General features: G+C 43.6%; 1 long non-coding RNA gene across 1 annotated transcript; it reads left to right on the top strand.

Annotated features, from left to right (window-relative positions):
• Window positions 1-28,431: 28,431 nt before the first annotated feature.
• LOC128424435 (uncharacterized) lies at window positions 28,432-131,870 on the top strand. The gene is made up of 4 exons (XR_008333020.1): window positions 28,432-28,515; window positions 57,743-57,807; window positions 82,516-82,648; window positions 131,598-131,870. It is a non-coding gene; the product is annotated as an uncharacterized LOC128424435 (long non-coding RNA).
• Window positions 131,871-144,179: the final 12,309 nt, after the last annotated feature.

The raw sequence follows: 144,179 nt of genomic DNA, 5'->3' as shown, positions 1-144,179 counted from the left end.
AGACTGTTTTTCAGCGTGATCCTATGCATGTTTACTCAGAAATAAGTCCCTGTGAATAGAGCAGGGTAAGTGGCTGCAGGACAGCCTTATCGCATTAATCCGCAGCGATCTTGTTTTACTGGTTTTTAACTTTTCATATTGCAACATTTTTAGCGGGATTATGTTTTGTGACAGTTGTGAGCCAGTGAGCCAATGCAGACCCTTCTTTTCAGAAGCACTTTAAAAATGGGGAGGGAAGGGGTGCAAAAACAACAACAAATCTTTAATACGGTCATAGACCAACATAAAAAAGGGGTGCAATATAAGACAATATGATCTAGAGAAACTAAAATCGGTAGAGTAACAGATTCTGTAGGTGATCTTTGTATGATTAGTACCTTGCACTTGAAGGCTATACTTTATGTAAGCTGGCAGAACATTCGTCATTTCAGAGTATTTTTCAGCTAAGAATATGACAACTTTAATACATTGTTCAGCTTTCTTTGGTGACGCTGTATTAAAATTTAAATGCTTTCTTATAAGGTAAGTGTGGATGAGATGTTATTATGTCTCCCTTTTGCAGCAAAAAGGGATATTGTTTAATACATGAAAATATAATAAGCCTGAGTTTAGAGGAGGTTTTGTTATAAGCATATTCCCCCCCCCCTTTTTTAAACAGCGAACAGAAAATGTCTCCTGACCTAGAATCTTGCAAAACAGGTAATTCCCCTGTACAATATATTTCACGCTTCCCTGGTCTCTGACAGATTAGGGTAAATTAAATTTCATGCTAACCCATCTGAGCTGGGAAAGCTCTATTAAGTTTCACTGAATACAGATAATTACTATGATTTTTTATTTTTTTTTACCTCTAATTGCACAATTCACAAATGTGGACCAAAAAATAAAAAATAAAAAAATCAGCCCCCAAACCACAGCCTAAATTGTTCATCCAACAAGATCCAGACTGCTATGTACCTACAAAGAATTATATTTTCACTTGTGAATCAAGTGGGCATCTGGCAAGATATTATTTATATGGCTATATTGGTATAATCATTAAAATGGAGGTAATCCAAATAAAAATAGGATTTAATGTTTAAAAAGGTGAGGGGGGGGGCGCTCATAAACCCATTAATTTTTTAACAAGTCTGCCTTCACTCTAGCCCGACTCTTTCCCCCTAATAAATTCAATTGTCATATGCAAGCTATACACTGCCAGTTGCTGACAGTGCTATATACGGATGCCCGAATTTGCTTTCCTCCTCCCCCCACCCCAAAGTATTTTCTTTATATGTCTATAAATTGATTGCAAAATAAAATACACCATTTGCACACGAGGCCTCGTGGCAAAGGCAATCACATCATACTGCACATTTACGGATACACAGGCAAACAAACACACATTCTTCAGTGTTGGGAGACGTACAGCTAGCACAAAACTTTTCAAATATCGGTTTCATGGGGTTTTTTTAAAAAAAAATTTTTTATTAAGGATTTTCTTGTTTTACAGAAGTGTAGTGCCTCGTATTTATTTTTTCTTCTTCCATGTAGCATTTTTACAAATCCGTTTCATTTGTTGAGGCATTGGGGGAGAAGAAAAAAGAAAGAAAAAAGAAAGGGGGGGTGGAGAGAGGGAAGATGGATGGGGGTGGGGTCGGGTGGCGGTGTTTCTATTATGTTTAATGTTTAATGGTGTCAGCGTTGCTTGTGTTGTTCACTTGTGTTCCTTTGGTGGTGAGAGAGGTTGGGGTTGGCCTAGGGTGTGTTTTAAAAAAACCACACGTCAGCATTTGAATTCAGTCAGGCGGACTAATTGCAAGAGCAGCTTTGAACTGTTTTCCACGAGCTACAGCATTCCAGTGACCTCCTTGCAAAGTGTCAAAATCGAGTTTGCCAAGAGAAGCCAAATTCTGACTCATTACTTTGATCAAAATCTGTTTGCTCTCCCTAATTCTGCGTTGTCATTGTGCCCTTTCATATCCTCTGAGACACTCAGTCTACATAAGACTAAGTGCCTCGGCTTCCTAGCAGATGGCAGATGAAGTGGCGACGACAGAGACAGCAAAGCTATGGCTTTCTGAAGTAAAGCATTTATGGGTCTTATGTAGTGTCAAAATCTGGATATCTTGTGTTGGTTGCAGAAGCATCTCAGAATTGCAGATTCTAACTACTAGGAGATAACACTGCAATAAGAAGCACCACGGCGATATATATATTTTATTTTATTAATAATGTTTATTAAATTATCAAACAATAAAGACAGAAGACAAACAAGGGCAGGTGAAAGGAGGATCCCTAGACTTAGGAGAGACAAATGAAAAAGATTGTTGGAAATACAAGGCACTCAGTCCTGACTCCCAATGCAAATTCTTATGAAGCCAGCAGTTCGAAAGCACGTCAAAGTGCGAGTAGATAAATAGGTACCGCTCCAGCGGGAAGGTAAACGGCGTTTCCGTGTGCTGCTCTGGTTCGCCAGAAGCGGCTTAGTCATGCTGGCCACATGACCCGGAAGTTGTACGCTGACTCCCTCGGCCAATAAAGCGAGATGAGCGCCGCAACCCCAGAATCATCCGCAACTGGACCCAACGGTCAGGGGTTCCTTTACCTTTATAGATATAAAATGAGTAAAAGCAACAAAACATTTTGCTTGCAGAAATGGTTTGATGAATGAATCTGGCACTGTTTGGATTTGATATCCCGCTTTATCACTACCCGAAGGAGTCTCAAAGCGGCTAACATTCTCTTTTCCCTTCCTCCCCCACAACAAACACTCTGTGAGGTGAGTGGGGCTGAGAGACTTCAGAGAAGTGTGACTAGCCCAAGGTCACGCAGCAGCTGCATGTGGAGGAGCAGGGAAGCGAACCCGGTTCACCAGATTACAAGTCTACCACTCTTAACCACTACACCACACTGGCTCTCAATAGTTCCAGTAGTGGCAGACTTTACTCTCACCTGTTTCCCAACCAGTCCCAAGCACGACTCACCCTCCCTCTCCCATGGTAGCTGCTGCTGGGACGTGGAAAGTGGAACGGCCTAGTTCCTGGATTGTGTTTGCAATATGGCTTGCATGCCAAATTAAGAGATTTCCAGCAACAGCTGTTATGTGAGAAGGCAGTTGGCCACCTTTGGCCGTGGCTGGGCATAGGAATCTAGAGAGGGAATCTAGTTTAGGAATCTAGAGAGGGAAGTAAGGTAGTGTTGCCTTCGGATGGGCAAAATACAGGACAGGTCCGGGGGGGGGAGAGGAATTGGGGGACTGAAATTACCAGGTGCAGAAATAACTTCAAAGCAACCCATTACTCTCCCTCGCTCTCTGACTCCTAAGTCTCCGTCACCAAGCCACCCACCTCTGCCCATGCATAAATTCTCATCCCCCCCCCACTCTCCACCAGGACTGTCAAAATCCCCTCCAGTGCTTTCCAATTGTGCTGGTCCCGTGGGTTACCCGAGAGGCGAGGTCCAAGTCTGGTCCATGATCAAAGATGCAATATGGAGGCAGTCCATAGTAGCTGAAGCTGGGTGCAGGGCAGGGAGTCGGGTGAAGTCAGGAACAGGCATGCAAGCAGGGAGCCAGGGCAGGTCAGGAGCTCAGGCAGGAAAGCAGGACATGGTTCAAGCAGAAACTAGCAACCAACAATGTTGCTCCTGCAACTTGGGACTGGGGCTGGCCGGCTTTTATTTGCCCCGAGGCATAGGGCGGCCCCAATCCTCTGGTGACTCGCCTCTCCTGGCCTGGAGGTGAGCACTCCTCCTGCGGGAACTTAGTTCCCTCCGCCTCTCTGCCCTGAGCATCTGTAGCTCAGAAGAGCCTAGAGGGTTACCAGACCCAGAGGCAACCTCAGCTTCCTCTGACAGGGCTGAGAGTGGAGCACCTGCAGGCAATGGGTCTTCAATCACCTCAGGAGTCAGAGCAGGCTCAGCTGGTGCCTGCACCTGAGGATCCAGCACAGGTGAGGATCCTTCAGGCTCATGCCCCAGCCCCGGCTCAGCTGGTTCTGGAGGTGGGGAATCCTGTGCAGGCTGAGATCCCTCGGGTTCAGCATCCGAGTCCGAATCCCAGGCCATCACACCAATTCTGACTTGCCCCTGGCCCCTCTGCCAACACAAAAGCTCACTCTCTTCCACACTGGACCAGGGCCCTGCCAACCCCTTCTCTTGCTCTCCGATCTACCCGCTGCACCCCCTTGCCTGCGCAAAACCCGAGGTTCCACCACGGCAGACCCGTGCACTGCAACGCCCCCTTACTTTGCACAACCCACCCTCTGCCCACAAAAATTCTCTCTCTCAAACTCCTTCTCCCAACACCACCCCTTCCTCTGTGTGTGTCCTTGTCGTGAACACGGCAGCCAAAAGCCAAGACGTACTGCCTGAAATAGAAAGCCAGCAGACGCAGAGAGAGCAGAGAGGCTTGCATACTTCTCGGACAGTTGAAACAGGGGAGTTGTCAATCCCTCCTCTTTCGGGAGCTGGCAGGAATGCAGCTTATCTGCTTCGGCAGAACGGGCTGGAGAGCAGCCAGCTCTCGCAAGAACCATAGTCATGTCCAGCACAAAGAAGAGTGAGCAGCTCCTCACAGGAAGAGGAGGAAACTAACACCATTTGTCCCAAAACTAGGCGAATAGGGAAAGTCCTAGAAAGAAAACAAGTCCTAAAACGTAAGGGTCGGAAGTTCAGGATATTCTGCAGAAACCGGAAGAACTCTTCAGAAGGGTCAACTTGACTGTGATGAATGGATGCTCCAATAAAGCAGGCGGAGACTAATTGCTGCTTGCAATAAATCTACCATTTAATTCCATATTGTGTGCTGTTATCAAGCCGGCTGCTGGCCCATGCCTGACAGTCCTGTGATAACTCTCACTCTCACTTTCATCTCTCCTATTCATGGAGCTATCCTCTGCCTGCACAAATTTGCACTCAGGCTCTCACTCTCCTCCTCCCACCAGACCCATCCTCTGCCCGGGCAGTTTTGAAGAGGGAGAGGAGTTCATATACGTGAAAAGAGGCATCCTGTTTGAAGTCCAAACAGGACATGGGACACTTTCCTCCCCCCCCCCAAAAAAGGACAACCACGTGTTTCTGGGGATGATTGGCGACTCTAAAGGAAGGCCAAGACGATTGGGGTGGGGTTTACAAAGGAAGAGGCTGGAAAAAAGAGGAACAGAACTGAAGCCCAGAGCACAGGCAAGGAAGATGGCTAGTCTTGACTAAGTTGCTGTACAGCAGGAGGTTATGACCAGGGGTCAGGAATGATAGGGGTTCAGCAACATCTGGAGAGCCAAGGGCTCCCAATACCTGTTGTGTAGCCCTATGGAAAGAACCATCTCTCTGGTGTTGCCTCCTCGCCCCTAGAACCGGTTTCAGGGTCAGGAAGGAGGCAATCTATCTCTGACATATTGCCTCACCCCTTCCAGGAAACTGACCCGTTTTCTGGTGGTGGAGAGAGGAAATGCATCTTTCCCCCTCCCCCATCACAAACCAGTTCCTGAATTTGGACCTCCAGCCAGTTCCCTTGCTTTTATCTTTGGTAAGGGGGGTCAGGCGTGCGTGTGTTTGTTTGTTTGTGTGTGTGTGTGTGTGTGTGTGTGTGACCCAACTGAGCCGTTTCAGCATTTTCTGTGTCACTTATATCTTGGCATCTGAGAATAAGATTTAAAAGCGAGCCTGAGAATTAAACTGCAACAAACGGATCACAAATTGGCACCTCCTGCAAGCAACTTCACTCACCACAACCCACACAATCAGTAATTCCGCCCTTGTAATAGTTCTGCAGTATTTCTGCCACAACCAATGACGGGGGGTAAAGAAGAAGAAGCCATTACATTTTGTCATGTGAAAGAACAGCAGCGTTTCTGCTGCAATCAGTGCAGACCACCAACCGGGCCAATAACGTTCTGCATGTTTTAAAATAATTTTTAAAGACAGGGCTGCATATTTAGCAGATTAGAAATCCCCCTGGACACAAAACGATCTGGGAATGTACGCTGTGGTCAGAGCCCACGGTAGGAAGCATAATACTCGGCCAATTTTGCTTCCCCCGGAGTCAAACTGACGAGGCTGAAAATTTCAGTGGAAAGAAAAATAGACTTTGGTTCAGCCTTTCCCAAGCTGGTGCCCTCTGGAGAAATTAGATGACAAGTAACTCTTGTCAGCACCAGCCAGTACCTGAACCCCTTTCCAATCACAAAACAGTGAAGTATGTAAATGCGAGGTACTCTGCATTCCCATGCAGACTTTCCTTGTGTTATTCTATCTAATTTCTGAATCTGACCCAGTGTGGGTTTTTAAAACAAGACTGTGTGAAGAGCGCATCTTTTTCCTAATGGCACCAGCTCTGGAAAAGTTTCTGAGGTGTCAATAAAGAACCAAAAGGCAGAGTCCTTTCCTTTGCAATCTGAAATGGTATGATCCCATTAGCCTCCACGATTACTATCTGAGAGAAGCCAGATGAGCTGAGCATCATATAAATGTGTGTGCGCTTGCATGTGGTGAAAATGTTTGTTATATAGGAAGCTAGCACTAGAAAATGTGGCTTTGCAGTTCCATCCTATGCATCTTTACTCATAATATAGGTTGCAGTTTGTTAAGGGTGTTGGGAATTGTGTGAGGGGTAAGCTACAGTTCCCATGAATCTTTTTTTGGGGGGGGAGGGAATGGGTTTTAAATGTATGGTGTTTATGCAGCCTCTGAGACCATTTTACGTGGGAATTATTACTATCTAGTTATCTCTCGCTTGGACTACTGCAATGCGCTCTACGTGGGGCTACCTTTGAAGGTGACCCGGAAACTACAACTAATCCAGAATGTGGCAGCTAGACTGGTGACTAGGAGTGGCCGCCGAGACCACATAACACCGGTCTTGAAAGCCCTACACTGGCTCCCAGTATGTTTCCGAGCACAATTCAAAGTGTTGGTGCTGACGTTTAAAGCCCTAAACGGCCTTGGTCCAGTATATCTGAAGGAGCGTCTCCACCTCCATCATTCTGCCCGGACATTGAGGTCCAGAGCTGAAGGCCTTCTGGCGGTTCCCTCGCTGTGAGAAGCCAAGTTACAGGGAACCAGGCAGAGGGCCTTCTCGGTAGTGGCACCCACCCTGTGGAATGCCCTCCCACCAGATGTCAAAGAGAAAAACAACTACCAGACTTTTAGAAGACATCTGTTTAGGGAAGCTTTTAATGTTTAATAGACTATTGTATTTTAATATTCTGTTGGAACCCACCCAGAGTGGCTGGGGAAACCCAGCCAGATGGATGGGGCATAAATAATAAATTATTATTATTATTATTATTATTAATCACATGTGGTGTTGTTCAAAAGCCTCATACCTTTGAGTTTAAAAACTTAAGCTGTATCCTGGCCCTTTGATTTTAGTTACACCTATTTAGATTATATATATATATATATATATATAGTGCAGAGGAGGACTAGAGAAGTACAAAATGGACTGAGATTTTCATGTCGTTTCTCTCCATGCAGTCTTTGTTATGCACTCGCAAGAGAAAATAATTCTTCTGAACACCCAACACCATTGCAAAGTGCACATTTAATGTTAATCACGGTTCAATTAAAAATATTATTTATGCTACATTATAGAACCATGACTAGCGGTATTATTATTATTATATTGTGCAAGGAGTATCCCCACCCCCACCCCACGCCCCCTATTGTTTGGCCTTTGCTGTTGCCATGCTGTCAGTTGTGTTGCTATGGAGGCTGGAGGGTGTGTGTGTGTTTGTGCGTATCAAAAAGGTGATTGGTTAGCTCGCTAAGGCTCATGTTGAGGTATTTCTATGGTGAGTGACAAAGATAAATAGGTATATATTCACATAGTACCTTATGTGAGAGATATATGTCTTCCTATGCCTTACCACCAGATTAGTGTTGTATGTGTGGAATTTGCAACTTTTTATGCCAAAACTCCAACTAAAAATAGGCTTCAATTCTTTATGTGAGAGAAGAATTCCGAAAGCTGCAAAATAATGATGAGCTGCTAGACCACGTTAAGCTGACTGCCGGAGAAAGACAGGATCATATGCAGCACATTTTCCCATTTGCCTGTGGGCACTGAGAGTTGGTCCCTCTCCATATCTTCAAATTCCACCCAAGATAACAAAACAGACCAAAAAAAATCCTGGTCAGTCAAGCCGTATCTTGACTGGGTATCTGATATATCAGATATCGCTTCCCAGCAGTTATTACCCGTTTCCTGGATAGCTTCTTGAAAGCTAAACCAAAGCACCATGAGGATTTGGTTTCCCTTTCTTCCTCCAGAGGGGTTCTCTAAGGAATGCTGGTGGTGTGGGATGTCGCCCTTTCTGAACATCTAACATACCACTGCAAAGTAATAAGAAGCACAGCAAAACCATACCCTCCAATACTTCTTCGATGAAAATAGGGACGTCCTATTCTATCATCATCGTCGTCGTCATCATCATCATCACCCCACCCATCTGACTGGGTTGCCCCAGCCACTCTGGGCAGCTTCCAACATATATAAAAAATAATAATACAACATTCAACTTAAAAAACCCCAACCTTCCCTATATTGAGTTGCCTTCAGATGTCTTCTAAAGGTTGTACAGTCGCTTATCTCCTTGGCTCAGGGGCTGCATAACTTCATACCCACCAACATTTCTCTGATGAAAATAGGGACGTCTTAAGGAAAAGCAGGACATTCCAGGATCAGATCAGAAACTGGGACGGCTTCTGTAAATCCGGGACTGTCCCTGGAAAATAGGGACACTTGGAGGGTCTGGGAGCACATTCCAAAGATCTGCCACACTAAGGAGACTTGGGACTGATCTACACTCGTTTACAACGTTAAAATGCGTTATTTAAATGTGACACCAGAAGGCGCTGTAGAGCAATGAGCCTTCGGCGATGGAAAACTGCATTGAGAGTTATATGACGTTATAGTTAATAATGTTTTTACAGATCAGTGTAGATCCAGCCATGTACTGTTGGCACCTCTCTCTCATTCTACCCACCTCCCACACTCCATGAAAACAGTAGTAGAGGGCATGACGGGGCATCGGACCTCCCTCTGGCTGAGTCGCTACTGCATTCAAGGATGGAGAGAGGGAGGGGCCTCTCCATCCTGGGACTCAGCCAGAGGGAGGTCAGGTGAGCCATGCAGCCCCAGAATGCCATCCATTATTACATGGAAACTTTTCTCAGTTTCCTTTATCAGTGGAACTGTGGGCAGGACTTTTCTAAAACAACAACAAGGCAGCTCGATTGAAATTTAGTGCCAGATGAAATTGATTGGAGAGGTAGGCCCATGGCCTAATTGCAAGTAGGATAGCCAACCCTGAGCTGCAGATTTGACTTTACAGTGAAGCAAAGTGAAGCAGTCACTTGAAGCAATAATATCAGGAGCAGGTGTTACTTTCAGGACCTCAAATTTGATTTATGTAGGGAGGAAAAAGAGCTCCACTCTGATCCAGAGTGGGAGGAATCAGGTATGAAAATGAGTTCTGCTTCAGGTATGAAAATGTCCAAAGCCAATTAACTATCTGTCAGGGAACTGCCATCGGAGCCTAGAGTGGAGGTAAGGCTCCCTGACGATGCAGGAGAAGGGACCAGCAGGGAGAGAGAGCCAGCTTCCTTTGAGGAAGGAAATAGGACACCAGGAAGCAAGGGGAGACTGCGGAGGGAGGGCTCCGAGACTCTTCCACAGAGAGCAGCGGGGAGAGCCCAGGACCTCCGTTGGGCACGCCCACTCTGCGCAGGAGACTTCCGCGCAGAGAGGCTAGGCGGAGACTTGGGGTGAAAGAATTTTTATGCTGGAAGAACTTCAGAAAACGCCCACTGACGGATTCTGCCAGTGACTGACACAGCCATGGAGAAAGGGCTGTCCAGCCAGGGAAAGGTTTAGCCAGGCAACGTTGCCTAGAGCTGCAGCACCCTTTACGCACAAGCAACCCCAATTCCCTTTACACTATCAAATGACCTCCGCTCACAACAATAGATGCCAGGTTGTAAACCCATCTATATATGTGCATAGGATAGCTCAGTCGGTATAGCATGAGTCAGATGAAATGCATATACGATGATTAGGAATCCCAGACCCTATTCCACATCAGCAAGAACATAGCAGCTGTTAGGATCTCTGGATCATAAATATGAAGGGTAAAGTACACGTTTGTACAGTTAATATTCATCAGCTGCATGTGAAACTGTATAGCAAATAATTACAATGAGGTTGGTGAGAGATGGAAGGGATGAAAATGAATCTTTAATCTGAAAAGTAAAACCTAATTGTTTCATGAAATATTTAAAAGGCATGTTTTGTATTATATATATATATGCACACACACATCAAATTGTATTATTGCAGCTGTTTTGTTAGATTCATATAAAATCCATGTTAATAGCTATATAAGAATGCTGTTCTCTTAGATTCATCCTCTTCATTAAAAACTTCCGTTTTATTTATCATCAAGCCACATTTATGGCTTTCATTGCAATTTATAGTTGGAAGCAAGATAATGCAGTTATATAAATACGGTTAATTTTTATAGAAACAATTGATTAGAAAAGCAGTATTATTTTAAAAAAATTGCTCTAAAGCACCATCTCAATTAAACGATGTCCTACATCTCCTAATTGTTACAACCCCCCCCTTTTTGCACTTGTCATTTTTGTAGTGCAATACTATAGATCTTTATATTTCTTTCAGTGCTGCGAGACTAGAGGCTGCTTCCAATGTTCTGAAAAAGCATGTAAAGACGCAATAAAAAATATGATGTGTGAGTAAACAGATGCAGGTACAATATCTGGAAAAGTTCCTTGAATCTCCACTGCTGTTCACAGATCTCAGTTTAAGAATATACAGTGGAACCTTGGTTCTTGAACTTAATCCATTCCGGGAGTCCGTTTGACTCCCGAAACCATTCGAAAACCAAGGCGCAGCTTCCAATTGGCTTCAGGAGCTTCCTGCACTCAAGTGGTATCTGTGTCAGATATTCAGCTGCCAAAAAATACTTACCGGGTTTGCGGCATTCAGCAGCTGGTTTGTTTGACAACTAAGCCCTCCAGGAACCAAGGTACCCCTGTACTGGAAGGATTACCTTGTCAGTTCAAACCAAAGGTCCATCCCGTTCAGTGCAATTTGAATTTTCATATATAATCACTTTAACGCTTTTGAGATTAGAAACTGACTTCTCTTTTAAACACTTCAATGCTAAACTATGCTTTTTTTAAAAAAAAAAGAGTAGGATGGCCATCCATGTATCAGGGAAGAGGAAATGCACTACAATACTAAAAAAAGAGGGCATGGCTTTGCACAAAATTTGAATATGTCTTTTGTGCAAATTTCGGCCAAATTTCAGAGAGGAAAAGCACCCTGTCTCTTCTTGCCAGGACTTGCTCTCAGCAATGGGGCATAATTGATGAGCAAGAGCTGCTGCTCGCTTATTTATTTATATTAAAAAATATTTACATACTGCTCTATTGGAGAAAACATATCACAGCAGTTTCCAACAGTAGGAAAACATAAACCAAACAATAAAATCATAAGAAGCTTTTTAAAAGCTAAAAGCAAAAGGAAATCAAGAACAAACAGGAACAGACCATTACGCTATTAAGACAAACGTGAACTTCCTCGCGTGCACACAAACAAAGAACACCTCCCTTCACCACCCCAAGCCCCTTGCAACCAGTCCATGCCATCTACCATGCTATCTAGTGGGCACAGAGCAACATGAGCTGTGCCAGGGCTGAAAGCAAATTAAGAGGCTAGGTGGCTGGAGTCTTGCCAGCACTGTGTTTGGTTAGCGCAGCCAGTCACCCACTAAGCAAAGGAAGAAACATACAATTGTGTCTTGTAAGAAATAAATATGTTTCCAAACAGGCAGCAGGGAGTGGCAGAAGATCTGGGGCCTAATTAAGCAACCCAGGGCTCAAGCCACCGGGGCAATGTCTCTTTACCACCATAAAGGGAAATGTGCCCTCTTTACCTTTACCACCATAAAGGGAAGTGTACATCAAAGGTGGGACCCAGGTGGCACAGTGGGTTAAACCACTGAGCCTAGGGCTTGCCGATCAGAAGATCGGCGGTTCGAATCCCTGCAACAGGGTGAGCTCCTGTTGCTCGGTCCCTGCTCCTGCCCACCTAGCAGTTCGAAAGCACCTCAAAGTGCAAGTAGATAAATAGGTACCGCTCTGGCAGGAAGGTAAATGGTGTTTCCGTGCACTGCTCTGGTTTGCCAGAAGCAGCTTAGTCATGCTGGCCACATGACCCAGAAGCTGTACATCGGCTCCCTCAGCCAATAAAGCAAGATGAGCGCCGTAACCCCAGAGTCGTCCACGACTAGACCAAATGGTATGGGGTCCCTTTACCTTTACATCAAAGGGGAGATGCAGTATCTGCCATTAATAGCAGGGCTCTGCATCCCATTCGAATGAAAAGTTTCCCCAAGGCTTTCGTGTGCTGGTTCCGTGAACTAACACAGCATTACTTTTATCTCATACACTCTCACCAGTGCTATTATTCTATTTTTTTAAAAAAGAGGTGCCAGAACTCACCATGAATACCTCCCTTGTTCTTGTAGAATGACAATGGTGCCCACCTGAGAGGTGCCCGAACTGAGTGAGTTCCGGCTGAAAAAAAGTCCTGACTCTTTACTGCCATCCGGCATTTAGATGGTGAAGCCAAGGCTGCAATCTTACGCACAATTATCTAGGAATATAGGATTGCAGTTTAAGGCTACTGATTTCCAGAGAGGTAGCCATGTGCATAGGTTCTAGCTCGCCACTCACAGCCACGGGGAATGCACTAGCTGGGAAGGGCAGGGAGTTGGGTAGAAGAGATTCTAGGTTCAGAGTACTTCTTGAAGCCCAGAAGAGTAAAAGGTAGTGCTAAAGGACCCCTGGACAGTTAAGTCCAGTCAAAGGCGACTATGGGGTTGCGGCACTCATCTCGCTTTCAGGCCAAGGGAGCTGGTGTTTCTCTGCAGACAGCTTTCCGGGTCATGTGGCCAGATGACTAAACCGCTTCTGGCGCAACAGAACACCGTGACGGAAACCAGAGCTCACAGAAACACCGTTTACCTTCCCGCCACAGTGGTACCTGTTTATCTACTTGCACTGGCATGCTTTCAAACTGCTAGGTTGACAGGAGCTGGGACAGAGCAACGGGAACTCACTCCGTTGTGAGGATTCGAATTGTCGACCTTCTAATCATAGTCATGTACTGCTTAGCCTTAGATATTAACTGGTATGCTGAACGATCCCAGTTGGGGTCCATCACCATCATCAACAAGAGGCATTCCAGAACAAAGAGCCCCAGAATTTGCTATAATCCTTACAACGACCCTATAGGGTAGGTTAATAATACATGTGGCTATCACTGCAGTGGCAGGCAGGAATTTAAGCCTCAAAACAGGGCAAAGCAAGAGAACTGCAGTGGCACACGAATAGTCTTCAGATTCAGAGGAGGACTGCCCGGAATGTGTACAGTGGTACCTCTGGATGCGAACGGGATCCGTTCCGGAGGCCCGTTCGCAACCTGAAAAGAACGCAACCTGCGCCTGCGCAGGTCACAATTCGCCGCTTCTGCGCATGTGCATGACGTCATTTTGCACATCTGCGCATGCGCGAGTGGCGAAACCTGGAAGTAACCCTTTCCGGTACTTCCGGGTCACCGCAGGATGCAACCTGAAAACTCGCAACCTGAAGCAAACATAACATGAGGTATGACTGTATATATAAATATGCCTGCATATCTGTGAATTCTACTGTCTGGTTCCAGTTCTTCATGTACATAGGCAGACACTCCCCCCCCAGCCCCCCCACCTGCTTGTGAACATTAAATCCACTCTCAAGGCTAATTCACTCACCCCCTTGATAATGACAGAGGCAGCTCTGAGCTCGAAGCGATTAAAGAACTGCCTTTAAGCAGCAGGAAAATGTGCTGGGTAAACTACAACTCCCCAAATGCTTCTTTATAGCTGCGCTGTGTGAATAAGCAGCATATCCGCCAGCAGAGGAAATAAATTAAGCCCAGCCTTTCAACTGACAGGCTCGGCCTCCTCAGAAAAGAAAGTGCGGGCCCAGGTGGATCATTCAGTCTTTGCGCGCCGTGTGTCCTCGACGCAAGCTGCAATTAAAACCTATTGACAACCCGGAGTGTCCTGAGCTGGGCGTGGACCGCGTGATTTCTCCCCCACCCCCCTTCCAGATTCAATTAACCCTTAAGCATTTTCCTGACTGCCAGCCAGATGAACGCTTAGGGAGAGAGGACTGGAGGCGCTGCAAGGGTAAGTAGGTGATGTTTGATAACGCGCCGAGAAATGTCTTGCAACCTTGACAAGAACGGGCGGCAGCTGCAGGAGCAATTCCGCACGCCGTTCAGAGCAGTGTGGATGAGTCACTCCCGCAATGTTGCTTCAGATGTGCTGCAGTGGGAACCTTCAGGTTAAGAGCCACACCTTGTAGGCCATGAGTGGAATAACAGTTAGGGTAGAGCATGGGAAGGGATATTAGGTGGGATTATTTGTCCACCTCGGCTAGTGCTGGCTATTCCTGGGGTCCACAATGCAGCACATGTGGGCACCGTGCTGCCCTCAGGCTACTGTCCCCAAGACACCCTGCCCCTTCCATTAACAAATATATATATATATTTCAAATTGGCTTTTTAAAAAAATCAATCAAGGATGACACCGGGCTAGGTGTAAAGTGAAGGGCAGAAATCCATATCCCTCGCTCTCTTACTACCCTCTCCCCAGAATGCCTCTCAGTCCAACATGAGGGTGCTTTGCCTGGTTTTCTTTGGGGTTGTCTGATGTGTGTTTTGCCTGCTTTTTTTTTTGCTTGGGTTCAGGGGTCTTTTGCCTGGGTTTGTGGGTGGGACCATGGGCGTTGCCAGAAGAGCAGCGGTGCAGCTGCCCACCCACCCCTAAATCAAGTAAATAAAAACACTTAACTAAAAGTAGAAAAAATCAGAATATTTGAAATTGAAATGCATGCTGAGGTCACTGGGATGATGTTGCGGCACATTCTAGCAACGTCACTGGGAACCTGACTGAGTGATAGGCATGGCTTCTGCGAACTGACCAATTATGTCACAGGTGGCTTGGTTCTGGAACAGGACAGGCGGGTGTCCTGCACGCCCCCACCCCCATAAATCCTGGCTACGCTCATGGGTGGGGTTGTTGTTTTGCCTGATCTGGGGAAGTGTTGCTTCCCCCACCCCACCCCCCGGTGTGTTTTATTTATTTGGGGGTGCATGTTTGGGTAAGGAGCAGGTTGTGAGCACCATCAGTTTTCCTTCTGTGAAATGGGCATGTTGTGGTAACCGCAGCAGTTGCTTAGGGTTTCACATGCGCCCCTATGCCCCAGAAGGTTGGAGAATAGAAGCAGCTTGCTACTATGCTAGCTTCCTGGCAGGTGGGTCACTGTTGCTTGAGGGAGGTAGAAGGGGAAAGGTGAGGTGGTGGTGGCGAGGTCAGGGCAATGCCAACCCCGGGCTGGCTCTGCCAGCGCGTTTCCACCACACAAACCACCTCGCCCCCCCCCCCGCAAGCAAGGAACAGTGACCCACCTACAAGCAGAGTGGCTCCATCCCAGCCAGCAAACCACTAATGTTAGGCAATGCTACCTGCCCTAATTGACTTTCCAAGGCTCTCCATGGTTTAAGGCAAGAGTCTTCCCCTTCACCTGCTTATCTGAGCCCTATAACCAGGGATGCCAAGGACTAGGAATTCCTGCAAGGAACTCATGAGCTATGTTTCCTTACTCTTGAAAGCTGCTGTGGAAATAAAATGGAATGTGGTGGAAATTTTACTATAATGGATCCCCTAATCTAAGGAGCAGCACTTATTACATTGATATTCAGCCCTATTCTCCAAGGTGCTCAAAGAGGGCATAAACAGACCATTTCCTCTCCCTGTTTTGTTGTGAGGGTAGCCTGAGGCCTACATGGCTAAACAGGGATTTGGGCCTAGGTCTCCCTGCCCCCTGCTCCGTGGCCGAGAGTTTAAACCCTAGCCCAGCTGTTTCACTCATTACTCAGCAAATTTGGGGTTTGTGTATGCAATGTGCCTTTAAAGCACATTTAAAGTGTATGTCCCCCTACAAGAATCATGGGAACTGCAGTTCACCCCTCAGAGCACTACAATTCCCAGCATTGGGTAGGTTAAATACAATGCTGTTTTTCTAGAAAAAGAGGTGCCGGAATTCATCATAAACGCCTCCCTTGTTCTCTTATGGCGCATACTTGAGAGGTGTCAGAACTGAGTTCCAGCAAAGTCCTGCTTTTAAAAATCCTAGGTTTAATAAATGGTGTGTACACAGCATAAACACTGTCAAAAGGGAGCTGCAGCCAACTAGAGTTCCCCGGCTATGTTCAGTCTGGTCTACATATGCAGCAGAATGAAAAGGTAACAAGGCAGGGTTGGACCGGCCCTATCATTATGCAGAGTGGGGTGGCTGCCTTAAGCAGCAGATGATGGGGGGCAGGGGAGCAGAAGCAAGGCGCTGAGCAATAGGGCTTTGTGTGCCATGTCGCCAGCCCTCTGCCTCTGCTGCAGTAGAAGTTGCTGTCCCCTTGCCAGCATTGAAGTAAGATTCAACGGCATGTCCGCTCAGTTTCTCTTGATGGATAAGGGAGTGAATTGCCATCTTATTCCACACCTCAGGCAGCAAACTGTTTGGGGCCAATCCAGAACGAGGTGGCAGAGAAGAAATGCAAAGTGATAGAATGGACTGCTCCATTTTTATTATTTTTATTTTTATTTTGCTGGTGGGTATGCCTTTTTGAGGGATGTGGGTGGCGCTGTGGTCTAAACCACAGAGCCTAGGGCTTGCTGATCAGAAGGTTGGCGGTTCGAATCCCCGCGATGGGGTGAGCTCCCGTTGTTTGGTCCCAGCTCCTGCTCACCTAGCAGTTCGAAAGCATGTCAAACTGCAAGGTATCGCTAAGATAAATAGGTACCGCTCCGGCGGGAAGGTAAACAGCGTTTCCATGTGCTGCTCTGGTTCGCCAGAAGCCGCTTAGTTATGCTGGCCACATGACCCGGAAGCTGTCTGCAGACAAACGCCGACTCCCTCGGCCTATAGAGCGAGATGAGCACACAACCCCAGAGTCATCTGCCACTGGACCTAACGGTCAGGGGTACCTTTACCTTTACCTTTATGCCTTTTTGAATGCTGCTTCCTGTGTAAAACAACACACGGTGTGAACTGGACTAGAATTAAAAAGGTAAAGGTAACGGACCCCTGGACGGTTAACTCCAGTTGAATTCAGCTATGGGGTACAGAACTCATCTCCGCTTTCAGGCCAAGGGAGCCGGCGCTTGTCTGCAGACAGCTTTTCCAGGTCATGTGGTCAACATGACTAAACCACTTCTGGCGCAACGGAACACCGTGACGGAAGCCGGAGCATACAGAAACGCCATTTACCTTCCCGTTGCAGTGGTACCTATTTATCTACTTGCACTGGTGTGCTTTTGAACTGCTAGGTTGGCAGGAGCTGGGACAGTGCAATGGGAGCTCACCCTGTCGTGGGGATTTGAACCGCCAACCTTGTGATCAGCAAACCCAAGAGGCTCAGTGGTTTAGACCACAGCGCCACCTGCGTCCCCACTGGACTAGAACCTCTCTCCTGGTGTGTGTGCAGAGCTGTTCCTAGGGGTTGGTGAAGCTGGCTTCTGCTGGGGGTGCAGGCCCAGAGAGTGTATGCAAAAATCACCTATTAAACTATGGAGTATATGACACATATGTGTGGCAATTTGCTGTTTCAGCAAGATTAAACACAGGAGAAACTTTGCTTCCTTCTTGCACCGCAGCACAAAGGTGTGTGGGTTTTTTTGCCCTTCCTCCTCGCCTTGCCTTCATTCCAGATGCTTTGTGTACTTGAGTTGTATTAAATCTAGTCATTTCTAATGTGGCTACTGTGATGGGCGGCTTCCAACCGAATATTAAAAACAATACAGCATCAGACATTAAAAACATCCCTAAACAGGGCCACCTTCAGTTGTCTTTTAAAAGTAAAATAGTTGTTTATTGCCTTGACATCTGCTGGGAGGGCGTTCCACAGGGCAGGCGTCTCTGCCTGGTTCCCTGTAACCTCACTTCTCGCAGCGAGGGAACAGCCAGAAGGCCCTCAGCGCTGGACCTCAGTGTCCAGGCTGAACAATGGGGGTAAAGTGCTTCCCCCCCCGGAGTGGGATGGCAAAACAGCTCCTTCCCAAGGGTGCAGGACACGCTAGGTACACCTTTCTCTCTGTTTGTGTACTGCTTGCATGCAGTTTCAACATTGAGTAGCATTCAAAAATGGCACCCCCTAATCAATAGCAGACCTACATTTTGGGGACCCTGAAGGTCAAACCGTCATGGGGGGGCCCTTCGCAGCCAGCAACAAGGTCTGAGTAACCACTGTTGCCTTATTCAATGGGGTTGTTCCATGGCAACCTTGACAACATCTGACTCTCAATAAAATATTAATCCATTTGAGTACAGTGGTACCTTGGGTTACATACGCTTCAGGTTACATATGCTTCAGGTTACATACGCTTCAGGCTACAGACTCCGCTAACCCATAAATATTGCTTCAGGTTAAGAACTTTGCTTCAGGATGAGAACAGAAACTGTGCTCTAGCGGCACAGCAGCAGCGGGAGGCCCCATTAGCTAAAGTGGTGCTCCAGGTTAAGAACAGTTTCAGGTTAAGAACGGACCTCCGGAACGGATTAAGTACTTAACCCGAGGTACCACTGTAGTGAGACTCAAATTGGGACTACTAGACCCCCAATTTTTAAGCAATGGGAACTAAATTTGCTTCTGGGTCCCTTCCAGGATTAGGGGCCCTGAAGCTTAAGCTTCATTAGTTTCATAGTAAATCCTCTGTACTCTGTAGGAGTACAGTTCTTTTGCACCTCAGGATCCCACCAGCTCATTTTGCTGCATGCGTAGTTCACTTACTTGTATAATATTCCTAATTGCTGCATTCACACTTCCCATTTTTAGGTGCAGGCCAAGGTGTTTTGTTTACACTGACAGTGCACGTTTTAAAAAGTAATGTTCAAAGTGATTCTCTGAGAAGGCTGTAAAGGCAACCTTATCTATTGTAAAGGTCATGGGTGCCGTGAGCCCTGCATGTAACTCCCCTGCCCGCCCCCCAGGGAAAAAAATCCCGCACCAGTTAAACTACTGCTTTGGTGCTTAGAATCCAGTACTCATTTATACTCTTCAAGGTTGCAATATTAGGGTTTGTACAAGACTCCAAACAAATTAGCAAGGGGCAGGGTGGAAGATGACGAGTGCTTGGCTGGTAGGAACTTCTGCTGTCAGAGGCAGTCTGAATACCATTTGCTGGAAATGCCGTTGCTGAAGCAATCTTCCCTCACACAGCAGGACAATGAAGTGCTGAGAAATAGTATCTGCATTCGGCTGCACATTCAGATGCCTTCCCAGATGCATATGTGCTACATCATGTGCGCTGGGGTGTGGACTGGATCCTAAGATCTGCCACATTACAAACAAGTTTGTGCCCTTTTGACAAAAGGTGCAAGAGAGACGACCTGAAATACAGGACAATGTATCAATACAGGACATAGCATTTTGCCTCGAAGTAAGGGACAATCCTGTATTATAAAGGACCCTGCTCTTGGGCCACCTGAAGCAAGCTTAGAGCCAGGAATTTGGAGTCAGGCCCAAAGAACAATCCAAACGGAGGCAAAATTAGAATGTGGAACCGGCAGAACAAGACTAGAGTCATAGCTATAGAGCAAAACCAGAAACAAGAGACAGGCAGGAGCTCAGGTTGTTGCTAGTTTGTTGTTCAAGCAAAGAACAAGGATAGGAAGCCCTCTTGTACTCCTTCCTGCTCAAGAGGAGAAGAGCTAGCCTGAGCAGAGTCGATCTGGAAGGTCCTTGCCTGAGAAACTATAGTGACATTGTCACATTGGGCAGTGGTTAGCAGTTCCTGACACTTCTCTGAGAAGGTGCACCACTGTAACTCACCACATGGGGCAGTGGTCAGCAGATCTTGGGAGGGCGGGAACCTGACAGATATACTCCTTCCTAATTAAAAGAGTGATTGGTACCAAGCTTGGATCTCATTTCTGCAGAATCTTGCTGGAGAGCTTTTTTCTGACAATCAGTGGTTGTCAGCCAATGGTAGGGTATTTTGGTGTGTGTTTTTTAAGCCAACTATATTTCCATCTTAATAGCAATTACTTTTAATTCAAGGAGACAGACAAGCAGGACTAGGCTGAATGCCTTGCTGAATTCTAAAGCTGAATCCAACTGCATTTTCTCTGTCTAGTAAATTAAATTTTAGCAGAGAAGGTTAGTCTGGCAAGGCTTGGCTTGCAATGCTAGAAACCAAGACATTTGTTCTTGTTCCCCACATACAGGCACACAGCATTCCTGTCTAGTTTCACGGCTGGCAATTAAAGCTACTCTTCAGCTGCAGAAATTGATAACATGAGTGAAATAATAGAGCTGGTAATTTGATTCTTCATCAGTCTTACTGGAAAACCTTTTTGGTCATTTACTCCCTTAGCAGTTATCTGCTGGTGAAAATTGCTGTGGTCATGGGCGGGGGGGGGGGCGCCTCCCATTAATAGTGTGATATTGTAGCTGCTAATGTCAAAAGCATGGCTCTGTATGAAGTAAGAAGGCTGATTTTGATCCTAATTGGAATAAGATGGGAAAGGAAATTAAGAGATCACCAGTGAAAATATCAACTGAGGACAACCCAGAATTCCTTTGTAGTGGAAACTGGTTATCCCACCCACATAAGACAGGTCTGAGTTACAGCTGGTCTTTTTTTAATGGTTTTTAAAAACGGGGATCAGATATTGCTGCTTCCTCCCAGAATCCTCGCTGTAACCTGATACTTGCAAACATCTAGCAGTATTTCCCTTGCTTTGCAATCCCCCAACTTGAGTTCAAATGCAGACTCCATGACTCCAGCCTGGCTGTTGTGCTTTCCCCACACTCCTCTCACTCGCTGCTTTGTACAACATCCCAGCCTCGTGAAGAGTTGGGAATATAGGAATCTTCCTTAGTCATTCCATTGGTTCATCTAGTTCAATATTGTCAACACTGACTGGCAGCATCTCTCTGCCAGGGTTTCAGGCAGGAGTCTCTCCCAGCCTACCTGGGGACACCAGGAATTGAACCTGGGACCTTTTGCATGCAAACTGGGTGCTTTACCACTGAGCTACGGTCCTTCCCAGGTAGTGGCTTTGTCTGAGGCCACCTAGTGAGCTCATTACAGAAGCTGGAGTATTATATTCACTTAGCTGGGAGTAAGCCCCAATGAACTCAATGGGATTTGTTTCTGAGTAGACATGTTTGGGATAGTCTTGCCAGTGGGATTTGAATCATAGTTCCCAGGCAGCCTTCTGCTATGATCTATGGACTAATACAACAAATGCTACTCTATTCGATCCATCCCATGCATGCAGCCTTATTCTATATAACCTAGCTATACAGTGGTACCTCAGGTTACATACGCTTCAGGTTACAGCCTCTGTTAACCCAGAAATAGTACCTCGGGTTAAGAACTTTGCTTCAGGATGAGAACAGAAATCGTGCTCCGGCGGCGCAGCAGCAGCAGGAGGCCCCATTAGCTAAAGTGGTGCTTCAGGTTAAGAACAGTTTCAGGTTAAGAACAGACCTCCAGAATGAATTAAGTACTTAACCCAAGGTTAAGTTGGGTTAAGTGGAGCTCAGAAGCAAGTTGGGTTAAGTGGAGCTCAGAAGCAAGCTCCACTGAATGAGATTTTCTTCCACCTCGCACTGGAGTGCAACCCTACCCATTGACTGCACCCTTAGCTCTGCAAATTGAGGACCCTGGAACAGGACACTGATGGCACCCAAGAACATCAGTATTCAGAAAAGTGTTGCATCAAAGCACACCAGAATTCCCCTGCCTCTTTTCCTATGAGTAGTGTGGACTTTTCTCACATTCTCTCTTTCAGCGCCACATACTTCCCTCCTCTCTGCCATTCTTTTTCTCTTCAAATGATTTGGTGGCTCCTGTCCATCATAGAATTGTAGAGTTGGAAGGGACCCAAGGGTCATCTAGTCCAACCCCCTGCAAGGCAGGAATCTCAGCTGAAGCATCCATGACAGATGGCCACCCAACCTCTGCTTAAAAACTCCCAAGGAAGGAAAAGTCCGCAATCTCCCAAAGGAGATTTGGGCTGTTCCACTGTCCAACAGTTCTTACTGCCCATAGTTCTTCATGATGTTTTATCGGAATCTCCTATCTTGCAACTTGACTGCGTTGGTTTGAGTCCTACCTTCCAGAGCAGGAGAAAACAAGCTTGCTCCATCTTCACGTGACGGCCCTTGCCATATTTGAAGTTGCCTATCGTATCTCCTCTCGAGTCACATAGCCTGAAAACAGCTCAAATAATAAATCCTATCACGATCTGACTGCATTTCTAATAAAAAGCGGAGGTGGGGTGGAGGAACTCCTCTGTCTAAGCCGAGGAGGTGCAAATTGGGCGTTTGAACATCAAAAGGGCTTGACTTGAAAGCGGCAAGTGGTAGTAAAAAGTTTTCGGGGAGGGGGTGCGGAGGAGTCCGACCCCCTTCATCCGGACAGATCCGGAGAGCAGAGACTTGGAGGGTCTGTTTTGATGAGGATTCTTTTACAGGACTCATGTCCCCATCGCACTTCAAACGCCTGCGACGGGGCTGGTCTGGGGTTTTGGTGACGCCTTTCCATGCGCCTTTCGAGGGCTGCCTGGGCGTGGCTCTAGCACAAGGCAAGCAGGCGAGGCGCGAGGTTTGCTAGCGCTTCAACGATAATAAAAAAAGTAACACAATAGCATCCTACTGCAGAACGTTTGCTCTGAAAGAAGGCGGACGGGGGGGGGGGAATGCAACACTTTGCATTGCCTGCTGGAAACGATTCTTTAAAAAAGCGCATTTAAGCAATCGGCACCAGCAGAACAAGGCATGGGTTTGGTATAGAATGAAGCAAAATACTTGCCTGCACACTGTTAGCGTTTAAATTAATAGACCAAACTGTGTAGCTGCTATAAAACAAAACAAAGCAGAGGGAAGGTTTGTGTAGCCGGCTCTGCAGGTCATTCATTGCGTGTATCGGATTGCAAACCCTCGGTAGTCTTATTTTTTCAATGACTGGCAATTTGAGACTGGATGGTTTGTTTTAAAGATTTGTTGCCATCAGATCTGATGGCTTATAACCGCCCCCATTTAAGCAATGCGACTTTTTCTCGCTGCTTTGAACAGAATCGTTTCATTTTTCTTAAAAACAAACAAACAAAAATACCCTGAATATATAACACGTAAGGTGAAGGTGCGGTTCAAAGTGAGTCTGGGCGTTTTCGGGGAGGGAAAAATAATTTTAGCGTTATTACTGGTACAGTATTATTAATTAATGGATTCTCTCCTCTCAAAAAGGTGGGGAAATAGGCTTGTGCCCATCTCTGCACGAACGGATTATAAAGTGATTGATTGATCGGGCGATACTATACTAGGTATTGCCACACATACTTTTCTTTGCAAATACTGTAACACGCCCGCGCGTTCATTTCTCGCCAGCTGGCCCTTCCAGGATCCAACCCAATCAGATCACATCAATATATTCCTGAGTCAGCATGTTGTGGTTCCTCCTGGACTTCTGCCTGTCTTGTTTTCGAACTTTATGTGGAAAGCGGGGGAATTTGCAGCCCCAATTTATCCAAGTAGTACGGCCAAACCCAATCTCTGCTGTCATTCAGAGAGATCAGAACGAAGCTACAACGTGATGTCTTTATTGATCAGAAACACTTAGCTCTGAGTATTTGTTTTCAGCCCAATGCTGTTGCAACGAACTACAATTTTCAGATATCTGGGTCGTTTTGGGATTTACCACTAGCTACGTGCAGGGTTATGTCCCTGCACGTATTTATTTTTAATCTTACATTAGTCACCCAAGCAAAGGCTTCTCATTTGTTGGCTATCTGTACTATTTCTATGCGTTCCTTTTTATTAATCAAGATAAAAATATTTTGATTTTTACTTATGTAGCGCGAAGGTTAAGTTGCTATTATTAAAAACAATTGTTCCGAAATATACTGACGGTCAATAGTCTCGAATTCGCTAGTTTTCTAAAAGTCTCTTTAATAGATGCTGAGGTTTCGGAATTTCTCTAAAAGTCCCCTTTATTGATTCGTCGGTCAGTGTTTACTTCCGATTAGGAACTGGCCTCAATCACTAATAATGTTGACTCGTCATCACGTATTGATTTCATTTAAAACGGAAGTAAGTCCAGCCCTACTCTAAACTCCTATTTTCCATCAGTATATTCTAACGGAATCTTGAAAACACCAACGTGGTTTTTTGAAACAAGATCTCACCGCTGTCATTGTGTGTCTGTGTAGTTGTTTTAGATAGATAGGTAGCTATAGATATAATTATATTATACAATAAAATGGCAAATGCCTTTCCTCGTTTTTTTGAGCACGGATGGACGGACGTACAAAGATACAGGATCATCCGCCTAAATGCAGCGGGAAGTTCTCCTGCGCAAGCCACCACCCCACTGAAATAAACGGCGGCGCTCTTGCACAATCCCCCTTGGTTTAAAAGAGACTCGACTCATGACTGCCCGCTAGTTTCTCCTCCTACGTGTGCAGCTCATGTTCTCGCTTGCTTGGCCTTTTCCACTCAGTAAAACAAGTCCCACGAGGATCATGGGCCGCGCCTCCCAGATCGCGCAGAAACTTTTCTCGCAATTTGTGTGCTCGATGGCGGCTCCATTTTGCGGAAGCAGAAAGAGATGCGTCCCCCATAAATATCTAGGCAGCAGGGGCAAAAAGTCATTACACCCCCTGCTATATGTTCAGCATGAAAAAAAGACTGTTGTTATTTGCTTAAGCAATTAAATATCGATCGCCCCACACCAAGTACTAATATAATCATCCAATCCAAGCTTTTAATTGGTCTGAAGAAGAGCTTTACCGGCCATTGACATGCTGGTCCCATTAAAAGCGAACAAGAAGAACATATTGATAAAAGCATTAATATACAAGTCATGGTATTATACATTGGCGCAAATGGAGGACGTGTTACTGATACACCGGGTATTAAAATTCAGCGTCAGGAGACGTGTTTTTGCAGCGTCCAATTTCTTTTCCACGAGGAAGACAAAGAGGGGGAACGCAGGTTTAATGCCATACAGTATAGGGCTCAGAGGCTGCATTTTCTTCAGATAGGAAAAGCAATTATCTTTACGGATGATTAATAGTCAAGCGCGCACCCGTCCCACCCCGCACCCCAGCATGCGCGCTCCAAGTCAGGCGTTCACCGTATCCCTCCTTGCACCGCCAGCTCCAATTGTTTTAACGTGACCTTTATAACCGTGCGCCTTCGTCGCGCGGCGCTAGCGTGCGCCCACTTAGGCCTTCCGCGCTCCAGAGGGGGGAGCGACGAGTCTTCTATCAGGTCTGTCGATCTGTGCCTTTTTTCTCTCTCTCTCCACCCCCCACTACCCCCAGGTTGGCTGGGGAGCCAGCTCAGCTGCAAACCCAGCGGAAGGGTTTTGCAAAGGATATGCCGGATGGAGACACACTCTGCAACCTCTCCAGCGGAGGCCACGCGCGCCGGACCGGAGAAGTGGGGGGGGGGGAGGGTTAATCTAATAAACGGAAAGGCCGCAGGGCATGCGGAGCAATGACAGATCTTGGCCATTTGTTTCACACTTCCTCCTCGCTCGATTGACCATCCTGGGCAGTTTGAAAACGACGCCGGCAGACGCATGCATGCATACACCCACCCACACAGAAGCAAGCCTTGTCGCAGGCCCGAGCGATGCACACCGCCATGTGGGCGCCTCCGGGCCTCCACCCGGCAGGCCCAGCTTGTCTCGGGGTCGGCAGAAAAGATGCCACCCGAAGGTCCAAGCGACTCTGCCCTCCGCCTCCTTTGCATTTGATTTGTATATCTGCTGCTGCTGCATCGCCATCTTTGCTAGCAGGGCCTTTGGCGAACTGTAGATAAGACGGGACCACGTGGCATTTCAACTGCAACGTTTTCAGAATGACAATTCCAAGTTGCAGTCCTATGTAACAGCTGGAAGTGAATCCCATGTAACTCAACAGGGCTTTCTCCTGCGTAGGCTAGGCAGGTAGAGGATTGCACTGTGTGCTTATGCACACTTTCCTGGGATAAGCCTCCCTGAACATAGTTAAACGTGCATGGTATCCAGCCATTATTTGGCAGCCTGCTTTCTCCACATTCTAAACCCACATTTTGTTATGTGAATGGGGCCACGATACCTGAAGGCAAGGTTCTGAATCACGGTGCAGTTCCTGGTGTTAAAACCATTAAAAAAAACCCCATAGCGGACCCTGCCTAGCTTTGCAAATGTACACCTGGTTTCCTTTGCCAGTATCCACATATGCATTACGTTGTGTGGGATCAGAATGAATATTGTGTTATCATCATCATGCTTCCCACAGGGAACAATCTGAGCCGGGTCAAAGTCCCAGAGGCCATTTGCAATGGCCTGGCCCAGCCCTGGAGCATGTGATGGAATAATGAAAAGTGGATGAGTATGTGCAGAGTGCATTACCATCACTGCTGATTGTTGTCACCGTTGGCCTCACCCAGGTCTCACAATTGACAGCTTGTACACTAAGCCTTCGGAGTTTTATTACCACACACATTAAAGGCCAAAGGCTCAACCTTCCGAGCAGAAAAGCACTCTCTGCATATGAGTAATCTTATTTAAAATACCAAAATGGAAAAGAAATTAATTTCCCCATACACAAAGGATCGGGCTTGGTGAGTGGAGAGATCAGAGATCTCAAAAATGACAGCCATCTACTAGATGCCATTAACCGCACCCGCTAGAGTTGCATTGTTCTTTATAATTGTGTAGGAAATCTATTGCCTTCCAAACTACAATGATAAACCTGTTTATTTATCTTCGGGTGAGGCATTATTAGAGTCACATTCTCTCGACTGAAATCAAGACAGAAAAACATCTTTGCCAATAAAGAACCTATGGTGTGAACATGACTTCTGACCATCATTTCTGAATTTGCCTTTTGTACTCCAAGGTGAGGGAGGGAACAGCAGAACCTTGTGTATGGGGTCTGACATACTGGAAAGATGAAAGAAGGCAGCATATGGATTTGCAGAAATAATTATCACTTTTGTACTCCTTAGGACCTCTTGCTGTGCAAGCACAGGAAATAAGAGCAAATTATACTAACGATTTTTAAATGCAATTTTCAACTCCAGCCACTGCCAGTGGTTTGATAGCTCTGCTGCTTCTGGCACAACCGCTGCAAGAAACCAATCTAATGCGCAATGCTGGGAAATGGATGTTTCCCAGTCGCTGGTTCGTCTTCGCTGCGACCAAGGAGGGCAGCACAGCGCGCTCGGAAAGCACATTTCTCCCATCAAGTAGAGATATGCAACCCCGACCTACGCGCGCCTACTCGGAAGCAAGCCCCCGTTCAATTCAACGAGGCTTACTCCTAAGTAAGTGTGTGCATTACGAACTTCGCAGTCTCCCGATTAGAACTGCGATTTAAAGATATTAATTATGTTGGGGGCTGGGGGAGCTGGTTTTTAAAGCATCGGGACCACGCCCACTTCCATGCAGCCGACAAGTGGCTCAAGTAGGAAGGAACACACGCACCCCTACAACTGTCAAAAGCGGCTTCCCCCTCCCCCTGCCTACGTGGTTTAGCTTTCCAGGCCACCCATTTGGGCAAATCGCATAAAAATTAACGATTATGTTTTAAAAAACAAAACCCTGGTAGACGGGCGTGGGGGAGAGTCTGCAACGTCTTGCAATATGTTCAACGGAAAGGGAGGAGGGGAGGGAATCTGACACGCGTCTCGGGTAGCCTTCCCCGGCACGCGCGCGTCATGCGGTCCTCCCACCCCACCCCATTTTTTAAAAATTAAATAATATATATAGAAAATCTGGGCCTTTCTCCCTGACGGAGACGCCGCCGTTTGCCCGCAGAGAGGGAGAGCTGTGCAGCCAGCAAGGATCGCCACCCGTCTTCCAATGGCATCCGAATCCCGGGCTCTCCCCACCCCTCCCCCCGCCTCCCCCACCATGCGCGAAAGGATATATATATATACGGGAAAGGCGAGAGGCGGCCGATCAATGGAAGGAGCCGGAATCCACGCAAATCGCCTGGGAGAGGCAGCCAAGCGGGCAGAGGCGCAGTCACGTGCAGCTGCTGCCGCCGCCGCCGCCGCCGCCCTCCCCGTTCTGGAATGCTAATAAACCCGGGGAGTTCCAATGCCGAACGCGGCGGAGCTGAGTGTTCTTTTTCCTCCTCCTCCCGCCCCCGCCCCCCCACGTCGGGGGAACCACCCGGCACTGCAGTGTAGGGCGCAGTGCTGTTGTCACCTGATCGCCAGGCGCGCCGCCCCTCGCTCCCCCCCCCCATAAGTAAGGAGGGAATGGTAGTGTCTGGTATGTGACACCGCAGCCCCTCCCCTGCGCGATCTGTGGCCGCTAAGCCTCAGAAGCTGCGGGCGCCGGCGGCGGAGAGAGGGAGTCCCGGTAGCTGTGCAGCCACCGCCTTCATGAACAGGTGAGTCGGTCCAGCGGCAGCTTCGCTTGGTGCTGCGAGGGGAGAGAGCCTTCTCCGCGGCGGGCAGGTGGAAGATGCTGCTGTGCTGCGTGCACTGCCCTGGCCCATTTCTTGCAAGGCTTTCCCGTTGGTTTCAGAGCGTGGTTTTTGCGGAGGGTGGCGCAGGGCTCCTGAAACGAGCGTGGCTTTGGGGAACGGGGTGCTTGGCTCAAAGGATATATGGGAAGATAAAAGATGGTATGTTGCGCTGCTGAACAGCATCATACAGAAGCCACGAGATCTTTAGATTATTATTATTTTAAACAAAAATATTGGTTTTTGTTTTTAAAAAGATAGACCTTTGTTTGCTAAATGTCACAGGAAAGCAAATGTGAGCGGCTTGGTTGTAGAACTTTATTGTCACACGATATTTAAAAATGGAGAGGGATGTTTCATCGCTCTAACCACATGAAACAAAAATATTTAGGTACATGGATATGTGTGCCCCCCCTTGCCTGCCTGGTGTGTAGCACATGCATTTTAGGATTACTTGACCTTTTTAAAAAATCGTATTTGGTTTTTTATTAACATATTGATCTCTGTGTTTAGGAAATGGAAGGAGGAAATATTCCCCTCTTAATGAGGCCAGATATGGGCACTTGGGTTTTTCATATGCTACAGAACTGTGTGTGTCAAAGAAAATGAGAAATACAGATGGAACCGAAAAAGGAAAGCTTTCAAATGCAGGGTGGGGGTGGAATTAGGCAGTTAAGATGAATTATGACTAAGGAGGCACCAGGGAGTACTAACTATGCGGTCCAATATGTATCTATTCAAAATATATCCCTCTGAGCTCAATGGGGCTTGTTTCCTAGCTTGAGGCTACAGCCCTAGCCTTGTTATGTGGAAATAACCCCCATTGAATTCAGTGGAAGTTACGTTGAGTAGATTTGTATTGGATTGTGTTGAAAGTTATAGATTTAAAAAGACCAGGTTACATCAGGATGCTTACTTTTTGGCTAAGGAAACTGTTATTAAGGGTTGACAGTTTGGTTATTAATCTGTTTGGAAAGCCATATCTGCCAGGGGAATGGGTGAAAATCCAGGGATGTGCAAGAATGGGTGTGTCAGCGAGACTTTTTGCCAATATTGTATATCGTGATTGCTCTGTCTGGACTGCACAATTGCTGGCTCCACAGTGAAGCTAGAGATAGCCAAAGACTGTACTTTTTGCCAGCAAAATTGGCAGCTGTGGAACAAACCAGTATGTCGAGGTAACGCCCAGTGAATATGTCCTTCTCAGAGACTCAAGTTTGTCCTTGGTTAAGCAAAAACATTTCCTTTCATCAAGTTACTTTCCCCCTCCCTGCCACTAATGATGAAAATGGATACCCTGTGGAAACTTGGAGAAGGAGTGGCGCAGAATGACCCCTAAATTCTGTTCAGCTGTGTAGAAAACCACACTAAAGCCATAGAATGGTGACATTTTTGGACGTGTATTTATGATGGTGGGCATTGTAGGAAAAAATACAGAGCAGAAGAAACTTAAAAGGCTTGAGCATACTTTGACAATGATCACTGGGTAGTAAAGAGACATTCATTAACCGGGTTCTGATTTGTAGGATATGTTACTAAAAGAGGAATCACTTGTGCTTAATTCTTAGCGGAGTTAAGGTAAGCTATTTGAGTGGTGTGCGATGTTTGGGGCGGAGGAAGGAGATTATTCAGAGGCTAGTAAAACTGAGAATTCTGTTGATCGCAGTGGGAACTACAGTTACATGTTCCTGTAATATTATCAAAATCTAGACATGGATGGAGAACTGAATGAGATAGAGATTCAGATAAGCTAATGCGTGTGGGTTGAACCTGTAAGGACCATTTGACCAAGTTAATTTTGGAGAGAGTCTATTTCAATGGGTGGTACTGATAAAATATCACAGTAGATATCTCTCTCTCTCTCTCTCTCTCTCTCTCTCTCTCTCTCTCTCTCTCTTTCTCCAGTCCTGCATTGAGATGATAAAACTGAACTTTTATGATGGCCTTGTAACTGGGGACTTGCTTGGGAGCAAGCCTTGCTAAACACAGTGGGTCTAACGCTTTGTAAATGTTTAGGATCAGGCAGTTAAAAACCTAAGCGGCTACATGCAATCATAATTATTCCCTGCCACTAGAGCCCGTTTTTAGAATGTGGGGTGTATAGCGGACTCTGGTGCACTGAAAGGAACGGGTACCATGTGGAAAAAACAGGTATTAGTCAGCTACAGCCTGCATCATGGTTAGCTTTAGCTAGAATTCTCAGCATTTGTCTTTTTTGTTCCTTTGGGGAGGACAGGAAGTTCTCAGAATTCACTTGGCAAAAGCAGAAGCAGAAGCTTTGTTTGTCAGGATTTAATTTTCTACAGGCTCTCAATACTACAGTGTTCTTTAATAATGTAATTTCGGATATAATTCCTTGCAGAGTTTGTGCATTAAAGGGTATTGAAAGATATGCAGTGAATGGAGAGTCCAAAACTGTCAATTTTAAGCGTTGATATAAAACAGAGGAGAAAACATTTGGTTGTGGGGGGAAATCAGCTGCCACCTGAGGGATAATTAGAAGTGTGATGGATACAAGATGCTTGACGACATGTGTATTAAAAGTGCCTTAGGAACGCTGGTGTCAAAATGATTAACTTCTGCCCTGTAATACCTGCCTAAGAATGTTCCAGAACAAAATGGCTCCTCAAGTTGTCTCGCAAATATGTGCATAGGATTTCGGACTGGAGCATTCCAGAACACCCACCTTATTGCTAAATGGCCATTCAAGCAGAATAAACAATTAGCTTTTCAAACTAACACAGCAAATCCAAGAACTGAAGTTCTTGGTGCAATTGAATTGTGGCAGTACAGAAATTGAGCTTGTCTCCTATAATTTTATATTAACTAAGCTTTGGATCGGCGCGGAGAGCATTTATTAAGAGAAACTAGCCGTGCAAAGCGATGTGAAATCCTGCTAGCTTTTCTGGAAGCCAACAAGAACTATTAATAATCTGTGCTGATGGGGTTTAAGCTCCCCCTCTAACACTGGGGAAGCAAACACACAAGTTCCAAATTTGGATAGCAAAACAATAATGCCTTTATTAGGACCATCCAAAAATCACAAGGTGGTGGCTAAGCTTTTAAGCGCACTGGGAATCTTCAGTTTAGATGTTAAGCAATAAGATTGAGCAGGGTGGGGAGAGAGATGTTGCTAGGCTTGTTGGAAGCCCAACTCTGCATTCAGCTACCAGCCTTGAGACAAAATGGAGGAGCCGTTTTTTGCAGAGTTAATTAAAGTAGATTGTGCCTGGCGCAAAAGACCACTGGTTGCAGCAAGGCATGCTGGGTCAAAGAAACAATGGCCTTTCTTCCTTTGAAAATAAAAAAGCAACAGTTGTTCAAATTTGCCTTTAAAGCGGGAATTGGCCTGGGCCAATGACCTCCTTGAGTGCTTTAGCTTGGATGGAATGTGCCCTATATCTGCGGCGATGCCTGTTGCTTGGCTGGATGGAAAGATGGGGACTGAGTAAGTGTAGGAAACTCTGGTTTTTGCGGGGCTTGAACATGTCCTCTCATGCAAAGGCAAGAGTTGCATGTGTTGGCCTCTTTCCACTTTGGCCTCTGGCCGTTAGCTCTGCTTGCTGGGGCTGATGGGAGTTGTAGTTCAGCAACATCTGGAGGGCCAAAGTTTACCCCACACCTGCTCTATAGACACTTGCCTGGTTCCTCTGATGAGTAAAAATTGGAGAGTTGTCAGGGTGCGAGGAACGCATACCGCATGTTGCATTGGTGTGTGAATAGGGCTGCAGTTCCATGCACAGTTACTCCCAAGGAAGTCCCATTTAACTCAATGGACGTCAAAATGCATAGGGTTGCTCTTCACACAAGTATATGCAGTCAGGCATAGTGTCCTTTTTGTTATTGTGGCTTGCTTGCTTTCATGGGCTAGTCAGTGGCTCTTGTGAGCTTATTTGCAAAGCTGGCTTTTTAATCTTTATGGATGATGACTGGCATCCAGATTGCTACTTTTAACTTATGGGTTTAATTTTATTTATATTTTTAACAGAAGGCTTGCATGTTATATCAGGAACTCCTTTTAAGAGTAGGTTGCTATGTGCCATTAATATATTTGTGTGTGTGTGTGTGTGTGTGTGTTGCTTTTTGAGAAATAGGAACTCGCAGGCTCCTTGGGTGCTGACAGCTGGTTGTATTGTCCTTTTGGATTCCAGTCAGGCATATCTCATGGTGGGGGCCATAGCAGCCAACTCCTATGGTCCGAGGGCCCTTTAGCCACCCCCATAAAATATTTGAGGGGGCCGCCCCCAAAGTTAATGTGCTTTGCCATTCAAATGGTGTGCATGTGCCATGCCATGTGATTGATTATGTGGGGTGGGCTGACCTAGCCCCCTCCCCAATATTTTATTCAAGTTGACATCCCTGGCAGGGTGGATGTCTGAATGAAAAACATGAAAATCTGCTGCACTATGTTACAGTGAGGGTTGCCAACATGGCACCTGCAGGCACAGGTGTGCCCACTAATACCTGTTTATGCAAGATTACAAGTGATGTTTCTTAGAAGGCTGAGAATGCCCCCCTTCCCCCCTTCATTCATTTATGTTTGGATGCCAGCCTTTCCTCTCTTCCTTTATGGACCTGGCAAGGGTAATCTGTGATCTTTAGAGACTGAGGGATGGTGCTGGCAAATACTGGATCTGTCGTTTTTCTGTTGTGCAGCCCGTACAACACCAACGCAAGGCTCATTTAACAGGACCCAGTTCAATTCTACTGCATCTCGCTTTTACCCAGATCCCATGGAAAAAAATCGCTCTGCTTGTCTGGGGGAAGAAGGGTCAGCTTGGAGGGTTGTTACCCCTGGCACTTTCTCCAAATTCCAAATGTGCCCATAGGTTATCTGAGGTGAGCAGATGGAGTTGTGTCTGTAATCCAAATGAACACTCCAGCCCCTGTCATGAATCCATGTACAGGATATATATATGATCAGTTTTACTAAAGTCCTAGGCTAGTGTGGGATTAGGATTGCAGCGAGAATGGATGGCCGCATCTACACTGCAACTTCATTCTGGCTTTATGCAAGTTTAACTGCCATGACTTTCTCTGAAGAAGTTTGAAGATCGTATCCTGGTGAGCTGCGGACAATTTTATAATGATGCCTTTCACAAAACTACCATTACCAGGGATATTTGAGCTGCTCTTTCCCATCACAGTTTTAAACAGAGAGAGCCATATGTGAGTTGTGTCTGTTCAAATTACATTATGACCCAAGTCCGTCAACTGCATCATCGGCCTCTGGGGTTTTTGGGTTTGTTTGTTTTTTAACATTGATCTGTTTCATTTGTGATATGTAGTTTTGCTCTGCTTTGTCTTGGTTTTTATCTAGTTTTTAGGGGAAATTATTGAAGTGTTTTATTTAAAAATGAAAACCACGTACAGAGACTTTTTTTATTAAGTGGTATGCAATTTTTGTAAATCACATGCTTTTTCTTGCAGGAGTGTAACACGGTTATGGTGGAACTCTTATTCTAGCGGTTAATCGCAAGTAGTGCATAAATGTGTACGCAGTGCTTTACTTTCCCAAAACTAAGCAATTATTGGAATGTCAGACCTGGATCTATAGCTGGGAGGGGGGGGGAACAACCCAGGATAATTTTATTGTCTTTGGGAAATTGTCTTAAGTGCATATGTTACATTTAATTTAAACTTATTTAGGTTTTCACACCCATTATCTGCTGCTGTTAGCGTTTTTTTCAGTTTGCAGGAGGCAAAGATCAATGGATCTTATTTTAATTACCGGACCTCTGATAAAAACAACTCAAAAATTCTTTTTTCCCTGTGAGGATGTCACCTGATTAAATAGCAATGATAAGGCCGATGTGTTTGCGCCGACTACTTGATTCCTCTCCCTTTCTGCGCATTCCTTGTATTTTTAAATTGGAACATACATAGTTGCGTTTCTTCATGTATAGAGTTAGGAAAGGAAATAATCAGTGTCAACATATTCGTCCTTTTCATTGTCCACAATGATCTGTGTTATATGACTTATACTGTAATATTAAGCGGTGTAATAGGATTCATAGCAGACACATCATGTTTCCTCCTGATTGTTAAAAATGCCTACTCATGCTGAAAGAAATTAATGCACCTGATGTACTGTGGGAGAACAGCAACAAAACCTTCACAATGTAACTGCTGTGTTATTTTTAATTTACTTCCAGGCCTTTTTAAAAACTGCTTGAAAATTGTTTAGACGATAGCTAGCTTAGTATTTTCTAATGGTGACTTCCACACCTAGGTTTCTACTCAGAAACAAGCTCTATTAAGTTTGATGGCACTTACCCCGGTACCATTGTGTAGGATCGCTACAGGCATTTGGACTTAATTACTTCTGAGTCGATGTGCACAGGATTGCGCCACAAGACTGTTTAAGATAAATTTATAGTGACATTTATTTTTTTTACCTTGCATGTTGAAAAATGAGAAGCAATGCCCTCTCTTTGCAATTTTGATGCTTTTTATTGGTGTGCACGATTGCGTTACAAGTGGGGGTGTGGGGGTGTGTAGATATGCTAAAAAGCTGCGCACAAATGAAGAATCAGTTGAGAAGCTGTAATGCATTAATGTTACAAAATAGAAAACGGTTATAGGCAGAGCTGGGTGGGGCCCAATGCAGTATTCAGCTCTCTGCCTTTTGTCTGGTAAAATGGCTGAGATGGAAGTTCTTGTCTACAAACCATTATTTTTGCATGACCTTTAAAAGGCAGGGGAAGAAATTTAATGTATCTCTTTGTTGCCGTACACTGTGCTAAGATATCAATGTATTGCCTTGGATTTTGCTGCTTGAGTTCCCCTCTTCAGCATGACTTGTCAAAGCAAAAAATTGAAACTCTGATTCAATGCCTGTTAATCCTGTTACTTCCAACTTCGGAGTTTTGAGGAATTTCATTTAATGGTTTTGTTTGCAGAGATTTTATTTTTCATATGCTGAAAATGAATGAAGCGCATAGCTAACGTGTTTTCAAATGGAAATGGGGAATGGCGTATTAATACAGTGGTACCTCGAGTTACATATGCTTCAGGTTACATACACTTCAGGTTACAGACTACGCTAACCCAGAAATATTACCTTGGGTTAAGAACTTTGCTTCAGGATGAGAACAGAAATCGTGCTCCGGCGGCAGCGGGAGGCCCCATTAGCTAAAGTAGTGCTTCAGGTTAAGAACAGTTTCAGGTTAAGAACGGACCTCCAGAACAAATTAAGTACTTAACCCGAGGTACCAGTGTATTGGCACTAGGAGATCTGGCTGTGACACAGCCTTACCAGAAAGTTGCAGAAAACTTGAGCTGTCCATTTTAAAAGGTGGACATGTATTTAAGTGTAATGTGCGAATGTCTTCAGAATTAGATATTTTCTATTGCAATATGTATTTGTAAAAGTCTTCTGTGATCTCTTGTGGGATAGAAAAGGCATTCATTTTCACAGACTTTATATTTGAGATATTCCTCTAAAAAATTCAGTTTTTGTTTAAAGATCTTAATTGGTTCTGCCAATGTAACAGAAGTTAAATTAACTAGGGGGGAAACTGCAATTCCTCAAATACTTTGTGGATTGCCATTTCCCTTTTAATACTGTGGCTTAACAGCTTCATAGAACATAGTGAAAGTTCTTCATTTTAGAACAGCACCACTATCTACTTAGAGCTCTAAAGGAGAAAGACCCTCTTTTTTCTAATGTTCTGATTTTGTAATCCCAAAAGTCAACTCACACCACCAAACTACTAATGTGAGCAGATAACAGGTAAAAGGCGAAAGGAACATCTTCAATACAGGGAGAGAAACAAAGAAGGCTTTTTCCACATAACAGCAGAGGCGGTTTTAGGGTAGCACAACTGGTTCGGCCACACTGGGCACCATGTTATAGGGGGCGCCACAACAGTGCTGTGGAAGGGAGCGCGAGAAACATGGGTGGCAAATTTTAGCGCTGTGCAGGGCCCCACTGAAATTTGAGAGCCCCAAATCCACCACTGATGACAGATTTTAAATGGTCCAGCCAGTCGTATCGCTTGCTAGGGATCCCTGCAAACTGTAGTTCTGTGTGGAAGCCAGGAATATCTTTAGTGTTCTTGACACCCTCGCCAAACTACCATGCCCAGGATTTGTTGAGAGAATCTAAAACAGCTTAACTGGTGTTAAACACATTGCGCTTAACAGCAGGTAACAAACAAAGCCCAGGGGCGCTTCCACTCTCCTGCTATTTTTGAGTGGGATTCAGTCCCATTCCAGCAAATTCAGGTTGCACAATTAAAGTTAATTTGGAAGTCTTCTGCAACAAAAAGCCACCTTCCCTAAACATCAGACCAGCAATGGGAAAGTGTGAGATAACATTTGCTTGGCCAACACCATCAAACCTCCCCACTGACGAATCAGGATGAATGCTCATTAAATAGTCAGTGTAATCTAACCTCCCTACAAATAAATCAGGATGAGTGCTCAGTGAACAGTGCCCAAAAATGGTTTTTTAAGAAAACAACAATACAAAGACAAGAGGCGCTTTGGGAAGGGCTGATTCTGGTAGAGATGTGACTGGGAAATAGTTAGGTGTGCTTATGCATATTCATGTGTGCAAGCACCCCACTTCTCCCCTTCAGATTAGCCTGTCCCAAGGTGGCTTTTACTGAACAGCAACAACACAATAATAAACATGGTGCTGGTATATTAATGCAAATGTAACTCTTGGAACACTTACTAAATTATACACGTGCACCTCGTCAGCTCTGGCCACAAGAGTATGCTTGGAGTTTTGTACCACTTCTGGAGAATCCTGAACTCATGCTTTTAGACTGCTGGGAGATTGAAGTTCAAAGGTTTGGGGTAAAAGTCTCAGTGCCTAGGGCTTGCCGATCGAAAGGTCGCGGTTCGAATCCCCGCGGCGGGGTGCGCTCCCGTTGCTCGGTCCCAGCGCCTGCCAACCTAGCAGTTCAAAAGCACCCCCGGGTGCAAGTAGATAAGTAGGGACCGCTTACTGGCGGGAAGGTAAACGGCGTTTCCGTGTGCTGCGCTGGCTCGCCAGATGCAGCTTTGTCATGCTGGCCACGTGACCCGGAAGTGTCTCCGGACAGCGCTGGCCCCCGGCCTCTTAAGTGAGATGGGTGCACAACCCTAGAGTCGGACACGACTGGCCCGTAACGGGCAGGGGTACCTTTACCTTTTTATAGTGGCTTCAAGTCTGTTTCTGAGCCCAGTTCAGTTCATTACCTGCTCTAGGGCTGGGTGATATATCTGTATGTCATCCAAAACTGGTTTGAAGTCCGTATAGTGATATGGGTTTCATAATTTTTGACCTAGCAATATATCGCAAATCATGGTGTGTATGTGTGCTATGCAAAAATCACCATGTGGGGGAAACCGTGAAACCAGCCAATGCTTCTCTTGATTCCTGCAGCCCCTGTTAACTCTGCCAGCTCAGCTCTCCCCTGCCTTGCAGGGGGCAGCAAATCACCAGAGCGGGCGCCAGCAAAAATCACAGTGCAGGAAAAACGGTGAAGCCAGCCAATGCCTCTGCACAGCTCCATCCTAATTTCAGACATATTGATATATCATTATATGTTTAGCTGGTGATATAGCACGATGCTGAAAACCAGATATTGCCCAAGGTCCGTATAGTTAAAGCTATGGTTTTCCCAGTAGTTATGTATGGAAGTGAGAGCTGGACCATATAGAAGGCTGATCGCCAAAGAATTGATGCTTTTGAATTATGGTGCTGGAGGAGACTCTTGAGAGTCCCATGGACTGCAAGAAGATCAAACCTATCCATTCTTAAGGAAATCAGCCCTGAATTCTCACTGGAAGGACAAATCCTGAAGCTGAGGCTCCAATACTTTGGCTACCTCATGAGAAGAGAAGACTCCCTGGAAAAGACCCTGATGTTGGGAAAGATGGAGGGCACTAGGAGAAGGGGACGACAGAGGACGAGATGGTTGGACAGTGTTCTAGAAGCTACCAGCATGAGTCTGACCAAACTGCGGGAGGCAGTGGAAGACAGGAGTGCCTGGAGTGCTCTGGTTCATGGGGTCACGAAGAGTCGGACACGACTAAACGACCAAACAACAACCTGCCTCCTCCTGCATGAGCTATCCCATTTTCTCAGGCCATTTCACGTGGGCGGGCTTTGCATTCCACCTTTCTCAGCAATTCAGTTTGCGGGTATAAAGCATAGGGTGCTCAGACTCTGTCCTCTCAATTTTCTCAGTTTATTATTTATACCCCGCCCATCTACGCATACCTACGCCAGAAGAGATCTTCTTGCTCTCTCTCTAATGGCATTTCAGACTGCCATTCAAAAACTACTTAAAGCAAGCCTTTGGGCTTAGTTAGGATATGTTTTAGTTAGGATAGTCAACCAGATTTTGTGAGGGTTTTTCTTCTGCTGGTTTTGTTTTATTGCATTATCTTGCAGGTTGTAAGCTGCTTTGGGCATTGGTATGCAGTGGAAGAGTGGATTGAGAGACAATCAATCAATCAATCAATCAATCCATCCATCAAATGTAGGATTCAGGCTATTAAGCATTTTGGATTGTGCATTAGATTGCCGTGGGAACTCACTGCAGAAGCCAAGACACTGGTATAATGTGCTCCTCATTGGCCCACCCCAAATGGAATTCAGATTGTTGAACTAGCAGAACATTATTGTCAGGATTACGGAATCGCCATGCTTCACAAAACTCATCAGCGTACATTGTGCAACATAATTTGATGTACATGCCTGAGAACAGAGAAAAGCAAGAGTCTGGCTTGTTGATGGCGCATTTAAAATCCCCTAAAATAGCTGCCCAGAAGAAATGTAGAAATGGCACAGTTGCTTCGTCAGGGTCCTCACAATGTTGTTGGACTCTGAGTCCTATCAGCGCCAGCCAGCAAATATTAGGAATGATGGAATTTGTAGTCCAGCGACACCTAAAGGGCCACAGACTTCCCATTCCTGCTCCAGACATTATAAACCATTTACAATTGTCCGCCAATGCAAAATTTTGCTACTCTGTCTCCTGAGCATTGGAAAATCTTCTTCACCACACCACCAGAGACCTCACCAGGCATTTACACATGCTTTTAAGCCTCTATTAGCATTAAGATAACCACAGAAGCATGCTCCATTGTTTGGAGCAATGTGGCCTAGCTCCCTAATTCACCCACCACTCTCTAGTCAAGGGTTAGAAGCTTGCATCTTACAAATATGCGTATGCTGAGCTTTTCATGATGCCTAGGTATGTGCCCAGCACATACGTAGCATGGTGCTTTTACAGTGAAATTGCAGAATGTGCTGAGCTCTAAATAAGAGTCCATTGTGTTCTTTACACAGTTCTTAAAACGTCCAGAATACGTTTCAGAATATATAACTATGATAGAGAGATAGATAGAGATAGTATTTCCCCCTAACATGTACTCAAGGCAGCACACAGATAAAATAAGAACCGATAATGTATTAATGAAACTCTGCTCATTTAGTTGCTTGAACTTCTTTTCAATACAAATTGCATTTGTGTTTGTCTCACAAGCCTTTTTTATTTTAAAAAAGCTGTATGCGTGTCTGTTTAAAATGGGTTTTATTTTATTCTTAATATTTATTTTTGTATAGAATAAAATACCTTTCCAACAGTTCATCTTATGAAAATACTGTCCATTGGAAAAAAGGATCAAGATTTGTGCAAGTGTGTGTGTGTGTATTCTTACTGGTGCCTTTCTTGTCAAGAATTGCCCTAGTGGGTCCATTCAGTAGTCTGCCCATTGCAGCAGCTGATCTGTAACACTGGGTGCTTCCATGAAGTGGTTTATTGTGGGCTTGGTGCTGCTTTGTATGTTCACAGTGTCCACACAGCATCATCATCAAAATACTGCCCCATTTCCCTCCTCCATTTAAAATTTGGTTTTACCATTTCTGTGGGGTTGTTTTTTTTCTTTGCCAGATTTTCCACGGGAACAGTGAATCTAGCTAAAACAGCAAAATAATATGGGGCAGCTTCCCCGCCCCCCATGAGGACAATGACCTATGGATGCTGCACAAAAACTGCATGCGCGAGTAGCATTGAATCCCCAACGGAATCACCCACTGATTTAGACCTGGAATCATTAAGGGTATTGGAGCTCTGAGTATCAAGACTATATTCCTTTCTTTGCTCATCGTCTGCTTCAAGCAGTTTCAGTTTTAAGGCCACCCTGATGGGAGCATCAGTGCATATAACCAATGTACACTCACTGTGACTTCCGCCTCCTTGGAGTTGATTGGTGCTGCAGAGGAACTCATTTGTTCTTTGAATGTTCTGCAAAAATGAAAGGGCAATCAGTTAGAGAAGGCATTAGGGTCCCCTCGGACATCTTCTGCACGTGCATGCCAGATTTGTTCTGAGAAATGTGCTCCTGTCTGGTACATCAGACAGGGTCAAAAAACTTAAGGCTTTTGTTATCAGAGCATTTCCATTTTTTAAATAAAGGAACTATCTAAGTATTCTAGAAATGTTGAGCAAACTTCTCACCCCCTGCCAACTTCAAATTAAGATAAAGCTGAAAACACTAATATAGCTATCCATTAAGTAGTACAGTGGTACTTCGGGTTACATACGCTTCAGGTTACATATACGCTTCAGGTTACACACTCAGCTAACCCAGAAATAGTGCTTCAGGTTAAGAACTTTGCTTCAGAATAAGAACAGAAATTGGGCTCCGGCGGCGCGGCAGCAGCAGGAGGCCCCATTAGCTAAAGTGGTGCTTCAGGTTAAGAACAGTTTCAGGTTAAGAACAGACCTCTGGAACGAATTAAGTACATAACCCGAGGTACCACTGTATTGGAATCAGCTACATGAAAAATAAGATCTCTAGCAGTGTTGATTTAGACAAAAAACATTAGTGCTGATTGGTTTCTGAATGTCTGATGTAGATTTTCAGTTTCGTTGTTCTGTGTGGGACAATGACAATAAAGATTATCATATCGTATTGGGGTTAGAGCCAGATGCAAGGACGCTAGCAAAATACTCAAGCAAAAAAAATACACTTGTGGCATTTAGCAGTTTATATTACATACTCCTTAAGCTAACAGGGATAGTCTAAGCTTTATGAATGTCTGTTGCTTAGAACTACTCCTAATAGCTGAAGCTACCTCCTCCATAAAATTGGGGGGTGGGGGGCTATTTCAGTGTTAGATGCAGCATGGCATAGTGGTTAGAGACTAGGTCTGTGGAGAATGTGCCAGGTACAGATTTCCCCTGGGCCATGAAGGTCGCTTGGTAACCCGGGGCCAGTCATTCTCTTTCAACCTTCTCTGCATCACATGGTTGTTGTGAGGATAAAATAGGGGAGAAAACCCTATATGCCACTTTGAGCTCTTTGGGCAAAGGTAAACATATTATTGAGTAATAAATATAGGACATCTGCCTGTTGCATGAGGTCCTGGGTTCACTCTCCAGCTAGAGGACCTTGCTGAACTGCTGCACACCAGAACAGATGGCTTATTGGTCTGTTTCATATGTTCAAAGCCATTGTTTCATGATTTGTAGAAGAAATATACACTTATCCCATCTTACATTCTCCAGACGTCTTCTCAACATGGACCTTTTCTCTCTACTCACTGAGAGAAACTCTTTTGCCTTGTTAACTACCTGCCTTTGCATCTGGAAAGTTCTGAATATTTATACTCTTCTCCTATGTTTACTTGGAAGGAAGCCTCGCCTTGTTTAATGAGACTTACTGCCCAATAAGCGTGCATAGTAGCAAGTGATCTTGCTTAGTGTTCTTGCATTTGAGCTGGTATAGCAATGCAGCTAAGAGGCTGAGCAATGAATTGGGAAGTCCTTGCTCTGAACATCTCCTTGCCTGTGAACTCATTTGGTGGGCTTAGGCAAGCCACACACTTGTCAGTCTTGGTCCCCCCACCTGCGACATGTGGATAGTAATACTGACTTGCTTTACAGGGCTGCAGTAAAGATTGCAGCTACGTATTGGACGTGACCTGCTTTGAACACTTGAAAGCACTACATACGTCAATAAATTATTAGTACTACGACTGTTGATGTTGCTTGTACAGGCAGAGCCAAATGGCCTCTGTACAACATCATCGATAACTTTTGTATAGAAGAAGAGTTTGGATTTGATATCCTGCTTTATCACTACCCGAAGGAGTCTCAAAGCGGCTAACATTCTCCTTTCCCTTCCTATCCCCACAACAAACACTCTGTGAGGTGAGTGGGGCTGAGAGACTTCAGAGAAGTGTGACTGGCCCAAGGTCACCCAGCAGCTGCATGTGGAGGAGCGGAGACGCGAACCCGGTTCCCCAGATTACAAGTCTAGTGCTCTTAACCACTACACTACACTAACCATACCACTACTAGCATGTTCAAGTGCTCAAAGCACTTCACATTTTGTCTAGTTGCGGTCCTGTAGGATAATGTCTGCATAGTGGCAGTATCATGGTCAGAAGGCATGTGGACTACGTGTCCAAGTGTTTTGCATTGATGTTCCTAGGTAGTTTAAAAAGCTTCATTTTAGATCATGGGTGCCCAAACTTTTTTCAAAGAGGGCCAGATTTGATGAAGTGAAGATGTGTGAGGGCCAACCAAAGTTGTTGAGCTTCTTTTAGAATTTTAGCCCAGGACATATACTGCCACGGGGCTGGATTAAATCCACTGGCGGGCCAGATTAGGCCCCCGAAATGGACTTTGGACATGCCTGTTTTAGGTGCATGCCGTTGTAGTAACCAGGTAGTAGGTGTGAGAGTTCAAGTAATACACAAATTTTAGAATTATTAAATTTCTATCCCGCCCTTCCTCCCAAAGGAGGTCAGGACACAGCAAACATAAATAATATTAAAGCAATGTGATTTGCAATTAAAAAATATATATTTAAAACAAATAAAAACTAACTACGAAAGCATTTAAAAGCAATTGTGTACTCTCACAGAAGCTAATTTAAAGGTTGCCATGGCCACTGTCTTTCAGCCATTAACCGTCTGAGTGAACAGGGATGTTTTAAAATTCCTCCTGAAAGTCAACAGTGCAAATAGGGAACTACCACCAAGAAGGCCCTGTCACAGATCAACACCAACTGGGCAGCAGCCTCTCCTACCAATCATAGGGCCAGAGACAGTTGATAATGTGGGATGCTGTAACTTAAGTCCACCGACCTTGAGGGCCTCTTGTTCCAGTAATGAGTGATATGGGAAGCAATATTTATTTTTTCTTTCTTTAAAGTAGAAAATATATGGATCTATTACTGCTGCCATGTTACATGCTGCCACTAGTCCTTCTTCACTGCAGGGTAAAATATATTTGATGCTGCTCTTTAACTATGCGGCCTCTTCCTAGTGTTCTTCAAAGTACACCCATATACATAATAATATACATATATGTTGATTATTGCTGTATCTTAGTCTGCCGTTCCCCCACCTTTTTAAAGTAGCCACTCACTGTTTTGGAGACTCCATACTTTTCCATCGTCCTGACTGAAGATCCCATCCCTTTGAACTTTATAAAGTGAAACTGGAAGCAAGAGCAGTCACCAATAGTTGCAGCCAGGTTAGCTCCAGAGCTTGCTGGATGACGCATATAATCTTGTCCACTCCAGTTTTTTAAAATTATTTTTTTGAGTGAATTCACTTAAGCTTCACGTCTCTCTGAAATTAGCCTTCAGTCCTCAGACTTACTTAGGGCTTGCCGTATCTGCATAGCCCATTGAGACGCTTCGTGAAAATAGCGGCGCCATCGGTGTGCAAAACGTCATTGCTCCACTGCGGTGCGTCGGCTCCCTCCTGTCAACCTAGCAGTTCGAAAGCATACCAGCACGGGTAGATACATAGGTAATGCTGTGGCGAGAAGGTAAATGGCGTTTCCGTGTGCTCTGGTTTCTGTCACGGTGTTCCGTTGTGCCAGAAGCAGTTTAGTCATGCTGGCCACGTGACCCAGAAAGCTGCCTGTGGACAAACGCTGGCTCCCTCGGCCTGAAAGCAAGATGAGCGCCGCAACCCCATAGTTGCCTTTGACTGGACTTAACCATCCAGGGGTCCTTTACCCTTTTCCCCATCAGCTCCTTATAACAGACAAATTTGACTTTCTTTTGTTGGCGAGGGAATTCAAAGCCTGTTTGACTGGAAAGAACTTGGCGTCAGGCCTAGTGACAGAAAAGAAAATACCCTGGAAGTATTGGGGGAGGGGGCTCTGAGGCAGGCCTGAGTGGCTGGGGCAACCCAGCCAGATGGGCGTGGTAAAAATATTATTATTATTATTATTATTATTATTATTATTATTATTACTACTACTACTACTATCTACAGCCAGGTCCTCAGCAGGAGTCACAGGTATTGACACCAGTTCTGGGCCCTTCCTGTCTCTAGGATCCAGACCTGTGGAGCAGCTGTAGGGGACAGTAAGAAAGCACCCCATTATTCATTTGCCCCCCAGAATGTTCTAGAGCAATGCTCTCGCAGGGCATTGTGGGTAATTACCATTCTGAGTGGCTTGCAGCCACTTGCTGCAGGTAGCAGCACCCCTGCTGCCTTTCGCCATGGCAACCCAGTGACTCTGAGGGAGCCCATGAAGGACACTTCGCCAGGCTACCAGAGGCTAATAATAATAATAATAATAATAATAATAATAATAATATATAATTATTTATTATTTATACCCCACCCATCTCGCTGGGTTTCCCCAGCCAGTCTGGGTGGCTCCCAACAGAATATTAAAAACACGATAAAACATCAGACATTAAAAACTTCCCTAAACAGGGCTGCCTTCAGATGTCTTCTAAAAGCCAGATAGAAAGCTGACTGGGAAGAGAGCCCAGGAGGCAGGGTGGCTACAGGAAATATAGGCAGCGAGTGAAAAGGAGAGGAGCCTGAGGAACGGAGGGAAGAGACCCATCTCTGTGGAAAAAGAGGTGGCAAGAAACCAGGGGGAATTTCGCTTAAGGACAGGAAGAGTCATGCACTGCAGGTATGGAAGAATAGGGCCCAAAGACTGGCACGGTGCCAGATTTCTTAAATTAACTTGAAATAAGGTGGATTTCTAGTAACTACTAGATATATTAAAATAGCACAGGTGCCCATGCAGGTCTTTGGAGCATTTCACGGTTCACCTGTCTGAAACTTGAAAATAGGATTCGTTTGTAATTGCCTGGCCTACATCCTCCAGCAGCTACAGACTGACCGTCTCTTGGTAACATTTAGGGTACAATCTGTAATTGGTAAACTGCGTTTCCGTGTGCTCTGGCTTCTGTTACGGTGTCCCGTTGCACCAGAAATGTTTAGTCATGTTGGCCACCTGACCCGAAAAGCTATCTCTGAACAAACGCTGGCTCCCTCGGCCTGAAAGCCAGATGAGCGCCGCAACCCCATAGTTGCCTTTGACTGGACTTAACCGTCCAGGGGTCCTTTACCTACAATCCGTAATTCACAATATCTGTCTACTCAGTAGAAAAGATATGGATAGTATGAGTCAAAAGTGTACATGCTCTGAGACATAATTCTGTTACTTCACACTTTCCAGAGCTGATCCCTGATTATTTCTGGTCTGGATCGCACATGCATTTTCACCGTTTAACCACAATGATGTTCAAAGGTGAATGGGTCAACCTGGCTGTGACATCATATTGCATCTTCTCTGAGACTGTGTGTATGCCAGAGTGTTCTGTTGTGCTTTTGTGAACATTTTTCCACACAAGAGCCGCTTCAACTGAAGTCTCTCAATGTCCACACTAGTGGATAGCACTCAGTGGGGGGTGTATATGAATGTGTGTTGTTGTCGTCCTGTCCCCTCAGTTAGTAATAATAATAATAAATAAAAATGATTTATACCCCGCCCTCCCCAGCCAAGACCGGGCTCAGGGCGGCTAACAACCAATAATAAAAACAAGTTGATTAAAATACAATTTAAAAGATACAACATTAAAACATTAGGGTGCAATTTCTTCATAGGAGGAGAAAGGAAAAAGAAAGAAGAGGAGGGAATCAAACTGATTCTAAGCCAAAGGCCAGGTGGAACAACTCTGTCTTACAGGCCCTGCAGAAAGAGATCAGATCCTGCAGGGCCCTGGTCTCAAGAGACAGAGCATTCCACCAGGCCGGAGCCAGTGTTGAGAAGGCCCTGGCTCTGGTTGAGGCTAATCTAACTTCCTTAGGGCCGGGGACCTCTAGGGTGTTGCTATATATGGACCTTAAGGTCCTCCGTGGGACATACCAGGAGAGGCGATCCCATAGGTATGAGGGTCCTAGGCCGTGAAGGGCTTTAAAGGTCAAAACCAGCACCTTAAATCTGACCCTGTACTCCACTGGGAGCCAATGCAGCTGGAAAAGCACTGGGTGAATAGTACTTTCCCCACCCTTCCTGAGTTTCAGAAACTTAAGCATGCATGCAAGTACTTGTTACCTTGTACTTAAATATTTGAAGTACAAGTTTTCTGCTTGTGCATATACAGGGCTTGCATAAAGCAGTGGGTTTTTAAAAAGTGTTTGTTATAATTTTAATTTTGTAAATCACAGGGTGAATATGGATCACAGCTTCCCTGGATTTCAGATCCAGTGCAGAAAGGGGGCAAGGTTCTCCTTGCATTGTCCTGCTAATGATTGATTGATAGTTTATCACGTGGTTATATATATACGTAGATAATTTTGTTGCCCTTTATTCATTCATAGTCTCCATTCTCGACCCCCCTCACCTGGGTGTAAGCCCCATTGAATTAAATAAGAAGGACTTCTGAGTGGACATGGTTAAGCAATCCATCAGTTCTGCTGATCGGTTGGGTCCAGTCTTACAGAAGACGGACTGAAATCAAGGCAATTAGTTAGTTGCGATCTAGTAATGTGAAATACATCTATAGTTTGAAAATAAAGTGGCGAAAGTTGCTGTTTGCACCTCCAAAAACAAATTTCTTAGTTCATATGCAGTAATAAAAAGCTGACCAAATGATAGTTGCATTTAACTTAAATACTACTGATTTCAGTAGGCCTGCTCTAAAGGATAAGTTAAGTCTGGATCCAACGCTATGTGTGTATGGAATTAATACAATACTTACAAATACCGTATTTTTCGCACCATAGGACGCACTTTTTCCCCTCCAAAAATGAAGGGGAAATGTGTGTGCGTCCTATGGTGCGAATGCAGGCTTTCGCTGAAGCCTGGAGAGCGAGAGGCATCGGTGCGCACCGACCCCTCTCGCTCTCCAGGCTTCAGGAAGCTATCCGCAAGCCTTGCAAGCCCGGCGGGAGTTCCCGTGGGCTCACAAGGCTTGCGGGCAGCAGCCTGCAGCCCCGGCGAGTGTCCGCAAGCCTTGCGCGCCCGGCGGGAGCGCACGAGGCTTGGGGCGGCAGCCTGTCACCTGAAGCACGGGGAGCCCTCCGGAGGGCTCCCCGTGCTTCGGGCGAGTGTCCGCAAGCCTTGCGCGCCCGGCGGGAGCGCGCGAGGCTTGGGGCGGCAGCCTGTCACCTGAAGCACGGGGAGCCCTCCGGAGGGCTCCCCGTGCTTCGGGCGAGTGTCTGCAAGCCTTGCGCGCCCGGCGGGAGGTCCCGCCGAGCACGTGAGGCTTGGGGCGGCAGCCTGTTGCCCGAAGCATGGGGAGCCCTCCGGAGGGCTCTCCGTGCTTCGGGCGAGTGTCTGCAAGCCTTGCGCGCCCGGCGGGAGGTCCCGCCGAGCGTGTGAGGCTTGGGGCGGCAGCCTGCAGCCCGAAGCACGGGGAGCCCTCCGGCTTGGGGCGGCAGCCGCGGCTGGGGGGGGGGATAATTTTTTTTTATTCATTCCCCCCCCCCAAAAAACGAGGTGCGTCCTATGGGCCGGTGCGCCCTATAGAACGAAAAATACAGTACTTGGGATTCTTTACAGATCTTTGTGTTTTCCAGGTTAACACCCCCTACTTTTACTTCCAGTGTACTTTCTCTTCACTCCTGATACAGTGGTACCTCGGGTTACATATGCTTCAGGTTACATACGCTTCAGGTTACAGACTCCGCTAACCCAGAAATAGTACCTCGGGTTAAGAACTTTGCTTCAGGATGAGAACAGAAATCGTGCTCCAGCGGCGTGGCAGCAGCGGGAGACCGCATTAGCTAAAGTGGTGCTTCAGGTTAAGAACAGTTTCAGGTTAAGTACGGACCTCCGGAACGAATTAAGTACTTAACCCGAGGTACCACTGTACTGAATTCTGGTACAGTATTGATATCCAGTCTGCAGTGCTGCATTTTTTTATCTGGCACTCCATCCATGTAGGGCTAACAGCTGCCAGAGAGATCTACTCAATGCTGTTCTCCCAGAAAATGCTTTTGAATATTGAACACTTTGCACAAAAAATTGTTTCTGAAATTTAGAAAAGAGGGGTCTAGCCATTTATCTTCCCTTAATTCAGTATTGCTCACTAACAGCTCAACAAAGGACCAGCAGCAAATACTTCCCATGGCTTTAAGCAAACAATTGCAAGTTGAAGATCAAAAGAATAGTTAACACACACACCCCACCCTGAGTCACTTTCTCAATTGCAGTTGAGGTTCACTTATATTATTCTGCCGTATTATTCTCCCCAAAAGGGGAAATCCTACTAACACATATTTTTTTCTTCTTCCTGTCTTTGTACTCGCCCCCCAAATCCAAGAATCGAAATCATAGAATCGAAGAACTGTAGAGGGGGAAGGGAACCCAAATTATATTAAGGTGCTGTTGGATTCTTTGGATTTGGGGATGAGTAGGAATAATTATTATTATTATTATTATTTATTTATTTATATCCCGCCCTCCCCAGCCAAAGCCGGGCTCAGAGGAACATAGGAAGCTGCCTTTTACTGAGCCAAGTAAAAGGCAGCTACTAACAGTGGCTCTGCAGAGTCTCAGATGGTGGAAGAGCATTCCTAGTACTACCTGTAGATGCCAGGAGTTGAACCCAAGACCTTCTGCATGTAGCGCAGATGCTCTAACACTGGGCTACAGTAGAGAGGATGAAGAATGGAATACAGGCAGACCTTGGAGATTTTGCAGGTTCTGTTCTATTTTATTTTAGAATTTTTTTTCCCAATACAGTGGTACCTCGGTTTAAGAACAGTCCTGCTTATGAACGATTCGGTTTCCACAAAACCGGAAGTAGTGTCCAGGTTTGCAAACTTTACCTCGGTCTACGAACGGAAGCCAAACGGTGGAAGGGCACCAGTGGTGGGAGGCCTCATTAAGGAAAGTGCGCCTCAGTTTAAGAATGGTTTCAGTTCCAGAACAGACTTCCGGAACAGATTAAGTTCATAAACCGAGGTACCACTGTACAAAGTTATAAAAATCCAAATTTATAACCATATACAGAGATTTCTCTGAATCTCAGGACTCCGCCTCCCAGTCCCATTTTAAGCATTTAAAACTGCATCTTCTTCCAAACTCTTAACTTTTATATTAATCCATATTGTCCATGGCAATTGTTACACTACAAGTGAAATCAAAATCCTGCCAGTGTTTCCATCTGCTTACAGTGGTCTCTTAGATAACTCACAAATTTTTCCCATTCTTTTGTAAAGTTTTTATCCTCTTGGTTCCTGAGTTTTCCAGTCAGCTTTGCCATTTCGGCATAGTCCATCAGCTTGGTTTGCCATTCTTCTCTGATAGGGACTTTGTCTTCTTTCCACCTCTGGGCTAATAGCATCCAAGCGGCTGTTGTTCCATACATAAAAAGTATTTTCTGGTCCGTTGGGATGTCAGTACCTGTAATTCCTAATAAAAAAGCTTCTGGTTTTTTAACAAAAGTTATTTTAAACATTTTTTTCATTTCATTATCTGTCATCTCCCAGAAAGCTTTTACCATTTTACAGGTCCACCACATATGGTAAAAGGAACCTTATTTTTCTTTACATTTCCAGCAGGTATTTGTACTTGTCCTATACATTTTTGCCTGCTTAGTAGAAGTAAAATACCACCATTACATCATTTGCAGGTTCTGTTCTAGACCACTGCAATAAAAGCGAATATCACAATTCCTTCCCCTGGAAGCAGCTAGGCTGCCTGCAGCTCCACCCGTGTCCTCGTAAGGAGCAATATTCATGAAGTGCAAAAAATCAAAGCGCAATTAAGCGAGGTGTGCCTGTACATAATAAACTCAGAGGTGGTTTTTTTGCACCTTCTGGGGGCTCTTAGGTTGCAACTGAAGGATTATCTTCTATACCAAGGTTTCCCAAACTTGGGTCTCCAGCTTTTTTTGGACTACAACTCCCATCATCCCTAGCTAGCTGGAACAGTGGTCAGGGATGATGGGAATTGTAGTCCAAAAACAGCTGGAGACCCAAGTTTGGGAAACTATTCTACACTTTTAAATTTCCTAGTGACTAAAGACACAAAGCACTAGAACTTCTCTGACTCAGCTTCTACAAACTTTAACTGGCTTTGGTAACCCACCATTTACTGTTGCTATAGACACTATATCTTCACTGGCATGTAGAAAGGAGAGGCGTCTCTCAGTTCGTGCTGGGATCTGGAGATGCAGAGAGTTTCTCCTGCTGCTTCAAGTGTCTCGGAGCCTAGCATGAAGTAAAAAGCTGACCCTTTCTCAAGCTTTCTGCACGTACAGTGGTGCCTCGCAAGACGAAAATAATCCGTTCCCCGAGTCTCTTCGTCTAGTGGTTTTTTCGTCTTGCAAAGCAATCCTATTAGCGGCTTAGCGGATTAGCGCTATTAGCGGCTTAGCGGCTTAGCGGCTATTAAAGGCTTAGTGGCTTAGAATAAGGGGGGGGGAGCGAAAAAAATCGCAAGACTCACAAGACGTTTTCGTCTTGCGAAGCAAGCCCATAGGGAAATTTGTCTTGCGAAGCACATCGAGAAATGGAAAGCCCTTTTGTCTAGCGGGTTTTTCATCTTGCGAGGCATTCGTCTTGCGGGGCACCACTGTACTCAATAATTTGGGAGAGACATGTTGGAGGTTGTTCATCCTGTCCAGCATGAAGTGAAAGACCCCTCCCGCCTTGGATGTTTTCTGCGTTGCAGTGAGCACCCGGGAAGGGAGATGATATTATTGTTATTGTCGTCGTCCTTATTTCAATTTATATACCACCCTTTATCCAAGGATCCCATGGTGGTGTACAACATTAAGAATGTAGTTTATACAGCGAAATAATAAAAACATAATACAAAGCATAATAATACACAGTACAGTGGTACCTCTGGTTACGGATGCTTCTGGTTACGAACGCTTCAGATTACGAGCTCCTCTAACCTGGAAGTAGCTGCTCCTAGTTGCGAACTTTGCCCCAGGATGCAAACGGAAATCGCGTGCCAGAGGCCACATTAGCGAAAGCGTGCCTCAGGATAAGAATGGTTTCAGCTTAAGAACAGACCTCCGGAACAAATTAAGTTCGTAACCAGAGGTACCACTGTATAATAACGAAGTAATTGTAATGACAGTCCTCCCTCACATTTAACAGGGCATAGATTATTTAATGGCCAAAGGTCTGGGTGAGGAGGAATGTTTTCATCTGGCGCCTAAAGACATGTAATGATGGTGCCAGACAAGCCACTCTGGGGAGAGCCTTCCACAGATGGGGAGCCACCCATTCTCATGTTGTCACCCTCTGAACCTCTTGGGGGGGGAGGGACATAGGGAAGGACCTTGAATGACAAGTACAGTGTCCTGGCCGGTTTGTATAGGGAGAGGCGGCCCTTAAGATATTGAGCTCCTGAGCCATGAAAGGTTTTATAGGTCATCACCAGCACTTTAAATGGGGCCCAGAAACTAATCGGTACAGTGGTTCCTTGGTTCTCAAACTTAATCCGTTCCGGAAGTCCGTTCCAAAACCAAAGTGTTCCAAAACCAAGATGTGCTTTCCCATAGAAAGTAATTCAAAATGAATTAATCCATTCCAGACTTTTAAAAACAGCAATTTAACATGAATTTTACTATCTAACAAGACCATTGATCCATAAAATGAAAGCAATAATCAATGTACTGTACTATAAAAAAATAATACAGGATTGTAGATGATAAAAATGAAAATTTATTTATTTTTCTTCCCTGCACTGATGACAGTCATTGTTTGGATGGGGGGCTTTTATCCATTTTTGCAGTCACACAATCAATCAGTAGCTGAACTAGGTTCCACACAGTGACAAAAACAAATTAACCAAAAAAGCCTCAAAAACAAAAACGTAAATTAAATAGCAAAAACAAAAGCACCAAACGGAAGTCCGTTTGACTTGCGAAATGTTCGAAAACCAAGCCGCAGCTTCTGATTGGTGCAGGCACCCCAGAAACAATAGCCGACAAAACTTTCAAAAACTGGAACACTTCTGGGTTTTCGGCGTTTGGGAACCAAAGTGTTTGAGAACCAAAGCATTTGAGAACCAAGGTACCACTGTATTAAAGTGCTAAGTAACTAGAGACAGGTGGCTGCCAGAAAGGAATTGGTAGTCACTGTCGGCCCCCCTCCCCAGCCAGTCACGGCCATTTGTGGAGGCTTGCCCCGAACCCCTTTGTCCTCTTCCTCTCCTGCCTGTTGCAGTGAGCAGGACTTGGGGAGCAGAGTGGATAAAAATGACCGGAATGCTTCATTGCCGCCTCCTGATTCAGCAATAAAAGTGCAGTCTGGTAGCCCTGTGGCTTTCATCAGTTTGAGAGCTGCCACCTGTCCACTTTCCTGGATTGTTATTCTCTGCTTGGAAGGGTGCATGTTGCAGTCCCTCTGTACCAAGATGTTAACTGGCTGAACCTGGGTTGAGCTTCTGCACCATCATGTTTCCAGTAAGCCTCCATAATTGAATTGCTGGGTATGTGGAGTCATCTCACAGGCCTGTTTGCACTACTCAGCTTCAGGTGAAACTTCCCTTGCAGTCCACGTTTGAAGTTTGCCAGACACCGGGCACATTTTGCACCTGGCTGCAAAATGCCAGGGATGCGGGTGGCGCTGTGGGTTAAACTACAGAGCCTAGGGCTTGCTGATCAGAAGGTCGGTGGTTTGAATCCCCGCGACGGGGTAAGCTCCCGTTGCTCGGTCCCTTCTCCTGCCAACCTTGCAGTTTGAAAGCATGTCAAAGTGCAAGTAGATAAATAGGTACCACTCCGGCGGGAAGGTAAACGGCGTTTCCGTGCGCTGTTCTGGTTCTCCAGAAGCGGCTTAGTCATGCTAGCCACATGACCCGGAAGCTGTCTGCGGACAAACACCGGCTCCCTCGGCCAATAAAGTGAGATGAGCGCCGTAACCACATAGTTGGCCGCGACTGGACCTAATGGTCAGGGGTCGCTTTACCTTTGCTATCGGCCACTTGCAACCCAGTGAAGATGCCCAGGTGCCAGAATGGTGCTTGACGTCTCCATCCTCTGGAGGTGCATTGTGCCTGGGGACTCTTGGATCTTGACTGTTTTCACACACTAATACCACATCCTATAGTATTTTACACAGTCCTATGTAGTGCAGCATAACTTTTAGGGTGAATATCGACAAGTATCTGTCTCATAAGAGGCCCTGGCTCATATTACAGTTTTGTGGGGATGGTGCACTAGGCCATGACCCATCCTTGTGCTCTGCTAGTGTGTTTAGCCATCATATTTGACCAGTAAGTGAACTCGTCCAGAGAGTTAAACTGAATGATCATCCAAGCCCATAGTGGTCCCTGGAAACCTGCCTTGGCAATCATTGTGTCTGTAAATAAATTAAGGTGTCATTGGCTCCCTACCATTCATTTGCTAGACTACAACTCCCATCATTCCTGGCCATTCATAATGCTAATATTTTAGGATCAGGCTTTTTGCACACAGCTGTAAAGTTCTATAAAGCCATAAGCTTCCATGCAGGTTGGTAGTGACACACAAACACAAAATGTAATATTGTGCACCTGACGGCATTTCCATGCCGTTTCCTTGCATTTTGCACCTGGACAGAGTTTTAACCGCAAGTCTTCTGTCCTTCCTGGAACTGTTGTTGGGGTTTTTTTAATTACTATTGTAAAATTATTGTGAAAAATTCACGCTGCCATTGATGCAAAAGGCAGCTCAGAATGAAAAGGAGCCTTTGCTTTGTATGGACGAAAGGGTGTGGCTTAGGAACCAGATGATGGGAGAAGAAAAATGCTCTTTGTTCTGCAGTCAGGTAAAGCAGGTGGCTTTGCTAACTAGCCTGATCTGGGATTTGGTATAAAAATGCAGTAAAAACTTGGTTCTCAGTCGTATTTGAAGAAGTAAACCTGGAAAATGTAGTAATTGCCAGTGGTTCCACTACAGCTCCCGATACGTGGAATCCACTAGTGTATAAGCTGCAAGTTTGCTTTTTTTAAAACCCTATTTTGTTTCATTGTTGTTTATAAATGGCTACTTTGATTTACTGTTAAATTACTGCAGTTTTTAACACTTTATTGTCCCAAAAACTTCGTGTATCAGGTCCAAGCGTTGTCATTTTTCTGTAGTATAGATGTGTACAGTGCATACAAATTCTAGCATTCACCCGATGGAGGGGGTTGTGTTGGGTGGGACTGCTTTGCTGGAATAGTGTGAAAACATGTGTGTAGCCAAGGGGGGCAAGGAGGCAGCTGCCCCCCCATAATCAGTGAAAATCAGTACAAATGAGGTTCTCCCCCCCAACAAAAGTGTGCCCCCCCAAAAAAATCCCGGCTAAGCCCATGTGTGAAAAGTGAATAGATGGGAACTGAGGGCTATTGGATGTGGGGGGAATGGATTGTAGTCATACATTTTTGTCAAATCTGAAAATTGGAAATTAGATCCCCCCCCCCCTTATAGCTGGAGGTCTAGACAAGTAAACCTCCCTCCTCAAATCTACTTTCTTCTTCCTTTTATTAGCCTGCATTAGAATTTAACCCATGTTTTAGATCGATCTTGTGAAGAAAATCCATGCAAAAGAACATAGTAAATATTCACGGTGGAATCACTGCAGGCTTTTTCTTTCTGTCTTTTTTTTTTTAAGTCCCTGCGTAAATCGGGATTACAAAGTCTTTGTTTGCGCAAAGCAAATTGAAACACGTACACAACCCATTACAATAAGAAACGAACAGGGTGTTTCTCCTGTTCTCTGTGAATCCTGTGCAAATAGCCAGATTCCGTGCTTTTGAAATTCTTTTGAGTGCAGGTATTTCCCCAATTTTTCATCGCTCCTGATTCCCTTTCTGGAGATGAATGAAGACAGACCAGTTTTTCAATTGAATCTTACACTGGCCCTTGCCGTGACTCGCTGGCCTCCGCAGCAGTGGCTGTTCACAATTTCGTAGTCAAAAAAGCAACCTTTCAGATCAGTTACCTCCTGTCAAGAGCTAATTTTCCAACAGTCAGGCTTTATCTAGATAAATAATTAGAGAGGGAGATGAAGACTGTCGTGCTGAGTCTGTCTGTCTGTGACACAGTTAATACAGTCGATCTCTGTGCTTTTTCATTTCTGCAGAATGCTTGCAGTGCCTGTCTCATTAAAAAAAAATCTGTATAGAGGCAATGGGCAATGGGCAACAAAGCCAATTGCTTTGCATTTGTCTCGGATGAATTAATGACACTTCTCATGTATTTGTCAGAAGTAAGCAAACAGCTGCATCTTGCATCAGGAACAGAGAAAATCCTGCCTTGCTGGCTTATTCCAAGGCCTTCTACATGGCCATGAAAAAGCACCCGGTGCATAGTCTATAAGAATATGTAGCACTGTATATTTTAATTTAAGCAGCAAACAAAATCAGTTAAACTTTAACATTCGCCTTTTCTGCATTGGACAAAAGAGCCTTTTTCGCTGCCATTCCCTGGGCTGAAAGCTAAATTTAGCTGGGAATCATGTAACGTGACACTAGAGAGACAGGAGAGAGATGCACACATGTACAGATATTTAATGAGTAGACACTATTGTGAAATATCTTGCACTGTAGCTGCGATTCTCTCTCTCTCTTTCATAGATCCCCATTCAGTTAAGCTGTATTATTGATGCAAACTCCAAAGAACATGTAGTAGTATATTGACAAGTACACATCCCCCCATGTACTGCTATCGAAAGGGTGTTTGGAAACCCTTTAGTTCTCTCTATTCCTTGGTGGTAGCTTCGGCAACATTTCCTAGTAAGATCTGGTTTTAAAAACGGATCGATATCTCTGTGCTTGTGTCTGTTGACCACTTTAAAGTGTGCTTGCCCTACACAATACCTCGAGGAGGCATGCCACTTCCTTAGGAAACCCAGATATTTAATAATAATAATAATAATAATAATAATAATAATAATAATAATAATAATAATAATTAATTTACTATTTATACCCCACCCATCTGGCTGGGTTTCCCCAGCCACTCTAGGCAGCTTCCAACAAAATATTAAAATACTGCAATACATCAAACACTAAAATTCACTGCCTAGCACTTCAGCATACTTTATTATCTCATTCTTTCACAAATCAGAGGGCTGAAGTCTTCCCCCCGCCCCAGATCCTAAATATACTGTCTCTGCCACAGAAGGCACATAATTTCCAGCCCCTCCATTTAAGTAGCATGCCATGGATTATTTTAATTCTTGATTCTATGCATCGTTTTACATAAGGTAGAAAAGATGTTCCAAATGAACATTTCCAACCATAATAATCATTTTTTAAATGTTCTTTTATTTGGGAAGTAGCCCTGTGGCTGGACGTCTCTGCTGCACTTCTTTTCCGTTACTGCAATCGTTCGCTGCCCTGAATCAATTTCTGCGACTCACATTGGTATATTGAAGGGTGGGGTCCCAGCAGCGGATATGCATATGGTGGAAGGGGTGGAGAAACGTGGCTGTTCTGCCAGCCCAGGGACCATGGAGGCAGTTGCCTGCTATCTTGTGGTTTTTCGTTTTTTAAAAAAGCAAAAACTAAACTCCTTTGCGCTTCCATATGATAGGAAAGCAAAAGGCTTTCTTTCCAATATAATGGAGCCATTAACATCTATTAATAATGCAGACAGGGTAAGTAGCTGGAGTTGGCGATCCCAAGGGGCCTCGTGAAACAGATGTGCACTGTATCTTCCCGGATTTGATGGCTGCTGGGGTCGAGGGGGTCGCTGTGGTTCCTGTTTATTTCCTCTGGCAGTGGTTTTCTAATTTAAGCACCTCTGTCTCCTGGCTACAGTAGCCTGCTGTGATGCAGAGGTGGGGAGAGAAGGAGAGAGTGGGGAGAGAGGGAGAAAGGGAGAGAGAGTAAGAGTAGGAGATGGGTGCCAGCACAGATTGGTAGTGCCTCTGCATAGCTCCCAAGCTGACCTATTCCCCTCTTTTCTCCTCTTTGCCTTTTCTTCGCAGAGGCATCCGTGTCGGGGGAAGCTGAACGGTAGAGCGGCTTCTCCTTTTGTTAACGTGTTGGAAAGGTAAGCGCCTTCCTTGTTGCCGACTTGGAATACTGCTGTGTTGTGCATGCATCTTACCGGAGACGGGATATAAAGCCCCTTGGAAAACCTGTCCCGTCTTGTGTCATTCAACACAATGCTGTAAGTAAGCCTGAAAATGGAGATAGCCTTATTTCTCTCCTCCTCCTGCTCCTCCGCCGGCCCACCCCCCACCCCGCACCCCGCACCCCCCACCCCACTTCGTCTTCTTTTTCCAAACAAGACCCGGTGTTTCAGTTTGAATCTGCTCTGTTCCTGACAGCTGTTCTGAATTGACAGGGGCGTTTGGAGAGAACGGATTCCCCACCTCTTTTAGCTGTTTAGGGTTAGGGGAATGACAGCAGGCTGCCTTTTTAAAAAAAGAAAGTTCCGAAAGGAAACGTTCCATTGTATCTTTGCACTTCCTGGGATCGCGCAATCACCCACCTGCCTAAACAAAAGCTTTTGTTCCGTGTGCGCTGATTTCTAATATGCTATGTAAAGCAGCCGTGTGATTTGCATGATTTCAGGGGGCTAGGCTCGGTGTAAGGCAAAACAGCAGATGTAAATGTCTGTAGTTGGACACAGCTGGGTTGCAGCATTGTCTTGTGCGCTCGCAGTATAATGCAGAGGAATGCATTTCCGGATAGATTGTCAAGAGACATGTTTTAAAACACTGCCACTGCCTTCCATCACTCATTCAGTCCCCTGCAGCAACAGAATAGTACTGGAAGTTCTGAGCTGTGCAGGGCAAATAGCATAACTTGTCTGGAACGAGAAGAGTAATTTCCCGTATTATATGGGTTGCTAAACATTGTTGCAAATAATGTGGAAAGGGAAACCCGGCTGCATTCGCTCTCTCCTCTTGTCTTAAGGCAATCTCTGCTTGCATCGAGTTCTTGGGATGTATATTGTGCATCGGGTAGCGAGAAATAATAAGGAGATGGTGGATTTCTCCATTTTCTTTAGGAGATACAGGAATTGTGTGTGTGTGTGTGTGTATGCATCACCTTGTCTATAAATTACAGCGAATTGGAACTATAAGCACGTTCTTGGGCAGTAAGTTTTTTTTAAAAAAGCCATTGTGGCTTTTTGTTCATTCTTCATCCATATTCCTCTTATCCCCATAAGCACTGATGCATACAAGCTGTCCCAATGTAAAAAGTGTCCCATTAAAAGAATTTTTAAAAATAGCCTGTATCATCAGTAACAAATGTATTCTTTATTTTGACAAACATTTTATATTTTTTAAAATCTGCAGACTTCTCCATTTTTCTTAAGCGAGGGGGAGTTCTGATCTCTCAAAACTGAGCTTGCTTTGTTTAATTTGCAAAGTATACCATATGCATGCATTCATGTCCGTAACATCCCCGTAGGTTAATTCAAGTCTAAGGGTATAACAAAGGAACAAGAGAGATGCATTAATATTTTCGAAGAAAAAACTGAGGACAAAATACAACTTGGACTTCTAAAAATACATGGGTGGTATTGTAATGGCGATGTATTCTTGACAGATATGTAAGTTCGGCAATAATATTCACCTGTTTTAAAATGGTAAAGAAATTCTGTTTTATGAGTTTTGTTGATGACTGCATTGAACACCGATTCATAATCATGTACCATTTTTATTGGGAACCTTCTGTTGCACTAGGCTGGATTTGCAAGGATAATGAAAGTTAAAAATTAGATTTGTCAGGGTGACAAAACAGCAGAGTATAATAATATAGGTTATTTTCCTTTATCATAGTGGGTGAAGTCAGTGCTTCAATTTATTGATGAATTCCACAGCAGGGCTTATATAGGGTGAAAATAGTTTATCAACTTTGCTGCTCAGATCTGTGGGTTTTATTTTAAAAACGGGAAGGCTAAAGTTAGTTCTTCAGTTGCCATGACTAATTCTTTACCCCCTAGAATTATCCTATTGTTTCCAATGGAATGATTGCATTTGCAAAGGTCCAACTTACTGCTCCTCAGAATAAGGGGAGACTCTAAACAACTAGTGATTGCTCTATGAAAATCTTGGTTTTATTTTATGCAAAACGAATAACTTTAAACCTTACTCTGAATTCACATACATACCAATTCAGACAAGGAAGGCTGCAGAATGGATTGCTGAAGTCTTAACACAATGTCAAAACTACTAAAACTTGCAATTATATATTTTTTAAAATTTTACTTGTCTGTTGTGGCACCACCTGCTCTGCAGGCAGGATACAATTCTATGTACTTCTCTGATTTGGGGATATTTATGTTTTAAGCAAGTACAAAATGGCGTACAGATTCATATATATATATATATATATATATATATATATATATACACACATACATACATACATATATACACACAGACATATATTCTCAAACCTAAGATTTAAGGGGAGAAATTTACAAAACAGAATTCTAAATTCAGTGAAGTGGTGGTGCCTGTATCTCTTGGTATTCTTGCCAAGTGTGTGGTTTTCTTTTTTTAAGGAAGCAGAAGAATAAATACATCTGGGAAATTTTCATTATGCCTGTTGAGACACCTTTTGCTGTAAACCTACGTTCTATAGGAAACAAAGGAAAGATCCTCTTTCCTTTGTTAATATCGTTTATCATCTTTAACTCATTAGCTGCTGAAGGTGTTACTTGAAACAGTGAGTCTTTTTCCCTATCTGTAACCTTTGTAGCTGGAATATACACAAATGTTGTCGTGTATAGGATTGTAGATATTAGTAGAGGATTACTAACCATAATAATAAATGCTTTACAGAGAAAATTGGAGATTAACACCCTATACCACAAAGGTCTATTACACAGATAGAAAGGGATTGTTGTGTTTGGTTTCAGCTCTTGTTACTTTACGCTGGGAGAAAGAAGAGTGGAATGGAATATACTGAAGTGTCACCAAGACAAGTACTTGCACAAGAGTGATTTGAATTAGCAGTTCTTGGGAGTAGAGAGAGACATTGTTTTTTATGTTTAAGTAGTAGCAAGTGATTTTAACATTGGAGCAAACTCCATTCTTTATATAACATGCAAATAAGTTCTTTTTCATAAATAGTGCCACAAGCTGATATAACAAAGGAAGACAGAAATCCATTGCTTGTCTACACAGTTCTTATTTGCTTTAAAATGTAGCATTTTAAGTCTCTTCGCAGATTTCTTTGTCAGATAGCATTCTTGTTGTGTGTGGCTCCCTCCTCCTGTGTCTTGAACTAGTGAGACATTGCCTCTGATGTTTAAACTTTGATTAAAAACACACACACACAGAGTGAATGTTTCAAGACGGTGTTTTGTTTAACCAGAATACCAACAATACTTCATGGTAAACTTGCAAAATGATCCTCTGAGAGGACTTAGGTTTTGTGATTTTTTTCTTGTGTTTGTCTCAAAGGGGGAAGAAACGCTTCAAATGAGCAGAACCAGTTTGGCTTTTAAATGCCTTTTTTAAAACATGATTGAACACTTCTGGAAAAGATTCTGATTCACAGTACCTAGTGGTCCTTTCAACAAACAGTACTGAAGACAGGCCATAGTTTATTGTGACACCTGAATGCAGCCACTGGGTGACCTGCCGTCTTGTTGATTTGTGCAAATTGGCCCTTGGCATGATTCTTCTGCACAGGCATGTTCCTGTGTTGTGTGAACCCATGCCACGAGTGTTGACCTGCAAATATGAAACAACCATTCACAAACCAAATGCTGCACAGAGAGCTAACTTTCAACAGAGCCATGAGATGTCAAGTGATGGACATACATGTGTAAATTCAAGCCTCATTTATATAGCGCACCTCATCAGGGGTGCTTTAGGAAGCAATGCAAGCAAGAAGACAGGCCTGGGGAGTTTTCGGTCTTTCTTTCTTTTTACAGTAGGAGATCACAAAGGGAGATTGGCACCAGGCCGCTGAATGTGAGCAAAGGCTGTTACATGAACTTTGGTTAGAATTCCGTAGCCTTATCTCAACAGAAACCCAAAGGCTTCATGGGAAATATGATGTTCTGGGAGGACAAGGGATGTGGCACCAAGCCTAATTCTTAGTGAGATGTTTAGATGGGATTAGACATGTATAAGACTGTATTGTCTCGTCTGTTACACCGAATGCAAGGGGTGCTGTGCATTGAGAAATGGTGTGGTTCTTCTGAGTCTATACTGTGCTAGTTGGGCGCATAGGCAGCTCCCTATGTATATCATGCACCTTTTAGTGGTGCTTACACAGGATAAAAGTGTTTCAGACTAACCCATTGGGGCTGCCCCCAAACCTTCTTCCCACACTGCATTGTTCTATGCAAAGCGACTAGGGGAAAAGGTGTGTCATCATTTTGCTAACACCAGTCCCTTCTGTCACGTGTGGACTTCTTATTGGATGTAGCCCACAAATCATCAGTGCCTGCTTGTCCTGTTTTGATTGATGTGTTTCAGCTTGAAGACGAGGGCTGAGCCCCAACTTTGCTAATGAAGCAATTGTAAGATTGCTTTTTTTTTAAAAAAAAGCACTGTTTGGACTATACCATCCTTGATCATTTTTGGCCAGCCTCTAACATCACAATTTTTGGAGTAAGGTGTTAGAGCAAGTTGGTGGCAACTCAACTTCAGACTTTCTTGAATGCTCCTGATTATTTAGATCTTTTCCAGTTTAGATTCAGGTCCATTTTGGGGTGAAACTGGCTTGGTGGATGCCTTACCAACTTAAAGTCTGGTGGAATGAAAATGCCTTAACCAACCATATAGTGGGGACTGTGTGTCTGTTGGATTTTGGAACTCTCTGTACCTTTGAGCATGGAATCCTTCTGGGCATGAAGCAGTGTTCTCTGGTAGCTTTGATCCAATCTAGTTAGATGGTGGTGTTGATGGTCTTCTGTTGGATCACTTGGCCAATGGGATCCCTCGGGGCTCCATTTTGACCTCCGTGCTGTTTAGCATCTCCATTAAAACTGCAGAGAATGGTCATCGGTAGTTTGAGTGTTGGATGCCAGTAGTATGCTAGCAGGCCCAGCTGCATCTCATTTGCAGTTGATCCAAGGAGCCTGTAGGGATCCTCCTGAACTGGTAGCATCTAAGTTCAGTGATGGATGAGATGGGGGCTTAAAGACAGAAGAGTTTGATCCAACTGAGACAGAAGCGCATCTAATTAGTAGATATGCTGACCCAGGATTAGAAGCTCAGGGCAGCACTATCTATAAAAGACCAGGTTTGCAGTTTTGGGGTTCTCTTGAACCCAGTGGAGTTCCTAGATGACCACCGAGACAGATATGGTTGGTGGGGTGCCTGGTCAAGCATAGCACCTTGACTGTGGAACTCCATCCCAAGAGAGATTAGACAATATTCTTCTGTTGCCTTTTAGATTGTTGGTTAAGACATTTTCATTCCACCAGACTTTAAGTCTAGTTGTTGTTGTTTTAAATAGTTTTAATTGTCTTGCTGTGACTTTTAACGCTTTCTGCTTTTAAAAGTGTTTTGAGATTTTACTGTTGTAAAATCAGCCTGGGTGTGGGGGCTTGCTTGTACTGAAAAGTGGTATAAAAATGTTTTTGTAAATAACAAGCAAAAATCTCTACATACACAGGCACCTGTAAATCTGTGGCCATCTAGATATCATTGGGTGCCAGTCCCCACCCACCCCAGCCACCATGACCAATGGGAATTGTGGCCTTCCAGATGTTGCTGAACCACACCTCCCATTTGCCATGTTGCTGGGACTGATAGAGGTTGGAGCCCAACATCTGGAGGGCCTAAGGTCCCACATCCCTGTCTTATGACTTACAGGTATCAAGTGCACAAAAAACTAGGACATACAATAACTCAAAATAGCCCTGTGCAGTTATGACATAGAAAGGCAAAGAGAGCAGAAAATTATACCCTTTTACCAGAGAGGTTTTTTGTTTGTTTTGCATTTGGAGAGATGTGCTTCTGGTATGATTAGGTATTGAATTGATAACACTAAGAGGGTGAGTTGACCAGTATGAGCTGCAGGCATAGGGGTACCCTTTTCTCATAATTCTTGAATAGTTTTCTAGTAGTCTTGGACCTAAACACAATACCATGTTGAATTCATTGTGAATTAAATAGAGTATAGAAATTTTCATATCAAAAGTGGAGCCGGACTACAGGGCCTATCAAGTATTATGAGAGCTTTGTAATTGGATTACAATTAGCACAGGTGACTTCAGCTGTGTAACAGGAAATAGGTTATATACTGAATTGCTTCTATTTTCAGTACTTATTTCCTTACCCTTTATGATAGGCTTCCTCAAACTCGGCCCTGCAGATGTTTTCAGCCTACAAGTCCCATGATCCCTAGCTAGCAGGACCAGCGGTCAGGGATGATGGGAATTGTAGTCTCAAAACATCTGGAGGGCCGAGTTTGAGGAAGCCTGCCTTATGACACGGAGAGAAGTGTGACACACATGCTGCCCATTCAATTTAAAACTATCTACTGAATCCAGGGGTCAGCAAACTTTTCTAGCAGGGGGCCAGTCCACTGTCCTTCAGACCTTGTGGGGGGCCGGACTATATTTTGAAGGGGAAAAAATGAACAAATTCTATGCCCCACAAATAACCCAGAGTTGCATTTTAAATAAAAGGACACATTCTACTCATGTAAAAACACGCTGATTCCTGGACCGTCCGTGGGCCGGATTTAGAAGGCGATTGAGCCGGATCCATCCCCTGGGCCTTAGTTTGCCTACCCATGACTGAATCCATCTCCCAAAACAAGAGGCATTGCACTCCTAAGCATACACTAGGTACAGCTGGAGCAAGTGGTCTTCCACCCCTCTACATATTTGAACAAAGGCACTTTTGACATATTTAACTTTTTCTTTATCATCAGTCTGTCTGTCTGCAGAGCAGCGGCCTCATTTCTGTCTGCCTCTCTCTGGCGACAGTACTAGGACAAGAAAGAATTCGTAACTCCATCAACATTAAAGGGACTTGCTGCAAATGCAACAGCCACATTCAGACAATCAAATCACACAAGTGGCGTGTGCTTTCTGTGAGTGGGGAAAGATGCTCGAAAGCTATACTTGGCTATAGTTTCCCATTGTATCAGAACTGAGAAACTATGGGTAATAGCTTAGGGGCTCATTGACTAGCAAATGGTTGAACTAGTAGCATCATGACATTTAGTGGTATTTCTTTAATCGTCAAAGGGTTTAGCAAATAATTAACAAGGTTGCTGGGAGCTACTTTGTGGCCCCGGTTGAACAAAGCCTTGAACCATTCAGGGGAAAAAACTACCACTATTACCACTAAGTAATACGCCCTGAGATGGTAACTAGCCTGTGTTTGGTTGGATTCATTCTGAGTGTTCTGCCACTGGCATTCCAGACTGCTTCATCACTCCAGCTCCCTAGTAAACCAAGGAACCAATTGGGTTCTGTTCCAGCTTGCTCCAACCTGTGCCCTCCAGCTGTTTTTCAGTACAACTCCCCACACAGCTGTGCTTACTGGGGCTGATGGGATTCTAAACATCTGGAGGACATCAGCTTGGGGGAAGGCTGCTCAGTTCAGAGGGAGAGGAAACTTGGTGAGCCTATCAAGTACCTGAATCAGCTCCCCATCCCATCGAGGCAAAGGTGGGGAACCTGACTACGACTCCCATTCTCCCTGGCCATGCTGCTTGTGGACGATGGGAGATGGAGTCTAGCAACCTTTGGAGGGCCACAGGCTCCCAACCACTCCTGTATCGTGTGTCTTCAGACCACAGGTTCTCCATCCCTGCCATAGCCTGGCAGGGTTTGCAGAACTGGGGAAAGGCTGTTTGCTCCTTTGAGCAGCCCCTATGCAAGTTCTTATAATACTCTTCCCCATGAGCAAAGGCCAGACTTAACAACCAAGGCCTGTTACTCTACCTTGGATCCCCAGCTGTTGTTGGACTACAGCTCCCATCACCCCTGACCACTGGTCCTGCTAGCTAGGGATGATGGGAGTTGTAGTTTGAGCAGTGTGGCAACAGTGTCTCTCAGACTTGGGTCTCCTGCTGTTTTTGGACTACAATTCCCATCATCCCTGACCACTGGTCCTGCTAGCTAGGGATGATGGGAGTTGTAGTCCAAAAACAGCTGGAGACCCAAGTTTGGGAAACACTGCAAGGAAAGTTGTACTTGCATAGAAGCAACATTTCAACAGCAGATACAAGAGGACATATGGTTGCCCCTGGGCCATATTGCCTGCCCCTCCCCACAAAACAAAAGTCATTTTGCTGGCGATTGCTGCAACATAGCCTCTTGGCTTCTGTTCAGGGTCGTCCGTATTCTCATGCCCCTCCTCAAGCAGCATCTAAAAGGTATTCCCACCAGTTCCTTTGCAATTTGCAGGTGCATGAACACTCTCTCGCTTTGTTTGCCTTTCTGGGTCAAACAATATGAATATTTGCTGTGGGGAGAGTTGCAGGAACAAAAAGCTAGATATCCGCAGGGTAAAAAATGGCACTGTTTGCTTTAAATCGGCTCTCTGTCTTCTTCTTTTTAAGTCAGCTAGCTAGCGGTTTTGCATTCACACTAAGCTCTCCTGTCTTTTTGTTCTCAGGGACTGGATGCTTGACTTCCCAGTCTTGTCCGTATTAAATGAGAGCTTGTAGATATCCATACAGTATATACAACAACAAATTCTTTACCTGGCTGCTGGTGTTAGGATCGATGACGGATTCTAAAATGCATGTGGGTTACGCACAGGTGACTATCCATAGGGAACCATCCTTGGCATTAGCCACACCTATAAACAGGTTGTGCTGCCCTGGCATCCACCCCGTTCATTGCTCTCTCTTCAGTCCAATCCTTTCTCTTTTTTTCCCCTTTAAGAAATGGGGTTTAAAATTGCTTTCTCTCCCCCTTTTGTTCCTTCTGTTGAAGATATTAATTATGCCTCTATTACGGCACTGCTAGGTTGTCGTGTACCGAAAAATACTTTGGCGTTTTGAACACAAAGGAAAAAATAGCATTCTCTTCAGGAAACTGCTTGCAGTACTATCCGTTCGAGGTTGGAATGCTTGGCTGTTGTATCTGCGTGGGAAGAACAAAGAAGGGAAAGTTGAATAGGTGCTGGCGCCACCTTTCCTCTCCCCCACCCCCTGTCTACTTGTGAGCAGGGTGGTGTGCTAAAAACCAGCATTCGTTGCTCAGGAGATTCTGTTTCTGCACCCAGGAAGGCTGGGTTCTGCAACCTGTATGAATTAATGCAAAGGTGCACAGCATATCTTACTTCGGATCATTTATTCTGCCACCCACATGACAAGGGAAAATCAAAAGCGTTCCTTCAGGCTGGAAATTTTATCTAGCGACACCTCTCCTGTGAGTTCAGCAGCCATATCATCTCAAGCATGAAAGGAGCAGAAGCTTCCTTTAAGAAAAAAAAAGGAAAAAAAGACAACAGCAATTAACGGATTCTGAGAAAGCACAGTTCTGCACCCAGTAGAATTTTCTGCATTCTCCCCTCCTGACCACCCCAGCAATCTCAGCATCAAATTGCACAAAACCTTGGTATTTCCTGCTTTCTTACTGCTACTAGGTGGTCTTTCCTTCGGGGAATGGGAGTTTGCCACAGAGACCTTTTTGATGATGCAAGGCTCCATTGTTTCCTATAATGCAAGCTTCTTGTGCAACTGTTTGGAGACTGGTGTCTACCTTCTCCATCAACCCCCCCCCCCCGTCCTGTCAATGTGTCTGAATTGGCTTGGTCAAAGGCTCAGAATGTGAGTGTGTGGTGGTCATGGAATCTATGCTCCATTTTCAGACATTCTTACAATGGTTTATACCACAGCCTTCCCCATCCTGTTGTCCTCCAGATGTTTTAGACTACAACTCCCATCATGCTCCTGACCATTAGCCATGCTGCCTGGGCTTGATAGGACTGGTAGCCCAACAGCATCTGTGGGGGCATATAAAAGCCCTGCTGGTGCATCAAGCCAATCTCGTCTAGCATCTTGCCTTCCACAGTGGCTAACCAGAAGCCTCTGGAATGCCCTCAAGCTGGTTGAAGAAGCCTGGCTTACACCATCCTTGTGATCTCACCCCTTCCTCCTGACTGACCAATGATCATACCACCATGCATTCTGCCTGTGAACTTTTTTAGTGTCTGCTTGGGCAGGGAGTGGCAGCAACAAACCAACAACCTGTGTTTAAGCAAAGCGGATTTTCCAAGGAACCATTGTTAACAGGTGCTAAGGAAGTCTGAAAGCTGTGAACGCTGGTGTTTGGTGGTATATCAATATATTGTCCAAAACTGGCTTGAAGTCCATATCATGAAATCTGTTTCCTTATTTTTGATCTGGCAATATAACGCAAATCATAATGTGTGTGTGTTCTGCAAAAATCGCAGCCTGGGGAAAAACATGAAGCCAGCCAATGCCTCTATAGACCTCCGTCCTTCAGACATTGCGATATATCAGTATATTGCGATGTTTAGCTGGTGAGGTATCACAAAGTTGAAAACCAGATATCACCCAGCCCTAGTGAACATGTTTGTGTGTGTGCACTAGAGAAGCTAAATTCTTATTAACAAAGAGGTTGCATCTGTTTTGGCTTCACTGACACAAAACAAGAATATATTTGAAGGTATGACAGGAGCAAGCATGTGTTACATATCTCCAAATAATTGCTTCCCATTGCTCTTCAGCCTGGTCAGAGTTCAGTGGTGTGCTTCTCCCAAGACTTGTTCCCACTTCACTTTCCCTTGTGTAGGAAATGTATGCATTTAAGTGCTTTCCTGAACTGAGGTCAGTATCTGCATATTGAGCAGCAAAGTGCCTCCACTCCCCCACAACCAGTCTCGTCCTGACTTTTTGACAGCACACGTTTTTTTAAAACTTCGAAAGAAGCTGCAAAATAATGTGCAAGAGTTGCTGCTGTCTCGGGGCCACTTTAGGAAGAGTGTTCTGTCGTCCAAGCAGTGAAATGGCACTGCTTCAGTTACAAGCTGATGCCATAATGACTGCGACAAAATGTACAATGAGCCTAGGGTTCGCTGGATCTAAAAAGCGTGTTTGCACTGGTTTATTTTATTCTGACTGATCTCGATAGCCCGCTGGTGATATATGTGATTGCCGATTCTTTCCTTTCCCTCCACCAAGGCATTTAACAAATGCAAACAACTTGGGTGTAGAGGGGTGAGTGTGCAACACGCCTCACTTTGCAGCCATTGAGGGTTTAACTATGCATTACATTAATGGCGTAACTTGCAGGCACGTAAAGAAATGTTGAATTTTTAATCATGGATATGTGTGTGCGCGCACACACACACACACATCTGCATTGGAAACACTGTGCATGAGTAGGGGAGATTTAACACACACCCCTCCAACTGTGATCCTCATGGAAATCCCCCCCCCCATCTGCATTGCAATTAGAGACAAAAGAAATCTCTCACTGAAAGCAACTAGAATCAGCCCCACTCCCAATCACTAGTTGCAGTGCTGGGTGTCAGGAAAAGATTTCCATTGGAATCATGGCTGGAAGGGAAAGAGTTAAAGCTCTGACTTCCACCACCCATGTCGTCCATGCACCCATGCTCCTGATGGAAATTAAGGGGAGGCATGCAAACACCTTTTTCCTGGGGCAATCCAGCCTGGGAGTTGCTATGTCCTGCTCAGGTGTCTCCTTGCTATTTGCTGTTGGATCCTGGGGTCAGCACCTCTGCAGCTTTCATCATCGGTGCTCCTGGCCTTAGTGTAACCTCACATGGGACAAAGGGGTCCTGGTAACTGTTTGTGGTTGGAGCCACAGCGCATATGCTCATGCAAGACAGTGGTACCTCGGGTTAAGAACTTAATTCGTTCTGAAGGTCCGTTCTTAACCTGAAACTGTTCTTAACCTGAAACTGAGGTACCACTTTAGGTAATGGGGCCTCCCGCTGCCACCGCGCGATATCTGTTCTCATCCTGAAACAAAGTTCTTAACCCGAGGTACTATTTCTGGGTTAGTGGAGTCTGTAACCTGAAGCGTCTGTAACCTGAAGCACCTGTAACCCGAGGTACCACTGTACATGTGTTTATTCTCACACTTTGCATTTCCCCTTTGACATTTCTCTCTCTCTCTCTCTCTCTCTCTCTCTCACACACACACACACACACACACACACACACACACAACCTGAGCTCAGTGGGTTCGGCAGGACTGGAAAAGGAGGTGGAATGAGCTTGTTTTTATTTATCTTTGCATTTCCCGTAATTTAACTCCAGCAAGACATACGACTACCATTTCCTGTAATTCTGCCACAATTAATGGCTGCATTCAGTCTGATAAATCATCTGCCGCAATAATGGATGCACACAGCTGCTTATAAAATGTCACTCATATATGCAACGTTTAGGGATGCAACAATTAATCTAACTGATTAATCAATTAAAAAACCTTTTCATCGATTAAAAAGCTGCTCCAGAACCTGAACGTTTTTAATCCTTTTTTTTTTTTTTGCAGTTTTTCTATCTTAAGTGGCAGGTTCCCTGATATAGGTGGCGATGCTTCTTCTAATGTGTTGCTGCCTGTGGCCATAAATGCAAGCATCACTCTGACACAAAGAACTTTTTACATTAAGGCTTGCTTTGATTCGTATGTAAATCTTAAAAAATAAATCGAAACACGGTGATTCAGACAGGAGGTTTTTTTAAAAAAAATGTGTGGAAGCTCTAGCCACTTTCATTGGGCTTTTTAAATTGGAATAGTTTTTCTAAATTCTGATGGTACACAAATCCATGAAGGGGGAAAAGATGTGGCTCAGTGGTAGAGCAAAAGCTCTGCATACAGATGTTGGCTACATGCACGCAGTGCCCGATTTACATATAAGCTAAACAAGTTATAGCTTAGGGCTCCACTCTCTTGGGGGCCCCAAAAAAATTTAAAGGGAAAAAAACCTGGATGTACATTTCCAAAATAGGGACGTGGGTGGCGCTGTAGGTTAAACCACAGAGCCTAGGACTTGCCGATCAGAAGGTCAGCAGTTCAAATCCCCGCGAAGGGGTGAGCTCCCATTGTTCAGTCCCTGCTCCTGCCAACCTAGCAGTTCGAAAGCACGTCAAAGTGCAAGTAGATAAATAGGTACCCCTCCGGCAGGAAGGTAAACGGCATTTCCGTGTGCTGCTCTGGTTCGCCAGAAGCAGCTTAGTGATGCTGGCCACATGACCCGGAAGCTGTATGCCGGCTCCCTTGCCCAATAAAGCGAGATGAGCGCTGCAACCCCAGAGTCAGCCACGACTGGACCTAATGGTCAGGGGTCCCTTTACCTTTTACCTTTCCAAAATACTGTATAAGATAAAAAATAAAATAAAACCTACATACAGCAACAGTGTTTTGTGTTGTGTAGGCTCCTATGATGTAAGTAATGGGCCCCGCTTGCTAGCCTGCTCCCTAAAATATCACTGGTTTGCTCATTTCTATATATAGGGTGCCTACATTCTGCATGGACTGGCTGCATGGCATATATTCAACACAAAAACAGGAACTTTTTGTTGTTGACAAAAGACAGCTGGACATATAAACGGCCCCACTACCTTCAGTAGCTATGGGCCTCATCAAACCTAAATCCGGCCCTGCATGCACACTATACCTTTAAAGCATATTTCATAGAATCATAGGGACCCCGAGAGTCATCTAGTCCAAACCCCTGCAATGCAGTAATCTTTTGCCCAGTGCGGGGTTTTGAACCCGCAATCTCAGGCTCCACTCACTGAGCTATCCAAGCTGTTGTATTTGAAGCACATTTCCCTACTCCAATAATTCTAGGTGCTGCAGTTTGTTAAGAGTTGCTGAGAGTTGTAACTCTGTGAGGGGAAACTACAGTGCCCAGAATTGTTTGAGGGAAAGAATGTGGTTCAAGTGTGCTTTAAAGGTATACACAGGTGGATGCAGCCTCAGTCTGACTGAAAACTCAGACTGAAAACTCATTGACTTGGAAAAACGCCTCCCTGAGACCCAGGAAACCCACTGCCCATGAGTGTAGATATCACTGATATAGGTGGCCAATGATCTGATTCACATAAGGCAACGTTTGTGTTTCCCTGAAAAAAAACGATACCACTGTCGGTGGCTGTCTTTGTGGTGTGATGCATTCTGTGCTATGTTGTGGACATAGATGAGAGTTATTAACCCCACCTTCTCTTCCTCAGCCCCTTCTCTCTCCCTCCTTAATTAAACAGCAACATTTAACAGCATCATTGGAACTAGCAAAAGGGTGGTTTGATAACAAATTGAATGTTCACATCCCAATGGGAGCGTTTGAGACTATGGTGCGGATGCATAACAGTTGGTGTGTTTCAGTGTGCAGCTCTTTTAAATCAAAGCGGAAGTATAAAAAACTCAAAAGCAAAACTGGAGGGTTTATTATTATCATTATTATAATGGTGCCACCCACTAAGAGGGCTATCGATGGAGCACCTGCCATGTTCCTACCACTCCTTGGCTCGGTCCTTGCAAAAGTTGCTTCTGCTACTACCGCAGGCAGAATTTTACGGGCAGAAGTGTATGTCCATCAATAGAAAGTGGGCGGGGTGGGGAAAACTGATAAGTTTAGAGGACAGGATGGAGGTAAGCGTTCAAATACTCTCGTATAAACTCTTGGAGATGGCCCCAATATGGTACTATTCCTAATGTGGCTATTCTTAACAAGAATGTGGCGGGGTGGTATTTCTCAAGAGTAGAAACAGTGGAATTCTGCTCAGAACCTGATGAAGCAAGCCCCCAAATCTGTTCATCCCGCCCCCTATTTTTATAGGGAATTTGACAGCAGTTCTGCCTGAGCCCTTTAACAGGAGATGTGCATGGTTGAATCTGGAACTTTGTTCTTGTAGTTTCTCTTCTACCACTGAGCTGTAGTATCAGCACCGTTTACTTACAGCTGTCTTGGAATTCAACCCACTAGAGATTCAGTTCTCAGTTTCAACACTCTGCTTCTGCATACAGTGGTACCTTGGTACTTGAATGGCTTGGCTCCCAAACAAGTCGTCTCCCAAACGCCACAAACCCAGAAGTAAGTGTTCTGGTTTTTCAGAAGCCAAATGTCCAGCGCGGCTTCCGATTGAGTGCAGGAAGCTCCTGCAGCCAATTGGAAGCCACGCTTTGGTTTTCAAACCATTTCAGGAGTCAAATGGACTCCCGGAACAGATTAAATTTGACAACCAAGGTACCACTGTGCTAGATATAGTTTGTATCCTGGGCTGCTATTCACTGTTGTTGTTTAGGGTCTGCCTCACTCACATAAATCCCCTGCCCTACCGGGTGACTGAATAGAATCATAAAATGGTGGAGTTGAAAGGAACCCTAAGAGGCATCTAGTCCATCCCCTTGCAATTCAGGAATTTCACCTAAAGCATCCATAACAGATGGGCATTCAACCTTTGTTTTAAACTCCAAAGAAGGAGAATCCACCACTGTCCTAGGGAGTCCGTTCCACTGTTGGACAGCTCTTACCATCAGGATGTTCTTCCTGGGTGGACTGAATCCACACATCCCAACTGAAGCAGATTCTGAATCTTATCAGGCCAGTTGTGTTGACTAGAAGAACGCACACAGGCTGCGCTGTTGGTGCCAAGTCTGTTATAGAGGCCTTTATTGAAGTGGTTTATAGCTGCCTTTGAGACGGTCAAGCCACTGGCATGGATCGGATGATTCTGCGATCACTCAGGCAAATAACTTGCTATTCAATTCAGCACTCTGGCAATTTCACCTTCACCATCCTAGAAAACTGGTTGGTTACTTTGTCCCTGCTGAAGTTTTGGAAGCTGGGATAGGGAAAAGCAAGGCTTTGAGCTACTTTTCGCTTCATGACTAGCACAGACAGAGGCAGGCTGCAGACGTTGCGAGCTCTCCCTGCTCACTAAGCCCTGCTCTCTCTCCAGCTTCTGACACCTCCTCCTTCTGGTCTTCTCCCTCTGACCACTCATGGTTGTCCCACCACCACTTTCTGGGCTCTGAGCCTTTTCCCCTTGGGGGTTCCCCAGTTGGTTCCTCCCACCATTCCTCTACGTCCAACCAATCCAAGACATGGTGACAATGTTATTCCATACCATTCCTCACTGAAACTCCTCCTTTTCTGTGCAGCCTTATAACTCTGGGGGTGATTAACCTTAGTCAAAGGATCTGTGAATCACAGAGGCAGGCACCTGGGCAAACTTAATAATAGCCTCTCCTCCAAACCCATGGCAGAGAAGCGATGGGGTGTTGGTGGTACTGCTGAGCTCCCGAGTAGTGGGGTGTTCAAGGTGTACTGCTGTCCAATCCTGCCTCACTCACCTTACCAGTGTACAAGCCAACCCTGGAGCTGGCTTTACTTTCCATTGACTCTTAGCACTTTTAACATGTTCTGATTAATTCCATTGAAATAGCCAGTCTTTAAGCTTTGGTTGTGCTTCAGGCTTGCACCTCTCTCTCTCTCTCTCTCTCTCTCTCTCTCTCTCTCTTGCTGGAGATCCACACTAAACAGGTGACAGCTCACACTTCTGCAGCCAAACCATAAAATGTAGGGCAAAAACTCCCTCCCTTTTTTTCTTATTAAAGAAAAAGCCCCTGTGTACTCGGGGAAAGTTGGGAGGAGAGAGAGTGTGACATTCATGAGCTACTTCCCAGATAACAGCTGATAATAGTTCTATGGACAGACTGCTGGGAACGAAGGAGCTTAGCAGAGGCATAATGTGAGAAATCAGGTGAGTTTTAATCAGCTCAGGAGCACTGCGCAGTCCCATGGGGAGGAAACAGGAACTGGAACTAGATAGTCTGAAACAAAAAAGCAATGAAAAATGAACCTGAGAGCAAAAGATACAAGCTTCTCTTCTGCCAAGGGAAAGCAATATGCTAGCGGTTCTGTTTAAACCCTGCCCGAATGAACCCAGGGCAGTGAAATCTCCCGTCTGCATGGCTGTTCTTTCATGGGCCATTGCCTATTACTTTCTTATTTTAAGGCCCTTTCGTATTTGCTTAAAAACGCATATAAAACGGACACTGGAGATCTTGGTTACAAGAGAACCAGAGAGTTATCTTGGGAATGGCTTTCAAAACCCTTGAGTCAAAATACAGAAGGATGATATATAAATCTAAATAATAATAATAATACACAATCCAGAACAAGGAAATGGACTTAAAGGGGCTTAGCAGGATAGAAAGTGTGCTGTGGAGTAAGGGATTTGATGTGGTTCTCCCACTATCTATTCTGACAAGGTTTGCATAATTTTTCTCTGGAGTGGAGAACTGGGGATTGCAAAGTACCAAGAGGTTAATATTGTAGGCATGTACGGTCGCTTTGTGCAGATCCTACAGACTTGGGGCTTGTCTCCAAGGGACATTCTCATGGGTCTAGTTTGGTGCGTTAACACTTAGCGAGGGAAGCAGTACCAATGTTCCCCTAAAGAAAAAAAGGTGCCTGCTATGGGGACAGGGTTTCCAATGGTAGGATCGTTCCCTCTGGGAGGGCTGCTCCCCATCTTGAGTGGCAATGGTCATGGGGCATCTATGCTAGCCGCTCATAGGAACTAATTGCGTAGGTTGTGGTTGGATGAATGAGAACATCTAATCCTGGAACACAGAATTCCTGTGCCAACATAGATTATTTCAGCCGGAACTGGACTTCAGCAGTTTTTCACTGTGTTCCTTTTCTTGCCGAATGCTCGTTTCTTGCCAAATGCTCGTTCTTGCCGAATGCAGTGTGGGCTGGAGGCTAAGAGCAGCTCTGGATTCAGTGTGTGTGCCCAGCAGAGAGTCATGGCCAATATTAACTCCCTGGAACTTGCACTATATTTGTCCCTTCCTATAAGTCTCTCTCTCCCTCTCTCTCTCATTCACATGCACTCACACACACTCTCACAACATATTTTTAGTTGTATACATAAAACCTTAAAATAGGAACACTAGGAGGCTGACCTATTAACAGGCTGCATGTACTGAATCAGTCTCTTGGCTCTTCTAGCTCAGTATTGTCCACATCAGGGATGGAGGACCCAGCACCTTTAAGATTTTGTTGGCCTCCCTGCCAGCATGTCCAGTGGGTGTTGTAATCCAGTGACATCTGGAGGACTACAGTTTCCCCATCTCTGACATAGACCATAGACCTTGTAATAATGGGCTCTGTGGATGCACCTAGTTCTTTCTACTTTATAAACCTACACATTTTGAAAAGGTGCCTTGGATTTGTATGTCTCCAAATAGCTTCTTAATCAAGCAGAAGAAAGAAGAGTAATAGTTGGATTTACAGTTTGACAAGCAATTGAAAGCCAGCATGGTCCCATGAGTAGAACTTTCATCCTGACTTCTGTCCAAGTCAAGCATATATCCTTGGTAGGTGATTCTGAGTGGGTTCCTAGCAGCTTTCCATTCCCCTGGCTTCCAACTGGATCTAGTAGTTAAGTTCATGGATACATTCCTGGTTAGAGACTAGAAGTGTGGAGGGGGATACTTTTGCGGCAGATACAGTACAGCACGGGTGTCAAACACAAGGCCCGCGGGCCGAATCCGGCCCACCAGACCTCGTCATGTGGCTCGTGTAGCTGCCGCCGGCTGCCAGCCTTCACCTTTTATTCTCGCTTTTTTTTTTTGACACAAGAAAGCCGCCTCTTCAGCGCATGCGCGGCAGCCTACAAGCCAGAGAACGCCTGCCCTCTAGCGGCGCCGGCCGTTCTACACAGGAAACCTCCACTTTACATGTCCTTTACATAGTCCTACAGATACAACCGGCCCTTTGAGGGTGACCAAACTGCTGATGCGGCCCCCGATAAATTTGAGTTTGACACCCCTGCAGTACAGGATGAACCCAGTGAAAATTTTGATGATGTAGATCTGGCAATAATTTAATGTTGGCCTTAATTGGAGCGCAAAAACTGAGTACTTTTCTCCCCCAGGATGCTTCCAAAGTACCTAGAAGCTGGTACTAGATGTGCTCTTCCTCAGCTTATATTCTGCAACTCAGAGGTCCACTGGCTTTCCCAAACTTGAGTCTCCAGCTGTTGTTGGACTACAACTCCCATCCTAGATCTTAAAAAGCCTGGGGAAGTTAAAAGGCACCCAAAATAAAGGCGCGTCAGGAAGGTGCCAGGCCAGTCTCTCTGGGAGCACATTCAGTAACTGTGCTGCTGCCAGACACTGGCTGCAGGAGACAAGCCTCCACTGTCCGAGAGTTTTGGTTCAACAGCTCATCACCAGGATGTCCTGGGTTGCAGAAGTTTACATGTATATCTTTTTCTACTCTCCGTTGTACAACCAGCTACGCAAATGCGTGCTATTCCCTATTTTGGGTAGTCTAACATCACGACACAATGAAAATATCAGATTCTATCTGTCTGACATTAACCCGGAAGTAACTGCAAGGGTGGCTGAGTTTTTGTCAACAGTATCTCTTAGAGTGGTGAATGGCACTATTTAGTGGGAATGAAAATCCTCATCATTATATATTTTATATGGCTGTTTATTTGTATATATTTTAAAATTTTATATATGGATGTTTTATGGCATTTCCATGCACTGCTCTGGTTTCGCCAGAAGCGGCTTAGTCATGCTGGCCACATGACGGGGGGGGGGCTGTCTGCAGAAGCAGACAAACGCCGGCTCCCTTGGCCTTTAAAGCGAGATGAGTGCCGCAACCCCAGAGTTGCTCGCGACTGGACTTAATTGTCAGGGGTTCCTTTACCTTACACTTGTAAAGTTTGGCATAGTAAGTAGTTTGCATGTAGCAGTAGTGGCACATCCTGCTCCCAGCTAGCCCTGCAGAGACAGTACAGTGGTACCTCGGGTTAAGTACTTAATTCGTTCCGGAGGTCCGTTCTTAACCTAAAACTGTTCTTAACCTGAAGCACCACTTTAGCTAATGGGGCCTCCTGCTGCTGCCGTGCCGCCGGAGCACGATTTCTGTTCTCATCCTGAAGCAAATTCTTAACCCGAGGTAATATTTCTGGGTTAGCGGAGTCTGTAACCTGAAGTGTATGTAACCCGAGGTACCACTGTAGTTGGAAGGGACCCATGGTTCCGTCTTCCATTGCTGTATGACAGCACAGCAACCATCTCTAGGAAGCCAAGTAGCAAGAGGAACCCAGTATTTAATTAAAATACATCCTCTTCAGTCAAGGGCCTCAAGGTGACTGCCAGCCAACTTAAACAATGAGACATTAGCACATGCTAAGGAGAACTTCCACAGCACAATCAGCATGGTGGAGGAATTGGATCAGCAAGTTCAAAGGCACAGTGCAGGTCATCAAGCCAGCCTGCAAAATGCTCTGCAAAAAGGAGCTTGGGGGAAGGACATTGGTGGCAGTGCCAGGGAGGCCTCCCATGGGAAGACATTCCATCACTGTGGTGCCATGGTTCACCAAGCCCACCTCTGCCTGATCCTGACCTCATGCCTTGGGCTTCTGACCCAGATATCAGTATCAAAGGTGGAGGAAGATCAGGAGCAAATGCCAGCTCTGGGTTTCAGAGGACCCTTCTACAGAACACCCTTAGGTGATAGAATCATAGAATTGTAGAGTTGGGAGGGACCCAATGGGTTAGCCTAACCCTTTGCAATGCAGGAATCTCAGCTTAGGCATCCATGTCAGATGGCCATCCAACTTCTGCTTAAAAATCTCCAAGGAAGGAGAGTCCAGAACCTCCCGAGGGTCCCTGCTGCCTTTCTTCAGAGTCTCCCTTCTTGCCGCCTCTCTTCCTTGTCATGGCTCCCACCTGCTTGCACGCCACTCTCTGCCCATTTGTTCACTTGCTTGTTGCTCCTGACATCTATATAGTGGGCTCTTCATTTAAACTGTTTGTCCACCTCTCTCCTAAAGCACCTGGTGGTTTGTGAAGGCTTCTAAGAGAGCTCAGTGGAGGTATGTTATCCGGAGACAACTTGGGGCTGACTTAGGGAAATATAAAGGGGTCAATTGCACCCCCACCTGACCAGCAGGTGTGCCCTAGGTTTTCCTGAGAACCCTCACAGCCTCTGAAGAACTGTTGCTCAGATGGGGAGGGCACTTTACTATACTTGCAGAAAGTCTCTGGCTTATCCAGGTTGGGCTGTTAACAACCTCTATGTGAAACCCTGGAGAGCTCCTTCTAGTGCATATAAACTGAGCTGGACAGACCAATGACCTGGGATAGCTCAGCAGGTAGAGCATGGCACTCGTAATCCCAGAGTTGTGGGTTCGAGCCCCACATGGGGCAAAATATTCCTGCATGGCAGGGGGTTGGACTAGATGACCCTCGTGATCCCTTCCAATTCTACGATTCTATGATTCTATTTTCTGATTCTGTATAAGGCAGCTTCCTATGTTCACATGATAATCTACGCTGGACACCAGTAAATGCTAACTGATCTCCTCAAAACCCATAAGCGCTAAACTGAAAGTGATGCTATGAATAAAAATTTGCTGAGGCTCGCTACCAAAATAGAATGTTTTCAGGAAGAGGTGCAGTTTTTCCATATTCATTAGACAGGAGCCTTTGGACTTGCTTTTTATCTAATCATTCTGGGCTGATTTTTCCTTTTTAAAAAAATGCTTCTTGAAGGTAAGAGTGTTAGGCCTCTTTACCCACTTCCCCAAGTGCTCTGTTTCTCTACAGGCGCTTGCTTGGAAAGTTAATTACTCTATTCTCTTTACAGTGACCTTGACGGTTGCTTCGTATCTGAAAGGAATGGCATTTGGGTTTTCTAATTTAGAAGCACAAAAGCGGGTGAGAGAAGACAGGACTAGTACCTGATTCACTCTGTGAAAAGAGCCACTCATGTTCAATTTATGGGCTGCTGAACCTGGAACCAAAGATAACATTCTTGGGCTTATGCATTAATTATGATTAATGGGACAACAGGAATATCATTTGGGTCACATCATGTATATATTTTATTTATTTCCATGTTAGAATTTCACAGAATTGCAACGAAGTATGTGATTTTTCCAGGCGCTTTCTTAAACGTAAATTACTATTTGGATTTTTTTTTTTTTTTTTTTTTGAGCATGCATATATTTTCCTCCAGTCTTCCCAGGTCCACTGTGACAGGATGTCAGGAGAAACAGGACTTCCCTAACAGAGTTTATAGAACTAGCAAAATTAACTGTGGTAATAAGATATCAAACACACCAGAAATTAAGGGCACAGTGGTTATGGTTCAAATAATATATGAACAAACACTGCTCTAATGACAACATGCTGATAAGTTTAGACTAAGCTTGTAAGGTGACTTGATGTTATACCATAGTACTATAAAAGAAGTAATTACAGCGATAAATAATATGCAATGTAAATAAGAACTTAAATGACTCAAAGGTGATGAGTGCTGGTGGAGGGGAGTCCAATGGGTGTGTGTACTTTATTGTTTGTTTGTAAATATGCTTAAATAAAACATTTTTAAAAATGTAAGAGAGAGGGAGAACGAGAAACAGGACTTCCCATTTGCTCATATTTCCTTCCATCTTCTGATGGCACCTTTTTGTCATTCGGGAGATTATGGAACATCCTCAGAGCAGGAAATCTCATTAAAAGAGGAGGAAGAGCTGCTACTTGCACATGTGGCTGTCAAGGAGAGACAAAACAGAAGGCAAATGGGATGATTCTTCCACTCCCCCCCACGCCCCCCATTGCTTTACACATATATCTCTGTTCCTTATCTGAGACCCATTTTAGATGTGGCAATAAAGAGGAACAATGAGGAGTGCAGCTGAATTACTTCCTGTTTCCTTCTTTTCCACCCCATAAAAAGAGGCACAAGGTGTACCCACCTTGCTCATTTTTAAGGCATGAAAAAGTGTCCGCTTTTCCATTGATAGGTAGGAGTCACAAAGTTTCATTGGCTTTCACCCAGAGTGTCGTCTGAAGGAACACAAGGCCACTGCCTTGCTGAAATTAAGCAGGTCTGGGGTTTGGTCACTGCAAAACGTGTTTTCATGGCACCCAGGGTGTGGAGGGCACACAGAGCCCGCCGCGAGCCAGCCCAGCCCTGACGCCAAAAGACACACAACACTATCAAACCTATAGTTACGTAAATCCAACTAACAATAACACCCACAACGTAACTGGCTCTGTTTAACTATATGAATTCTTTATACATCAAATAAACATACTTCTTTTCACATATCAAATTAATTAGAAGCAATTAAAGACCAACATTTTGAACAGGAAATACAAATAGATCAGTTCTTATATACGTAATGTCCAAATAGAAGGTTTTTTGTGTTCCATGTATGTCTTTACGAATACAAGTGTCAGACGCGACAACTTTAAGAAGCAGTACTTGCAGAAAATGAACTTGTTCTTTGTAATGTTCCACATATGCCTTTGCAAAGTGTAGTTGTTGTATGCAGTTGCTGTATGCAGGTACCAGACGAAAGAACTTAAGACAAGGATTCCCGGAATAATACCTTGTTTCGCTCTGCCGGGCTTCGTCAGCTGTGCATACTCTAAATAATACAGATAAACAAAATAATGTAGGGTTTTTTTAACAAATTAGGACTTAAATAATATAACATGCATATTGAACAATGGATCTACATACCATATTTTGTGTATCAGAGACATGGAACAAGTGACATGGCGGATTCTGCAGTAAACAACCAGTAATCCCATGTTTGCTTTTATAGAAAGACACAGTGTTAATTCTGGTTACAGGTGGCAGCAATCTACAGCTGACGCTAACAGAGAAACACCATTCCTGAGCCACTTTGCGAGACTGGAATGATCCTCATCTCGCAAAGCAGCACAAGGCTGGCTTGGGGGGGGGCAGCATGAGCAGCACACACCCAGAAAAATGACCCAGGGTAATCGCCCTGCCAGCCCCTCACCATGCTACCTTCCTGGGTTACTGCTTGAATGGAAAGCTCCCTCTCTCCCAACCAAGCTCCATGGTGGATGAAAAGTAGGAAATCAGTGTAAGAAAATTAATCAGTTTTAAATTAACCACATAATCACCCTTAATTGCTCAGAGGTACAGGAAAAATTTGATTCGGTCCACATTAAAAGGCAAACGTACCTACCTCACACTTTCCGAAACACAACCATTCTTTGAAATTTGCTCTTCTCCAAAGTTTGCAGTGCAGTTCTTCGGACAAGCGCTGTGTAAAAAAATGCACTTACTAGAGTAAACTGTGCACAATTCAAAGTGTTGGTGCTGACCTTTAAAGCCCTAAACGGCCTTGGTCCAGTATACCTGAAGGAGCGTCTCCATCCCCATCGTTCTGCTCGGATTCTGAGGTCTAGTGCCAGGGGCCTTCTGGTGGTTCCCTCGCTGCGAGAAGCCAAGTTACAGGGAATCAGGCAGAGGGCCTTCTCGGTAGTGGCAACCGCCCTGTGGAACGCCCTCCCACCAGGTGTCAAAGAGAAAAACAACTACCAGACTTTTAGAAGACATCTGAAGGCAGCCCTGTTAGGGAAGCTTTTAATGTTTAACAGACCATTGTATTTTAATATTTTGTTGGAAGCCGCCCAGCGTGGCTGGGGTAAACCAAGCCAGATGGGCAGGTTATAAATAATAAATTATTATTATTATTATTATTATTATTATTATTATTATTATTATTATTATGGCAAAAGAAACATAACAAAAATACTTCATATTAAGGACAATTCGTTTGCGATAAATTGTTCATTAGGCAAAGTTGCATAGAAAAAAATGTGTATATTGAGACAAATTTGCACCGGAATGCTGATGAATTTTAAGGAGGACTGCCTTTTAAAAAATTTCAAACTAATGTGGAAATGTGAAGCACTAAACTTGAGATTGGAAAAATGATTTGCCCAACACTACCCTATGTAAATATCAACACTTTCCTAAGATTTTGTTTGTTTGTCCAGGTTTTCCATCAGGATTTCCACTTGCTCACAGTGAAGAGCCAACAAACAGAGATGCCATTTCTGTAAAACGAAAAGATGGAACTTCACCTTGCTGCAGCAACAGGCTCCATCCTCCCCAACTTCTTCAATATCAGTAGGTTTTCTTTGTGGCCTTTAAAGCAAACAAATATATTTTATATCCTCACAGGTGGAGTTGGAATGTTAAACAAGTCCACATTTAATGCAGTGGATCATGTCCTTATTCAATCTGTATTTTCACAAAAGCAAACTCCTTAATGAAAATTTGACACACCTTAAGTCCTATTTAAACAAAATTGTCAGTTTGGGCATAATGCACTGCTTTCTTTATGCATGCTGATGGCTGCATAATTATGCTGTGATAATAGCAATTATTTCCAACTGTTGGTGGAAAACATGCTCAGTTTAAATGCTGCAGGGTGTGCTTACTGGGTGTTTGGGCAAGCTTTCTGATAAGATTACCTAATGACCAAGATAGCCCGAAAAATGGGGAGATGAGAGGTGGGACTTGGTGCGGAGGAAATAAATATGATTGGTTGAGATGCAGTTACCATTCTAACTAGGCTCATGCATGTTTTTGCCATTTTGCAAGCCACACTGGCAAAAAGGATCAAGGAACTGGAAGAGTTGAGCAAGAATCACTTGACAGGAAAATGGAATGATGGAGACAAACCATTTTCTGCTTCTGCATCTTTAAAAAAAACACAAACTCATGGTTAGAATGCTACTTCAAAGCAATCCTTCATGCAGCATTTTTGATGTAATAAGGTTAACAGTGATGTGAATGAGCAGATTTTTCCTTTTTTGAAAGAAGTAAATAAACACGACATTCTCATTTGGATGTTTTCCTCCTTAAATTAGGTGTTCTCATTATTTGCTTTTGGAAGCTTCTTCCTGTGAGTAAAAGCCTGCATTATTTAAATAGATTAAAAATGCATAGCAGATGTACAGCACTGGCGATAATGCAAGGCTGGCCATCTCTGCAGCCTGCCTGCTTCACAGTCTTGATTTTTGCCTGATTTTACATGGTGATGCACATTGAACATTACTTATTCTCGTGCTTTATTCCGGCTCAGAAGCATGAAGAATTCAGGCATGGCAGGCATATAGTTACATCGTTAAAAGAAAAAGGGAAGAGTAATATTTAGTAGAACATCGCTAGATTTAACTGCGGCAGCTCTCTAGCAAGAGCTGCTATTGGTGTGATACACCCATAATAATTGCAGTAAAAATGAATGCTGTTCGGTGTTGTATATTTGACAACACTGGTGTGTGTATGTGTGTGTGTGTGTGCGCGCGCATGTGTTTCCTAGTATGTCAGGCCTTGCAAATAAGTCTACAAAGTACCTAGCCCAACAAATATTCCAACTTGTACCATCCAACACATACTGATACTAACTGTTTGTCTGCTAGGCTGTAGCTCCTTAGTAAGAGCCTGAGCTTTGCATGTAAAAAGTCCCCAGGTTCCATCCCTGGCAACTCCAGGTAAAATGCTTCCTACCTGAAACCTTGAAAAGCCACTGCCATCCAGTGTAGAGCAGGGGTGCGGAGCCTAAGCCTGGTGGGTGTGGAAGGAGAATAAATGCGGACCTCCAGCCCTTTCTGTCTGGCCCTTAGGGCTTTCCTCAGGCCACACCCATATTCCCAGGCTGTGCCCCTCAACAGCCTTGCTCTGATCTATCCTCATGAAGACATCTGCATACCTGGAAAATAGTCTGCTGCACAAAAGCTAGGAGTCACACCTGTTCCTGCATTCCCTTTTGCATTTTGCCATGCCCATATAACACTGGTACTGAAAGACCTACATTGGCTCCCAGTGCATTTCCGAGTTTAAAGCCCTAAACGCCCTCGGCCCAGGAGACCTGAAGGAGTGTCTCCATCCCCATTGTTCAGCCCGGACACTGAAGTCCTGCTCCGAGGGCCTTCTGGCGGTTCCCTCATTGCGAGAGGTGAGGTTACAGGAAACCAGGCAGAGGGCCTTCTCGGTGGTGGTGCACACCCTGTGGAACACCCTCCCATCAGATGTCAAGGAAATAAACAACTATCTGACTTTTAGAAGACATCTGAAGGCAACCCTGTTTAGGGAAGTTTTTAATGTTTGTTTTATCGTATTTTTATATTCTGTTGGGAGCCGCCCAGAGTGACTGGGGAAACCCAGCCAGATGGGGCAGGGTGTAAATTATTATTATTATTATTATTATTATTATTATTATTATTATTATTATTATTATCCCCACCATTGGAAAGGTTCTCCGTGGGGAAAGAGCATCCCTCAGGCTGATGAGAGGCACCCTGGGATAGACAATATAGAGCTTGATAAACACAGAGACAGCTACCTGTGTTTCTAGAACTCTGAGTCAGATGTCACATTTCTTTTACATTAGTCATGAAAAACCTGATTTGTTTTCCTGAATTGTGTCTTAACTGCGCTCCAATTGACCCAGGTTAGCAAAGACCTGCTTTCAGGCACAAGGGAGTGGTGTTTCATAACATTGCAGCCATGATGTTTAGAGCAACCTCGCACCCCAGATCGCAGGCAGGGAATTTCATTTCCTTAAAGTCAGAAGAACTGTGACAACAGTGGTGGTAGAATCTGGATACTACAGTGGTACCTCAGGTTACATACGCTTCAGGTTACAGACTCTGCTAACCCGGAAGTAGTACCTCGGGTTAAGAACTTTGCCCCAGGATGAAAACAGATACTGTGCATCGGCAGCAAGGCAGCAGCAGGAGGCCCCATTAGCTAAAGTGGTGCTTCAGGTTAAGAGCGGTTTCAGGTTAAGAACGGATCTCTGGAATGAATTAAGTACGTAACCAGAGGTACCACTGTACTTGTCTTCAGAGGCATCAGACTCAAAGCATCCTGCCACCTATTTTTCAAAGGAATAGAGCCTATGAGTGCACTCTGTGCCACCCAGGCAGTTAACACCAGTAGAGGCTGAATTACACTGAGCACATGTATGCCATGCCATAAGGTGGGCAGTGACTGCTCACAATAAACCATGACAATTCAAGAAGCCTATCTTATTCTTACCATCTTTTGTGTGGAAGCTGTGATACATTTCTCCTGCCTAACTCAGCAAGCTCCACCTCGCTCCTTCCTAACAGAATACTGGAAAGGCGTTAGCAATTTACGAAAGGTAGAATCAAGGGGGCGGGGGAGTAGTGCAGCATAATATTTCTGTAACACTGTTGATTTATGGAGGGTTTAATGATTGTGTGCAGCCCTAACTTCATATACAGTGTGGCCCTGCATGAGATTTATGATGGATGTTTTTCTCACATAAGGTGATAGACAACGTATGCCGATGGCTTAGCTTATTTAGTTAATAGTTTTTATCTGGCATAAGCTACCGTCCGTAGAAAGCATACCCTGTGTAATTGGCATGCATTGTAGTGACTAACTTGCAACATTAATCATGGGTGTCACGGCCGAGATGCTCTTCTGTCAACAGCAGTTGCAACATATTAACGAGGCACCGCAAGAGGAGCTACAGGTGTAAATCAGGCCTGTCAAGCATTGTCTGGGCCATTTTGTAATCAATGGTTTATTTATTACTGCTCCCTCCCCAAATCGAAAACCGTACAAGCAAGAAGTCATGACTGGACTCCAGTATTTCAGGGGAATCAATGGAATTAATCATCAGCATTTTCCATCCGATATTGAATCAGCTCAGGTACTGGAATGATAAATGACTTTATTATCTGGATGGAATCAACATGAAATGATAACCCAGGCTTGGTATTAAAAATACTTTTCGATTTCTCTACACCCAAAGCTTACATTCTTCAATATTGCTCTTCTACCCACCCCCCACCCCTTTCCCCTAGTAGCTGTCTGGAGAAAATAAAATAAAATTAAACACTGAAATGATTGAATCTCATGCAATGAGCACAAAGAACTTATAGTACAGTAGTAATAATAATAATAATAATAATAATAATTTATTATTTGTACCCCGCCCATCTGGCTGGGTTTCCCCAGCCACTCTGGGCGGCTTCCACAAAGACCAAAAATACACTAAGATGTCACACATTAAAAACTTTCCTGAACAGGGCTGCCTTAAGATGTCTTCTGAATGTCAGGTAGTTGTTTATCTCTTTGACATCTGATGGGAGGGCGTTCCAACACCGAGAAGCCCCTCTGCCTGGTTCCCTGTAGCTTTGCTTCTCACAATGAGGGAACCGCCAGAAGGCCCTTGACAAGCAGTCAAAGAGCAATATGGGGCTGTTTGAAAGCTGCCTTACAAGCAACCCCATATTGCTCATAGTAGTAGTAGTAGTAGTAAGTGGTGTAAGGGATGTTAGGGGAGGGGTAGTACCTCTGGCGGGGCACACATGCTCCTTCTGGAGTAGTTTTTCCCTTTGGTCCCTACTGTGTACTCAGCTATCACCTGTGGGTCCTAGAAGCTGTCAGCATGCGACAGCGGTCACACCCCGGGAAATGGTTTTGATTGGCTGGCTAAACCAGGTGAGGGTAGCTGATGGGTCTCAAACCCTTGGTGAGTTAGGGACTTCCCTACATGTGAAGACAGGCTCCTACAGATTGAGCAGACTAGACCAAGAGCGTGTCCAACGGTCAAGAAGGTGGTTTCTGCACATGCTGTAGAGGGAAGTGAGGGGCAGATGCGGCTTGTCAACCTGGGAAGGTAGCCCATCTAGGAGAAGGAAAACTCTGATCCTAAACCTCTGCTGCCTTGCAGAATATCTTCCGGAGAAGAAAAGGCTGAGTAAGCCCTACACAAATCCAGAGTGGTTTTATGGTGTCTTGTCTGCCTCCCTCTGGCACCTCCTGCAGCCAGGCTGGTGCCAAATGTATTGTTCTGCTCTCCTTTGGACCACATTAGTCTTGTCATCTGGGCAGCCCAGGACCTCCTTTGAGGAAGGTCTGAATGAAGGGTGGGATATGGCTCAGCAGGATTCCACTTTGTTATTTTCAAACTCACCCCACTTACCTGGGGGTAAGCCCTATTGAATTCAATAGGGCTTACTTTTTTAAATTTTTAATTAAAAACACATTTATTCAATAGTTACACTTCAGCTTTGTCCACTGCCATAATACCACAGAACTATCACTCCAGTCCTCAATAGTGCTTACTTTTGAGTAGACGTGGTTATGCTTGTGCTGTTAATTGCTACTTTAAACACGATCAAGAAAATAGAGTAATAAAAAAGGGTCAGAGTTATCAAGAAGGGGGGGAAGGGGGGAGTATTGTTGTGAAAACCAAAGAGATTGAAATGCCACTATCCAGACAATAGAATTCAGAAGTGCCAGCTGAAAGCAAACACCAAGATCCATTGGTATTAAAGGAAGCTGCTGGAAAAGAAAGCCAGGAAGTAATTATTCTGGTTTAATAGAAGATGAAGTATAACTGTCTCCTCTGGACACTATAGAGTCATTGCAGTCTGACTAAATTCCATCTATTTGGTGGAGCCATATCACTAATCAGGAGGGAAGCTGTGTGACAACTCGCTCTAATGAAGTTTGTGTCATTTTAGCAAGATAAATGGCTGTGGTTCAACCAGGCACCATTCAGTTAACTCTCTGGCTGCACAAACGGCTCTATAATGTTCTCTTCAGTGCACAAAGAGGACATAGATTTGCCACGTTCCAAACCTCAGCATCGCAGAGGGAACAAAAAGCTGTTGCCTCTCTGTCCATTTCGAATGTAACCTTTTTATAAAGCACATTTTCCGTGGCTGGCCAGCTGAATTGGTTTCTCAAGCGACGGGAGCAATCTCTGGCAGTTAACTGTCCCCCCTCCCTTTAAGGAAGCAATTGTTTTGTAACAGAACTGTCTGAAAGGATTTCCCCACCAACTCCCACTCTCCTTAAAGCAAATGTTTAGGATCAACAAGATTTAAGTACATGCAGGTGTACTGGCAAATCTGCTCCAGTCTCAAACCTGGTCGCTAGGCACTCCCTTCTCTGAAAATGCTGAAGTTCAAGGGATGATAATGAAGTGTGTTTTGCGGAGAAAGCCGACACGTTGTGCATAGGACATTTCCTCTCTAAGACATTCAGATGTATTACTGCATTGGCACAGTGTGCTTTCATCCATCTTCAGGCACAGGTGTGACTTCCAGCACCCGTATCTTAAGAATAATGCAAAAACTGCCTCGGAGGAGAATTGTTAAATGGTTGCCATCTGCTGGATTTATATTAGCATAATTAGCCATCTCCCCCTGTTTCCTTCTTCTTTTCCTTTTTTTTTGCTCCACCCAACCCATTTTAAAGCCCAGAAGGGCAATGACAGGTAGAAAAGCACAACAGCCTAACAGACACAGCTGTGATTCAGTCATAGAATCATAGAATTGCAGAGCTGGAAGGGACAGTGACAGTTACCAACCTCCTGCAATGCAGGAATTTCAACTAAAGCATCTCTGACAGGTAGCCATCCAACCTCTGCTTAAAAAACTCACAAGGACGGAGAGTCCACCACCTCTTATAGGAGTCCATTCCACTGTTGGAGCAGCTCTTACCATCATAAAGTTCTTCCTGATGTTTATTTGGCATCTCTTTTCTTGTTATTTGAATCCATTGGTTTGGGTCCTACCCTTCAGAGCAGGAGAATACAAGGTTGCTCCTCTTTCCATTGGACAGCCCTTTAGAAATTTGAAGGTGGCTATTATATCTCCTCTCAGTCTCCTCTTTTGAGAGGAGCTGCTCTTCTGATTGAACTAGAAAAATCTACAGGCCAAACCTTGCCTCAGTCAGGAACTTAGGGTTGGCTCACCTAGTCTCAGTCCCCACATTACAGGGGAGGCTTCCCTCATAGACACTGTGGTCCTTCAGGTGGTACTAGACCTTAGCTCACATGTTCCCTGAGCTTTATCCATGTTGACTGGGTCAGATGGGAGTTGGAGTCCAGAAACATCTGAAAGGTTGAGGTGACCTTCATATTGTTTCTATACTAGGCCTGGGCGATATCTGGTTTTCAGCATCGCAATATATCACCAGTTTCATGGTTTTCCCCAGATCGTGATTTTTGCATAGCGTGCGCGCGTGCACCCACACCATGATTCGTGATCTATTGCCAGGTCAAAAATTATGAAACCAATATCAAGATATGGACTTCAAACCGTTTGTTGGGCAATATATTGATATATCACCCAGCTCTATTGTATACTGTTTTATTTTTTATTGTATATATTGTTGTGCACTGCCTTGATATTGCATATGAGTTTATAAATAAATAAAATAACGAGTATGTGAGGGCACATGTTGCCCTTAGCTTGATTTCATGCAGGTGGGCAAAGATGGGAGGAGGAGGTGACAGAGACAGGCAGACAGTGAGAGAAGCGAGTGACAAGAGAGGATGAGCTGCCCCACCCATTGCTGGCATTGACTCCACCCACCGCCTCCATATGGCTGTTATTATTATTATTAGTTTGATTTATTACCTGCCTTTCACCCTGTGGTCCCAGGGCAGGTCGCAACATTTTAGGATACCATGTTAAAATGGTTTAGAACAAGTTGCAATCACGAGAACAGGCTGGGTCCCCTAAATATGCATCTCGGAGACCCCAGGGTAAAGCGGTGCATCTTCAGCGCACCATGAAAGCTATATATTTATTATTATTTTCATTAAAATGTATACACCACTTGATTGTTTATTTTTTTAAAAAAAAACTCCCCTCAAAGTGGTTTACAAAAAAAGAAGGTGCTAGACTCATCTATGTGAGGAGGGAGTTTTGCAACTTAGGGGCTGCCACAAAGAAGACCTTCTCTTGGGCTGCTGCCACGCTGAACTTCTTTGAGCAGTGGAACTACCGAGAGAGCCCTCTGCTGCTCGTGACACCCAAGAGGTTCAATATTCAGTCTCTCAGATCTTTGGGGCCTAAGTTGTTGAGCACCTTGAATTGGGCCAGGAAATGAACTGGCAACCAATGCAGCTGTTTTAAAACCAGGGGTTATAAGAGTTCTAACTCATGTCTCGGCTGATCGCCGAAGAATTGATGCTTTTGAATTTTGGTGCTGGAGGAGACTCTTGAGAGTCCCATGGACTGCAAGAAGATCAAACGCATCCATTCTTAAGGAAATCAGCCCTGAGTGCTCACTGGAAGGACAGATCATGAAGCTGAGGCTCCAGTACTTTGGCCACCTCATGAGAAGAGAAGACTCCCTAGGAAAGACCCTGATGTTGGGAAAGATGGAGGGCACAAGGAGAAGGGGACGACAGAGGACGAGATGGTTGGATAGTGTTTTCGAGGTTACCAGCATGAGTCTGACCAAACTGCGGGAGGCAGTGGAGGACAGAGGTGCCTGGCGTGCTCTGGTCCATGGGGTCACGAAGAGTCGGACACGACTAAACGACTAAACAACAACAACAACTCATGTCTCAGTAAAGTGCTGTTTCTGGGTGTCTGCCTTTTCTAGAATATTTCCTTCTCCCAGCCACTCAGCACCATGTGGCCACTGAATGCGCTCAGTCCTTGCTGGGCTGCTCTGTCAATGTTTTGTGCTTTGATAACCCTTTTTGCATTTTGCTGCCTGTTCATACTTCCATCTTCTACGTGGATTAGGTGGAAGAGAACAGAATAACCTTCCCATTTAATGCTTATGCATTAACATGGTTTAATTCCCACCTTGGAACTGTTGCATGCTGCAGGGCAGGGCTAACAATAAATATATGCTTGCATCCCACATCGGGTTTTTAAAGGGCCTAATTGGCATGGGAGGGACAATTTGGGATGACAGCAGGGCGGACAGCTCCTCCTTGAAAATCACTGTCCTCCACTTGCAACATTTAGGCTTTTTAAAAAAGGTTGGTGTGCAATGGAAGCTTCTTTTTATTTATTTTTTAAGTTTGTATAAATAAAAATGTATCATTGCAAAAAAACAACAACGTGATATTTTAGTGTATTTTTTGTTTCTATGGAAGCTGCCCAGAGTGGCTGGGGAGGCCCAGCCAGATGGGCGGGGTATAAATAATAAATTATTATTATTATTATTATTATTATTATTATTATTATTATTATTATTATTTATTACTAACTGGAACTCCAGCTTGATCTTGGACCAGTTGCAGTTTCCAGGTCATCTTCAAGGGCAGCCCCACATGGAATACATTGCAATAATATATTCCCCTCTCAGGAAGTGTCATTATTGATAGTGAGGGAAAGTTTCCCATCCCTGCTCTAAAGCACTGTATAAATTCCATATATGATTAAATGCTGTTTTGATGCAACATTGTCTAACATCCCCACAAACAAATCAGAATGAGTGGTCATTAAATAACCAACATCATCTAATCTCCCTGCAAACGAATCTAGATGAATACACAATAAACAGGTCTTCTGTTTATTGATTCTACCCGCAAAAGCTCTGCAGTTGCACTCAAACTACCATCAGTAACGGAATATTTTTCCATGGTTTATATACCAAAGCAGCCCTTCTGAGCAAGTAAAACTATACAAAATTCCTCTCCGTTAGTTGAATTTTGCACCAGGAAAAGTTTGTGTTATAAAAATATAACTACAGGTAACAGAAGCCCACACAGTCTAGACCTCAGTTTCTGGAGCGGACTGTCACTAATTTCACATGGCACGTGTATGAAAGGTGAAAAGGGTTGATGCTGCAGCCCCACATCTTGTGAGTGCAGCAGAGATTTGCCTTATACGTCATCATTTGCACTTTCTTACCAGCATGGTTGCAGAAAATTCGCCAACATTCAACAGGTACAGGAGGAAACAGGAATGCTGACCTTGTCAGCAGACGTCCGTAGACAAAAGCCTCTTCAGATGCTCTAATTTGATTATCTTCTCAGTCCAAGACAACCAGTTACCCACAGATACACGATCGTGGGACAAGAGCATCCAAATTTTGGCTGTGAAAATTGGCTCTTAGCTTTTTTGCTAAGTTACTTTTACTGGGAAATTCAACGAAGCTTTGGGGAGCAAACTTCAGTTGCTTTTTTGTTGTTGTTTTGTTTTTAAACCTGCTAGTTACTGAACTCTGAGCTAAAACACAGACTAATTTTGAACCATTTGGTTTTATTTACACTTGGCACTTAATGAATCTCCCTGTGACAAAGTCACAGTTTTGCCGAAGAGGCATCTGAAGGGAAGGAGTTTTTTTCGCCACCAGCAATCAACAGCCAATGTCCTGAGAGAAATTTGGTCATCGTGTCTGGTTAATTTTATTTAGTTTCTCTGTCCTCCGGTCATGTACCTACTTGTTCTGTGTGGTGGGCATCAGGTGGGCACTGTGTGAATATGGGAGGTGCAAGTAACCATTTTAAGGCTGGTGAAACCTTGCACGGCAAGGTTAATGGTGTTATAAGCATACAAACATTTGTCATACGTAATCCACCCACTTGGCCACTGTGGGTGGTTCATCTGGCACCTTCGTTATATATCTTCATTATATATCTTTAGGCACCAGGCAAAAACATTCCTCCTCAACCTGTCCTTTGGCTGATTAACATTCTACAGCCTTTGAAATGTGGGAAAGTGGGTTATTATTTTGCTGTTTTTAACTATTTGTGTTTTTACCTTATATTTTTATCTTGTGAAATGCCCTGAGATCTTGCGATGAAGGGTGGTCTATAAATCAATCAATCAAACAAAACTTATTTTCCAAGTCAAATTCAGACATTTCATATGAGTCTGTAAAATAAGCAGTATATTTGGGATCTAGGCTGGTTTTGTTGATGCTTTTTAAGTCTAATTTACTTCCTCTTCTTCTTCTGAAAGTAAAAGAAAATTTCATCTAAACCCCAGTGCTAAGTGAGTTTTTAATTGATACTGCTATTCAGAAGAAATACACTAAATCAGACGAAAAGAGCATGAGCAAAAATAGCAAAGCCTGCCTCTTGTACAGCTTCCTGAATTTCTGATTTTTCTTCTTCCAGTGTTGCTGTGTCTCCCCCGTCCCGCCCCCCCGGTTTTAAATTATTCAGTTTACAGCAGTTGTCAGGTGTGTGTGTGTGTGCATGTCTATTTGTGTATGGATATTTATATGGTTTGGGGCGGGGGAGGAATAACATTACTTTTCCAACCTTCGTGGCGTTATTATAAGTGCAAGTCAAGGGTTCATACCTGCATGAGAGAATAAATTCTCCCCTCTGGAATGTGCTAATGGAAATATGATAGCAGCCCAGGCCAGCTTAAAATGCAATATTATAAAGAATGCCAAGTGGGAAAGGGATGGTACACATCACATCATAGAACTGGTCTTCCATATAATCAGTTTCGGAATATGGGGTTATGTTGGTAGATACTAGATGTGGGCAGGTGAATTTGAGGAGAGGGGGAAATTGTTGCAGCAACATCTCAGCCCACATTGTAGCAAATGTTCTGTTCAAGTTCAGGTAAGTAAAAAGGGCAAACAGCAATTAATTAAAAAAAAATCATTTACATTTTAGATCTTAAAAGTTGCGTCGAAATGGGAAAGTTCAACATTGCCAATTCATCCAACATTCTTTAATAAGTACTGGATGAGCAATTCCTTCATGTCAACACCAGAAATGGGACCTTAGTAGCAATGGAGAAGCAATCAGATGCAATGACTTTGCTCCAAAAGAGAAGTCTTGGTCACGCAAGGAGGCTTTTCTGCTCCCTCTTCTTACGGCACTCCTCATAACTCTGAGGAATAACCTCTAGAACACAGTTTCGTAAATGGGGGCTGTGGTGTAAGGGGTGCCAGTTTGGGAGAAGGAATTGGAAACCTACAACACACACACACCTCCTGCATGCAGAAGGGCCTTCTGCTCATGCAAGGCGCTCTTTGGATCCTTCCTAAACAATGATGGTTAAAAGGAGATTGTGTTGCACACATATAGGTGACCTGTATGATATTAAAAGAAAATGATGATGTGGGTAGTAATTTAAGTAGATGAAGGCACAGGTCCTGAAAACCTGCTTAAGACATTTCAGCCTCTACCTTGGCCAAATAAAGGGGGAAAGAAAAAAGTCAGTTGCTTATTATTAATAATAAACTTCATATTTTTGCACATCTAAGAGGTATAGGCTATGCATACCAACACATGTTGCACACCAATCACTGCCCCACCCATTTTGCAGTGATAGCCTGGTGCTGCTTCAAAATACAATGTACAGTTAACCAAGGTCAGAGTTCCAAGCCCAAGCTAAGCAAATGGAATCTGTGGTTGGATAAATTCCTTCACATTAGCTGTGTATAGAAATAATCCCATCAATTCCCTGGTTTGAATTTTTCTTCTTCTTCTGTAGTTGGAAAACATATGCTTCTGAATATGTTATATTGAATAATCCTGATTTTTTTTAAAAAACAGTTCCAGTTAAATCAGTTAATCTGCACTGATTTACAGTGAGAGTGTTGTGATGACCATGGTGTTTTGATTTTAATAGTTTTTGCATTTAAACATCCCAAAATTAATCAAATCAGCAGCCTCCAGAGAAATCAGAAGAACTTGATATTCCAAATCATCATTTGTGACTTTTCTGTGAATCAAATATTTTCAAAAGACAGATGCAGGAAGTGATTTTTTTGTAATATATATATGTTGTTTCTTTTCTATATGTAATTAGAAGAAAATAATATTTGCAGAATCTGGACTATGAATGGCTCATAAACATGGGAATAATTCACAAAACTGATTCATAGCACAGATGAATATTCAGAGGATTAATTGCCAATGAATTATTCATTTAAGATCTACCAAAGTAGCATGTATTTTGAAATATTGCCATGAGCCCAGATAAACAGCCCTGTGGGGAAGTATAAATATCACATCCGCAGAGAATAACGAATTAGTCCTTACAGTGTCCGGCAAAAGATTTAAGTCCACCAGATTTAAGGTAACTCGCATGCTTGATGTTTTATCACATGAGGCCACATTGAAAAAGACCAAGAGACATTCACGCGTGGACAATTCACATTTCCTTGGTTCTGTTGAACTTCGTAACAAAAAGCTGTCTTGAATCAGCTGCTGTGTTGGACCAGTTTGCATAGATTATGTCACTTCGATAAAAGCGTACCAAATTATTTCCCCCGCTGGCACTGACCTATACTCCACAGTCTTCCCAAACATTATATAGGGGACATCAGGATGGGGAAAGTTGCACCACCCTGTTCCAGTCACAGTGCTAGCCAGCCAGCCAGACATGGCTGCTTCCTGCTGAACCCGAGCCAACCTGAGATGTCACTGCGCATCATAGCAACAGGAAGAAGCGTTCGTCCGTGAGTCACAACAGCATGTGGTGGGTTGGGTGGGTCTACAGGTTATATTAGACTCTTCCCCGATTGAATAGGGCTTTATAGTATTAGAGCCCTTTCTGGGAATATCTAGAAAAATCTTATTTGTAAACATAGTGGGGGGGTTTTAATGCTTTATATTCATTGCTTTTAAGTGAAAACATTTTGCTAATTTCCATAGCTATTTGTATACCTAACTTTAAAAAGGTTTAAAATCTAAGCTCTCTAATTCACTGGGGAATGGCAGAAGTCTAAAACAAGGGAGCATGTTCCTTTTTGTATGCATCGGCTAATTTGACTGTGAAGATGAATCTGTGCTAAGGAGAGGAAACAGGGGGATAAAAAGGTGTTTGGGAAATGCAGGGAGAGAAGCGATCAGAGCAGAGGGTATGTTCTGCTTGTGGTAAAATGGAAAGTTGTCTTTTTAAAATATTCTTTGCCATTCTTGCATCGCGAGTGACCTATCCCCTTTCCAATTTTTAGTGATCAGTATTCTTGCTACATTGTAGCATATAGGAACACCCTCCTTTTATTAATTTGAGATATCAATTGTCAGAATACCCAAAAGAAAGGCTTCTGGCTTCTTCACAAATATTTGTCTAAACTTTTTTTTATTCATCATAGACAATGTCCCATTTCTTTTTAATTTTGTCACAACTCCACCACATGTGGTACATTGTTCCTTCCGTTTGCTTACACCTCCAACACACATTTGAGTTTTATATATTTTGGCCAATTTGCTGGGTGTCATGTACCATCTATATAGCATTTTCATAAAATTTTCCTTTATTGTGTAGCAAGCTGTGAATTTTAAGTATTTTTCCATAATTTTTCCCAGTTGTCCATCTGGATGGAATAACCAAAGTCCTTTGACCATTCGATCATTACTTCTTTGACCTCTTCATCCTTAACCTCCCAGTCCAGCAGCAATCTGTACATTTTAGATAGTATTTTCTTTTTATTTTGTAATAAGTCTTTTTCCAACGTAGATATTTCTGTCTCAAACCCAATTTTCCTATCTGCTTTGAAAACATTGTTTAGTTGGTAGTATTGTAACCAATCCATAACATAATGTTTGATTTCTTCCAAAAAATAAACATTAGCTTGAGTTGGTTTTGATCTTTCTCTAGAATTTCTTTATAAGTTACCCAGTTTTGTTTCCATGTTCTTCCTTTTTACTGAAATGGCCTCTAGAGGTGATAACCACCAGGGTGTATTTTGTTCCTGTCCCATTTTTATACCTGTCCCATGCTGTATATAAGGATTTCCAAATTATATTATTTAGAAAGCCCTTATGAACTCTTACTTTTTCATAGCCTAATGTGCATGCCACCCAAATCTGTTGTCCCATCCTTCCATGTCCAATATATCAGTATTTTGCAGAGTCATCCATTCTTTTAACCAACAAAGGCATGAGGCCTCATAATAGAGCTTAAGAGTGCAAAAAACCCTCTTTCCTTAATATCCATTAGTAATTTATATTTAATTCAGGGTTTCTTCCCTTGCCAAATAAATTTTGATAACTCCTTCTGCCAGTCCCTAAAACATCCAGCCCCCCCCCAATTGGGATAATCTGAAACAGAACATTTTGGGGAGCACATTCATCTTAATTGTTGAGATTCTCCCCCAAAGCGACAGGTTTAATCTGTTCCAAATTTCCAAATCTTTTTTATCTCTTTTCATATCTTATTATAGTTATCATTGAATAAATTGATGGAAAGTTGTCGATTCTCTAATAGAGCATAATTAAATCATGCAATTCTGATTGCGTATTAACTTCCAGTGCACTCGTAGCAGTGTTGCCTGTTGCTATTCAAATGTGCTGGGACATTTGCATACCTGTTTCCCTTCCATCTGAGGCCCTGCAGTGGTCCTTTGCAACCAGTTGTGCCAGGAAAGCAATTTCGCCCCAATTTAGTTCTTTATTTAAAGCCTTTCTTTAAACAAAGCAGTGCCCAGAGTGGCTTAGACTAAATGATATAGCACACAGGAAACGGGGATGGACGTTGCTGGACTGCAGCTTCCATCATCCCTAGCTAGCAGACCCAGTAGTCAGGGATGATGGGAGTTGTAGTCCAACAACAGCTGGAGACCCAAGGTTGAGAAACACTGTCTCATTATGACTGACCCCTGGGATGTTTCCCTTACTTTAGCCTTTGGGCAATACCATGTTAAAAATGTGAGAGTAGATAGAGACCCTTCTTCAGGTCTCCTAACAGTTACAGCTATGAGTTGGGGCAGCTGTAGGCCCACCTTGCCTCTAATCTACACAACCTGTAAATGCACTTGAATGAACCTTAAGGCACCATTTCATGCGCTACCTGGGATTTTAAACATTGCAGCTACTGAAATATGTATTGGAACTGCCAAAAACCTTTTGTACGACCACTACATTTTTCTAGTCTAGCTAGCCCAAAGGGACAAATATGAGAACGGAAATGTCACAGTCATGTTCCTATATTTTGTCCCTGAAATGTTGGAGGGTATGGAGGCTAAACAGCTTGGGACAAGGCTACCTGAGACTGCCGTCTCCTGCCCAGGCCCTGGGATCTGCCAGAGAGACCCTTCTGCCTTGTCCTGCCAACATCTTGTGCAAATTTAGTGGAAACTCCAGAAAGGGCCTTCTTTGTGGCTGCACCCAAACTTCGAAGCTCTGCACAGATCTCTCCTAGGTGGCCTTTCCAGCAGCAGACAAAAACCTTTCTATTTAAATAGGTGTTTGCTCTGCTGAGCTGCTTTGCTCTTCTCTCCCATTTTGCTTTTAATCTAAGGGTGGCAGCCAACCAAGTCATTCAGACACATTCCTGCATTGCACAGGGTTGGACCAGATGATCATTGGGGTCCCTTCCAACTCTACAATTCTATGATTAAAAAAACCCATTGAGTTCAGTGGGCCTACTGTGAGTTTGACTCAGACATCACCCTATAATTTTAACAGCCTGCTGTTCTTACATTTTAATCAGCTCTTTTCTGATTATACAGTTTTATTTGCTTACTTTCTGTTTTATTGTTTTTAGCCACCTTCGGCTTTTTATTTATTTATTGGAAAGGTGATGTATACATGTAACAAGAAAGAAATGTGGTATGTATTCAGTGATTCCACCCCACTTTGGCCGTAAATTCAAAGTGGCTCTGTTTTCATATGGCTGTTGTTTTTCCTGCAGCAAAACAAAACCTTGTCCATTGTGAGCACACAGTGTGGCTGGTGTGCTTGCTGAATTGTATCTTTAGGAAATTTAACTGATCAAATTGCCTTTTACTGAGGATACTGTTTTGGAAATTTGTCATTCCCCTTTCATAGCAGAGACAACCTCTATAAATTGCAAACTGAATAGCGTCCGAGTGCTTTCTGTCCCTAAGTAGAGACAGCTGGTAACACAGTTTATAAGCAATTGGTGTCCAAAAGACAGTCATTTGTGCTGTCTCCCCCCCCCACTCCATAGACAATTTGCCCAAATATACCAACTGATTATGTGAAATACAGTATAGCTATTAACCAATAGAGCAGAATGCTTCCGTTGCCTAGTAACGTAACTCAATTGGAAAAAAAGGAAATAAAAATAGAAAACAGACCTGCTCAGTGCCAAGCAAAAATATTCCAACTTGCAGCAGTTGAAGCCTGGATTTGAAATTTATTTTTAAAGTATAGCTAAGCCAAACATATCAAGCAGGCAAACAGCACCCCTTTCTTCTCTCTATCTGGCTGAATAGACATTCAGGGCATGGAGGGTATTCATATAATCTGAGAGTTTGTGTATCAGTGTAACTAGTGAGGGAATAAATGGCTTAATGGAGTACAAATTATTTTCAGAATGAATTTGGTTGAACTTCCAGAGGATCCTTTAACCACATTACCGTCAACAGGGGGAATAGCTTCAGCATCTGTTAATTCAAGTGTAATTTTTTTAAAAAACAGCCAATTTTCTTGAGCAGATTAAACAAAACAAAAAAAACCCCACGCAAAGTATATGTAAATATTATGCACTTATCACAGGCCTAGCCCTACCATAAGGTACAGTGTTTTGAGCTTCATGAAAGGCAGAAAATGGTTAGATATTTAATTTATTACGATTGTACTCATCTGCCAGGGAGGGGAAGAAGCACTTGTGCAATTTTCTGCCTCAGGTGCCAAATAAGATGGCCAGGCTTGGATACTAAGCACCTGGGGCAGGGAGTTGTAGCAGGCATAATGTCTTCAGCTAACCCTGAGGCACAGGGATGATTCAGAACTGCATTTTAAGGACATGGCTGCACTGTGAATCTAAGTACTCGATACCCTACCTGTAAACACCATCTCCCATCTAGGATTCTGCATGTGCTCTAGGCATGGGAATCCACAGGAATTTTTCAGGGGGGGGGGAGGAAAGTAGAATAAAAGTGGGGAGCAGTTTCTCACCCAAAAATGAGAAGGGTGTTTATTGTCTGTACATGTTGCCTCAAATCTCAGCTTTTACAAATGCTAGTAACTTGTTTTTTTAAAAAAAAGGCTGGGAATCAGAGGTTTATGATTTAGGTGGGGCGGGGGGGGCAATTGCCTCCCCCCAGTGGCACTAGGGTTTAATGCTGCTCACGCATGAGCAGGTTCCCTCATTCACTTGAATGGAGAAGCCACCTCCATATGCACATCCCTTTCTTTTTTTTCAATTTTTTTTACTGATTTTCCAAAATTTTAAACAAACAAACATAGATCTTAACTGTACTTAATCCAATCTTAATAACATTGTTAAATGACTTCCTCAAATCCCCCTGGCTGAGTTTCATTGTATATCATTGTAACAGTTTTCCAAAACCAATTTTCTCATAAAATTAACTTAGTCACTTAACATATTTCTTCCTTTCCATTTTAACTTCAAACATTTTGTTCTTTAACATCACATATTTAAATCCTAAGCCTATCTGGTATTTGCAAGTTTTTCCAATTAACATATGCACATCCCTTTCAAGTTAGTTAGTTTATTTATTTTATTAGATTTATATACTTCCCACCATCAAAAGATCTCTGGGAGTTCACCAGATGAAAACACAAATAAGTCGTTAAAACAAAAACAACAAAACAATAGCTTCCCCCCCCCAAAAAAAAACACATTTAAAAGGCGTAGAATATTAAGCAGCTCAAGGCCTGGCTGAAGAGGAACATTTTTGCCTGGTGCCTAAAAATATATAATAGGCTCAGTCAGTAAAGCATGAGACTCTTAATTTCAGGGTTGTGGGTTCGAGTGCCATGTTGGACGAAGGATTCCTTCATTGCAGGTGGTTGGACTAAATGATCTGTGTGGTCCCTTACAACTCTATGATTCAAAGGTGGCAGACCAACCTCCTTGGGGACAGGATTCCACAAACAGGGAGCCACTACAGAAAAGGCCCGTTCTTGTGTTGACCCCTCCACTGAAACAAAATACCTTACAACTTGTATATGGACTTTTCCTTCCCTCTTCCATACCTCCATTCTTTTATGGACTACTGCAGAAACGGTGTGCTTATTAAGGAGATTCCTTTGGATCAAAAAAGTGGGTGGCTTTTGGTCATGTGTAACATCTGAAAACATGATCATAATAAATCGAGATGGGAAGGAATTTCTTCCCAGGTCAAATGTGTGGCTTGGCTTGCTTGATATTTGATGAACTGTTGACTGGCACCCTAGTTTCCGATAGCGGCACACTGGGGTATAAATTTTGTGGCTTCAAACTTCTGCGTAAGCCTTAGCAGCAAGCATGGCTGTTATTGTGCAAATGATGTCGCACATAAGCTGAGCATGTATGTACAGTTCAACAACTGGCCATCAAAGGACACAAAAAGAGGTCTCTGCTCCAAAGGAGCTAAAATTGGAAATGGGGAACACAACAGTAGAAGGAACAGTGGATGACGGTGACAGCAATGGATGATAATGAGAAAATCACAATGACATTTGTGTGACTGCAGTCAGGTCATGGATGGAGAGTAAAGCCAAAAGCCTTTGAAAGGGGAGAGGAGAGGTGCTACCATATAAACATTCATAGAAGGAGTTATAGGTATAGAAAACGGCAGAGAGAGAATGGGTTTGGTGCCAGGCTTAATATCTGAACCAGCCCATGGACTGAAATGCGTTTATAGCCAGAAATCTGATAGGAGGCACTGTAGTATGAAGTGTATGTCTTATGCTGGCATCCATGAGGCACAGAAGATGTGGTTCAAATGGGGCAAGGCTGTTTGAAACAAAATGGTATGAATTATTACTAACAGTGACTTTTTTTAAAAAAAAATCCAAAATTCAGAATATCTGAATTCTCTTAAAACAGCAGCGACTCAAACAGGCTGCAGATTCCACCTTGTCACTCAGAAAAAGAGTCAGATTATTTTAGTATCATCTGACCAAGGCAGGGAAATATAAATGAGAGATAAAACTATGTCAGGATCGTTTTTCTTTTACAGGATGCCTGAAGTTCCCAGGCCTATGACATTATAGTCTAAAACTTTACTGATAAGACAGCGGCTGCGATCCATAAGCCACTTATGCTGCCATTCCTACCCCATTCTTCATATTGGCTCAATAATGTCTTCTAGGAAGGATTCCACTCTTGAGTTTAAAATGAGCAAGCAGTGGAGGATTTGCATTCCTGAAATGGCTTCATGTATGTTAGGTTCTGCAGAAGGTGCAGAAAAAATTCCCGAAGCTTTACATTTAGATTATCTAGTAAAGGTAAAGGGACCCCTGACCATTAGGTCCAGTCGCGGCCGACTATGCGGTTGCGGCGCTCATCTCGCTTTATTGGCCAAGGGAGCCGGTGTTTGTCTGGCGAACCAAAGCAGCGCGCGGAAATGCTGTTTACTTTCCCTCCGGAGTGGTACCTATTTATCTACTTGCACTTTGACGTGCTTTCAAACTGCTAGGTTGGCAGGAGCAGGGACTGAGCAACAGGAGCTCACCCCGTCGCGGGGATTCGAACCGCCAGCCTTCTGATCTGCAAGTCCTAGGCTCTGTGGTTTAACCCACAGCGCCACCCACATCCCTTAGATTATCTACGACAATATATTTTCTGTTTCCAACCCAGCCTGTGGAAATTTTGGGTGTGAGACTTTTTTCTTTAGGCAGCTGGTCTCTTCAAGCTTTTTCCCCAGGTGGTTTTGAGAAGCAGTATGTTGTGATAGTGATATAGTTGTACTCTCAAAGATGACAGGATTATTTCACTGCTGGAGAATGAACTGAGGAACGAACAGGTAATGGACTATTCTTTGCTTCTCTTGCGCAGATAGATATTTCAACTGTGCAGAACCTACTGCACACTGTGCCTCCACCTTATGTTCCCCAGCTTTTTACTCTCCTTTCAGATTCTTGAACTGCATGCTCAAAAAAATTAGTATGTACCCTTAGGCAAAATGTTTTGGTCTATTTGGATAATACAATTCTGCCACTAAAAATTGTTGGATCATTTTGTTTCGTTTTCAAGCATTCCTGTTATAAATGAAGCTATTACGGTTGTCCCACAAAACATACAATTGATAGTATGGCGGGGGGAGAGAGAGAGAGAAAGAGAGAGAAAGAAAGAAAGAAAGAAAGAAAGAAAGAAAGAAAGAAAGAGAAAGAAAGAAAGAGGCACCTTCATTGAATGCTGAAAAGAAATTGGGCCAAATCCAAGGGAAAAATCCCATTAGAAGACAATTTTAATTGCCTTGTGCAGTTGCAGTAAAGATAAATATAGTCAGCCGAAGCTATTTTGAGGCCACGTGATATGGTCTAGCTGTCAATAGAGCAAAATGTGCCCAGATGAAGAATGAATTCATACTAGTAGTTTGTGTATAACATTTAAATAAGTGCAATACAATTTTGGCTCTGTTGTTTTTCTGTTTAATCTATTGTTAATTGCATTATGTCATGAATTTGCTTGCCATTGATCTGCCTCTTTTGTGACATTTTGTACTCAAATTTTTATACCTGCATTGTTTTAGCTTTGCCCCCTGAACTAATTCATGCTATGGCTGAACTTGATGTGCCATTGTGAATATCAGGCCAGTAGCAACACAAAGCATTCCTCTACAGAGTTTTGCACTGGTTCACTGTTAAAACTTGGGCAGCCTCAGTAACCAACACCCTGTTTACATATTAGGGAGCCAGATTTCAGCAGGGACTCTGACATAAGCCTCCTGTTGCCCATCTCCCGCTGATCTCTTCCTCTGTTCGCTGAAAGCCCTGCACCAGCAGTTTCAAAACAGATGGTGGAACCTGATTTAAGAAGCCCAACAGAGCAAGCTCCAGCACTGAGGGCAGCAATCTTTCCATGGAGCAAGTCCTGGTGAAATAGGTAGAACTTAACTTCAAAGTAAACATGCATAGGATTTTGCTTTAAGGCTCCATTATTCCCATGTAGTAGGTTAAACTTGCATTCTTCTTTTTAAAAAATGAATGAATGAATGAATAGAATTTTGACCTGTGATGATCCACATGACATAATTCCCTGCCTCCTGCAGCAGCTTCCATGTCAAGGTAAAGAAACAAAAAGTGCAATTGCATGCACACACCAACGTGGTTGTATTTCAAACAACAACGCAGCCATCCTGCTTGTCTCCCTGTGGTTAGAGGAAGGGATGAAACAATGGTTTTTAATGAACCCTGTTCTGTGTGATGAGTCAATAGTGCCGCGAAGAGGTAAAAGCGCCACTCGATGCCATCTGATCGCGCATCTGTTCTTCAACCAGAAAGGAAATATCAGTGGGGGGGGTGGGGGGGGAAACTGCTGACATAGCCACAGATGACAATGTCAGCGTGGAGTAGAAGCGGCAGGGGAATGAAGATGTTGCTGCAATTAGCTTACACAAAAAGACTTCTGAGCATAGAGTTCTCTCTCCTGAAGCCTATTGCATGCAACACACAACAGAGTGAGTCAGGGATTTCTTATGAGCATGGGAGTTCTAACGGTCACACTGTCTCATGTTCACACTGTCGGCCCTGCACACCAGAGGGCATGTGGGGCTGGATCAGAAAGACGAGACCGAAACCGAACAACTTGCTCACGAGTTATTTCTTCGCAGGCTTTTATGGTGCCATTTGTAAATCCATTACAACGCCTATAAACCCCCTTGAGCCGTTGAGCAACAGGCTGCATGGTGCTCCTAGCTTTGCAAAATAACAATATGTGTCCATTTTCCTATTTTCTATATACAGGGCTATTTTTCTAGAAAAAGAGGTGCTGGAACTCACCATGAACGCCTCCCTTGTTCTCTTATAATGGCAATTGCGCCCACCTGAGAGGTGCTGGAACGGAGTTCCTGTGTGTTCCGGCTGAAAAAACCCCTGCTTTAAAAAAATAAAACAAACACACTGAGGTGCTTCATATTCACCTAGGTGAAAAGCAAGCAATTTAATGTGACTACAAACTACAAACCTGGGATGCGGGTGGCGCTGTGGGTTAAACCACAGAGCCTAGGACTTGCCAGTCAGAAGGTCGGTGGTTCAAATCCCCGCGACAGGGTGAGCCCCCGTTGCTCAGTCCCTGCTCTTGCCAACCTAGCAGTTTGAAAGCACGTCAAAGTGCAAGTAGATAAATAGGTACCGCTCCGGCGGGAAGGTAAACGACGTTTCCGTGTGTTGCTCTGGTTCGACAGAAGCAGCTTAGTCATGCTGGCCACGTGACCCGGAAGCTGTACGCCGGCTCCCTCGGCCAATAAAGCGAGATGAGCGCCACAACCCCAGAGTCGGCCACGACTGGACCTAATGATCAGGGGTCCCTTTACCTTTACAAAATACAAAAGTGAATTGATAGAGAAAGGAGAGTAAGTGGGTATACAGGGGGGAGGAAAACAGGCAAGGTATACAATATTCTGAGATGAAGTTTACTCTTTCTCTATTGAATTTATATCCTCTAAGGAACTCCAGCCAGCAATGCATGGTTATCTTCTTCTCCAATTTATTCTCAAAACAACCCTGAGAGGTAGGTAAGGCTGAGAAATAGTGACTGACCCAAGATCACCCAGTGAGCTTTATGTCTGAGTGGGAATTTGAAGTTAGGTCTCTGCAGTCCTAGTCCAGTGCTCTCATCACTATACCATACTGCCTCATATATATCATATCAGGTGCCATGTCTTAAAATAGTGATAGACAGGCTACATCTTGCATAGTATACCATATGGTGCTGCCATGAGTGCTGGCAGGAAGGCCGCTCCCTGCTGCAAGGCCCATTTCCACCTGGCCTAAGGGGCGGGATCCAGACGCACCCTGAACAGCTAACTGGGACATTGCTGGAACAACTCTTGGTTTGCGGCAACTGGCTAAAATGTTTTAAAATGTTTTAAATGGTTCTAATTTTGGTACCTCTGTTTTTTGTCTGGTTGGTGTTGGTTAAATGTTAAGTTGGAGTTGGTGGTTATTTTAATTTGGGTATAACTGTAAACTGTTTGTTGTTGATTTCTGTTGGTTTGTTTATTTGTTTGTTGCTGGTATAGGATATTTTTAATATTTGATGTTTTGTTGTGTTTTTATATAAGCCCAGAGTGGTTGGGGAAACCCAGGCAGATGGGCGGGATATATATATATATATATATATATATATATATATATATATATATATATATATATATTATAAGTTGTAGTTCCATGATCTCAGAGCCCGGGGTATGGTTTGAACAGCATATGGAGCCAGATACCTGCTGAAGCTAAGCAGATCTGGGTTATGATCAGTGCCCAGCTGGCAGACCGGCTGGGGACTCCTGTGACTGCCACCTTGAGTTCCATGAGAGAAAGGCGGGATTTAAACATGACATACCGTATTTTTCGCCCCATAGGACGCACTTTTTCCTCTCCAAAAATGAAGGGGAAATGTGTGTGCGTCCTATGGGGCGAATGCAGGCTTTCGCTGAAGCCTGGAGAGCGAGAGGGGTCGGTGCGCAACGACCCCTCTCGCTCTCCAGGCTTCAGGAAGCTATCCTCAAGCCTTGGGAGCCTGCGGGAGTTCCTGCCGGGCTCCCAAGGCTTGCGGACAGTAGCCTGCAGCCCAAAACCTGGGAAGCGCAGCGGAGCGTGCCCTGGGCTTCGGGCAGCTCTCCGCAAGCCTTGGGAGCCCGGCGCGACTTCCCGCCGGGCTCCCTAGGCTTGCGGATAGCAGCCTGTTCTGGGGGCTGGGGTCAGGGGAAGCTCGGGCTTCCCCCGCCCCAGCCCTGCGCCTGGGGGCGAAAATAATTTTTTTTTCTTTATTTCTCCCCCCAAAAAACTAGGTGCGCCCTATGGGCCGGTGCGTCCTATGGGGCGAAAAATACGGTAAATGAGACAGAATGCATTCTCTCTCTCTCTCTCCTTTCTTTCCTTTCTTTTAGATTTTGAAACCATAGAGACAAAATCATTTTCTTTTATTAAATGAAGAACGTTTACATTGGGGGTGCTTATATGGAGCATGCTTAGCTTCCACAGGTTGTTGGCATCCAATAAAATATGGGGGGGCCGTCAGCCCCTAGGAGTTGGCTCCTACGTTGGCATCTGTCTGTCCCGTGAGACAATGGAGTGTGCCTCTGGGAGTGAGGTCAAACAGCTAGAGAACCATGGTGTCTGCTGTGGCCGCAGAGACAACTCATAATTGCTGCCTCCCATGTTTGCAGCACCGAAGTGACCTCCCCGGGGTGCAAGCCTGGGCAGTGTGCATGGAGGCCCTGGGCTGCCCAGGCGACAAGACTTTGGCCTCATTGATGTGGTCCCAAGGAAAGTAGAGCAATACATTTGACACCAGTTTGGCTGCAGGAGTTGCCCGAATGAAACGTACAAGGCGCCACCCAACCATCTTAGGAACTCCATTCTGGATTTGTGTAGGGTTTACTCCTTAGCCTTTTCTTCTCCCCAATATGTCCTGCAAGGCAACAGGTATGGAATTTTCCTTGGGGTTTCCTCCTGAAGGCTTTCAGGCAGGGGAGGTTGAGGGTCAGTTTCCTTCTCACGGGCAAACCATAGTTAATGGATTTGCCAGGCCTGAGAATCACAGCTGCTTTACTGCTCCTTGTTAGTGCTGGGGAGAAAACCACAGTTCCTGACTTGGCATTAGTCCTGAACCAGGGATCGTAGTTTATGCCCCTCCAACCAAATCACAATCAGTAAGCCAAGAACAAACCTTAGCTGCAAATTGTGCTTAGCATGAGGGTGAAACAAACCATAGTCTTTGGTTCAACATAAACCAGGAAGCACGATTTCTTTCTCCCTGGTGATAGTATGGAGGAGTGAAACAGGCACAATTGGTTCCCAATTTTTTTGATATGGCGACCCACAAGTTCAAATTCACTTAGAGTGGTGACCCCACTATCCTGTTGTCCCTTGAGTTTTGGACCTTAGGTCTTAAGGAGCCATCAGTTTCATGCATTTTAACAGGAAGTTTGCCTATTTTATAACCTTGAGGCATCCAAGCAAGAATATACTTAACACCTTTATTAATGTGGAATTAGTTGAAATGTTATTGTACTTTTTTAAAAAAACTTATTCGCGGTCTTGTTTATGGGAATGAAAGCACACCCACCATCTGATTGCAGGATATTGCATCTTAAGCTGCAAAAATTCTTCTGGAGAAATGCGGTTACGCAAGCAGCGTTAGAAATAACAAAGTCTGAATATCAGTGGGATGGCTAAGCTTGCATTTTGCCAGTGACTAAGCCAATGAGAGGTTTCAAAGTTGCCAGGCATGGTCTCAGGTCATTATTGATACATTATTATTTATTTCAACTAAGCAAACTTCAGATCACTCTTGGCTTAGCTACAGTCATACCTCGGGCTGAATATGCTTCACGTTGAGCGTGTTTGAGTTGCGCCCCTTGGCAACCCGGAAGTAACGGAGCGTGTTGCTTCCGGGTTTCACTGCTCACGCATGCACAGACGCTCAAAATGACATCTTGCGCAGAAGCGGCGAAAAGCGACGCATGCGTGCACAGACGTGCCGTCGCTAGTTACGTTTGCATCCCGAGGTACCACTGTATTAACTAATCCTGGCAGTTAACTGATCCAGTGACAGTTCACCACGAGATGCTTGTACAGGGAGCTGTTTCAAGCTGTTACAGATTGCCTCTATAAGAGGAATTCATCATACCAGTTAAGGATTAATAGCAATAATTATTTTGGATTTACTTACAAAGCCCATGACCCACTTCCCCAGACATTGCATCCCACAGGTTGAGGAACTCTGCATTACATTCATTTGTAGCCCTAACTGTTTCGAGTATATTGTGTGACATTTGTCTTTTAAACCAGGGTGGTGGCAGGCTGATTTACTGAACGAAAATTCCAGATTCTGCTTACTCAGGATGCTTGAGTTGCCATTCAACCACTCTGGGTAGCTGTCATAACTTTGCCTGGAATTAAAACCCCTGGTGTGTGTTTGTGTGTGCGACATGCCTGAGATTAAACAAGTCTGACAGTTAGTGCAACTTTTAAGGATCTGCTGAATATGCTTGGATTTTCCTTTCAAATCAGCATGAAATTTCTGTACAGTGGTACCTCGGGCTACATATGCTTCAGGTTACATACGCTTCAGGTTACAGACTCCGCTAACCCAGAAATAATGCTTCAGGTTAAGAACTTTGCTTCAGGATGAGAACAGAAATCATGCTCCAGTGGCGCAGCGGCAGCAGGAGGCCCCATTAGCTAAAGTGGTGCTTCAGGTTAATAACAGTTTCAGGTTAAGAACGGACCTCCAGAACGAATTAAGTACGTAACCAGAGGTACCACTGTAGTAGGATATGACCTGAAATTTAATGGAACCAAGTTTCCAGAGGATTTTTATTTTTTATTTTTAGAAAAGTGCATTCCCTTGTCAGATCACTGGAATATGTTGTCTACGACCAGCTGAGGCAGTTGACCAAAATGCACCACACAGCTAATTTAAGCAAATTAATTGCATAGCAAATAATTACCACCTTTTGCATGTCTTCCTTCCAAACCACCCAAAATACAGAAATTAAGTCATCTTCCTTTATTATCCCTGCCAGCCATTATTTGCATGCAGAACTTTGCTTGGTGTTTTGATTTAACTTAACCTGACATTTGTACTGAGTATAGTATATCCCCTTTATTAGGTTTAGCTTATTAAACCCATCAAAATATTGCAGCACTGCAGTGTGTGTGTGTGTGTATGCGGGCACATCACAGTTATATATACTCATAGTGTCTTTGTAATGAATATGAAAGCCTAGAAAAAACAAATTATTACTTGTATGCTGCCATCTATTCTGATTTTCTGTCTCTTGTGATTGAGACATTTGGAATTGCCAAGTTAGTTTTGTAAAAATTAATGTTATAAAACATTTTGTGCAGGGAGAAAGCATGCTGCTTTGTTAATAATAATAATAATAATAATAATAATAATAATAATTTATTATTTGTACCCCGCCCATCTGGCTGGGTTTCCCCAGTCACTCTGGGCGGCTTCCATAGAAACCAAAAATACACTAAAATATCACAGATTAAAAACTTCCCTGAACAGGGCTGCCTTAAGATGTCTTCTGAATGTCTGGTAGTTATTTATCGCTTTGACATCTGATGGGAGGGCGTTCCACAGGGCGGGCGCCACTACCGAGAAGGCCCTCTGCCTGGTTCCCTGTAGCTTTGCTTCTCGCAATGAGGGAACCGCCAGAAGGCCCTCGGCGCTGGACCTCAGCGTCCGGGCAGAACGTTACAGTTCAGTTTGATGCATACCTGAGTTCAGCAGGGTTTAGTTCTGGGTAAATGGATATCAGATTGCAGAATAAGTGTCAGTAGTGTGTGGTTCATATAACATTGGACTTGGTCTTCATTTCAACCCCCTTCAGCCATGGGAAGCCATGAGCAAATCACGCCCACACAGCTGTACACTTCCGAAGCTAAAAGTGGGTTACATCACTTATCTAAAGCAGTCTCATTGAAGCTGATGTTCTCCAGCTGTTTTGGACTACTAACCCCATCAGCCTCAGCCAGCATAACCAATAGTTAGGGGCATTGAGAGTTGTAGTACAGATCACCTGGAGGGCACCAAGACAGAGGAGGTTGATCTAGACCAGATATGGCCATGCTTGCTGAGATGGGGGTTGTGGTTTAGCAACATCTAGAGGGTTCAAGGACAGTAGCTTTCTCCAGATCATCTTAGCAGTGTAGCCAGGTAGACCTGAGACGAGAGGGCAAGTGTTGGTTACAGCTACAGTTGAGGAATTGAGATGGACCTACACAAAAGATGGTACTCGGTGACTCCATTGGCTTAAAAGGAACCAAAATCACAGATTTCTCAGATCTGCATCTAGAGGGCTCACATTTCTGAATATGAAAGATGCTAAGGCCATACTTATCTAGAAATGTCACACTCTTAGAATCTTTGCTCCCTCCTCAAAGAGGTATGGAGGCAACAGTGGTTACTGTGTGACTTAAGGAAATTACATTTCGCACATGCACAGAGCAGCCTCTTTCCACATACTTCATACATTTGAAATTAAAATAGTCCAGACCTAAACTCTGCCACTTTGTGGCTCAAATTGAGCTTTGTATGCACACCACTCTAAAGTGACCCATTCAGACTCTTCATAGGTGATGCATAGATGGGTCTACAGGATAATCAGGAAGCAATTGAAATAACTGGGTCAAAGCCAAGGGCACATCTCCCCCTCTCGCCATCTGAACTCAAGAGTCTCCCCAAATAGCTAAGACAAAATTTTAAAAAGTTGATATGTACCTTTAATGCAAATAGTTAAAGTAAACTGTGATTGAGCTGAGGTTCCCAAAAAAGAACAGGGAAAGGACTTCTGAACGTTGAGACATGTTTTCTCTTCCAGATTTGTGTTTTATAACCAACTCGAACAGCATATTCTTTTTCAGCTTCGATAATTATAAAACTGTGCAACTTGGACCGGGTCACGCACGCATTTTGCTCCCAAGTGCACCCTGCCTCTTCCCTGCACACTGCCCCCCTCCCCCCAGCTGTAGCTGGGTTTCAAAAAATTGATATGCACGCTGCCAACTTGAAAAACATGAACTCCTAATTTGCATGCACTTGTGGAAATTAAAGATGGACGGTTGGTGGCCTAATACAAAAGGAAGACGCTACAATTATTTCTAAGATAAAACAGAAAGAATAAAACTAACCATTTGGCCATAGAACGTTATGTGGCCTTTGAAACAGCATTCCTGCCTTTTTAGAATGCTGCCCTTGCCAGCTGGTCTCTTATAGCATCTTTGCTTCCCTTTGCCTCATTGGGTGGGGAGCGTAAATTGGCTTTTAGCATGCCAATCTCCCATTCATTTCTCTAATACCTTCCTGTACATACGAAGGTAATTACAGCTTCCCCCCTTCCCTCCAGACCACAGCGCGTTTCTCTCCCCACCCTCAACCCGCGTTCTCTTTAACTCCCATGCAATTCATTCTCGGCTCCTTACAGCACGGTAGCTGGAACAAAGGGGAAATATCAACACTTGCTCTTAACGCCTATACACTTCTCTGACACAGTGCCACAAAAATGCCTGCTTGAGATCTTGAAATATTTGGGAACTTCTCTCTCTCTCTCTCTTTAATTACAGCTGATATTGTGGAGGATTCGGAGGAAATGAGTACAGGCACTGAACACATTGCGTGTCTTTTGTGATGCCACTCAAAACCGGCTGTCAAAATTCCCCATCAAGGAATACTGTTACCTAGCAATTATGTGCATCTATTAGCTAAGCACCCATTCTCTCTCCAGAATGCTTTATGACTCTTATCTTTTCAAAGGAGGCTCATATCTTATCTGGGTGACTGTTAGAGAGAGGGCTGCAAACACACCTCCCCAAGGCAGATTCCCTCTGATGACAAATTATTTAAAGACAGGGATATTGCGGCCGCTTTCAAGCCACTATCATCAAGAGCCAGGGTTGTCCTTTTTAATTTGTATAGACAATGACTGAAATCCCAGGAAGCTGCCATATTCAGAGCATGGGTCCTGGAGATTGAACCCAGGATTTTCTGCATGCTGTGTCACAGAGCTATAGCCTTTTCCCAATCCACTGAAGCCATTTGTTGGGGAAGAGAAAGCTATGTACTTGGAGATTTTAAAGAAATCACCAATGCCATTTACACGACTGAGGAGGTAAGCTGCTTTTCAGTTTGAAACGTGGCTTGCCTCTTCAGCAATAGGTGTGGCAATAGTGGGAACTTCAAGGAAGCCTGTACATACAGTGGTCCCTCACACAGTGTTCCTGGACTGCATCCACCATTGGCAAAAACTGCATATTAAAGTGTTACATAGCCAGCTGTGGTTTGGTAGATAGAGAGTCTTGGGTTCAAATGTTAACTTAGCTATGGGTGACCTTGCACAACTGGCTAACTCCCAAGCTATCTTGTAAGGTTTTTATGGGGATAAAATGGTAATAGACCCACATGCACTGCCCAGAATGTAAAATTGTGAAGTTGCCTTGGTGGGGAAATTACTGTCAGTTATGCTGTGGAAAAAACAAAACGAAAACCATTTCTGCAATTAACACCAACATAGTTTCATTCCCATAAATTTAAATTAGTATATTTTATCATGGGGGTGGGAAACTAGCAGAGTCATTATTATTATTTATTTTTAAAATGGAGGAAATATCATTATTTTTGCTTTTATGCACCCCAGCATATCTGCACTTACAGATGCTTATGAGTGAACAAGGAAAGAACTCAGTGCAGTCAATGGCAAAGCCCCCGCAATTGTTTTGTTGTTCGTGGCATCTAATATAATGTTTATTGTCCTTGGATTGCACCGCTCACCACTAAGGGCAAACAAGATGGAAAATGAACCGTAACCCAAAGCTAGAGACAAGAAGATAAAACAACAGTTTATTGTTAATTACTCTGGAAACATAAAAACATGCTCCCTGCAAGCTTCAACTTCCAGATGCTCCATTGTAAGTGGACCCACACAACAAACCTCACATTTGCACACTTCAGTGGTTTGGATGTGATTTCTTTAAAATGACAACTGTGTTTCATCAAGAATCATCAACAACTTAATGGTCAAATTTGCAGTTTTGTTTTAAAATGAATTTCAAAGGAATTGCATTGGCAGTTCTTTCATTAGCCAAAGAACACACCACTGATTTAAACCTGGTTCATCCCTAAATCTTGCACTTAACAACTGGACAGATGTGTGCATCACTCAGCTGGGGTTGGAATAGAATTCAGAGATGACCAGCTTCTTTTCATTTACCAACGGCCCTCATAGCTGAATATGTGAAAGCCCAAATCTCTCAGGCAAAACTGTTTTGTTTTGCTTTGTTTCAAAGAGTGGCTAGGGCAATCCAGGGTATTATTAGTCTTATTATTCTTATTATTAAAAAGGACATACATTGTTTTGCTGGGCAAGATAACAATCTTAGTGTAGCTGCTGGGGTTGGGCAGTGGTGGACTTTGGGCTCTCAAATGTCAGCGGCACCCTGTGCAACACTAAAATTAGGCACCCCCCGCCTCTGGCGCTCTGTTTTACACCATTGTTTTGGCGCTCCCTGCACCGCTGTGCTCAGTGCAACCACACCAGTTGTACCACCCTAAAATCACCTCTGGAGTGGCAAGTCAACTCAAAGCCAAAAGGAAGCATCAGAAACAGGTGTCAAACTCAGATCATATTTCATAAAATAATTGAGGGAAAATGGAGGGGCAGATCTGAAACATACGTTCCTCAGAGGCTAAGAACCACCACTGCTTGTCACGAGGTCCATTAGAAATGGTGGGCCTGTTCTCTGTGGACACCCATGACTCCAGTCTTACTAGCTAAAAATAAGACGACATGCGGGTGAGTGGGAGAGGAGTAGAATCTTGCAGCATTTCCCCTAAAACCCTGCTAAAGCAGCACACTGGAACATCGTTCTTCTTTTGCATTCTGGCCACCTCTGCCAAACTTGGATTTTGCAACGTGGCAAATGTCCGGACTCTATGGAAGCTGACAGTGGTGTGCATCTTGGAACAAACACTCGTAGTGAAATTGGCTCTTACCAGATCTTGTCATCTTTGTGGCAAATGTCAATATTTTAATGTAGTTCACTGAATCCCGTTTTTCTTGCACATAATTTGGGTTACCTTTGCTTGGAATTTGGGGCAGCAGTAAGGAAGCGCATATCTGCATGTGCACCTGTATTATTGTGCAGATTACGCACAGCTGTGATGCAGAATTATTGCTCTCTTCTTTTACAGCTTGCTGAGCAACACTGATTGTTATATGAGTCCCAGTGGTACTGATAACACTTGTTTTTTTAAAATTTTCTTTTGTATGCCTTGAGTGAGTTGACCAGATTCCTATTGACTCCTGATTATGTATGATGTATATTTATGCAGTGTGAATTGAGTTAATCAATGGCAAGATCTTATCAGTTGCATTTAATGTTCATTAAACTTTCTTGAGGGACAAGGGTGGCGCTGTGGTCTAAACCACAGAGCCTAGGGCTTGCCAATCAGAAGGTCGGCGGTTCGAATCCCCGTGACGGGGTGAGCTCCCATTGTTCGGTCCCAGCTCCTGCTCACCTAGCAGTTCAATAGCACGTCAAAGTTCAAGTGGATAAATAGGTACCGCTCCAGTGGGAAGGTAAACAGCGTTTCCGTGCGCTGCTCTGGTTCACCAGAAGCGGCTTAATCATGCTGGCCACATGACCCGGAAGCTGTCTGCAGACAAACGCCGGCTCCCTCAGCCTATAGAGTGAGATGAGCTCGCAACCCAGAGTCGTCCACGACTGGACCTAACGGAGAGGGGTACCTTTACCTAAACTTTCTCGGTGCACATTATGCTCTGTTTCTGGTCTAATATACATATGAGCAACATGCTGCTGCATATCACTCAAAAGTTCCCTGGGTGTACTCCTCCTTCACTCCTGCTGCCACACCATAGACAAAACATGCCAGAATCAGGCTTGTTGGGTCATCTGAATTTGGGCTTGTGGTTTGTTTTGGGGAAGAAACCATAAGCCCAGGTTCAGATATAGGACTATCCAGACTCTAGCTTGTTTCATCCAGGGTGCAGCAGCAATTTGAGCTGAGAAGGAGTAGAGTGAGAACCTTTCAATGGCACCAACACACTGTGCATTCACATTAAACCCTAGTTTGTTATTAAGTAGGTTTGATGAGACACACAGACTAGGCCATCATCTCTGGGTTCCTCCAGACAACCAGTTTATGATTGCACTGTGCTTAACACAGAGGTTAGGCTATGTCCATTGAGCATTCACTAAATTTGTTTGAGAGGAAGTTAGTTATATGACAATGAGCATTTATCTTGATTTGCTTGCAGGGTGTTTATATGTCATCTTATTCCTCATTTGTTCATCCCATACTTTTCAGTGCATGTCCTTGCCACTTTCCTAATTGTGAATGGTTTTGGGGGGGTTTTTAAGTTGATTTGTCGTGCTGGAGCAGTGTTTCCCTAACTTGGATCTACAGCTGTTTTTGGACTACAACTCCCACCATCCCTTGCTAGCAAGACCAGTGGTCAGGGATGATGAGAATTGTAGTCCAAAACCAGCTGGAGACCCAATTTGGGGAAACACTGTGCTAGAATGATAAAGTGCTTGGGTCCATTTCGATGGTGCAAACCAAAATTTCTACTTTGAGCTTGAATCTTTCCTGGAAAATAATGACAGTCTGGAGCATGGGTAGGCAAACTAAGTCCTGGGGCCCAGATCCAGCCCAATCGCCTTCTCAATCCGGCCCACGGACGGTCCGGGAATCAGCGTGTTTTTACATGAGTAGAATGTGTCCTTTTATTTAAAATGCATCTCTGGGTTATTTGTGGGGCATAGGAATTTGTTCTTTTTTCCCCAAAATATAATCCGCCCCCCCACAAGGTCTGAGGGACAGTGGATCGGCCCCCTGCTAAAAAATTTTGCTGACCCCTGGTCTGGAGGCACCCTTTGAAGTCCTTTTCTTGTCTGGTGCAGACATTTAAATTACACTGCAATACTGTCTATTCAGAAGTACTGTAAACTGCATTTTGTTTTATGGGTCTCAGCTGCACCAGAAACAGTTTAGTCATGCTGGCCCCATGACCCAGAAAGCTGTCTGTGGACAAACACCTGCTCCCTCGGCCTGAAAAGTGAAATGAGGGCCACACCCCGTAGTCACCTTTGAATGGACTTAGCCATCCAGGGGTCCTTTACCTTTTTTAACCTTAGTCCTACAATATAAGGGAGTATAGGATTGCAGCCATGGGTTCTCACAGGGGTCAGCCAGATGCTTCCAACAGCGGAGATAATATATAAGCAAGCTGATGCAGAATCAGAATTGTAGAGTTGGAAAGAACCCTGCGGTATTTGCAGCTGCCCCATACAGGGATCGAACCTGCAATCTTGGCATCATCAGCACCATGCTCTAACCAACTGAGCTACTCAACTTTAAAAGTAGGATGAATAATTTTATAAGACATTGCTTTACTGAATATTGTATTTCGTAATTACAATGAAAAGGTTTTTGTTTTTTTGCACTGAAACTAGTTTACTTATATTTGTCAATTTCACAAAAAGCACTTAAAGCCTTATGGGAGAAGGGCAACACATCTGAAAAAAAAGCTTTTCTGCATGCTTTATTTCCCATCTCCAACCTGAAATGTAAAACTGATTGTTTTTGCTCAGAAGATTGTGTAAACAGCACATTTTCTCTGATCTCAGCAGAAGCTCCATACAAAAGATGTACATTTAAGGTGGTTATTTGTTCAAATGTCTATTGGTAAATCATCTTGGACTTGCTTTTCTCGGCTCTCAGCCCAGGCTTTGTTAATTGACCTCTTCATTTCATCATCGCCTTCAGCATACATCTTTTTCAGGAGATTCATCAACCCTTCACTCGGGTCTGAGGTGTCATAAGCAGCTTTCTCCTTCTCTTTTGTCTCTTTTTCAACTTGTGTTAGGCACTCCCATTTTTCCTCTTACTTTTTCCTACATAATATCAATATCATATCTGTTTTGATCTTCCATGAGCTGCTTTCCACACAGATGGGTTTCAGAAGATTGTTGAATGTCATAGTGTAGTTCTTGTTAATCAGATTCTTCACCGATGAAAAGTTTTTAAGGGAGGGGGGAAGAAACACTGCCTCCCAAAGGCAGTTATACATTTTTCCTGGTTTCTTCTGCACATTTTTTCTCATTTCTTTGCCTGCAGATAGGTGGCTGTCATTGATGGCTGGTAGTTCCAATTTCCTGGTATGTTCAAGCTGTTTCCTGTACACACCCAGCATTAATCAGTCTATAAGTAGTTTATGTACAGTGGTACCTCTGTTTAAGAACAGTCTGGTTTAAGAACGATTCAGTTTACAAACTCCGCAAAACCGGAAATAGTGTCTTGGTTTGAGAACTTTACCTCAGTCTAAGAACGGAATCCAAACGGTGGAGGCCTCTTTAGGGAAAGCGTGCCTTGGTTTAAGAAAGGTTTTGGTTTAAGAACGGACTTCCGGAATGGGTTAAGTTCATAAACCGAGGTACCACTGTACAGTGGTACCTCCGGTTAGGTACTTAATTCATTCCACAGGTCCATACTTAACCTGAAACTGTTCTTAACTTGAAGCACCACTTTAGCTAATGGGGCCTCCCACTGCCACCGCGCCGCCGGAGCCCTGTTCTTATCCTGAAGCAAAGTTCTTAACCTGAAGCACTATTTCTGGGTTAGCGGAGTCTGTAACCTGAAGTGTATGTAACTTGAAGTGTATGTAACCCGAGGTACCACTGTATGGGCAAAAAATAAATCCCTTCTCTCCCTTTCCCTTTACACAGACAGGAAGCAACTGACAACAGACAGCAAGGAGACTTTTATAAGAATGCAGAGATCAAACTTCATGAAATCTGCACAAAGACATTCCAAAGGTTTTCCCTCCTCTCCTAGTGATGCCGTAGAAAAAGCTAGATTTAAGGGTATTTATTTGCCCAAAGTGACCCATTTCTCTGCGCCACTGAGGGGACAGAAAGAGCCCTGGAACAGGCTTCTTAATGATATTCTAGAACAGTCTGTCATTTCAGCTTATGTGTCTGCGTGAACAGTCCGGAGACAGCACCTCTGTCGTCTGATTGTACGCAGGCACAAGGAGGCTGCTGCACAGGGAACTGATTAATAGATGCAGAAAGATTCAGACCAGTGGTTTGTCCCTTGATTTAGTTAGTAATTTCTCTGAACAATGAACAGGCAGAAAGGCCATTGACTTTTTTTATTTTTTTAAGATACCAGCCAGACTCGCTATTAGGGTTCTGCAAGTATTTTCTCCAACAAAGATGGCCCAAATCTAGTTGTCTTTAGCATATGCTTTGGAAACAATGGCATTAAAAAAAAAATCCATGCATTTTCTGAAGGGAACAAGTATTGCTGCTCAAAGGATGTTTCCTATGTTCATCCATGTGCAGATTGTGCAAAATAAATTGATAATGTTTTGTGTGGATGGCCATTTTAAAATCGTCTAGCCTTTCATTTAAGAATAATGGTGAAAATTCATGTTCTGAATATTTGCATTTTATAGCTTACGCAAGCATATAATGGTTTCATACTGTTGGGTGATTGGCTAATATTATTCAGTTAAAAATCCATTTTCATAAAAAATCCTAAGTGTATTATATGCTGAAGTAAATTGAATATAGGCTTGATCAGTACTTTTTTCTGGGGGGATGCAGGGGTACGCATACCCCTAAACATTTTGTGAATCCATTTACTGTATTTATTTTTCTCAATTTGAACTATAAAATGGTGATTTTCTTGAGTCAAAATGAAAGTAACCCTAAACATTTTTTTAAGAAAAAAAAAAGCACTGGGCTTGAGTAAAACAACAACTAAAAACTATATATTAACATTTTAAAGCTGTTTGAATACAGTATTACCATCCTCAATATAGTATACTTCACTTTCCCAAAGCAGGAATCATGATCAAAAGAAAACATAATTTGTGTTGAAGTATCTGATATGATAGGGACGCGGGTGGCGCTGTGGGTAAAACCTCAGTGCCTAGGCCTTGCCGATGGTATGGTCGGCGGTTCGAATCCCCACGGCGGGGTGAGCTCCCGTCGTTCGGTCCCAGCTCCTGCCCACCTAGCAGTTCGAAAGCACCCCTAAGTGCAAGTAGATAAGTAGGTACCGCTTTATAGCGGGAAGGTAAACGGCGTTTCCGTGTGCTGCGCTGGTGCTGGCTCGCCAGAGCAGCTTCGTCACGCTGGCCACGTGACCCGGAAGTGTCTCCGGACAGCGCTGGCTCCCGGCCTCTAGAGTGAGATGGGCGCACAACCCTAGAGTTGGACATGACTGGCCCGTACGGGCAGGGGTACCTTTACCTTTACCTATCTGATATGATGGAAATATCTGACTATAACTTTCTAATATATGAGCACTGTTGATTTTAATTCAGGCTAATGTGTGTTCAGCTGATTGTGTGAAAGCCATGAATTGTTGCCTTTCATAGTACATGGCCAGATGAGCTTTTCAGAAGACACTGCACAGCTCAGTAATGGAGTTACAGTAACATCCAAAAATCTAATGGAAACTCAGCAATCCTAAGACAGCATAGAAGAAAGAAAGTCTCTAGAGAAAGCCCATTGTGAGAATCAGCCGTTTAGCACCAAACGTTTAAAATTCACTGCCAACCCCCCCCCCAAACAAACCCCCTTAGAAATTTTGGGATGAGGAGTTACTATACCAAATCAAATTCCAATGTACAGTGGTACCTCGCAAGACGAATGCCTCGCAAGACGAAAAACGCGCAAGACGAAAGAGTTTTCCGTTTTTTGAGCCGTTCCGCAAGACGAATTTCCCTATGGGCTTGCTTCGCAAGACGAAACGTCTTGCGAGTTCTTGCGAGTTTGTTTCCTTTTTCTTAAAGCCGCTAAGCCATTAATAGCCGCTAATAGCCGCTAAGCCGCTAATAGCCGTGCTTCGCAAGACAAAAAAACCGCAAGACGAAGAGACTCGCGGAACGGATTAATTTCGTCTTGCGAGGCACCACTGTATTATGTTAGTAGTTAAGTGTCCCCAAACAAAAGTCGTGTTAGAAGAAGGGAACTTAATTCCCTTCCCTGGATCAGCTTTTGCTTGTAAAAGTTTCCTCATTGGGGGGGGGTTTAAAAAAAAATGTGCCCCAAGTGTGCAGGGATCTATAGAAAAAAGCATTTTGGGTTTTCAGAAAGAAAATTATGCTTGGGCACTTACACCTGCTTCTTTGGATCACTTTTGCTGGAAAATCTTTGCCCCAACAAATTGCAAGAGGTAAATAGGAAAATAAAAGAAAAAACCGCCCTCCCAAATAAAATAATTTGGTTGGAATTTGGGGGGGGTGCTTGCTGCCCAATATGCTTTTGATATACAGAAAGAAAACCTAAAAATAATAAGTGGCTGAAATTTGGGGAAGGTTATTTGCTACCAGGAACATGATGCTATCAAAGAGACTTACAGGGCAGTCTTTTTCTGTGTGGATTCTGCAGTGAAAAGTGCACTCAAGAGTTGATTTGTGGGGGAGAGACTGCAGTTGCAATCCTGTGCCCGGGGAGTAAGCTCCATTGAGCTCTATTGGACTTACTTCTGAGTAGACATTTATAGAGTTGCATTGTGAGAGTCTGATCTCTCTGTATTCTGGTGTGTTAAAACAGTTTTGAGTCTTCCTGCCATTTAATTCACGGAGGAGGGGATCACTGAATTCATTTCAGCATTAAGCATTTATTGTAACTCTCTTGTGAATCGAACAGCACAGTGCCATTTCAAAAGAAGGATTGTATATTCATAAATATATGCATAGCCTGAAGCGGCTCATGAACAGTTGTACATCCTCTAATTCTTGAATACGATTGTCCAAGTATTCCCTTCATGTTTGTAAAATTGTTCAACTTTACCCTATTAATCGACATCTTGTCCACTTTCTCTACTGCCACCAAGTATCATAAGGAAAGAACATTAACAGAAAGCAAAACAAGCCACATTTTCTACAAGGTTTTCTTTCTCTTAATTTTCAGGCATTTCCCCCCACAAATGGCAAATTTTAAATATTTGTACAGCATAATTATCCTTGCACAAAACTGGATTTGATTCCTTACAGATTTGAAAAGCAAATGTTTTATCTACAGGCTCTTCTAGTCGTGGATGTTTACAGTAATTCAGATTATTTGGTTTGAAACTTAGTAGCACGAGGCAAAAACAAATCAAGAACTTTCCAACTCAAAACCCCATTGCATGTCATTTTGCAGTATATCAAGACAAAACCTTTAACCTTTCTGTGATCAGTTTATCTCTGTTGGCATACCTAGAAATGATCCCAACTTCCCATTTGAGAACTAGAATCTTAATTTTTTTATTAAATGACAACTCCAGCAATGAATCAGCTGACACAATGGCATATTCCTGTTTTGTATGTCTATAGTATAGATTGCCTACATGCGTGTTTCATGTCCAGATCAGAAGTGATGATTATTCTCACTGCTTATATCTTTCCCTCGATTCCCTTTTTCCTCTCTGAGGCTGCAGACAAATATAGCAAGCAATCGATCCAGAGATGTTCTGCTTTTACGAGATTAATTACAAACACAGGGATGCTGTGTCTACCCTACATATATGATTGATCTTGCAGGAGGAAATGCAGGAGGAAACTAATGCTTCATTTTATCAAGTAAGCAAAGTTCAAAGATGTTTACATTCTGCTAGGTAAGCACAGCTGTCTAAAGACGCAAAGACGAATGGACTGTTCTGTCAGCACAAATTCTCACCAAGGTAGCGTGGCAAACCCTCTCCGTGGACCTCTGCCCAGCCACAAGGCTATAGGGCGAGAACTGCTAATTTAGCAAATAGCTTAATTATTCCTCATTATAATTAGCAGAGAGTGCATGCAAAACCAATATGGCTGGCTGGCAGGCAAATGCAACGTATTTTATGACGGCCATTTAGACGACAAGGAGGAGGAGGACTTGATCTGACAGCTTGAGGCTGTTGTCACTTTGCGGAGCCTCTACGTAGGTTTCCTTATATCAGACTCCCTTGGCGCCCGAAGAACGGTGCATTGATCCGCTGTCTGAAACTAGCTGCCTGTGGCTGAGAAGCAGCAGACAAAGGCAGAACTCATTTTCTCCTTTTATACCAGGCAGTAAATGCCAATGATTCAGTGGGTGCATGGATGGGCTTGGTCAGTTCATGGCATTGCTCTTTCAGGTAGTGAAAGAGTGCCAGAGAAAATGCCCATTTTAACTTTTCTCCATCGCCTCTGGTATTTTATAGTACAGTGGTACCTCTGGTTACGTACTTAATTCGTTCCGGAGGTCCGTTCTTAACCTGAAACTGTTCTTAACCTGAAGCACCACTTTAGCTAATGGGGCCTCCTGCTGCTGCCGTGCCACCGGAGCACGATTTCTGTTCTTATCCTGAAGCAAAGTTCTTAACCTGAGGTAATATTTCTGGGTTAGTGGAGTCTGTAACCTGAAGCATATGTAACCTGAAGTGTATGTAACCCGAGGTACCACTGTACAGAAATGACAAGTGGGATCTGAAACTCTTGCAGAGTGTGCTTCCTTCTAAACAGAGCACTCATTTTCTAGCCAACTGTTCCCTTCCCATTTCGCTTTTCTTTTCCAGTTATCCCTCTCCATTCTGGGACTGCTGAACATGCTCAGTCCTGATTAGGCTATTTTGGGAGGAGTCTTCCCACCCCGGTTAGATTTGTTGCATTTCTGCAGCCCTTGGACTTACCACAAGCATTCTGGTATTTCCCTCTTGTTTCTCAGTGGCCCTGTTTGGGCCACAATCCTTGCGAGTGGTGGCACTCATCCCCCATGTTTCCTCTTAGGAAAGAGAATACGGATATTTTGAATGATTTGTACCCTGAATAATAGCAACAACTGTTACTATTATTCCACTGTAAGCTGCTTTAGCAAGAATCTCTATATATTTTCAGTAATTCGTTGGAAAAGATAATAGAATGAAGGACACCCAGATTCCAACATACTTCAAGGAAGTTGTGTCTACCAATAGTCATTAGCCATTGTGGCTAAGAACAGAAGATCTTAAGTTTAGAGGCTACCAGGGGTCAGCAAACTTTTTCAGCAGGGGGCCGGTCCACTGTCCCTCAGACCTTGTGGGGGGCCGGACTATATTTTGAAGGGGGGGAAATGAACAAATTCCTATGCCCCACAAATAACCCAGAGATGCATTTTAAATAAAAGGACACATTCTACTCATGTAAAAACACGCTGATTCCTGGGCCGTCCGCGGGCTGGATTTAGAAAGCATTTGGGCCAGATCCGGCCCCCAGGCCTTAGTTTGCCTGCCCATGGGCTAGACTGTGTCTAACCCGTCCTGTTTACGAGCTTTCTAGAAGCAACTGACTGTGGGAGTCAAGAGTGCTGGTCTTCACAGAGATCCATCAGGTCCTTCAAGCCAGTGTTGCATGATTCACATTGCAGTTGGATGCTAAATTCCGAGATGATTTTTTAAAAATAATTCTGCATCCCAATTAAGAATATGTTGGACAAGGGGTGTTTTCACAGCATTTGGTGTGCTATTGTTCCCTCACTTGTTCACTTGCCTTTGTTCACTCACTTGTATGGAGCATCCACAGGTTGCTGTCATACAATCATTGCAATTCTGCTTCTTCCGTCTTTTCTCAGAGCAAGGAAAAATCTGCGGAAACCACTCACCCCACTCATGTCCCCAGCAACTGGCATTCAGAGGCATGACTGCCTTTGATACTGCAGGTAATCTAGCCATCTTGAGTAGGAACCAGTGATCAGAGGATGTACAATTTGCATTAAGCAAACAAAGCAGGGGTGGGTGGTGAGCTTAGAAATGGCTGATCCTCACAGAGAGAATGTGAAGATTGATGAGTTATGGAAATAGGGCTCTACATTCTGACTCGTAGGAACTGAGCAGGATAATAATTGACAATAGGCTGCATCAAAAACTTTACTGAACAAAAGTTGCCCACTTGCTCTCAGAACTAAAATTCCTCAAAATACTATTATTATTATTATTTAAAAAAAAATAAGGGATAGGAAAGAAAATAGGCATCATCAAAGCCCAAAATAGATCAGTATTTCTTAGTCTGTCAATATAAACCTCCACAAAGAATATCCAACCGTATAAAAGTGGGGAAGAGAATAGTACTTCCGCTGTTAAACAAATTAAAACCTTTCTATGCCTCGGTTCTGCCAGTTTCAATTATCGGCTGAGTTAAAAAAAAATGAGGATATTTAAAGGAGGTATATTTCTTAACAAGATGAAATAATGTGAAATTCATTGCCTGGATTGAGAGAGAGTGCTATCAGCTGCAGTATCCTGTGCCAACATCCTGCCATAGGGGGGGTAACATGCCATTTACAGTTCACAGTTTCAACTGCAATTTATGAACCATTCAATCAATCAAGTTTTTCTGCACTAGTTTACACCCAGGATAAGGTAATATTATGAAAATGTAGCTTGGTGTGTGTGTGTGTGTGTGTGTGTACACAACACTACTATTGTGCCTGGAAAACCTGACTTATTTATTATTATTTAAGTATAATTTAAATATACAGGCAGTTTATTAGTCCAGGACATAAGGTCACACTGGAGAAGAAGGAAGAGGCACTTCCTCTGTTTAGTGTTTCGCATTCAGAAATGGTTGGTGTGGCAACTAGCATCCGAACACCAATGTTTTTATGTGTTCATTTGCACCTTTTCTATACTGCGAAAGGTACTCTGGATGATTCTCAAAGGGAAGTTAAATCCATAAAAAAGGCATAGACGTAAAATCTTAAGAACAGTTAAAAGAGCACCAGAATAAAGCCAGCAATAAAAAAAGGAAACAGTAGTGTGAAGAACACTAAAAGCACCAGAAAGCTGAATAAAGGTAAAGGTAAAAGACCCCTGACAGTTAAGTCCAGTCACGAATGACTCTGGGGTTGCGGCGCCCATCTCGCTTTACAGGCCGAGGGAGCAAGCGTATGTCCTCAGACAGTTTTTCCGGGTCATGTGGCCAGCATGACTAAGCCACTTCTGGCGAAACCAGAGCAGCGCACAGAAACGCCGTTTACCTTCCCGCCAGAGCAGTACCTATTTATCTACTTGCACTTTGACGTGCTTTCGAACTGCTAGGTTGGCAGGAGCTGGGACCGAGCAACGGGAGCTCACCCCGTCGCGGGGATTTGAACCGCCGACCTTCTGATCGGCAAGCCCTAGGGTCAGTGGTTTAGACCACAGCGCCACCCCCGTCCCTGAAAGCTGAATAGACTGGGAAAATAAAAATGTCTTAATCTGGCGGTGAAAATGTCACAATGTAGGGGCCAGCTAGCCTTCTTGAAGAGGGCATTCTGTAGATGGAGCCCGCTCCCTCATGGCTGCACCCACTCTTTTGGTGGGGGCACACAGAGAAGGGCCTTTGCAGGTAACTTGACAGTCCAGGAAGATCATGGGTGAAGCCAAGATTTAATGTAGGAGTAGGAGACCCACCTATCCTGTTCCAGGACTGAGCTACTTGCAACACAATTGGTCAGTTTGTGGAAGTGATGCCTGTTGATCAGCTGGGTTGCCAGTTGCTCTGCTAGAATGTGCCACATCCAAGTGACCTCAGTGAGTATTTCAGTTACAAACATTCTGATTATTTTTACTTATAGTTAAGTATTTTTATTTATTTACTTGATTTTGGGGGGCGGCTGCCCCCCTGCCCACGTCCATGCAGGAGTGATTCATAATGAAGTATACAGTTGAATGGAAACTGTATACTTCATTATGAATCACCCTGTCCTTTTAGTTGTGGCGGTGGTTGAAGATTTGTGCAGTTTGTTCAGGAAGCTGGATGGAGATATGGCACAGAACCCGGATATTCTGTATCTTTGCTTCTTTCTTTACACATGTAAATTTTGCCTGGAAAGAATAACATTCCTGTGTTGCTCGTTTCCTCCGCTAATAATTAATGGTAATGAGTCCACTAAATGGTAAACAAGACAACAAAAGGACTGTTAATGAGACCGTCTTTACATGTTTGTTTTTAATCTGTTTCTAAGATAATGGGCCATGAATGTGCCCCGACTTGACCGTTTGTGTTGTGTGGAGAATGCACTGAAAAAGACTGAACTGAGATATATATATATATAAACACACTTCTACTTAGTATGTTCGAGCTGACTGTGTAAGGTGGGGTGTCTGAAAGAGTTTAGAGGCCTATTTAATTAAGTATCTTGACATTCTGTGTCTGAAGGACATTGGCAGATGTTCAAGTACAATGTTTGGCTCTTAAACCACTTAATTCAAGCTACGTAGGAAAAAGAGATCTTGCCAAAAACCTTCCATGAGATTTTTAACGACTATTGGATTGACCAGACAGGGCCACAAAGCTCATAAAACAGGATTAGCAAAATTGAATTGTTGGGTATTATACACTGTGTGACATACACTGTAGCTAAGAAACTTGGCAGGATTAACCTGTGGAGGATAAAGATATCACAGACAAGAGGGGCCAGAATTATTAGGCTACTGTTACCAAAGAAATAAAGTATTTGTGTGCATATGAATAGGGCTAATAACTTTTCTGCTCTGTTTTGGTAAATGGCTGTTCCTTATAAAATAGTAAGGATATATTTGTACCAACAGTACGCTGTATTTTGGGTCAAGTGGGGGTACTCTGAGTATGCCTCTTATACACGCTTATTATCAGGCAGGAAAATTAAACGGAGCTGCAGCAAAAATGACTAGGATGAGGGATACTTGACCAAACAAACGTGACAGACATTGCTCAAAGGGTAGTACATATTTCATGAGGCACTAAGTTTTTTGGGGGGGCGGGGAATAAAAGGGTAGGTTAATTGTGACATTTGGCTTGGGGAGGAATTACTTGTTTACTTAGGCTAAAAAAAAACATGCTGCTCAAAATGTAAGGCTAACGGGGACCGATGCAAATCACTCTTCGCTCACTGTACGGACTGTCATGATGAATTTTTGGTGAAAAGCCTCATCTAGTCCAAAGACTGGCCACAGTTAGGTTGCTTGGATACAGCATACTACCTAGGGTGGTGAATATATTTATGTTTTAGACGAGGCAGGGAGAAATTAATTTTAATTTTCAAGGAATTTTGCCTTTGGCACCTTTTTCTACCTCTCGAAATCCAGAGTGAACTATTAGTGCAGAATTGAGTCTTATTTGGGTAATGAAGTTGCTGATTATGATTATCTATCTACACAAATTCAAGATAAATTTATCATATACCTAGCTGCCTGTTATGCTGCCTTTCTCTGGTTTCAGTTAGACTCTTTGTTTGCTTTGGAAGAGAGAGAGAGAGAATTGCAACTGAATCACATCCAGACAATTGTGTCCAAACCACCCATTCGTCTCAAACCACTCTAGGTAACCAGTACCAGTGGTACCTCGGTTTTCGAATGTCTCGGAAGTCGAACGTTTTGGTTTTCGAACGCCGAAAACTTGGAAGTAACTGCTTCAGTTTCCGAACGCTTTGGAAGTCAAATGGTCTTCCAGAGTGGATTGTGTTCGAAAACTGAGGTACCACGGTACATGCTTTAGCATCCCTTACACTTCCCATCTGACAGCAGCAAATCTGGAATGTGTCACTAACTGCAATTAGATGTCTTGCTAAAAATCATTTAGTATGATGTGAAGCAGCCTAGGTAAACTCGCACACTGCAACCCTCCATCTGTGCACTTTCAATTTTACTTGTTTCACAACTAATGTTGGCATTAACCTCAGTCATTGGGGCTGCATTGAGGAGGCCAAGAATTGCCTGGGTCATTTGTGTCACACACAACCAATGTTGGTGAACTTGTGGCCTTCCAGTTGTTGCTGGATCACAGCTTGAATCAACCCCTGACCTGGTTGGAGTTCAGCAACATCTGGAGACCACAGGTTCTCCAATCCACATTCTAAACTATGGTCACCAACATGGCAAGTGCCAGGGTGCCTAGCAGTACCCTCTGGCATTTCTGATAGATCTCAATAAATATCCCCTCAAACGTCAACAGTGCACGAGAGGGTGCTTGCTCTTCCTGCTCAGCTCCTGTTTGCACTGGCTTAATCTCTCCTACACCGAAAGCATCCCCTTAAAACATGCCCACATTTCACTGGATGACTCCCAGCCTCTCTTCCATTCAGAAAAGAATGGAGTTAGCACAGCCATGGATAATGTAGGCAACCTTTTTCCATTTATTGTGGAGTGGGGATGGGGGAGCCTGCTCACACCATCCTATAGTCCTGTAATTTTTTCTACTCTTGTTTGTGGCAGCCATTTTGAGTTATGACACACACATACCCCATAGAAGCTGTTTTATGACTTGTGCCCATTGTACTTTCGCAAATGTGCCCATATTCCAAAAAGCTTGGCGACCTATGATTTAGCTTGACATCTCAACAAAGTGGCTTAGTGGACAGAAAATTGAAGCCAGCACCAACTCCTTGAAAAATGGATCTGTTTGATTTGGAAGTTTGCAAATCCATGTCTTTTGTCTTCACACTCCGCATATTCCTCCCCCCTTAATTCTTCCATCACAAGGAAGGAGGGGCAGGTAAATTTGAGCGATATTTTAACCACAGGATGTCCCATTCAGAAGTTTACCTTTTTCCACCATGAAGAGGATGGGAAGACCTGCACACGCTCACTCTCTTCTGAAACAGAATCCCTTTAGGTGGGGGAAATGTCTAAATAGGCCCCAGCCAATTCATAAGCTTGCAACTCTCAAACCATCTAACAATTTAATTGTAATTGGTCGTGGTGAACGATACCCTGTCACCTATTCTGTGGTTTTCATTTTCTGGAGCGATCGTGGCTACAAATGCCATCCATATGCTCTGGAATTCATCTGCCAGACGTTTATTAGTGCTATTAATATTTCATGCAAATAGAGTCGCCTTCTTTGGTAATAGCCTATTAATTCAGTCGTCTTTCTATCTTCCGCAGATTAATCCTGCCAAACTTCTTTGGTGCAGTCAATCTTGTGCAGCAAAGAAAAGCCAACAAAAAAAAAATAGCCGGTACCACGCAAGCAACTGAGAAGCAGCCATTTCCCTTCAGTGACTGTTCTAGCCAATGCACATGTAAATTTGTTTTCCAAATCATTTATTTTTCTGGGTGAAAGCAAAATACTAGTAAAATAAAATGCGCTTTTTTTTCAGGGTTACTTGATTTTCTAGGAAGCATTTTCTTAATAAATTACTTTTCTCTCATGAAAAAGGCATCACAAATAAAACTGCAGACAAAACACATACAGTTAAATTCAGGCTACAATCCTTTGTCCACTTACCTGGAAGTAAGCTAGTGGGACTTACTTCCTACCATACTTATACAGTGGTACCTCAGGTTAAGTACTTAATTCGTTCCGGAGGTCCGTTCTTAACCTGAAACTGTTCTTAACCTGAAGCACTACTTTAGCTAATGGGGCCTCCTGCTGCTGCCGCACCGCCGGAGCCCGATTTCTGTTCTTATCCTGAAGCAAAATTCTTAACCTGAAGCACTATTTCTGGGTTAGCGGAGTGTGTAACCTGAAGCGTATGTAACCTGAAGCGTATGTAACCCAAGGTACCACTGTACAGGATTGCATTATCCTTTTGCTTCCCCAGTTGCAGCCATTTCATTTTACAGTATATAAAGTCAGCAGGCCAGACATAAGAAATATATACATTTGTCCTTTCAACCAAAACCCACAGATTTGCATTTTTAAAAAAAGTATGGACATAAGATTGGAGGTGGGGTGGAGTCAGAGAAAGGGGGAATTGATTTTCTGTGGTTTATATACTCCTCAGCTTTGGAAATGCGGCTTTGCTCCACCAGTGTAAAAAGAGCTCCCTTGCATTGTCAGCTAACTCAATGCAGCCAAATTTCTGATTACTTTTTTTATATGAGCAATAATGTGCATGCCAATGGGGGTGTTTGCTATTCATTCCTTAGTTCATTAGCAGGGTTGGGTTTTATCATTCAGCGGCATTTAGGCAACAGGTGGGCAGCTCTGTTAGCGCTGTCCGTATCTCAGCCTCAAAAACCTAGCCAGCGTAATTGTCAATTATAAATATGCAAATTTGGCATTCTCAATTTACATGTTTCATTGGTGAGCTTTCCAAGAGGAAGTTGAAGTAGCCTGAGTCTTGTCCTCGTTACAGCTCCATCACTCTCTGCAAGGCCCTTGGCCCCTCCCAGCTCACCCCACCCCACTCCAGCTCACTCATATAAAAAGAAACACAGCCTTCCCCACACTCACTTTATCACACTCGTTCACGTTCCCCTTCCCCCATCTCAGCGTGAGCTTCTTTAAATGTCCCATCATGCCTTCCACCTTCCCCAGTTGACTAGTGCGGCATATTCAGGCCTTGAATTGTCCATGTGGGTGCTAGAGAGAATGGGATGGATTTCCCACTCTAGATTAACACTCTTTAGTGAGTTGGAATGCTGAAAACGCAAGGGTTTTTACAGTGTTTCTGTACTGAACAGACCCGCCCCTCCAAAAAGATATTTGCCTTATAGCATCAGCGATCCTCAGAATACCCAAGAGACTTTAACACAGATTAGTGTTGATAAATTCCTGTTAACCAGCTTGTTACATTCAAAATCAGAGTGGTTAAATTTAGCAAAAGGAGTGGATCTTCCCCAACACTCATATGAAGTGAGGATGTCAATCTGTGCAGGTGATTGTGAATGTCAAAATAGAGGGTGGTACACACTTATTCTGGAACAATTGTTTGTATTGATGCAACACTGGTACATTTATGCATATAATATTTTTTAAAGCATTCCTTACATGCATTTGAGCATTTCACACATGATATCTTTGGAATATCCTTCAAACTACTTGGTATGGTAGGCCAGAAAATCAGACACCAAATAAACAATGCAAAGTCAGCCTCATATACGGTAATTAGTTTGGCTTCACTAAATTTGTTTTAGGGGAAGATTATTAAGACTGCATCAAGCGAGTGGTCTTATTTGGGGAAATTTTCTATAGTTTATAATACTTTAAAGGAGAAAGTGGGAAAGCTAGCTGGCTCTTGTTAACATCTGACATATCTTTGATTTCTGCTTTGTAGGTGTGGGCAGGAAGGAAGCTAACCAACGAGCCCTAAATCCTAGAGCACAAAGAAGAGAGATCTAAAACGTATGGCTCGGTGCAGCAGCTGGTGTTGTGAATCAGGCCGTTGCCAAAAAGAGAACGGCTACTTCACAACACCAGGGTTGCCCCTTGCCACAGTCAACTTTCTCAGCAAGAAAACTCCTTTCTCCAGGACAGGAAAGCTGGATGGACCCATTTTCATTGTGTATGCTTTATAACAAGAAAATAACAACTGGCTGCTGTTAATTTATATTACTTTTAAAGGATTTGTTTTTACTTAAACGTGCTCCCTAATCTGTACAGGTTCTGAATGATGCAATACCAGGGCTGACATATGTCCAGAATTTTCTGGACATAGCTGGGATTCGCCTGTCAAAAATGGCCTCTGGGCGGAATTTTAAAAAATTGTCCAGGAAAAGTCTTGGTTTTGGGTGATTTTCATTTTAAAAAAATAGATGAAAGACTTCTTTTTTTGGAGATTTTGCAAAAAACCCAAAAAAACTCAACAACTTTTGTGTCCCAATTTTCACTTTTTGAAAAAAGTTTTAATCATGGAGTCAGATTGAAGCATCATTACTGTTACCAAGCAATATGAACTTCCCTTCGGACACCAATTCTCAATCTTCTACTGAAAAAATAATAATACAGGTGTTTTGTATTTAAATGTTATTTGGATATGAGCAGGACCCCCCCACTTCAAGTAGACCGGGGTGGCTACCCTGTAACTATCCAAATATTGTTGGACTAAAACTCCCATCAGCCACTATGCTCAGTGGCAAGGGATGATGGGAGTTGGAGGCCCACAAATTAGCCAAGCCTTGTTCAAGAAAAGCCAAACTTTTGCAAAATGAAGCTAACTGTACTCATTTGTAATTTGCCTTTCGCTTCTCAGAGTAAAACCAATTGTGATAACATTTGGAAACATTATTTTATTGCTTTGTATTAATGTTTTATGTCTCACATTTGTGCATTTGTGTCTTGCTCCTGTCGCATATGCCCTACTTCAGTTTTCCCCAAAGCAGGTACTATCCAGATTATTTGGACTACAGCTCCCATCAGCCCCTGCCACTATGGCCAGGGGTAAGGTACACTGGGAGTTGTGGTTCTGCAATATCTGGAGGGCACAAGGTTGGAGAAGGCTATCCTGTGAAATTATATTGTTATATTCTTATTTTTATTGATTTTGTTGTGACAGTTAAAAAACCAGGAAATAAATGGATTATCAATTAGTTTTGGGAGACATTGGCATGGCTAATTCTATCATATACCATACAGGTTTTAGAACACTTTACTGGCCTTACTGAAGTTGAGCCAATCACACCCACAGGACATCTCAATTGCTGGCCTAGATTTAATGCACACACAACTTGTTGGCATCTGTCTGTCTTAAGAGGCAATGGAGTGTGCCTCTGGAGGTGAAGTCAAACTGCTGCGTTAGCAGCATCGAAGTGACCTCCCCAGGGCGCAAGTATGTATGGAGGTCCTGGACTGCCCAGACAACAAAACTCCCCTCTCGGCCTCACTGATGTGGTCAAAGGAAAGCAGAGCAATATGTTTGGCACCAGCTTGGCTGTAGGAGCTCCTGGAAGGAGGCGTACAAGGTGCCATCCAACCATCTTAGGGACTCAACTCTGGATTTGTGTAGGGTTTACTCCTTAACCATTTTTTCTCCCAAAGATGTCCCACAAGGCAGTGGAGGTTTAGGAGTTTACCTTCTCCTAGATGGGCTACCTCCCCGGGTCGACAAGCCCCGTCTGCTCACACAAACATAATTTAGCACCACCAATGAAGAGCCTATGAAACAAGCCAACAAGGCCCTGCTGCCCTATGTGATTTCCATAATATGGTGTTAATGCAGTCTAATTTTTCATTAAAAATTGGCCAGTGACAGAGGTCCTTTTCAGCAGCCTGGCTTGTGATTTATGTGATATGGCTCTGGCTTAGACAAATATGCTGACATTGGAAGTGTGGGGATTGGTTAAGTGATCTGCTGAGGCCGCCAGCAATTTTAAAGTGTGGGGAGTTAAATGGGAACCTCTGCCTTTAGGCACATGCTCTAAAGATCTCAGTGCCTGGCTTCAGGAAGTCAGAGAGCAGGAAGGGTGGAGAAGGTGAGGCTCATCTATATGGAGCGGCACAGATTCTAGATAGATGATGCCGCCAGGCTAGAGTGGAGATCAATGGTCCGATTCAGTAAATGTCAGCTCCATAGGTTTAAAACAGAAGGGAACGTCCAAATTCTTGGATCGAAAAAGCAAAAGGTTATGTTGAAATTGGTCTCTGAAGGTACCTTAAGCTAACTAGGCCTTTATTGCTTAGCACCCACTGTAATCCTCTTTCTGTTTGTTGGGGGAAATGTCTCAGAATGGTAGAGAAATGTATCAATAATAATCTTTTTACAAAATTAAATCCCATAAATGACTTGAATAGCTGCAGACACTGTTTACCAGCCCAATGGCTGAAAACAAAGGAAGCAAAAGAAATAATAATAAGACTGAGTTACACCCCAACCCCCTTCTCTGCTATCGGAAGGCAGGTGTGTTACATGATAGCGAATGCACCATCTCCAACAGGCAAAGAACAGGAAGGAATGTGTAATTGAGGTCACCACAAGACAGAGGCAGCATGTTATTGCTGCTTCTCTATATGGGCCTTCAAATGGTAGAGATAATGTCATCGAAATGCACAATGGCGCTTTCAACGGCATGGCAGTGATAAAACCAGGAGACACAAGTGAAAATATAATAAATAAATCGGGCAGACTGTTTATTTCCCCGGAGAAAGATGGTGATTAAGGTGTCTGCCTTCTGCCTTAGCAATAAAAATGTGAGCAATTTTCCTCCCTTGAAGAGTTGTTCCTGGCTTTGCCTGTTTGACACAGAGTCTTCGTTTACAGCCATGACACTCATCCTTTTCATCTGTTTGCTCTAGTAGAAGAACTGAAATAATCTTAGAGGTGAAAGGAAGGTGGAGAGACACATTGCATACCACAAAGGATTTTTAGGCTACCTGCAATCCTATATACCAGGGATCAGCAACCTTTTTTCAGCCATGAGCCGGTCCACCGTCCGTCAGACAATGTGGTGGGCCGGACTATATTTTTTTTTGGGGGGGGGGGAAATGAACAAATTCCTATGCCCCACAAATAACCCAGGGATGCATTTTAAATAAAAGCACACATTCTACTCATGTAAAAACACGCTGATTCCCGGACCGTCCGTGGGCCAGATTTAGAAGGCAACTGGGCCGGATCTGGTCCCCGGGCCTTAGGTTGCCTACTCCTGCTATATACAGACACTAGGGAGATAGCCCCATTTAACACACTGAGATTTGCGTCTTAGTAAACATATGAGATTGTGCTCTTAAATTCCATGCAGCACAAGTTGATGCAGGCTTACTCAGAAGTAAGTGCCACTATGTACAGAGGCTTTGCATGTGTGCACACAAAATACACAAGAGATGACATTCTTGTGTAGAACCAGATGGTGGTCTGTGTCTGCCCCAAAAAAAAACAAAAACCAGAGCAAAGGCCCATCTGGTCCAATAGCAAACCAGATTAGATTGTCACTAACTTCAGAATGCCTTATGGGGTTCATGAATGAATGAATGAAATAATAGCCCATTCCTGTTGCTTGCCCTCTTAGCAGGTGGAATTCAGGATGTCTCTGAACCTGGAGGTTGTATAGAGTCTTCATAGCCAGAGACAGATTTCTTCTCCTTGTCTCTGGGCATTTGTGTAATCCCCTTCCCAGCCCTCCAATCTGGTAGTCCTCATCACAACTTGTGCCTGTGAATTCCACAAATAGTTACAGGAAGAAACCCTTTCCATGGTCTGTGCTAAATCTTCCCCATCAGTGATACTGAATGACAGAGAATTCTAGTATTAAATGAAATAAACTCTCCCTCTTTCCTCTCTACGCCCTTGGCTGCCTCTTCCCTGATCTTTTCCCAGCTGTTAAGATGTGCTACAATTCAATTAAATGCAGAGGTGAAACATGCAATTGTACGGCTATGTCTGTCTGTGCAAATAAAAAGCTTGAAATATATTGTGTCACCTACATTTCTGTTCTTGCTGCTGTTCTACAATTATTCCCTATCCTTTCTAGACCCCCCCACCTCCCCACAACAAGAACATTTCTGGTATTTCTGGCTAGAGGCCTCTGCCTCACTTACCCCCCATTCAAGGCCAGCCCAGACACTGAGGTCCAGCTCTGAGGGCCTTCTGGTGGTTCCCTCGCTGTGATTGCAGAACAAAGACCTGGAAGCAATCTGGATCAACCTTTGTTCCAAGAAAGATGCCATTTGGTGGCTCTAGGTATGTTTGTCCATAATTCTACCCAACCAAGTACCGGTACATATGTACCTGCAAGTGCATCCAAAGAAGTGGACTTATGTATGCCATAATAAATTTGCTAGGTACTACAAAAGACTGCTATGAAAATGACTCTCCTTTTCCCCCAGCCACCAAATCATAAAGCCCAGAAAGAAAATCAACACCTCTTCAAAGTACTGCTATGTTTTAATTATTTAAATAAATTATAATTCATTACTCTTATCATCAATGGGAGTTAATTATCTTGCACAAGCCCCTCGATTTTTTTCAGATCCTTTAATTCGGAACGAAGCATGAGTCAAAGAGAAAGGAAAAGTCAAAAGGATAAAGAATGCTAATAGGCATGTTCAAACAGTCAAAGAAAGACATAGGAATTATATCGATATTTATTACTACTATTGTTGGCATCCATCTGATTGATTTATGAAATAAGCAGCATTAGATAGGGAGTATCCAAACTACAAGTTAGAAATGCTAGTTATATTCACAGATACCATAAGGCAGGAAATTTTGGCTTCCTTATGAAAGGCAGCTCTGCTCCTCTGCCTGAACACACACAAACCAAAATCCCAAGATCACACATTTTCCCTGAGCATGCTTGTTGACTTACCTATATGTGGGTGGGTGGGGTGAGGGGGATTTTAAAATGTTTTTGCTTAGCTTGCTTAACCAAATGAAGCTTGGTTTACTTGCTTGCAGCTGAAGACAAATTAGGCTGATTATATTGGAAAGGGCACACAGTATATCTAAGAATTAAAAGCATGACTGGGTATTTAGGATAAAGGAAATGAATAGCCCACATTATCCTCAGACTTTGTACAATTAAGTGCCCCAAGGCTTTACGCTATTAATTTTAAAGGAAACGTCCAAATATTTTTAGCACTGGTCACAAAACACTTTTCATTTCCAGCCTTGGGCTGGCTTATGTACATATTGTGTACATGCAAAATTATTCACTTGAGGATGGGGGAATGTTATATAGTTCTGTGACTTGCCGCCTTGCTTTTATGTGAACAAATGGTCCATTTTTTATTAACAGATGTTTCTTTTGTGCGCACATCACACATTCCCCAGTTCATTTTCTTTCCTTTGAGATATTGTCTGGTATGCACATTTTTATATGCTAATATTAAACACGTGGTATTTGCCAGAGCAATTGGTATATAAAACAGGAAAGCACCACAGCTTCAAAAGTCTTTTGAAAAGGTTGAGATTAGTGCACTGAGTCCGTGCTAGCCTGAAACTGCCTATTATAAACATATATAAATACTAAACTATAAAAGCTTGAGATCTCTACATGGTTAGAGTATAGTACTGAGAAAGCTAGTGCATATTTGCACTTGAGAGGGTAGCACACATACATACATCTGCCACAGGATTCTTGTGGTGGGGTGCTGGTGATGTGAAAAACCTCAAAGGACTTGACTGATACTGAAACTGATGCAACAATAAAGCCTTACTCTGCTTTGACCACTTCTCTACATTTTTCTGGGTTCCTAAAGAACGTTACAATCTGCACACTGCGACAGAAGATCAAAAACAGGATAACAATTTGGCATGCATAACAATTCAGTTTTTGCTCTTCTTTGGGGGGAAGGGAGATATTATTGCCATATTATGCACCTATTTTAATTAATGGGCATATTTTTTCCATGATGTATTCAAATAGCATAAAATGATTAATATCCTGGAAGACAAGATAAAGCAATCATGCTAATTACAAAAGCAGTATAATGCAGTGGATAGAGTGTAGTGTTTGCATATTCAAGGGCCACGTTCAAATCCCCACCCAAGCCACAAATCACATGATAGCCTCTGCTCAGCCCCTCTCACAAGGTTATTTGAAAGATATGTTAGTCAAACACGACTCATGGCGCACTCTCCAAAAGTGCTACAGGGATGATTAAAAAAAATACTGTACTCAACGACAAAATTCAGACTTCTGACATAAATTCCAAGTGAATAAAATTAAGTGCATACACATATTAATGTTTGCAAACTGTGTTACAGATGTTTAAAAGCAATATAAATGCAGTCAGATCAGAATTAAGCGATTCAACATCTTGCTCCATACTTTGGTAGTTTTGTCTACTTTATTGCTTCAATATTTTATTACATTTATAATAGTTTTGCATAATTCCATAAATCTTCACCCAAATTTCAGAGACAACAGTGGACAACAATTTATGTTGACACACTACATAAGCTGCTTGCCACGTTGAAGCTCTTAGCAATAAAATTCAGCTGTAAAGAGTATTCTTACTAACCCCTTTGTACTCCTTGGGGATTTTTTAAAATGAGAAACATTTTCATAATAGCATAGATATTACTCTGTATTAAGGGTCTTTATTTTATATTGCAGAAAATTATTAACCAGACGCCACATGTTTTATCTATGTAGGCAGTACATTAAGATAATTTGCAGAAAGCTAACAATTCCTAAAAGAAAGTAGCACACACCACCTAGAGCAATATAACCCCCCGCTCTTTTTTAAAAGGAATGTTGGATTTGTTGGAAACCTGTAGCTTGTCTTACAGTAAAAAGCCAGGGAAAGTTATTCAAACCTTTGTCTGCACTGCAGGTTCATAATTAAGCAATGCAGACACAGCACCTTACAGCTAAACAAGAGCTGCAGTCTTTTGTTCACAAAACTAGCTACCCTGTAACTGCCAAAGATGAGCTGAGCCTGTAACCAAAGAAAATGTATTGGCTGGGAGTCAGATCTACAGCTCTTGCCAGCATGAGATCACAAATCCTGATTTAACACTAGCATAACAATGCACATTATTCTGACCTCACAGATAGACTGGTACAAGTGATTTGGCCAGGAGAACAATAAAGTCACCGGCCCCACCTTTTTATCAATCCATATTACAGCTGGCCACCTACAAACACTGGGCCCCAATATTTTATCTGCTCACTCATGGTGTGAGCATCTCTTCCATCCCAACCTTAGCAGCATCAGGGCAGCCTTCCTAGAAAGAGTCTGCCCCTCTCTCTGCCGAACAATAGCAAGAGACTATGGGGTCCCAGGCATCCCCACCGGGTTTGTATTCCTTTGCAGAATGGAAGACATGGCAGAGACTGTCATAGCTTTAAGAATTATGGTTTATTCACCTATTTACACCACAGAGGGAGTCCAGGTCTTACAGCATGGTCCTTTCAATACCAAAGTAACACAATCTATAATTACTAGAATGTCAGTGTGTCTGAAGGACTGGACAGAAGTTGTCTGCAGCTGAGAAGGTCCCCATGAACTAGACAGCACCCTCAAGAGACTTGGGGGCATAATTCAGAGGATACCATGGGTAAATTTTGTAGTATCTCTAGTTCAGCAATCTAATCTCATATGCACTAGAGGTTTGAGACAAAGGTACTCTGCCCATACTTTTCTGTCCTGGGCATGTAGATGAATACCAGAGGCATACTTCACTTTCTAGAAGCAACACCAATATGCATCTTCCTTTAGGTTTAAAGTGGTACTAGATGCCTAGCATATATAAACCCAAACAGTTCTACCTGGTGTTGGAGAGGGTGTCCTACTAAAGGGACATACTGACACATGTGGTGAGAGTGTCCAAAAACAAAAGTTCTGGGGAAATGTCTTTGATTGCGAGGCAGACAGTATCCACGACCCCAGGGCTGGCTCTGCTTAAACTGTATAGTCAGGATATGCCACAAATTGGAAACAAAGAACTCATAACACATATGTTAACCAGGGCAAGAATGACCATTGCCAGGACATGGAAATCATTGCAATTGTTGACCATGGACCTGTGGTTAGTGCAGTCTGGCAGGTAGCATTACTGGGGAAACTGACGTGGAAATGTAAGATAGCAAGAGGCCTGGGGAATATGATTAACTTTTATCCAGTCTGGGGCGATTTTATAGATTATACAAACAGGGAGGCATATGGTAGAATGATGCCTATGGTCTACATCTACAGCACAGTTTGACGTGCATGAAGTAAACATTTTAATTTAATTTTTTCTCCTTCCCTCTTGCCTTTCTATAAACCTTGCAGACCAGCACTGCTGCTGATACAATATATCTTTTTAGTTGCGGACAATAGTCTAAGTGATAGAGATTATTATGTATCATTTTGCGTTTGTTAAGATTGTCAAAGTGTATGTGCTAAAATCATCAGTTTTGTGGAGTATTCAGAGATGCTTCTCTGATTGTGTGTAGTTGTTTTATCTTTGTTTTAAGTATGTATTTTTAATGCATACTTCTTCAGGCTTCGGCCATTTAAAAGTTTTGCCAAATACTCTCCACATGGTTTAGACTAAGCATTATTATCCACATAATGGCAGATATGCAGAAAGCATATGACCCAAAAGTTACTGTCTTTTATCCCTAAGAGTTTTGTTTTATCTTAGCAGAGCAAACAATGCCGTGTAAATCGGGAAGATCTTTTTCCATTGACTGGACTCCAGCCAGTTAGTGACTTGTCAGTCAAACGCAGGAAGCTTGTGGGAGACAGAAAGATGGATTACATATGCAGAGAGTTCTGAGCACCTCCACAGGGAGCCTTTCCAGTCACAGCAAGGTTCCAAATGCGTTTTTATGCTCACCATGCTAATGCCTTCAGAAAGATTCCATGTTCCACTGAAGGCTGCATTTACCTTGATTCCAGAAATAGCATCCATATCTTCAGGAGGAAAGGACATTTAAAACTGAGACCAACTTTTCAAAATTGGACATGAAGCATGTTTCACAGCAGTAAATTCCTGCAGTAATATCAAGACAAGTCAGGATTTACCTCGTCAGGGAATTGGAATGGTTTTTAAAATTACCAAAATATGTACCCTATCATTTATGGATGATACTTTTCCCTTTCAAGTCCTACAAAGAGCAGCAAACTCCCTATCTCATGGATCTGTCCTGATTACAGGAGAAGAGGGCAGGCATGGCCTTTCCTAACACTAGTGGATCCGTTCATTCCAATCAAAGAAGCAAGTACAGTGGTACCTTGGGTTACAGATGCTTCAGGTTACATACGCTTCAGGTTACAGACTCCGCTAACCCAGAAATAGTACCTCAGGTTAAGAACTTTGCTTCAGAATGAGAACAGAAATCGTGCGGCGGCAGCAGGAGGCCCCATTAGCTAAAGTGGTACCTCAGGTTAAGAACAGTTTCAGGTTAAGAACGGACCTCCAGAACGAATTAAGTTCATAACCCGAGGTACCACTGTATTCCTTACCAGGGAAGAGGCAAAGAGCACCAGTTTTGTATGTCATCCAGTTCTCACCTGACAGCAGGGAGGGACTCTTATGCCAGTCCGACAAGTTTATGCTCATACAGTGATTAGACTACAAGCCTTCAAATAGATGCATTTTGGGCAATAAGTAGACAAAGCATACTTAAATATACTTAATGTTCAAATACATTTGGTCTTAACTATTAAAAGAACAAACAAACAAACAAACAAACAAAAAACCTATTATGCCACATCAAGACAAGAGTAACAATTACCCGGGATCTTAAAATCACAATATACAACTTGTTATCTGGGTAGAAAAGAGTGTAATTTATTTTAAGGAAAATCACAACCAAACAGCATGTACTATTTTTTAGGGGAAATTAAAATACAGGAGGTTCACTCTAACCTATATTTATAGTACTGCACAAAGCCACACATGAATAGCTGTGCAGAGATGGAAAAGCTTGAGTGTGAAGTGAATAAATTGAAACTAAATTTAGCTTCTCTGCAACAAAAGTTTCAAAATTCCTGCTGTGTACTCATGAAGTTTAAAAGACACAAGCTCTTTGAAACTCCTTGTGGTTTAATCTATTCACTGAGTAATCAGTAATAGTTTAATGTATTCAAACTCTCCCTGTGTAAATGGATTTTAAAAGAAAATTAATCACAACCAGAATAAATCTACATTTCAACATACTATATATTTCCCTACTATATATATACATACTATATATACTTGCTACTATATGTACATATCACATAGTTCCCCATTTAAACCTAAAGTGGCTGCAAACCACTGTTGTATCGTTATTTTAGGAAAATTGATATTTTCTCAAAATTTTATAGTAAATGACACTGAGAATTTTATTGACAGGCAGTCTATAAATACCTAGAATATTTTGTAAAAATCCGCAATTCATTAAAATTTAAATGACAAGTAAATCCTTCCTTTACCATAAAAACAAACAGTAAGGAGAACTAATGCTAATTTCCTGCTATAATTTTAATCTGAAAACCTAGTATTTATATGGAGAGAGAGAGGGAGAGAGAGACAGAGAGTCTTATTAGAGTGTCTAAAGCAGGTGCTTCCTGCTGAAAGAGGGAGGGATAAAGAAAATAAATCTAATTTTCAAAGTTTATAACCTAGGGGTGATATTCTGTCACTTCTGTTGCCATCTGCACTAAAACTTAGTTGAATTAGAACTGTACTGCATTTAATACTACAGAGTGTGTGTCCAAGTGTTTGCATTCTTGCACAAATGAAATGTGTTAATGGCAGCCTTCCGGCAAAGCAAATGCTTAGTCTGTGCCCTTCAAAGGGTTTGTGAGTGATCCTTACCCTGCTGTCTTCATCCTTAATTGGCCTCCACTGTGGGGAGCAATTAAAAATAAATGGTAGCTTGCTGAGCCGCTGGGAGGGATGTTCTGCAGTTCTGATCATGAGCAGCCCTTCATAGGTCCAGCATCAATGCTTGAGATGGGCAAAGAGAGAAATAAAATTAAACTGAACTACTGCGTAAATACATTTGGTGGAAAAAGCTACCACTCACATCAGGGTAGTTGTTTAAAAGCTGAAATTAGATTGACTTTAAAAGCGATGTACAGAATATTTGCCTAATGAACTGAAACTAAGCCTACGGATATGTAACTGAAGCAACTGCATGCAGTATTCTGTAAAGCATGGTGCTTACTGATTGTGCTAAATAAACAGAATGATGAAAGCGCTAGAGATGTGTTTTATGGAAATTAATGGTTATTTAAATATGACGTATCAAGGCATGACTCCTCTTGCCTAAGTATCAAATAGCTAACATACTATGGTAGTTAACAGCACGGGCCTAAAACCCAGCGTTCTCCCTACCCCAACAATTCAGATTTCAAGCTCATCACTTAACTTTAAAGGATGGCCTTAAAAGAAGCCACCCTCTTCACTCCCCATATCTGTAATATGGGGACAATTCTGACGCACATTAGACGATCTCATAAGAACTGAAATAACAAATAAAATGACTGAAGATTTAGTCTTTATATCATGTTTTCCCCTTTTGTCTGAAGTGGCTAAACAAGACTGAGCACTTTCAGAAGGGCTGTGTTTTATGCAGCTTTTTCAGTCATTCTATTGTTACGTCATCAGAAATTGACCAGGTACAGAAGGAAATGAGAATGGGGCAACGTAGAGTCCCTTCCCATTCTTCTTTGGCTTGGCATCTATGGAAGAATTGTCTATAATATATATCACATCTGAGTCTTTTTTTAAAATAGCCCCACCATCCCCTGATGTTCATCTCAAATTATGCAACATTTCTAAGCATCATTCCAATTACAGGTGCAAGCAACAGCAGGAGTGCAGAATTATCCAGCGATTATCCCATAAAACCTTTGTTCAAGTAAAAATGTTTAAATACTCCTAAGAGATGGCATGGTGAGACCTCATGGGGTTTCTTTCAGAAAGGAGCTCAAAGCTAAAACACCACGGAGAAATCCTTGTTCTGTACCCTTCCAGATTCCACTTCCCATGTTGACAGAAATCAGAGTAGGGCATCAACCTCTAACCTGAAGGAAAGGGGTAGTAGTGTCATAAGGCTGAATATGCTTTTAGGGTATTACAGAGTAAGCATAGAAGTTAGCGGTTTTGGAATAAATGAATCCCATACAAAGCAGATACCTGTGTAGGTGAAACTATAACCTGATTAATGCAAAGCATTATAAGCCTAAACTATAGAAGCGTAAGTGATTGGCAGTTGACCTCTGGAGACAGGCTTTGCACTTTAAGGTACCTTATTTTTTCCAAAAGCTCATTCTCATTTCCTTAAAATTCTGCATAAATTAACACACTGCGCAAATTCATTAAGTAAACTCCTACATGGCACACCAGAGCAGCACCATCTAGTGGCAGATTTCGAGAAACCAAAGGGATTCTCTGGAGTTTAAACCAGGGTTTCCCAAACTTGAGTCTCCAGCTGTTGTTGTTGGGGGGGGGTTGGACTACAATTCCCATCATCCCTCACCACTGGCCCTGCTA

The sequence above is a fragment of the Podarcis raffonei genome, chromosome 12 (genome assembly GCF_027172205.1).
Source record: "Podarcis raffonei isolate rPodRaf1 chromosome 12, rPodRaf1.pri, whole genome shotgun sequence".
Classification (NCBI taxonomy): domain Eukaryota; kingdom Metazoa; phylum Chordata; class Lepidosauria; order Squamata; family Lacertidae; genus Podarcis; species Podarcis raffonei.
The sequence above is the reverse complement of the archived record's forward strand: the minus strand, read 5'-3'. Positions and strand labels throughout refer to the sequence as shown.